Source organism: Gigantopelta aegis, chromosome 10, assembly GCF_016097555.1.
Source record: "Gigantopelta aegis isolate Gae_Host chromosome 10, Gae_host_genome, whole genome shotgun sequence".
NCBI classification, from domain to species: domain Eukaryota; kingdom Metazoa; phylum Mollusca; class Gastropoda; order Neomphalida; family Peltospiridae; genus Gigantopelta; species Gigantopelta aegis.
This window is the reverse complement of record NC_054708.1, coordinates 52,700,466-52,844,644: the sequence shown is the minus strand read 5'-3', so window position 1 is coordinate 52,844,644 and position 144,179 is coordinate 52,700,466. Positions and strand designations below refer to the sequence as shown.

At 36.9% G+C, this 144,179-nt stretch overlaps 6 protein-coding genes across 9 annotated transcripts in view; 3 read left to right on the top strand and 3 right to left on the bottom strand.

The window, feature by feature from the left end:
- The window catches only part of LOC121382699 (putative pre-mRNA-splicing factor ATP-dependent RNA helicase PRP1), a 13,438-nt gene extending 2,471 nt beyond the window's left edge, over positions 1-10,967 (top strand). Inside the window, exons 3-12 of the mRNA XM_041512239.1 lie at positions 256-404; positions 962-1,354; positions 1,663-1,839; positions 2,198-2,452; positions 3,840-4,098; positions 5,340-5,531; positions 6,688-6,810; positions 7,453-7,643; positions 9,121-9,290; positions 9,879-10,967. Of these exons, the coding sequence (XP_041368173.1) occupies positions 256-404; positions 962-1,354; positions 1,663-1,839; positions 2,198-2,452; positions 3,840-4,098; positions 5,340-5,531; positions 6,688-6,810; positions 7,453-7,643; positions 9,121-9,290; positions 9,879-9,999 (2,030 nt within the window). The 3' untranslated portion in view covers positions 10,000-10,967. The remainder of the gene's footprint in view (positions 1-255; positions 405-961; positions 1,355-1,662; positions 1,840-2,197; positions 2,453-3,839; positions 4,099-5,339; positions 5,532-6,687; positions 6,811-7,452; positions 7,644-9,120; positions 9,291-9,878) is intronic.
- A 6,843-nt stretch (positions 10,968-17,810) lies between these two features.
- LOC121384759 lies at positions 17,811-23,759 on the bottom strand. The gene is made up of 3 exons (XM_041515303.1): positions 23,654-23,759; positions 19,320-20,996; positions 17,811-18,152 (listed from the first exon to the last, which is right to left on the bottom strand). The coding sequence occupies exons 2-3, from the start codon at positions 20,992-20,994 to the stop codon at positions 17,866-17,868; spliced, it is 1,962 nt and encodes a 653-aa protein (XP_041371237.1). The 5' UTR covers positions 20,995-20,996; positions 23,654-23,759; the 3' UTR covers positions 17,811-17,865.
- Positions 23,760-46,154: 22,395 nt separating this feature from the next.
- LOC121384449 lies at positions 46,155-69,281 on the bottom strand. Of its 3 annotated transcripts, none has more exons than XM_041514849.1 (2): positions 69,162-69,281; positions 46,155-47,485 (listed from the first exon to the last, which is right to left on the bottom strand). In XM_041514849.1, the coding sequence occupies exon 2, from the start codon at positions 47,431-47,433 to the stop codon at positions 46,255-46,257; it is 1,179 nt and encodes a 392-aa protein (XP_041370783.1). In that variant the 5' UTR covers positions 47,434-47,485; positions 69,162-69,281; the 3' UTR covers positions 46,155-46,254. The 3 variants fall into 3 exon arrangements, with proteins under 3 accessions (XP_041370783.1, XP_041370782.1, XP_041370781.1); XM_041514848.1 differs by lacking the exon at positions 69,162-69,281 and adding an exon at positions 59,360-59,445; XM_041514847.1 differs by lacking the exon at positions 69,162-69,281 and adding an exon at positions 55,522-55,647.
- Positions 69,282-81,614: 12,333 nt separating this feature from the next.
- Positions 81,615-107,786, bottom strand: LOC121383991 (HEAT repeat-containing protein 4-like). Of its 2 annotated transcripts, XM_041514128.1 has the most exons (16): positions 107,455-107,785; positions 104,595-105,267; positions 103,007-103,392; positions 102,088-102,221; positions 100,649-100,792; positions 99,886-100,106; positions 98,132-98,246; positions 96,608-96,915; positions 94,861-95,055; positions 94,080-94,184; positions 92,761-92,944; positions 92,143-92,328; positions 90,254-90,443; positions 88,018-88,213; positions 85,703-85,810; positions 81,615-83,509 (listed from the first exon to the last, which is right to left on the bottom strand). In XM_041514128.1, exons 2-16 carry the CDS (start codon positions 105,156-105,158, stop codon positions 82,388-82,390), a joined length of 4,158 nt encoding a protein of 1,385 aa, XP_041370062.1. In that variant the 5' UTR covers positions 105,159-105,267; positions 107,455-107,785; the 3' UTR covers positions 81,615-82,387. The 2 variants fall into 2 exon arrangements, with proteins under 2 accessions (XP_041370062.1, XP_041370063.1); XM_041514129.1 differs by lacking the exon at positions 85,703-85,810 and having other exon boundaries at positions 107,455-107,786.
- A 1,974-nt stretch (positions 107,787-109,760) lies between these two features.
- On the top strand, positions 109,761-118,802 carry LOC121384804 (N(G),N(G)-dimethylarginine dimethylaminohydrolase 1-like). Its single transcript, XM_041515391.1, has 5 exons — positions 109,761-110,051; positions 111,812-111,923; positions 112,606-112,799; positions 113,354-113,485; positions 118,110-118,802. Exons 1-5 carry the CDS (start codon positions 109,761-109,763, stop codon positions 118,230-118,232), a joined length of 852 nt encoding a protein of 283 aa, XP_041371325.1. The 3' UTR covers positions 118,233-118,802.
- Positions 118,803-134,103: 15,301 nt separating this feature from the next.
- Positions 134,104-134,745, top strand: LOC121383685 (janus kinase and microtubule-interacting protein 1-like). The gene has a single exon (XM_041513779.1). It carries the CDS (start codon positions 134,104-134,106, stop codon positions 134,743-134,745), a length of 642 nt encoding a protein of 213 aa, XP_041369713.1.
- Positions 134,746-144,179: the final 9,434 nt, after the last annotated feature.

Sequence of the window (144,179 nt, the reverse complement as noted above, 5' to 3'; positions counted from 1 at the left end):
TAGCTATTTTCTATCAAGATGTCAATTATTACACTATTAATTTTTCACCAAATTATTTAATTTTTCGTCGATTTTTAAAATTCGCATTTGGCGAGTGGCAGAGCTAGCTCTGAACCATCAGCTTACAATAACGTTTATAGTATGAAGTCAAGAATGGTACTTCATTTACAACTTGCTCAATTTATGTAAATTTGAATTACCAAATTCTGTTGCTTTGGGACTGTTTTCATTATTCAGTGATGTCTCTTCTTTCAGGCATGGCCTTCAGTCCAAGATACTATCAGCTTATCAACAAACGGATGAGTCTACCGGTCTGGGAATATAAAGACAAATTTTCAGAGATGTTGACAAAGTATCAGACCATTGTGTTGGTTGGAGAAACGGGTTCTGGAAAGACTACACAGGTATGCAGTTTGGGTTATTCTGCGGTTTTTAAGTCCTAGATCAGTGAAACTTGGTTTATAGTTGATGGATTGTCATCACAGTGCATTGAACAAGTTTATGGTAAATGAGGTACTTAATTTCATTGAATTCTTGTTGTTATTTATACTTTAAAGTTGCACTATAAGTAAGTAATATGACTGATTTTTGTGTGTATTGTTTTTATTACTTTTTAAGTTGCATTGCATGCTTATGTTTCATTGGTAGCTCTGGGTGAGTCAAAGATTTTATTGAATTATCTTTAAAAATGCTAAACCGGTTATTTTCCACTAAAATACCAATTATTACATGAAATGTTTTTGCAAAATTAAAATAAATTATATTAACAAAATAGCTGACAATTAGTAAATCAGTGTGCTCTAGTGGTGTTCTTAAACAAAACAACTTTTAACTCATCTTTATTGAAACTTTAACATTTTGTTTTGGGCAATAAAAATGAATGCGGTTATATACCACAATATGTACTGACATTTTTGCCTAATCCTTTGTTAATTTGTTTTTATTTGTTATAAATATTCAGATTCCACAGTGGTGTTTAGAATGGACCAGGGCGCGGTACCCTAAGAGAGGGGTGGCCTGTACCCAGCCACGTCGAGTGGCAGCGATGTCAGTTGCACAGCGTGTCTCGGAGGAAATGGATGTCATGTTGGGACAAGAGGTGGGTTACAGCATCAGGTTTGAGGACTGCACCTCCTCCAAGACGTTGCTCAAGTACATGACTGATGGTATGTTGCTCCGCGAGGCTATGTCCGACCCCCTGCTTGAGGCGTACGGTGTGATAATGTTGGACGAAGCCCACGAGCGTACATTAGCCACAGATATCCTGATGGGTCTTTTAAAGGAGGTTGCCAAGCAACGTTCAGATCTGAAGATCGTGGTTATGAGTGCTACTCTTGATGCTGGAAAGTTTCAGGTGAGAATAAAAGAGATATTTAAGGCATTAAAATGTTTTATTATGGTAAGGTAATTTTAAAAACAAAATGGAAATAAAAGGTATTTTTCCCTTTAAGGTCACACGTTTAAATAAAAATCATGTGAAGTAAAAAGAGCATGAAGTCTTGCAAAGAAATGTTGAATGTCATAGTTTTGTTTTAGAATCCATTATTATCAGTTTAAAATTTGATTTATAGCAGCATACCTAACATTGAACATTCACATTGTAATTATTTGTACTTTAAGTGCTGTTACAAAATTGATCTTAAAATACACCTTCCCTGACAGCAATACTTCGATCAAGCCCCTCTGATGAGTGTACCAGGTCGGACTCATCCTGTGGAGATATTTTACACACCTGAGCCAGAACGTGATTACCTGGAAGCTGCCATCAGGACCGTTATTCAAATACATATGTGTGAGGAGGGAGAGGGAGATATTCTGCTGTTTCTTACAGGACAAGAGGTGAGAACACTAAGGATATAATTTACATAGTCTAAAGAATAGCAGTGTCAGTTTCCTGCAGGTGACTGGAAGGACAAATAGTTTCATGATTTATATTAACCACATTTATCAGCTGGAAAACCTGGTACTAAACCAGTAATAAACACTGAAAAGGAATATGTGATTAGATTTTTAAAATATGCTTTATATATGTATTTACTAATTATTATTCAATAAGTTAACTGTTAATTCAGATTGTCTTAAAGTCAGTAGAATAAAAAGAAAATTGTGTAATTGTTTCTGAGGCATAAATGATGACAGTTATGTTTATGATTTTATTACTATTTAACTTGAATATTGTTTACAAATTTAATTTCAGGAAATTGATGAGGCCTGCAAACGTATATCACGTGAGGTTGATAACCTTGGTTCGGAAATAGGAGACGTCAAGTGTATTCCTTTGTATTCCACTCTTCCTCCTAACCTGCAACAGAGAATCTTTGAACCAGCCCCTCCAAGGAAAGCAAATGGAGCCATTGGTCGCAAGATTGTCGTTTCTACTAACATTGCTGAGACCTCACTCACAATAGATGGCGTGGTGTTCGTCATTGATCCAGGATTTGCAAAACAAAAGGTATTAATGTAATGTTGCCACTTGCTACAATTGCATTTATTGGGCTCATTCATATTCATTGTAAAATGAAGGTTTGTAAATAGTTTGTTTTGCACAGTAAGTTGTTACAAACTTAACAGATGTCTAACTCTTTTACAAGACTGTATTCAAAACATTCTGCTTTTATGACCTGCAAGCATTTATGAAATATGAACAATAAAATTGGATAATTTGTGGTTCATATTAGAACATAGTCATTAAGCTGAAGTTTTTGGACCATTAACTCTTTACCCTCTAATTTCATTTATGCAAATATTGCTTTATTTTTGTTAAATTCTAAGCTCTGTAGTTAATAATGAAATTGCAGGACTCGAACTTAACACTGACAAACTTAACAGACGTCTAACTCTTTTACAAGACTGTATTCAAAACATTCTGCTTTTATGACCTGCAAGCATTTATGAAATATGAACAATAAAATTTGATAATTTGTGGTTCATATTAGAACATAGTCATTAAGCTGAAGTTTTTGGACCATTAACTCTTTACCCTCTAATTTCATTTATGCAAATATTGCTTTATTTTTGTTAAATTCTAAGCTCTGTAGTTAATAATGAAATTGCAGGACTCGAACTTAACACTGACAAACTTAACAGACGTCTAACTCTTTTACAAGACTGTATTCAAAACATTCTGCTTTTATGACCTGCAAGCATTTATGAAATATGAACAATAAAATTTGATAATTTGTGGTTCATATTAGAACATAGTCATTAAGCTGAAGTTTTTGGACCATTAACTCTTTACCCTCTAATTTCATTTATGCAAATATTGCTTTATTTTTGTTAAATTCTAAGCTCTGTAGTTAATAATGAAATTGCAGGACTCGAACTTAACACTGACAAACTTAACAGACGTCTAACTCTTTTACAAGACTGTATTCAAAACATTCTGCTTTTATGACCTGCAAGCATTTATGAAATATGAACAATAAAATTTGATAATTTGTGGTTCATATTAGAACATAGTCATTAAGCTGAAGTTTTTGGACCATTAACTCTTTACCCTCTAATTTCATTTATGCAAATATTGCTTTATTTTTGTTAAATTCTAAGCTCTGTAGTTAATAATGAAATTGCAGGACTCGAACTTAACACTGACATTGACAGCAATTGCCATAGCTGAAATATGAATTGCCTTAGGTCAGTGGCTTTACCAATGGCAGTTTTTGGTTGAAAATGTTTTTAAAATTGCTGTATATAGACAGGCACAAAACTGTCTTTGGCAAAAACCTTTTAAATTTTCCATAGGTAGTAAAGTCTTTAAGTCCTAAAATTGTACTTCACATGATTATCTTAATTCCTATCATCCTCATTTACCTTTTGCATTGATATCACCTCCTTCCTAGGTATATAATCCAAGAATTCGTGTCGAGTCGCTGTTGGTTACTGCTATCAGTAAAGCAAGTGCACAGCAGAGAGCGGGCAGAGCCGGGCGAACCCAGCCTGGCAAGTGTTTCCGTCTCTACACGGAGAAGGCGTACAAGCAGGAGATGCAGGAAAACACATACCCTGAGATTCTACGATCAAATCTTGGTTCCGTGGTGTTACAGCTGAAAAAACTGGGCATTGATGATCTTGTCCACTTCGACTTTATGGACCCTCCAGGTTTGTTGTTGTTTTGTGACTCTCGTGTCATACATCTGTCTTTGTCGCGAGCAAAATCAAGGCAAGCTGAAACAACTCTAGAAATGGTGTTATGTGAAATTTCAGTTAGAATGTATTCATTAAAATTCTTATTGCAAGGCAATCAATTTTCCTAAAACTTTCCAGGCAGATGTGGAGGGGAGTGTGGGTGATTACTCGCCTTTCGTGTTCAAGACTGTACATAGAATATGAATGTCATTTCAGTAGATACGGTTTCATTGAATATTACACACAGCAATTTTCATTGATTGTCATTTCAGTAGATAAGATTTCATTGAATATTACACGAGCAATTTTCATTTATTTTGAATTTAAAAAAAAATATTACAGGGCATGAACTTGTGATTTTGTTACCTATGACAATTTTGAAATGTTTTTGCCGTAGGCAAAATGCTTACCGATGGCAATTTTGAGACCACCTTCAGGATTTTAAACCATTAACTTTGCCAACAAATATAAAAATTAAGAAACAGTCCCTTCAATCAATAATTTTTATCCATTGGCAAAAGACTGCGATTGGTCAATCTCCTAACTGATGGGCAATTCAGATCGCAACTATGGCAATTGCTGTAGGTGCAGTTGTTAAGTTCAAGCACTGTATTAAGTCTTAAAATTAATAAAATATGTTGAAGTGTAACGAACTAAGTTTGGTTGTTAATCAAATTAGCAAATATGTTCCCAAGAGTAGTGTATTAGGGGAAAATGATAAAAATAAATGTTTAGCAAATCTAAAACATATTGATGTTTCTCGAATATTAAGCCAGATCCTTTAGGTAAGTTGGAAAAGGCTTATTATGAGTTGCCAACTGCAGAAATTTGTTGGTAATAAATTATTTTCTTAGTAGTATATAACAGGAATTCCATAATTTATGTAAAATCCACTATCCATGGGATCAGCGATTTAAAAAATTTACTAGCCATGATTAAAAATTGACTAGCCCTTCTTTACTTTAAGTTAATACAATTTGACTAAATAATAGTAATAATCAGATATGTCACCTAAAGAGGGAGATATAGCTTTAAAACACTGACATTAGGAGGTTTGGGTGGGGGGCAGGCTATTCATATTTACAAAATAGACATAACTGCAACATTTGACTATTGTTTTTCACTAGTTGTCGGGCATGGCAGTATTAATTATTTGCAATTTAATTGAGAATATTAACATATAAAATTTATTACCAAGCCATTGATGTTTTTAGCTCCAGAGACATTGATGCGAGCACTTGAGTTACTCAACTACCTGGCCGCTCTCGATGACGACGGAGAACTCACAGAGTTGGGCTCCATGATGGCTGAGTTCCCACTGGACCCCCAGCTAGCCAAGATGGTGATCGCGTCATGTGACTTCAACTGCTCCAATGAGATCCTGTCTATTACAGCCATGCTTTCAGGTAGTACCCGCAAATGATGGCGTTACTTTGTGGGGGCTGGGGGAGGATAATCAGTACTTTGCAACCGACACATGAAGTCAAACCCAACATAAAGGACACCTTATATAACAGCCATTATTTATAATGTTGGATCTGCTAATGTTACACCAATCAAACTAAAATTTTGTCAGTAAAACCACTGACATGTTGTAAATGGAGAAACAGAATTGTTATTCCCTAAATTGCCTCAGTCTGCTTTTACAGATCTTGTGGGTGCCTTTATTGACCGGTTTGGCTTTGTGTTTTTTAAAATTCACCTGCTGAATTTGTTTGATACTTCATGAATTAATTCAAGTAATTATTAACATGATGTTTTTTTGTCAAGGAAAACCTAAGCTTTGTTACAGTGCACCCAATTATTTGCAATGATTTTTCTGCATCTTTTAATTCTAGTGATAGTGTTAAGATTTTATTGATGATTTGTCTGTGTTTTATTTGGCAGTTATACCATTGCTGCAATAAATGACATTTCTACTAGACGAGTTAACGTTATATTTCTTGTTACAAAGTTCAAGAGTCCTTTGCAAATCTAATCATGTATATCTAAGCTTGTATATCTTTAAACTTTTTAAAACGTGATCATGAGTAAATTTTTTATTCTGTGTAGGTATAATGTATGTTATTTAGAGCTCTATAGGGTATAATGTATGTTATTTAGAGCTGTGTAGGGTATAATGTATGTTATTTCGTGCTGTGTAGGGTATTATGTATGTTATTTAGTGCTGTGTAGGGTATAATGTATGTTATTTAGTGCTGTGTAGGGTATAATGTATGTTATTTAGAGTTCTATAGGGTATAATGTATGTTATTTAGTGCTGTGTAGGGTATAATGTATGTTATTTCATGCTGTGTAGGGTATAATGTATGTTATTTAGAGCTGTGTAGGGTATAATGTATGTTATTTCATGCTGTGTAGGGTATAATGTATGTTATTTCATGCTGTGTAGGGTATAATGTATGTTATTTAGTGCTGTGTAGGGTATAATGTATGTTATTTAGAGCTAGAGACCTGGGTGCACTGTTTAACACATTGGCTTCTTTTAGTCTTGACTTAGCTTTGAGCAGTACTAATGGCGCTGGGCCGGGCCACCTTGGCCCCCACCCACCCCCTGTTTAGTCCCGCAGTGCTTTGTTCGACCTACTGAGGCCAAGAAGGCGGCTGACGAGTCCAAGATGAGGTTTGCACACATCGATGGAGACCACCTGACGCTACTCAACGTGTACCACGCTTTTAAACAGAGTGAGTTTACGTTTATTTTTTATTTATTTTTGTGTGAATAAAGTGTGGAGTGGATTATTTTTTAATTAGTTTTCTAGTCTGAATGTGAAGTAGATGATGTTAAATCTCATATAGGTGAGAAGTATAGTCTATAACTTCAGGGTGATATGTAGGTACAATAGTTCATAGAATGGATTGGTGATAAGTTTATTTTTACAATTTCAAGCAGTGGTTTGTACATTCCTGTCTATGGGAAAGTGCATATAAAAAAGATTTATTGCTGTTTTGTTGGTAGTAGTAGCCTATGTGACGGCAGCAGGTTTTCTCTTGCTTTCTTTCAACCATGTGTCAAAATAACCATGTTAAACGACAACTAGCAACTCAGGGAAATATGTTTTTACTTTCCTTTGAAGACTCAGGTTCGATAGAATTTTTACACACATTGTTTTTGATTCCATTCCTTTGCTGTGCAAGTTTTCTTTTATTTTGATCTTCTGTTACAGTGCCTCGCTTTTTAACAGTATTCTATTGTTAAACTGTACAGTGTGTGGTGTTGGGTTGAATATTTCTCTCACATCTTCAGCCATGTAAAATTAATAAATTCTGAATTGCATTTTAAATATATTGTCCAAAAATAAGTGGAATGTTTGTTTTGACTGACAGACCAGGAAGATCCCCAGTGGTGCTATGACAACTTCGTCAACTACCGATCGATGAAGAGCTCCGACAATGTCCGCCAGCAGCTGGCGCGGATCATGGACCGGTTCAACCTGCGCCGGACGAGCACGGAGTTTACCAGTCGAGACTATTACATCAACATCAGGAAGGCTCTCGTTATGGGCTTCTTCATGCAGGTGATCACATGTCGTTTCATTTACACATTGTTGTCTTCTTCTGCCTTGAGGGGTGAGACGTAGCCCAGTGGTAAAGCGTTCGCTTGGTGCACAGTCGGTGTGGGATTGATCCCTGTCGGTGGGCCCATTGGGCTATTTCTCGCTCCAGCCAGTGCACCATGACTGGTATATCAAAGGCCGTGGTATGTGCTATCCTGTCTATAGGATGCTGCTAATCGAAAAGAGTAGCCCATGAAGTGCCAACAGCAGGTTTCCTCCCTCAATATCTGTGTGGTCCTTAACCATATGTCTGAAGCCATATAACCGTTAATGAAATGTGTTGAGTGCATCATTAAATCAAACATTTCCTACCTTCCTCCTTCTGCCTTAAATATTACTCCTACTTGGTAATAATTAAGACAGTTGGAACTTGCTTACTGACATCTCAGTTATGGTATGTGCTATTTACTTCTGTCGTCTTTGTCTTTGTATAGAACCTGTTGGTGGTCAGTAAAACACTAGCCTTATGTGTGATAAATTGTAAGACTTTCAGGACTCAAATATTTCGGTGGCACCAACAGCAATTGAAGTAGCTGCGATATGAATTACCATAGGTCATGGACTGGATAGTATTTTGGTTTTTAGGTTTGTGTTTATTTATTGAAAATGTTGCTGGGTTAAAGTGCTGTAGGCAAGCTCAAAATTTCTGTAGGTAATAAATTCTTAAGTATTAACCCTGGACTTTTGTTGACAAGTTAAATGGAGCCAATGGCAATTTGTTGCTTTCATTGTCAATGTTGTATTATTATTATTATTACATGTAGTCTCCTACCGGTCCAACAAGAGGGGACTATAGGTTTCATCTTCGTTCATCTGTCCCACATGTAGTTTTTTGGGATATTTTTTTCGCAATGCCTTGAGATCTTGAACTGAAGTTTTGTTTATAGATTTACAATGTACTGTTACAGATGGCATTTGACTTTCATGGCGATTTACCCATTTTTGATGGAGGTATGGTCCTTGAACATAAGATATACGAAAACAAAAATTCAAGGTTAATTATTTTATTTTTTTACAATGCCTTCAGATAGTGGGCTCAAATTTTGTGTGGGTTTTTTTTTATCATGTATTGTTACATATCAAATTTGACTTTCATGGTAATTACCTATTTTTGATAGAGTTATGGCCCTTGAACTTAGGAGATATGAAATTTTTTATTTGCAGTGCCTCAAGATATTAAGCTGAAATTTTGTGTATATCATAATAATGTTCAGTTACAGATCAAGATTGACTCTTATGGTAATTTTACCCAATTTCTCACAGAGTTATGGCCCTTGAATTTAGGTGATATAAAAAAAAAAATTGGCCTGATTGGGGACACGTATTTAGCAGTACTTTCAGACTGCTTGTTATTTTAGATGTCTGATGGGCATCACTGGAACAAAGTGCTGAGAACTTTTTAAGCATTCCACTCCGTTTGCTTTGTTTGTCCTTGCAGGTTGCTCATTTGGAAAGGACAGGTCACTATTTAACAGTGAAGGACAACCAGGTGGTACAGCTACATCCGTCCACCGTTCTCGACCATAAACCCGAGTGGGTCCTCTACAATGAGTTTGTACTGACCACGAAAAACTATATACGCACAGTGATTGATGTGAAACCAGAATGGTACGTACCTTTCTACAACCTTGCATAAAACAAATGTAAAAAAAAGTGCATCAGAATCAGTTCATTATAAAGTCAGTCTGTGGTGTATTTTGTACTAGATTCTTTTCATATTTTTTGGTTCATCAGTTTGTAACATGGGTTTAATGATTTTTATTTAATGTACTTGTTTGCCTGGGTTTTTTTTACATTTCATTTGTGTTACTTACAAAGGTGTGTTTTCATTTACACATTGTTAAATGGTAAAAGTAGTCATTAGTTCTCAGATTTTAAAGGTCACGTTTTATATATTAATATTAATTATATTTGCTGACTGCTTTGGACATGTATAACCATTTTCAGATTTTATGTTGACAATCATTTTAGTTTTTTATACTTTGTCTGTATAGTAATACTTATCTCATCTGATGAACCTTATATCCATAAAAAAAAAAAAAAAAAAAGCAACATTATCCATATTTTTATGTAATGGTCAAATTACAAAACTTCTGTTCAGGTGATTGAGTATCTGGTACAGTTTAAACACCTACCATTTTGAGGTCTGCTTTTGATGCAGCTCGAATTTTTTATTTTTTAAATTTTGTTTCCCAGGCTTGTGAAGGTTGCTCCACAGTACTACGATATGGCAAACTTCCCCATGTGTGAAGCGAAGAGAATTTTAGAGCGCATCATCGCCAAGTTACAAACGAAACAAAACCCGGACGGAGTGTGATGTTGTGACATTGTAGATACAAAAAAACACTGTTATCCTGACATGTGTTTAACATTGTGTGAACACTATCAGATTAAATACTTGATCTTTTACTCACAGCCGCAACATTAAAGAACTTCATATCTTTATGAACAAATGATGTTCAGTATGCTACCATGCCCACCACATTACAGCATTTTGAGTTTGTATACCTAAAACTTAACATCAACATACATTTATTACAGTATGCAGCTGTATATTTGATTAGTTCCTTTATGTGGTAAAAGGTTGATGGTCATCAATCAGAATGGGATGAAATGTAAGATCAGTAGTGTGTTCAGGATGGTGAACACTAGCTGAACCAAAATTGACTGGTACCATTGTGTTCTGTTACATGACATTCATTTAACTTTACATGCAAAAACCAGTGTAGCGAGCAATTGCCAGCCTTCCTGAACATGCCTCTTGTTTTAATCGAATGACTCGAGTGAACTTTTGGGTACATTTGTTTGCTAGCAGTTGTATAGTTTTACAACTGACCCAGTTTTGTAAGTAGGTAATTTCATTTTTTTTTTATTGTGTTAAACAGATACGAAAGGTTCTATTTGGCGTTGAACAGTTTTATAAGATTATTACAAGTTGTTTAATAAATTATTAAACAAATCACAAGGATTCTATTGAGTGTAATACAAATAGGATTTTCTGTTGCACAAGCTGTAATGTAAGTATCTATAGTCCGTCACACAAGGAATGCCTTTTTTCATACTATGGAATTTACTAGAAGTTATTTATTTCTGACCTGACTGATTTGTAAATTGCACACAAAGCTAGTATATTTTTGTTATTTCCAAAACCTTTCTTCTTGCGTTAAACAAAACTGAAATTATTTACAAAACTCATTTTTATAGTATGATGGGACGGACTAAAGGATTATTTTCATTACACTTAAATATCTTTTATTTATACAGTCAAAATAAGAGATGGTGTAATTTTTTTTTTAATTAATGCAAATATACAAAGCATACATTAGGTGATGAGTGAGGGATCACACTTTAGGAGACTACATAAAAAGGGATCATATAGGGTAATAGCATGATCCATGATTCAAATCATTCTTTCTTTATGATTTATCAGTATGTGCCCATGTTAAAATTTTATGTTTAAAAAAAATTAGCAAGACTGGCTCTGATATTTTATGTTTAGATAAACTGAATTAATCAGGGTAGGCATTTTCTGATTGTTATAGAGCAGAGGACTATGTTATCTATTTTATACTTCAGTATGTAACGATGGGCACAACTAACTAAATAGTAAAATGGAAAAGAAACTATGAAATAAATTGCCATGCGTAAAAAGAATATTTAAAGGCATTTTACTGTTTTACAAACTTTGAAACCGGTTTAAAGCAGAAAGACAAGGGCATCAAATCATCTTGAATATTGACAAGTAAAAGGCCTCTAATTGTATTTGTGACATTTCAGATTTTTGAATTTCTGTTGTCAGAGTTTTATATGAATGTTTCTGTTAATACAGTAGCTATATGATAACTACACTGTTCTATTCACGATTGTATGCAGCACATAATGTGAGTTCCTATCTTTGTTGATATATTCCATTTAGCTGCCTGTTAGACCACTGTCACCTCTTGATTGTAGTGAAACTCAAATTCATATATAATAATTACACTTTATATATTAACCTTCTGACTACTGCAGGCGAGATATCTCGCCCGACGTCACGTCAGTCGATATACTGTACACTGTATACAGTGCATTCCCCAATTCATATTTCCCGCCGTTTTGCACACGACACTCACCGGAAACGGAAATATAATTAAAGAAAAAAGATTTTTTTTCAAAATGGTCGCTTTTGTTTTGATTTTTTCAACTGAAAATACCTTGAAATTTTGAGTTCAAAAAGTGGTTTTCGGCAAGTATTTTCGCTTGACAACAATGGCGGCACGTCGCGGTCATTTTCAGGGATCGATAGCTGATTGTGACAGCTAATTTGATAATAAATTTGATCGTTTTACCAACAACGAAAATTACCAAATATTGCAATATGAATCTTAGTTGGGGTTTAAAAAAAAATTCTGGTCAGAAAACCACTGTTATCGGGAATAATGGACATAAATACTGGACAGCTGGCCACAAATGCCCGTAAGTAAACGCAACTTTTTCGATTTTTTGCCTAATTTTAATCACCATTAGCCGATCTAAAATAATAAAAATTACCAAGAAAAGACACGAAAATAATACTGACCGATTAATATATGAACTTTATTTCATGTTTTTATAAAACATTTAAGTGAATATATGTGAGTAAAAATTATAAACTTGTACCCACTCAACGTGGTTTTTGTTAAAAATTAATCCAGTAGTCTAAAGGTTAAAGAGAATTATTACTGTGGATATTAATAATTGAAGGGGGTTTTTCTACTCTTTTTTTTTTAAATTTTTTATTCTTAATTTTTAAATACTTTTTGTGATTTTTTTTTTTTTTTCAATGGGCTATACATTAAGGGACAATTGAGGAGTTCCATTTTTAAAACACTAAATATCTGCTTACATCATTTTGAGAGAGAAAACATTTTTGCTGGAACATGATATAGCATATATCACAGGAAGCACAGTTTTAAGATATGTGCAAGGGGCATAGAAACTCTTTATTATAACTTATTCTAACAACTTGTGGACAAATCAACTGAAAATTATTGACCAAACGATCATTTTATGATTTATTCATGAATCGATGCTGTGACATGTTTGACACTTTTGTTCTGCTTTCCATTAAGAGAGAACTTGAATATTGCTAAAATCCTTTAACAAAACAGTTGTGTGGAATGCACACATTAGATGGTATAAGTAAAACTAGAGGGTGAGGTAGACATTGATGGTTAATATGGAGCCCTGTTTTATGAACAAATACATTTTTGAAAATCATCACATTCATTGTCTTCATTTAAAAATAATTGTCATAAAGTCCGAGCTCGAACTTAATGATGGCATTTGTTGTAGTTGTCATAATTTCCGTAGGTCAAGGGTTTTACTGATGGCAATTATTTGCTGCTGGATACTAATTATTGCTGTCAGTAGAAGGAATAATGTCTGGTTCTTATATTTGTTACAAAAGTTAATGGTTTAAAATTGCTGTAGGTAGACTCAACATTGCCATAGGTGAGGATTTTGTCTCTCTGAACAATAATTTCAAAATTGCTGCAGCTAAATTCTCAAGTTTGATCTGTGTAAAGTTGTAAATAAAATACATTTTGTTCAGTATTAAGTTATGAATCGCTAATCTACATAATTCTACAATGTTAAATGCAATTAAAAAAAATTCAGGGCTGACAAATGCTAGTAAACATTTGTTCTTGACATTGACTGCCCATGATTGAAGTTTATATCAAAATGTAAGGATCATAATAGAGGAGGATTAGTAAAACAAAAATCTCAGTTTAATGCAGACTGTTTTTGAAATTGTTTTTCAAAACTTGTAATAATGTGTAACGATTTCGTTTCAGTTTATCATCTTAATTTATACATGTTAACAAAACATTCATTTCTCTTGTTTCACTGTTGAATTAAACTTGTCTGACTGAAGCTTGTCTGTATTTTCAGGTGGTTTTTTTTCAATTAATAAAACGTAAGTTCTACTATAGCCCTTGTTCCAGTGCATGACTAATGGATGGCACAGACAAGTCATTAAATGTGTTTCCCAAATAGCTTTACAATCAAAAGTTAATCATAATTTTAAAAAAACGGATCTATAATTTCGTTTCCTGGACCAATGCTAAACCGCTTTTCCTGTAGCATGGTACACTTTTGAGTAACTCTTTTTACTTTTTTCCTTGAATTACCACAATACAATGGCAGATAAGACTTTATAATGGCCCACCTCAGTTGTGTAGCACAACCCTAGTTATTTAAATAGCACCACCTCTGTGTAAACGGTGATATACTTTATTAGGGGCTTCATCTAGCAATTGTTTCTGTGAAGAAATATTTGTGTTCTGGCTATTGTTGAATTTTAGAACATGAAACAAAAATGTCACTGAGAAATAAATATTTGCCATCCATTGTAGTTTAGTAAAGATGTTCGGTATAGAGTTACCTTTTTTCTCTGGGTTTTTTAACTGCACTAATAAATCCTGTCAATTGAAGTTGTGTTATATTTGTTGTGGACTTATGTTAGGTTTTTGAGCAGTCTGGATGAAATCAGATTGTTGGAACTGAGGACCATATTGTACATTAAATAGTAAAACACAAGTGTTCTTTGTTTTTATTGTTAGTTGTTTGGATAATGCATGTCTTCACCTAGAATTATCTCATGGTTAAGTTTGTTTTTAATATATAATTATTTTTTTAATAATAATAAAAACCCGAACCCCAACTATTGTTGGAATTTGAGCCTACCCCAGCATTAGGGTCTCTATACAGTAGAAAGTTCAAGTTTTGTTCAGTGACTCCAGTAAATCACATTGATTTATTAATCATCGGCTGTTGGATGTGAAACATTTGTTAATTTTGACTTGTAGCCTTTTGAGGAAACTTGTTACACTTTCCAATCAGCAGCAATGTTTCTGTTGTATGGTTTTTCCCACAGACAGGACTACCGTACATACCATGTCCTTTGATGGGGACACGGTTGGGACGAGAATGAGCCCACTGAGGTGATTTGATTTAACGACGTAACCGCCTCAGGCGAGAACTCGGCCTGTGCTTAAAACACTGTGCTTAATCTCTAATGACGGTGCGTGCATGTACTAGTAATTTGTAAATGCAGAGCCTGGGGATAATATTAAAAAAAAAAACGCCCAACAATAATTGTTTCAGATTGTTTGTCTTGCACTCGTGTAACTACATACATTTACAATACTTAAAATACCTGCGTTTAAGAAAAAAGTTCGTAAATTCAGCCCATTGACTAACCTAAATGGACCAAAATGTGTGTCTGGAAAGCTTGGTTGAACAATAAATTGTTAGTATTATGGATTGGTTGTTTAATTTAATACAAGTATATCACTTCGATGACATTCAGCGAAGACATTTTCATAATAATAATCTTATATTCCAGTTGTCACATCGTAACAAATGATCTAATCTGCAGATAAATGTTGGCATCGATTTCCGACCCATTTTCTGCGTCCGATTCCGACTAACTTCAATGTTTTTCTTGGGGGTTTTCTATATATATTACCTTTGTCATTCACTGATGGAGAAAAATCATTGGTGCATTAAAAATATAGTAGGTTCGTTCGAACCCAGCTCACGCCCCTGGAAGCCTCGATCATTTCATTAACCTGAAATATACAGTTTTAATATGTTCTTATTCGGCTAAATAGAGAATACAACATGAACCATAATAAGATACATAAGCGTACGAAACGGAGGCAAAAGTCCCCCTTGTGCTGGAGCAAAACCTCGAATTTGAGAACAAATTATACAAATATTTCGGCAAAAAGTGCTAACCTGAGACCTTTTTACCATGTATTTTCATAATTCTAACCTCAAAATTAGTTGTAATATATGTGAAAATGCATAGTGACTCGTTTGCAACCCTATATAGCTGTTTGGTAGAAATGCTAATATGAATAAATGTTATGCAGATTCGGGCAAAAGCCAGCCTGCCCCTTACAAAAATGGGAGCCTATGATAAGATACCATTTATCTTAAAATGAGTTTTAAAACTTATCTTAATGAGCTATTTACCAACGAGTTACAAATAAAAGAAATATCAGAAGGTATCAACTCAGTTTTATGATGCATGCATACAGATTCAAAGTGACACTGGTCTCAACTAAGGTGTATGACAAAAGGGATGACTTCAATTTTTCAATGGTCAATTTTCCCTTCATGTCAAGCAATTTTCATTATGCTCCAATTTTTGGTGTTTGCATATAACAACTTCTAAGATATCTAAGGGCATGCTTATTGTATGCAGATTTCAAACAATACCATAAACATTCAAGCACAGTTGTTCTATCAGGTTTATTATGTCGAGCGACTCCTAAGGGCATATAAAAAAAAGTTTTATGGTCAAAACTTTACTAAATTCGATGCTATTCCATATTTTGAACTCCTGTATACGTTTTCATCTTTTTGATGAACCTCTTGCACATTCTTTCATTGTTTAGAGTAAGTGGCAGACTTGACAGCTGTGGTGGCAGTACTCACGACGGGTGCCACCGTTGGGGCAGGATATACTCAGCTTTTGCGAACACCTAATGCCACTGATTCATGACTGTATGTCATCATTTCAATGAACTCTATCCTGAGCTTGTTTTGACTTTATAAACTAGTCTGAGAGTAGTAGTCCTCTTTAAACGGTGCAGTATTGATGTATTTCTTGTAAAGGATTTCCTCGGAAGTGCTGTCCTAAAGATGAGGCACTATTTTGCCAAATGCTCATTCACTCTGCGTTGTGCAGAGATATGGTTTTAATCGGGGATAACCGTTTTAGTTGTTCAGATTTGATCATTCATGTTTGTGTATGTACAACATGTTTACGTAGAAGTAATTTGAAGTTGGAGTTGGGTGGAGGTGAATATATAAATATTATTATACGAGATTGTGTACTGTACTTGTGTTATGACACTAGTGTCAGGATTCTTGTATTGCCCGAGTTTCGTAAAATATAACAAAGGCCATCGTATGAACTATCCTGTCTGTGGTACTGGTCTTACGAAACTAGTGTCAGGATTCTTGTATTGCCAGAGTATTGTCAAATACAACAAAGGTCATCGTATGAACTATCCTTTCTGTGGTACTGGTCTTACGAAACTAGTGTCAGGATTCTTGTATTGCCAGAGTATTGTCAAATACAACAAAGGTCATCGTATGAACTATCCTGTCTGTGGTACTGGTTTTACAAAACTAGTGTCGGGATTCATGTATTGCCCGAGTTTCGTAAAATACAACAAAGGCCATCGTATAAACTATTCTGTCTGTCGTACTTGTTTTACAAAACTAGTATCGGGATTCTTGTACTGCCCGAGTTATGTCAAATACAACAAAGGCCATCGTATAAACTATTCTATCTGTGGGACTGGTCTTACGAAACTAGTGTTAGGATTCATGTATTGCCCGAGTTATGTCAAATACACCAATGGCCATCGTATGAACTATTCTGTCTGTGGGACTGGTCTTACGAAACTAGTGTCAGGATTCATGTGTTGCCAGAGTTATGTCAAATACAACAATGGCCATCGTATGAACTATTCTGTCTGTGGGACTGGTCTTACGAAACTAGTGTCAGGATTCATGTGTTGCCCGAGTTATGTCAAATACAACAAAGGTCATTGTATGAACTATTCTGTCTGTGGGACTGGTCTTACGAAACTAGTGTCGGGATTCTTGTATTGCCCGAGTTATGTCAAATACAACAAAGGCCATCGTATGAACTATTCTGTCTGTGGGACTGGTCTTACGAAACTAGTGTCAGGATTCATGTATTGCCCGAGTTATGTCAAATACAACAAAGGCCATCGTATGAACTATCCTGTCTGTTGGATGTTACATATAAAAGATGCCTTGTTGCTAATTGGAAAGAATAGTCCACTGCGTGGCGGCAGCAGCTTTCCTCTTGCATTATCTGTGTGGTTCTAAACCATATGTCCGACGTCATATAACCGTAAATAAAATGTGTTGAGTGCGTTGTTAAATAAAACATTCACTTCTTCCTTCTAATGTTGATGCCTGTAATCAAATTTTATATGGTTGCTGAATGTAGGAACGATAGGAATGAAGGAACACAACCTCTGGTGGGGGTGGGGGTGAAGTTATAATGTTACCATTATTTATACAGAGTAGGATTCATCCTTAAGTATGGGTTGGGGGCACGGACCCACGGTTCCTAAGGGGCCAGGAATAAAAACAAATCAGCTGATCATCAAAAAAGTACATTGGGGGTGGGGAAGGGAGGGTCATAAAACGAGCACTTCAAAATGGTTAGTGCTGAAAGTACGTTGAATCCAAGTACATCAGCCGTGGGGCATTGGTTGGGATCGGATAACCCTGAGTCCATCAATGACGATCGATCCCAGCTGATGGGGGAGAAATGGGTGTGAGGCACAGGTGGCCACAAGAGCAAGCATCTTCTGTGTGTGCAGAGACAAGGACTGTGATTTGGAGGTGGACAGTAACTGAAGTTGAAATGTATAGGACTGGCTGCGTGATCTGGAAAAGAATCAAGAGAAAAGAAAGGGACTGTACAATAAAAACACAATTAGAAAAAGAAAAAAGAAATGCATAATATTCATACATTTTAATATGCTAATATTATATAATCAATATGTAGCTGTCGGCAACTGTCTACCGAAGGGAGGGGAGAGGGCAGATATGTCATTCACCTAAACAGTCCACTCTCAATCGATACATTTGTTGTTCCCCGAGTTATCAATTTACCAACTAATTTTGCATTCGTGATTTTTTTATGGTGAAAATAACTGTTAAAGAAATGCTATTTCTTACACACCCGTTGGTGAGAACACCGTGCGTTATTTTTGATAACAGTTTCAAGACATACGACTGGTTGCTCCTAGATGATGACCAGGTCACCAATGCCATAAAAAAAAACCACGATGGGAATCGATTACACTGTGACGTATATTTAACCTGGCAATCATGTGTCTGTGACGCGTAAGTCAGCTACAAGTGCAAAGGGTTGTAGATATCTTTTAGTCGATAAAGATGTTAAAATTTGCTTAAAACCTGGTTTTTGAGGATATGTAAGAAATAGAATAATACATTTGTGTCCGTTAGATACCATTTATCTTACAACTCGTTGTTTAAAAACGTACCAAACTCGCTTTCGTTCGTTAGATACATTATAAAACAACTCGTGAGATAAATGGTATCTAACGGACACGAATGTATTATTCTCTCTATATAAATTTATTCGTATACAAAACAGGAAAGCAACTAATATTACGAAATTAGAAACCCAGATATTGCATTTCCTCTTTTAGTAAGTTCATGGCTGCCATATTAAATATTTATGTAATAACCTATAGAATCAGAGTGAAAACTATACCCATGTCACAAAAAGTAGGATTAGGCATAAGTATATAAGTATATCATATACAGAATGAGTAAACATATATCCATATACCAAATCTAAGTGTTTGACATCCAATAGTCGATGATTACTTAATCAATGTGATCTAGTGGTGTCGCTAAACAAAACGAACTTTAACTTGAGAAACATTTTGAATAGTTATCACTATCAACAGATATCGCATGGCATGTTTGTCGAACATTTTCAGTGTACAGTTTTCTCTTCCTCATCTTCAACCGGTGTATCAACTCCAGGAGAGTTATCTGGTACACGAACACTAATATCACCTTTGCTTATTTCCTGGATGTCTGGAAGTGTGATTGATATATATTCTGCATCTCTGTGAATTTCTTCATCCCAAGAACATTCCTTTTTCCTTTGCTCTTTCTCCCATTCCTCTTCCTGCCCTACCTCGTCCCACTTTTCGTCTTTCAAACTTGCCTCTTTCACGCTTTCCCTTTCCTCATTTCCGCCTTTTCCCCATTCCTTTTTGTCCCTTTCCACTTTCTCTTTGCCCTGTTTGTCTCTTTTCTCTTTCTTCTTTTTTTCTTTTTCTCTACTTCCTTTCTCCCTTTCCTCTTTCTTTCTGCACTCTCTTACCCTTTCACCGTTCGTCGTGTCTGCACTCTCTTCTGTATCTGCTTGTTTTGCTTTTGTATTTAAACTGGAATCCTCAGTTTCCAGATTGAGACTAAATGAACCTCCACCCCCAGAAACAAGCAGGGGTTGGTCATTCAACATTTTAGATATTTCTCTGTGTTCTTCCTTAAAACAAATTTTTGGGGGAATTTGGGGTGAGGGAGAGAGCATCTCCAAACGACACATCCTACACTCGCAGGATATACTATTGGTCAGGCTGCTGCATTCCATTTGATTGACACCACCATGACCATCAGGAGTCTCAGGAAGAAATTCCCTTCCGTGTAGAATTGACTGAACATTCATCTTGAGGTACGTCTGCCAGTCTTCCTCAAGACATGTTGCTCTCGTCTGACTCGATTTGTCAGGACCCGCAAGCAGGCTCCTTAGACGGGCAGACCTGGAACTTTTTGTCCTTCTTGGTGTCTGGCAGCTCCTTGATGTCCTAGTGCCGCTCGCAGTTCGCGCTGATTGAATGCGATCTTCATGAGGTTCGGAGGTTTCATTGTCGGTCGCTTTTTCGTGCTTCTTAAACCACGAAATGTCTCCCTTTTCATAGTAGTCAAGGATGTGGCCGACCCGCCTGTCGTAGTCAATTCTTTCTTTTACTACAGCTTTGACAGCTCCGTCGCTTTCCACTCTAGCAGCCGTTGCACGATTGAGGAATTCTTTACGCAGGTGAGCAATGTAGTTTTCTTCCGTCTTGAATAACTGTGTTATGTCGGGTTTGTTGTTCCGAAAGTACAATATTTTGTCGTTATCGATGTACATGACTGCGTTATCGGAGGGGGTTACAACGTACTGTTTCATGCGTCCTTTTATTTTGTTTTTTGGACTAGTGCTGAGGAAAGGGGCAATGTTTTTCACGGAAAGGGACGCCCTCTGTGGTTTCTGATCCTCTTGATTCTGGAAGTCATCAAACGATTCCAGGTTGGCCAGGTTTGTAAGTGGTATCTGAGGCGTTGTGTGTGCCCGAATTAACGGCGTGTATGAAATGACTGTTGGATCGTCCATTATTCGCTGTCTGGCAGAGTTGACCCTTTTCTGGTGTTTTAGATTGCGTATGTACACAGACGTCCTCACCGGGAAGGCCTGGCTTCGACTCTCTACACGAGCTCGCAGATTCTCGTTGTGTGAATGTGGCGCAATTCCGGAAAAGGATACCTTCGTTTTCACCGGACAATACGCCTCAGCCGCCGGCAACGTTGCGTTGTTGTCGAGCGCTGGTTTCCATTCTGGATGCTGGACGATAAACTCTTTCGCCGACAACTGGTATCTTGGAGGCATGCTCTGCCAAAGCGTCCAACACTGGCTGGTTGTCATGACTGCAAAAAAAACAAAAAAACATTACTATTATTATTATTGCATATACATGCGCCGGCAGAGGAAGCAGGGGGGCAAGGGGGGGGGGGGGGGGATATGCCCCCTCCCCCCACACTTTGTAGCAGCAGCGATGGTTTTTATATATTTATACATGTACATGTATTTATATATCGTTAACGTCCCTAACTGCGTTATGCTTCCAACTCCGGCCTCGGTGGCGTAGTGGTTAGGCAATCGGTCTACAGGCTGGTAGGTGCTGGGTTCGGATCCCAGTCGAGGCATGGGATTTTTAATCCAGATACTGACTCCAAACCCTGAGTGAGTGCTCCGCAAGGTTCAATGGGTAGGTGTAAACCACTTGCACCGACCAATGATCCATAACTGGTTCAACAAAGGCCATGGTTTGTGCTATCTTGCCTGTGCGAAGCGCAAATAAAAGATCCCTTGCTGCTAATCGGAAAGAGTAGCCCATGTAGTGGCGACAACGGGTTTCCTCTCTATATATCTGTGTGGTCCTTAACCATATAACCGTAAATAAAATGTGTTGAGTGCGTCGTTAAATAAAACATTTCTTTCTTTCTTTCTTTCTTTCCGTTCACTTTGTTTTCTCGTGTGCACACGGTTCGCGCAATTAACATCCGGTTTGGTGTCGTCTTCATGCCGTTCATTTGTGACGTTTTTCTTCACAGTTCTAGAACATTTTTTACGTTAATTGATTGCAATCTATTTTGTTTCACGTATCGAAGCTGAAAAATGTAGAATAGTATTTTCGTAAATATCGTATTCGTGTTTTTGTCGAAAGGTGAAAGCAGTTTGGGACATCGATGGTATATATATATATATATATATATATATATATATATATATATACACACACACACACACACACACACACACACATACACGTTATGAAAACTTAATTTTACAACCTATTTCTGTCTGTTCTCAGCTGTACTGGTATCTGGTTATTGAAGTCGCATGATTGTCACGGCGTCTGCTGGTAAAACTCTCTTGCAGATACTTGCAAAACATATATGGTCTTTATATGTTTTAACATAAATATCTTTCTGGATATCTGTTTATATATGTATTAAAACTCAGAATGCAGCTTATATGTTTAACCAAACAATTTTACCATTATAACCATTCATTTGCTCAACTTAATAACACGAATGCACGACATCATAATTGTTATATTCGTTTTCAAAGAAATGTCTGTTAAAGCCGCACACCCTAGTTCCATCCAGCGAAAATAAGTTATAATTTGGTTAATCTACAAACCTGTAACACACTTAGATCACGTTTTTATCAAATGGAGTGAAAAAGCAGGTTTTATATCGATAAATACCATGGGAATCCCCATGTCCCAATTGCTTGAAATAATTTTGAAAGTTAGTATTCTGATGTCACCGGTAGATGTCGCTCGAAGCACAACAATGCCTACGTCACGACAAATTTCACAGACTTGGGGTGCGTTCGTTTCACCTCTCCTGGACATGTTCCAACTGTTCTGTCCTGGTTGTATCCCCTCTCCAGATATCGTAAGACTTAGCAAAATTATTGGTTTTAAGGCTTTGTAACGTTTTGTATTAGACACTTACTTGTCTGAACTTTATTGTTACTGAAAATGTTCACGAACTGTGAAGAAAAATCTCACAAATGAACAACAACAAATCGGATGTTGATTGCGCGAATCGTGCACGAGAAAACAAACCGAACCAAAATGATAACGGTCACGTGGTATACCAACGTCTGTGACATTGAAATGGAAATATCCCGTTTAAAAATAGATTAGACCTTGTTTGCTCAACGGTTTTTTTTCTCAAATGTGCGTCCGTTTTTCAGAAATACGAAAAATGCATTTTGTGGTATTACAAACACCAGGATTACCAGGATTACCAAAAAAACACTTCCGGTGAATGGAAATGTATATTCTAAATAATAAACGGTAAGTAAAGTGCAATTTTATTTGTGAAAAAATGGGTTTAATAGCGAAAAACAACGCCGTAATGGTTAACAACTAGTGGTAACTAGGGTGTGTCCCTTTAACATTGGTTCTCGAGGACTCCATTTTGTAACTTGCGTTAAAATATTTAAAATATTTTTATAAATTATTATACTTGTATGTTTTGCTGAACAACATACATGTTTTAAAAGTTTTGTTGTAAGCTATACCACTAAACGTATCACTCACCGAAACTGGTTACGTAGTTAACCATATTTACTGCTGATGCATGCAGTTTTTGACGCACGTGCACTACACGAAGCTACTTAGTGGCCAGTTTAATGCTCGTGTGAAGCGTAGAAATACTAATAAAAAAGTAGGTATTTGAATAACAACTGTCTGTTTATAAATATTGATATGCTTCAGAACCGAATGCTTATGCTCATCGAAACTGGTTCACCGATGCTATATTATATATAACAGTCACAAATTTAGTATAAAATCGCGTGTGAATTTGTGACTGTTATACATCGATAAATTCACAAAAATTACGAACAATTCTTATATAAATTGTCCTGCCCACAAAAAAATAAAAATAAAAAATAATTTTTTTTTAAAAAACCCAACAAAAAACAACAAACAATTAGAAAAACAAAACCAGCGCGAATAAGTTGTTTTTGTTAACTAAAATAGATGATATTCAAAACATTTTACCTTTTTTTAATTTTGTAAGCTGTTCGTATTTTTTTAAAAGTGTGTTCTGATTTGTACCTCCAAGCCAGTATCGTACATACAATGAACATTATGACGTCATCAATAATCAAAACTTGTCTACCGTACGCATTTTGAAATTAATACATTAAAACTTTTATTATCTCATACGTACGATTTATTATTGTTGGGGAAAAGTATTTGAACATGGTGAAAAAAGGATAGTTAAAGGAAACCAATATATTGTTTGTTCTATTTAAAGAATATAATGTCATGAAGAACATGTGTTATATAATAGGCCTATTAACGAAATCGAAACTCCCAGGAAAGGATTGTTAACTTGATGTTTCCTCAGCACATCGATCCCCGTCGGTGGACCCATTGGGCTATTTCTCGTTCCAGCCAGTGCTCCACAACTGGTGTAACAAAGGCCGTGGTATGTACTATCCTGTCTGTGGAATGGTGCATATAAAAGATCCCTTGCTGCTAATCGAAAAGAGTAGCCCATGAAGTGGCGACAGCGGGTTTCCTCTCTCAATACCTGTGTGGTCCTTAACCATATGTCCGACGCCATATAACCGTAAATAAAATGTGTTGAGTGCGTCGTTAAATAAAACATTGCCTTCCTTCATTTCCTTCCTCAGCACATTATTGTTGTTTGTGCCTAACATACGGTTATTTCGATAATGTATAGAAAGTGAGAGGAAAGCCGCTGTTGTCACAGAGACTTAGTTACTACATCTACTAAATAGTGGCAAGGGGCTACTTTTATATGTACTTTCCGATATCCACTATATCGTAGATAGGACAACGCATTATATATCACCATCGTTGACAATGTGCCCAGTTGTCGGTGTGGCTGGGAAGGGAGAAACACGTTGACATGTAATCAGTCGTGGGTGTGGGTGTGGCTGGGAAGGGAGAAACACGTTGACATGTATCCAGTCGTGGATGTGGGTGTGGCTGGGAAGGGAGAAACACGTTGACATGTAATCAGTCGTGGATGTGGGTGTGGCTGGGAAGGGAGAAACACGTTGACATGTAATCAGTCGTGGATGTGGGTGTGGCTGGGAAGGGAGAAACACGCTGACATGTACCTAGTCGTGGATGTGGGTGTGGCTGGGAAGGGAGAAACACGTTGACATGTACCTAGTCGTGGATGTGGGTGTGGCTGGGAAGGGAGAAACACGTTGACATGTAATCAGTCGTGGATGTGGGTGTGGCTGGGAAGGGAGAAACACGTTGACATGTAATCAGTCGTGGATGTGGGTGTGGCTGGGAAGGGAGAAACACGTTGACATGTAATCAGTCGTGGATGTGGGTGTGGCTGGGAAGGGAGAAACACGTTGACATGTAATCAGTCGTGGATGTGGGTGTGGCTGGGAAGGGAGAAACACGTTGACATGTAATCAGTCGTGGATGTGGGTGTGGCTGGGAAGGGAGAAACACGTTGACATGTACCTAGTCGTGGATGTGGGTGTGGCTGGGAAGGGAGAAACACGTTGACATGTAATCAGTCGTGGATGTGGGTGTGGCTGGGAAGGGAGAAACACGATGACATGTACTTAGTCGTGGATGTGGGTGTGGCTGGGAAGGGAGAAACACGTTGGCATGTAATCAGTCGTGGATGTGGGTGTGGCTGGGAAGGGAGAAACACGTTGACATGTAATCAGTCGTGGGTGTGGGTGTGGCTGGGAAGGGAGAAACACGTTGACATGTAATCAGTCGTGGAAGGGAGAAACACGTTGCATGTACCCAATTGTGGGTGTGGCTGGGAAGGGAGAAACACGTTGACATGTAATCAGTCGTGGGTGTGGGTGTGGCTGGGAAGGGAGAAACACGTTGACATGTAATCAGTCGTGGGTGTGGGTGTGGCTGGGAAGGAAGAAACACGTTGACATGTACCTAGTCGTGGATGTGGGTGTGGCTGGGAAGGGAGAAACACGTTGACATGTAATCAGTCGTGGATGTGGGTGTGGCTGGGAAGGGAGAAACACGTTGACATGTAATCAGTCGTGGATGTTGGTGTGGCTGGGAAGGGAGAAACACGTTGACATGTAATCAGTCGTGGATGTGGGTGTGGCTGGGAAGGGAGAAACACGTTGACATGTAATCAGTCGTGGATGTGGGTGTGGCTGGGAAGGAAGAAACACGTTGACATGTACCTAGTCGTGGGTGTGGGTGTGGCTGGGAAGGGAGAAACACGTTGACATGTAATCAGTCGTGGATGTGGGTGTGGCTGGGAAGGGAGAAACACGTTGACATGTAATCAGTCGTGGGTGTGGGTGTGGCTGGGAAGGGAGAAACACGTTGACATGTAATCAGTCGTGCGTGTGGGTGTGGCTGGGAAGGGAGAAACACGTTGACATGTAATCAGTCGTGGATGTGGGTGTGGCTGGGAAGGAACAAACACGTTGACATGTAATCAGTCGTGGGTGTGGGTGTGGCTGGGAAGGGAGAAACACGTTGCATGTACCCAATTGTGGGTGTGGCTGGGAAGGGAGAAACACGTTGACATGTAATCAGTCGTGGGTGTGGGTGTGGCGGGGAAGGGAGAAACACGCTGACATGTAATCAGTCGTGGGTGTGGGTGTGGCTGGGAAGGAAGAAACACGTTGACATGTACCTAGTCGTGGGTGTGGGTGTGGCTGGGAAGGGAGAAACACGTTGACATGTAATCAGTCGTGGATGTGGGTGTGACTGGCAAGGGAGAAACACGTTGACATGTAATCAGTCGTGGGTGTGGGTGTGGCTGGGAAGGGAGAAACACGTTGACATGTACCCAGTCGTGGGTGTGGGTGTGGCTGGGAAGGGAGAAACACGTTGACATGTAATCAGTCGTGGATGTGGGTGTGGCTGGGAAGGGAGAAACACGTTGACATGTAATCAGTCGTGGGTGTGGGTGTGGCTGGCAAGGGAGAAACACGTTGACATGTAATCAGTCGTGCGTGTGGGTGTGGCTGGGAAGGGAGAAACACGTTGACATGTAATCAGTCGTGGATGTGGGTGTGGCTGGGAAGGGAGAAACACGTTGCATGTACCCAGTTGTGGGTGTGGGTGTGGCTGGGAAGGGAGAAACACGTTGCATGTACCCATTGTGGATGATCGCTGGGAAGGGAGAAACACGTTGACATGTAATCAGTCGTGGGTGTGGGTGTGGCATAGAACCACGTTGACATGTACTAGTCGTGGGTGTGGGTGTGGCTGACACTCAAATATCGTGTTCGGTGCTGTGGCGAATCCGTTGACATTGAATCAGTCTTGCGAGCGCTCTGGCTGGGAAGGAGAAACATAAAATCAGTCTGGATGGCGTATAGTAGGTTGACATGTACTAGAATATACGTTGAATTTACAGTCATATGGGTGTACGGGAACGAACAAACGTTATGTACTTCTGGGTCTGGGAGTACAAACAGCTCGTTGGGTGTTGGTGTAAGGTCATACTCTACAGTCGTGAATGTCTCCTTCACGTAAATTACCGTCCGTTTGTGATGAAGGGAGATAGTTTGTAATCAGTGGGATGTCAGGGACAGCACGTGCTTGAATCAGTAGTTGAATATGTGGCTGGGAAGGGAGAAAGTAGACATGTAATCATGTGGATCGGGAAGGAGAAACACGTGAATATGTCGTGGACCAAAGAGCTGGAAAGGGAGAAAAACAACAACAACAACAACAACAAAAACTAGACACCCCCCCCCCCCCCCCCCCCCCCCCTCCAAGCAGAAAACGATAATTATAGTGTGGCTGGGAGGGAGTCAACGTTGCTGAATTTTTGTGGCCAAGGTGACATGTAATCAGTCGTGGGTGTGGGTGTGGCTGGGTGAATCCTTTTGCTAAACTTTTCATTATGTGGGTGTGGCTGGAAGGGATCACACGTTGAATGTAAAGTGTGGTGTGGGTGTGATGGGGGGAGAAACATTGACTCTGTTAGCGGCCGTGTTGTGTTCGGTGCCGTGGTCGTCTTGTGGGTGTGGCTGGGAACTAAAAACACCATGTACCCAGTTTTGGGTGTGGTGTATTAACTCAAACATGTGACTGTCAGGAGCTGTAATGACATGTAGGATTACCCATCCAACCGAGAAACTCCTGTAGGGAAAATGGCTCCACATCCGTTGGGTATAGGCCTATATTTGAATCCTGTCATAATATTGACATGTATTTGTGTGGATTCTCTTGCATACTGCGTCGGGTGTGGCTGGGGGAAGGCGCGGGGGTGTGAGTGTGTGTGTGTACCCAGTTGTGGGTGTGGGTGTGGGTGTGTGGGAAGGGAGAAACACGTTGTGTGTGTGTGTTGTGTGTGGGCAGGGAGAAACACGTTGGATTCATTGTCCCCAATCTGATGAGCCAGGGACACTATGTGTGCTGTGCTATCCACCCACCAGTTGAAAGGCGATTTAAATATGAATATTGAATGAAACGTAAATTTTCTGTGTACACAGCTCGTTTGGTTTTTTTCCCACTTCGACAGTTCACAAGAATGCAGCTCATAATTGTCCATGTTGTTTTTATACAAACTGTTTTTATACAACAATTTTATGTTTGTGTGTGTATGTACGCTATGTATCTATCTATGTATTACTTCACATTTATACTGGCCGCTCCTGTTGTGGAACTAAAACACCCCAAATCCCCTGTCAGGAGCCATGTAGGATTAATCCAACCCCCCACATCCGTTTATAGGCCTACCTGTCAGTATTAATGTTTTGGTGTATTCGGGTACCGGGGGGAGGCTAAAATGCCTTTTATGCGAAAGTACGAATATGCAACGCGGGAACTAGCATTAGCTTATACCTGCATATATATTGTGTGAAGAATAAAACGAATGTTAAGAATTAATAATACTTGCTTATCAGCTGATCGACATTTGTTTTTGTGTTTTTTTGTTTCGTTAAAGGGACAGACCCTAGTTTTTAAACATTAAGGCATATTTTTCACCTAGACCCTACTTTCAATCCGTAAAAATGGACACTGTTTGGTTAATTTACAAACTTGTAACAAATTTGGATTCAACAGAGTGAAACAAGAGTCTGTGACGTTGAAATACCCTTAAAACAGATTAAAACGCTACTCCATCTCCGTTACTTCTAAGACGCACATGCGTTTTTAAAAATATGAAAATTGCATTTTGTGGTATTAGAAACACAAGGATTACCGGAAACACTTCGGATGTACAGAAAAGGATAATCTAAACAATAAAATTTAAGTAATGTTTGATTTCAGTGATCATAAACGGCTCTAATAGTGAAAAAGGAATGAAATGGTTTATTTAACGACGCACTCAACACATTTTATTTACGGTTATATGGCGTCGGACATGTGGTTAAGGACCACACATATTGAGGGAGGAAGGCCGCTGTCACCACTTCATGGGCTACTCTTTTCGATTAGCAGCAAAGAATCTTTTATATCCACCATCCTACAGACAGAATAGCACATAGGCCTACCACGGCCTTTGATATGCCAGTCGTGGTGTACTGGCTGGAACGAGAAATAGCCCAATGGGCCCACCGACGGGGATTGATCCCGCCCCTAGTGAAAAAGATGACGTAGTGTTTAAAAACTAGGGTCTGTCCCTTTAATTGCACTTTCATTCGAAATTGCGTCAGTGGTTTCAAAAAGTAATGTATATAGTTGTCCTACCAATAACATGTTTTTAAAATAACTCCATTGTTATATATGATGAAAATGTAGGGGGTTGGAAAACTCGATCCCGGCCACTGCACTCTAATACAACTGCCGCCGCCCCCCCCCCCCCCCCCCCCCCCATATTAAGCATCGAGTCGTCACTATATGTCCTATTTATTCCAAAATTCCCCTTTAGAAAATCTTGCTTTTGTTAAATGTCTACAACATTACATTGTTTAAGTTTATTTTATTATTATAAATTAATTATACCTACTGACAGCGATTGCAGGTTAAATATGACAATGGAAGGCGATGAATCAAATATTTTCAAAAACATTTCTCTGTAACATGGACTTACTTTTCATAAGTGCTTTCATCGGCCTTTAATCCGCCGTTCTGTGATCTCGTATAGAATGTAATTTCGTTATAGACTGACTACACATACGCTGTATAGGCTGTACTTTTTCAAAAAAAATATCATTCCACTGGAATCCAGATGACATGGTTAGTTTGGTGTCAGAATAGACCCATTGTGGTGGTAATCAAAGGAAATCCAATATTGGAAATGCATTGGGTTTCGAACAATGGGCGAAGATTGTCTGGCGGTTAATAAAAAATCGAATAACGAATCTGGCTATTATACTGAATGTTTGGTCGAGTAAATAATTTAGTTTTGTACGAGTATAAAAATAATACTCTTCTTGTACAAGTTGGTTCTGCGAGTTTGAATTCACACACACACACACACACACACACACACACAGAGAGAGAGAGAGAGAGAGAGAGAGAGAGAGAGAGAGAGAGAGAGAGAGAGAGAGAGAGAGACTTAATTTAAATAAGGAATGTTGGTTTAACGACACTTAACCACTTTGTATATAGATGCCTAACATTTGGTTTGTGACCAGGATAGCGTACTTGAATCATGAATCGTACTAGAATATAAGCACGAAAAATCAAGCTAAAATAAATGGTAATTGTAAATCTTGGTTTATAGGGTAAGAGAGAAGAAACCCATATCAATTAGACAAAGTTACGATTTTTAAATTGTATTTTAAAAAAGATTGACGAATGTGGACGGATGACCATTCTGTTTGCTAGTGATATGGGCAACTGGCCACATCACGTTTGAAAGGTTGTAAGATCGACCCCTCTTAGTAGACCGTTGAATCCTATCTGTCTTGATGACTGTCTTGAAGGCCGTGATATGTGATGTTCTGTTAGGAAATCTCTCATGTAATACAGTATGTTTCGCACCGAGCTGTCTCTGAATAAAAACATACTGGGATGACAGAACAAACAGGGATGGGACGTAGCCCAGTGGTAAAGCGCTCGTGTGATGCGCTGTCGGTCTGTGATCGATTCCCGTCGGTGAGCCCACTGGTGTATTTTTCGTTTCGGTCAATGCACCACGACTGGTATAACAAAAGCTGTGGTATTTGATATCATGTCTGTGGGATGGTGCGTAAAAAAAGATCCCTTGTTAATAACGGGGGAAATTTAGCGGGTTTCCTCTCTAAGACTATATATCAGAATTACCAAATGTTTGACATCCAACAGTCGATTATTAATAAATCAATGTGCTCTAGTGGTGTCGTTAAATAAAACAGACTTTTTGTAAACTGAACAAACATGCTTTTCACTTAAATTGGGCTTACGTCCGTCCCAACGAGAAGTGTTCGTCATCCCTGTCGTTTCAAGGGTTAAGATATTTTACATTGTTAATGCGCGAGCATATATATTTACCTTTGTTACGTTTCATTTAATAAGGCAAACACCATGTGGAAAATATTTGTTTACATTGTTGTGAAACTATTTCGAAAGCTAATGTTCATAAAAAATGTGTACTATACCGTATGATGGTATCGTGTTGAAACTTGAATTCTTATAACGGTACATGTAGGTCTATTCAAGTTTATAATGTCATGTTTATTGTTTTGGAAGTGACTAAAGTTTATATTGTTATGTTTATAGTTTTGAGAGTGAAATAGCACTAAAATCTGTGGGTGAACTGATTTAGGGGTAAACAAAGGAGAGTTACAAAGTGTGTTTGTAGATATATTACAATTGTTCTTTGCATTTACATTTAAGAACTCCATATTTTCTATGATAACTTTTAACATGAACTACGTTACAGGTGTACAATAAAATAAATATAAAATTAATGCGTATATGTTGTAATTTAAATTATGGTTGGCATTGTAATGAAAATAACAATTATTGTTAATGTTATTGAATTAATAATTAAAAAAACAAAAAACAAAAAAACAAAACAAACAACAAAGAAACGAAAATAACCAGACAAGTAAATAAAAAGCTGTGTTTAGCGTCTATAAAAACGATTTTCACCCCCCTCAAAATAAAGATGTTAAATTTATATAAAAAAATCTCACCTGTAAGTTCTGTAATGTTTTCAGAAGATAATATTGTCAAAAAGTGTTTTCTGTTCTTCACTCTGTAATATGGTCTTCTGGTCAGTGGTTCGTCACATGTTGTAGCCGTATAGACTTTATTAATTCAGTTATGTGTAAACCATTAACTGACTCAGACATTGAAAAATCTGAATAACCTAAGCAAAGGGATTAGTTTACAGTCCACGGCACATCATGATCTACTATATGGAAATAAAGTGACATCCAAACACAACGAGACTACTCAAATGTGTCAGCCATTCACCGTTCCTGCTTATTATGTTGACTAACTCTGTCAATTCGTGTTTAGCAATGTTTGCTTAACTTTCGATTTCCTATCGGCAACGTGTTCAAACACTAACTCCATTGTTTGTTTATTGGCATGTCTAATTAACACATTTCTTCCGTTATATGAATCTGTAGCAGATATTGCTGTTCGATAGTATCAAATCTTTTCAAAATACTTTGTATACTTAACGGCTGTACAATTCCACAAAATTTGTGTCACGTTTAATACAAATGGAACTTTTTTTCTTAGTTGTAAACAGCGCTATATTTAACTCTCGTTTTCCTGCAAGAAACATGTTCAAACACTAACATCACTGTTTTGTGTTTTTCTTCTCTCTGTTTTTCTAATTAACACATTTCTTCCGTCATATGGCTCTGTAGCTGATATTTGCAAACATAACGGATGTAGAATTCCCACAAAATTTATGTCACGTTAAAAACGGTTTTATTAGCTGTAATAGTAAATTCCGCTATACTTTTTTTCCTGCCAGCAGCATGTTCAAACATTAATACCACTGTTTGTTTATATATATTTGTTTCTAATTAACACATTTCTTCCGTTATATGAATCTACAGCAGATATTTTAGGTCGATATTACCTACTCAGGTATGACTTTTGTTCTTTTTCTTTTCAAAATAGCGCACTTAACGGTTATAGAATTCCACAAAATGTATGTCACGTTTAAAACAAATGAATTTATTTCTCTCTCTCTAGCTGCAATAGTAAAACTCCGCTTTTAAACTTTTATTGTCGTGGCTTGTTATCCGAACTCTGGCGGGTCGCCGATTGATCTGTCGCGTACTAGGCTACATCCGATCCCGTTATCCAATACACTACCGTGGCTTCGATTTGTGTCGATTTTCTACTGGAAACGTCTTTATACATGCAACCTAGCAACTCGCGGGTCCGAACAGTCACACTCCACAATTGCGTAGGTATTTACTGCATGATATATGACTAAGAAATTAAATCTCTTTTTTTTCTTCTTTTGCATCGATGATTTTACAATCACAAACGATAAAGTAAATGAGCCGCTAGAGCCGCGAGTAAATACTTGAAAATACTGATAACAAAATAAAGAGAGAACACGTGGTATAGACTTTTATCTTAACGTAGTCCTTGACTAAAATTAATGAAGTGCTTGAATACATTTAAGTTACGGGTAGACATGTTTGTAAAGGAAATTCAAGAAGTGTACATAGTTTTAGGTTTTAATAAATTAAACCCCAGATTTTCATTCCCTTCCGCTCAGAATATAAAGGTCCACTCCCATGTTTTGTTATTTATTTATTTATTTTATTTATTTATTTATTTATTTTATTTATTTTATTTTATTTTATTTATTTTATTTTTTATTTTTATATTGGTTTGCAGTTTTTTGGCTCGATGTGCAGAATTTCTAATGCCCTGAAAATAAAAAATAAACAATAAAATTTTACATACATTTAACATGAATGTTAAAACAAATGTTCCTCTTGTTTTAAAAATAGCGCCCCTATTTAAAATACAAAATTGTATAGCATTTATTCTGTTATGGCCTTATTACCAGTAGAATATTATTTAGAGTATTTTCTTGCGGTAAAACTGTTTGACTCATTCGTTCAAATATCTGATGCGTAAAAGTTTACTTTTCTTTAATCCTTTAATACGTTCATTCATTCATTCATTCGTTACCACACGGTTCCTTTAAACGTGTTTGTATGATGGATGGGCTTAGCTGAGGGTCGTATCTAGTGGGAGCTGCAGCGTGGGGTGGAGGGGGGTGGGGGTGTAGTCGTTAGTGTATTTTTAGGTTGAATGTGTCATTTTGTGTCTATGTGGAGAAAATCTTATATTAGTGCCCAAAGTCTTGTTGTAGTGCCCCCCCCCCCCCCCCCCCTCCACACAGGTTATATAAGGCTAGGTACGGCCCTGTAGCTCAAACTCGGTGTTATAAAGCTTTATAATACTGTACAGTTTGATAAGTTTATATGGAATTTATTAACGGGACTGTCTTGAGTTTGCAGACATTGTAAGATGTTTCCGACTAACAAACACTTTTTGACTACTAAAATTACATATTAAATAAAAAAAATTGTTTTATAATATCAGTGTCTGTTTATCCAATGTTTTTGCAGTCGTGTGGTTTTGCTTATAGCAGCCATGTTTCATTTTACATCGTAATAGAGATGTATATATTTTGTCCGGAAGTAAGAAAGTATTCGAAGGTAAAATCCAGTTTGGGCTACTACAAACATTAGGACAACAACAAACACCTTGTTCATATAGACGGTGATATTCTAAACAAGAAAATATCTTTAATATGATATTTTAGTCCTAAAAAAGGCTCTGTTAATCGTAAACATTTTGCATTCAGGCACGGCGGAAGCAAGTAGACATGGGGGGGGGGGGGGCTGATTGAGATTGAGGGTGCGAAGTAAAGTTTCTATAGGGTTCAGGGGGTACGCTCTCCTCCGTAAAATTTTGAAAACTAGATGTCCTGAAATGCAATTTTCTGCATTCTACAAGTAAAACTAATCTTTGCCATGAGATTTAGTACTACTAATATTTTTCATTCAGAATTATTATCAGTCATCAAACTCAGTCCCTTTAATATCTTGTTCCGACGCTATATAACCGTAAATAAAATGTGTTGAGTGCGTCGTTAAATTAAAAAAAAATTTTTTTAATATCTTGATGGAATTGTTCCCTGAATTTCATTCCATAATTACTGTTCAAGATGTGACAGATTTGGAGATGTAAGATGATAGATGGAGGAGGTTAGAAGTTGTTACACAATAAAAATCACACACATTCAGGGCGAGGCGTAGCTCAGTGGTAAAGCGCTCGCTCGATGCGCGGTCAGTGTGGAATCGATCCCCATTGGGCTATTTCTCTTTCCAGCCAGTGCACCACGACTGGTAAACCATAGGCCGTAGTATGTACTATCCTGTCTGTGGGATGGTGCATATAAAAGATCCCTTGCTGCTAATCGAAAAGAGTAGCCCATGAAGTGGCGACAGCGGGTTTCCTCTCTTAATATCTGTGTGATCCTTAACCATATGTCTGACGCCATATAACCGTAAATAAAATGTGTTGAGTGCGTCGTTAAATAAACCATTTCATTCCTTCAAACACTCACGGCCAAACAAATACTTTTGCTTGTGGCTTGTTAAAATGTATTGTAAAGTTGACGACGGATTACTGTTTGTGAATTTTCAAATTATACAATCTCCTGTTTCTGGATGGGTGTTTATAAATATATATATAAACAACACAATACACGTACATATACACAGGTACACACATATACGCATACGTACACACGCAGGCGGGATCTAGCTCAGTCGGTAGCTCGCCCGAGGTGCTACAGTCGCAGGATCGAATCACCTCAGTGGACTCATTCTCTGACTGTGGGTTTTCCCGTTACAACCACGACTCGTGTATCAAATTCAGTGCTGTGGGAAAGTGTATATAAAATATCCTTTGTTTACTAAGACTACATGTCAGATTACCAAACGTCAGATTTACCAAACGTTTGATATCCAATAGCCGATGATTAATAAATCAATGTGATCTAGTGGTGTCGTTAAACAAAACAAACTTTCGTATACGTATGTAAACGCACACAGACGTGTACATATACCTGTAGTTTGTTGTGAGCGTGTTCGTTCTAAAAGTACTTTACTGTAGTATAGAGTTCCTAGACGTAATCCGGAGACTGAAAGCGCCAACCATGGCTATCAATGAGTAAACACTTGTTGAAATCGGCTGGAGTTAAGATTACGGTAATTAAATAAACACGAGCCTGAATGGCACCAAATCAACTCTTGTGGACCTACGTGTATTACTGTTTGGCGATATGCCATGCTTGTCAATTTTATATCTATCAAATACGATGACGCTTTAGTGTGTGTCTGTGTGTGTGTGTGTTGTGTGTGTGTGTGTGTGTGTGTGTGTGTGTGTGTGTGTGTGTGATTGTGTTTGTGTATGTGTATGTGTATGTGAGCGTGTGTGCGTGTGTTTATATTCGGTGTATACACATATTCATACAAACTAGCATTTACTAGCTGCTAGTGGCATTTACCATGACAAATTGTACTTATAGAATGCGGAAAATTGCGCTTCGGATAGCTTTAAAATACTTTTTGCTTTTTGTTTAACAACATCACTAGAGCACATTCATTTATTGCTCATGCTCAACTTATTTTCGTGTTTATATTCAATTCAGGTTCAAGCACGCTGTCCTGGACACACACCTCTGGGCTGTCTGTCCAGGACAGTGGGTTAGTTGTTAGTGGTTAATGGGAGAGAACATGGTGTAGTGGTCTTACACCTACCCACTGAGTTGTTAAAACTCGCTCTGGGTGGGAGCCGGTACCGGGCTGTGAACCCGTCCCTACCAATCTTATGTCCGATGGCTTAACCACGACACCACCAAGGCCGGTTGATTTATTATCATCGGCTACTGGATGGCACACATTTGATAATTTTGTCGTATTGTCTTAGAGAGGAAACCCGCTACATTTCTCCGTCAGTAGCAAGGATTTTTATATTTTTTATTTTTTATGCACCATACATACCACCGGCCTCGGTGGCGTCGTGGTTAGGCCATCGATCTACAGGCTGGTAGGTACTTGGTTCAGATCCCAGTCGATGAATGGGATTTTTAATCCAGATACCGACTCCAAACCCTGAGTGAGTGTTCCGCAAGGCTCAATGGGTAGGTGTAAACCACTTGCACCGACCAGTGATCCATAACTGGTTCAACAAAGGCCATGGTTTGTGCTATCCTGCCTGTGGGAAGCGCAAATAAAAGATCCCTTGCTGCTAATCGGAAAGAGTAGCCCATGTAGTGGCGACAGCGGGTTTCCTCTCAAAATCTGTGTGGTCCTTAACCATATGTCTGACGCCATATAACCGTAAATAAAATGTGTTGAGTGCGTCGTTAAATAAAACATTCCTTTCTTTCTTTCTTTCCATACATACCACGGCCTATGCTGAAACGAGAAATAGCCCAAATGGCCCACCGACGAGAATCGATCCTAGATCGACTGGGCTACGTTCCACCCCGTATTGGTGATGAAAGTAAAGTTTGTTTTATTTAACGACGCCACTAGAGCACATTGATTTTTTTTAAATCTTATCATCGGCTATTCGACGTCAAACATATGGCCATTCTGACACTGTTTTTTAGAGGAAACCCGCTGTCGCCACATAGGCTACTCTTTTACGACAGGCAGCAAGGGATTTTTTATTTGCGTTTCCCACAGGCAGGATAGCACAAACCTAGGCCTTTGTTGAACCAGTTATGGATCACTGGTCGGTGCAAGTGGTTTACACTTCCGCATTAAGCCTTGCTGAGCACTCACTCACGGTTTGGAGTCGGTATCTGGATTAAAAATCCCATGCCTCGACTGGGATCCGAACCCAGTACCTACCAGTCTGTAGACCGATGGCCTAACTACGACGCCACCGAGGCCGGTGTATTGGTGATGAAGACCTAGGTAGATTAATAGTAAATTGTAATCCATATAAAATGTCTATCATGACTGAGTCCAAGCCTAATTCCGTATATTAGGTGAATCCATTTTAGGGACCATCTCAAAATTCATATGATGCCAAAAAAGAAGAAACAGTTTAGTCTCTCTTGAGACCCCCCCCCCCCCCCCCCCCCCCAAAAAAAAGAAGACTAAATAAGATTATGTTTTGGCATCATCATTTATTTCAGATGAAAACGTCACTACTTGTACATTATGTATTTATATAGAAATGCAGAATACATGTAGGGCATACTAGTAATAAAATGTTTCCATTTCATGTATTTGTTTCTTGTTTGCCTCATTTGTCATAAAGTTGTCAATTTTAACCCTAGAGCGCTGCCCGTATCAAATATGATACGCAAAACTATATATAAATTAGGTTAATTAAAAGTAAACATATAAAACAAGGTTTGTTCATTTAGCATGAAATTATTCACAAAGGCCTGATGTGTCATATTCGATACGGAACAGGCATGCCCTCTATCGTGTTTTTACAAAACTAGTGTCTACTGATAGCTGTAATGGTGGATGAAGACGTGCAGATTCGAACAAATATTCGATGAAGAAATGTTACGCACAGGTAAGTGGGACTGGTTAGTAAATGCTATGCATATTTGTATTGCGAGTTCTAATTGGCTGTCAGGGGAGGTGGTGTAATTGTCTGATTGGCTGGATGGTACCCGGCACACACACAGAACACAGAGTTCCTGTTCCTGGGGAATGCCGGCTTAGTGTTTCTGCTGTTCTTGGAAAACGATCATTTCTGAAGGTTTTTAATCTTGATGCCAACTTAAATTTCAAAGACGAAATGGCAAGTGCAAAATTATTAACCCCCTACCCCCCCCCCCCCCCCCCCCCCCCCCGACGAAACCATTTCGTCTTTTTTGGCATCATATGAATTTTGAGATGGTCCCTTATTGTGTACGAATCCAGTAGGTGATTAATCTATGCGAAGTTACAAAAAGTATATTGTCCACAGTTATGTGAATTATGTACTTAATTTATTTCATTATAATGCATAGGCGTACGGGCTCCCTTTTTTTTTTGGGGGGGGGGGGGGACAGGATAGCGAAAATGCCTGAATCTGGATATTTGCGTAACTACCAAACAGCTATATAGGGTTGCATATGAATCACAACGCATTTTTACATGGATTACAACTAGTTCTGAGGGTAGAATGATGGAAATACATGGTAAAAATGTCTCAGCGTAGCACATTTTGCCCGAATATTTGTATCATTTTTGCCCGAGCACTGGGAGATGTGTGTGTGTGGGGGGGGGGGGGGGGGGGGGAGTCTCGTACGCTTTTGTGTGTGTGTGTGTGTGTGTGTGTGTGCTTATGTGTGTCTGTGTGTGTCTGTGTGTGTGTGGGCGTTCGGTGTCTGTGTGCGTATGTCTGTGTGTGTGTGTGTGTGTGTGTGTGTGTGTGTGTGTGTGTAACACTGCGTGATTGTTTGCTTGTAATCCCTTAAGATTAAAGCACGCTGTTCAGGATATGCCACACCTATCTGGTGTGTCTGTGGCCTGTCTGTCTGTCTGTCTGTCTGGGATATGGGTCGATGTCTGTTTGCTAAATGATAGTGAGAGAGAAGTCGGTTTATAACGCATTCTGGGTAAGAGTCGGTGATGGAATGCGAACCCTGCACCTTTTCGTCTTATGGTCAACGGTTTTACCATTCGTTATTGAGGACGGCACTATTTTTGTTATTATGATTGTTATTATTATGATCTTATAATTGGTTTGTATTTAATTCTTCGTCTGTACCGACATTCTCTCCGAAAAATATTCCGATGGAGGTTTAAGAGAAACAAACGCACAAAGTCGTGAAAGGGCAATCCAGTGATTTGTTTTGTTTTGGGGGTTTTTTTAAAGAAGAAAAATGTGCACTTGAATATCATTGTGGGCTTGTTTGGGGTTGATGGGTTGGGTTTGTTTTTTTGTTGTTTTTTGGGGGGTTTTTGGGGGGTAGGGGGACCGTCACCTGCCTCCTCCAACTCCTACCTCCTCCAACTCCTATCTGCCCCTGGTCCATCGTGTTCAAACACTGACTGCATTATGAGTATAATTTTCTTTATTAATTATATTAATTAGAGATGCGCATCAAAATTTTAAAGGCCCACTATTTAATTTTTGGATGTAAATTTCAAAATTATCCCCTTAATTTTGTTCTGTCCCGGAGCAAGTCACTGGCTACCCAGAGACAGGCCCCGAGACGGACATGCTCAAAACTCTAGTGATATATGAGGATGTTAAAATTATTCGCACTCGCGCACTCGCATTAAAAAAATGTAATTATGAAGTTTATTGTAGTCCCCTGACAATTATATGAAGAAAATGACGTGTTAACTTCCAATATCCTCCGACAACTCGACCTGAAATGTGATCACGTCCTCGTGCACTGCGCTATTCCATGTCTACCTGACCTAGAGAAAATAGAACCACTCAGTTTGATGTATATGTTTATTACCTGAGATTTCGCTGTTAATGATTCAAATGGGAAACAGTTAACTTGTCGTCTGCCGTCGTTAATAGATCCTTCAATGCCTCTGCTCTATAGTTTGACAAAAGAATAACTCAACTTGCCATTGATCTGGTTCTACGCCGAGTTCATAATGTAGGCCTACAGACTGAACACGTTATGTCTCGGTAATCCATCGTTCTAGCATCCTTTATTGCTGTCATCCATTTAAGCATATTGTTGGTGTAACGCAGTTCAGTGATAGGTATAGTATAATTGCTTTCATTAGAATACAATCTATGAAATTTACTTGTAATTCCTGTTTGATGTTAATTTTCTATACATGTGCGTGAGCACAAATCTAAATCTAAATCCCAGCAGATTTCACATTTAGGTCATCGTCTAAATTAATTATTATGGAATCGAGCCATTTCTGCTTTAAAAACTGAATGTATCATTTCCATTAACCTTTTTCTTTTCTTTTCTTTTCTTTTGTTTTTTGTGTTGAAGTCAACGACCTTAGTTCCGGATTTAATACTTCTTATGATTTCGTGAAGAAAGAAGTTTGAACTAAATGTACTGCAAATACCAAGACGATCATTAAGATACTGGATTTACCAAAATTAATCATTTAAATACGAACTTGTACTTAATGAGTAATTTAACAAAAGAAACCTGTCATAGCTGAAAATAGTTTACACTGCCTACTAACAATTTTTTTTAAAGATGCAGTTTGCCATTTGTTGCTCGTCATCCTCCTGCTGATAGATAATACAAATCAACAGCATCACAGTGTTTAAAACCTTTGTGTTGATTGCTCGTTATATGTTAATGATTTTAAAATTTGCTACAAATCGTCCAGTAAGAGTATTATCGAACGTCAGTTGCAGCTTTGTTTGAATAAGCTTCAATAATAGGCGACTGGCAATGACTTGCGATTCTCAAAGTCAAAGACTGGTTGTATGCACATCTGCCAGAAAAGAGGTCTCCATGTAGACCCACAGCTATTTCTGGACAAAAGTCTGATTCCAGTGGTGGAGGAGACTAAATTTCTGGGGGGTATATTTGACAGGAAGTTGTCCTTTGTGCCCCATCTAAAATACGTTAAAAAGAAGGGCTTTAAGGCCCTTAACATAGTAACGGTTATTGGTAATACAAAATGGGGAGTAGACCGAAATTCTTTAGCTAGATCTAAACTTGATTATGGGTGCATTGTGTATGGATCAGCACGTCTTATTTGTAGATGTTAGATCCTATACACAACGTTTTGTGCTTTTAGAACATCACCTGTACGTTGATGCACACAAACATAGTGTGGGTGCTAGACGTGCAAACTTTATCTGCAGTATGCCACCAAGATTACGTTGATGTTAAAACATCCAGCACATAACGCTGTGCTTGATAATAAATATATGAAGTTGTTTGATTTTCGTATTAAGCAGTTCTTAACCGTTTACAACATTGATTTAACAGACATTATGGAAACACCTTCATATTTCATATTACCTCCCTGGTATATTGAACCAGCGAAAATGGTATTTGATCTTGTGCATCACAAAGATCCAATTATTTATAAACTGCATTTTCGGGAAATTCAAGAGAAGTACCGTGATTACATTCCTGTTTATACGGATGGATCACGTGGTGGGAATTATGTGGCTTGTGCTACTAGTATGTACAGTTTTCCATCAGATGCAAACACTTTTATGAGATTGCCGGATTCGGCATCTATTTTTACTTCGGAATCCTGGGCTATCAATGGAGCCCTAGAATGAATTAAAGATTCTGGGAATACAAATATATTATTTTTACGTGCTCGCTTTCGTGTCTCCACGCTTTACCAAATATGAAGCTGGGACATCAATTAATTGGGATGTTGATACGAAAGTGTGTCTTTTTATCAATTGCTAATAAAGATATTGCATTTTTGGGGTTCTGAGCCATACTGGTATCAGGGATAATGAAAAGGCCGACCGGCCTCGGTGGCGTCGTGGCAGGCCATCGGTCTAAAGGCTGGTAGGTACTGGGTTCGGATCCCAGTCGAGGCATGGGATTTTTAATCGAGATACCGACTCCAAACCCTGAGTGAGTGCTCCGCAAGGTTCAATGGGTAGGTGTAAACCACTTGCACCGACCAGTGATCCATAACTGGTTCAACAAAGGCCATGGTTTGTGCTATCCTGCCTGTGGGAAGCGCAAATAAAAGATCCCTTGCTGCATGTCGTAAAAAGAGTAACCTATGTGGCGACAGCGGGTTTCCTCTAAAAACAGTGTCAGAATGACCATATGTTTGACGTCCAATAGCCGATGATAAGATCAAAAATCAATGTGCTCTAGCGGCGTCGTTAAATAAAACAAACTTTACTTTTTAATGAAAAGGCAGAGATAGCTGGCAAGTTTGCTTTGGATTTGCCTCATGTCGGTGTTGGCGTGTCTTACACAGATTTAAAAAATGATACTTTTAAAAATGATATTGACTAATCTATCTTTTCAACTTGGCAAGATGACTGGAATGGTGCGCGTACAAATCTGTCCTGGGATAGTGGCAGTCCTCCTACAGACGGTGCAGGTTGAGTGAAATGGCCTTGTGTCGTGCTCGCATCGGTCAGACATACTTGGCACATGCATTTATTCTGAAGAAGAATCATCCACCTCAGTGTGAACACTGTCATGATTCACCACGTTCTGGTGGAGTGTAATCTTCTTGGACTGATGAGGAAAGATATATTTCGTAGACATAATGTGATAGAATCGTTTCGATTCCGTCTTGAACTTATCTTGAAGTTTTTACGAGAGGTTGATTTTAACTCGTGGTATTTTAATATACTTGTGATATGTATACTTTGCCAGGGCCGTACTCTGATCAAAATCCTGGGGGGGGGGGGGGGGGGGGGGGCACTACTTTTTATAAACAAATGAAACACTATACAAATTAAACCCTGAGATGTGTATGCTATTTTCTGGAGTAAAAAAAAAGGAAAAAAGTGAGATTCTCAGGGGACAACTGCCTTCCCCCCGGAGGGTACGGCCCTGTTTGCACAGCTTTGTAGACTTTGTTTTAAAATTCTATATTGATGTTGGTCATCAATTCATGCATTATTTTACCATTGTATGATACCCAATAGTCAATGTATTTTTGTGCTGGGGTGTCATTAAATATTCATTCATTCATTGATTCATTCATTCATTCATTCATTCATTCATTCTTTCACTGATTGATTGATTCATTGATTCATTGATTGATTGATTGATTGATTGATTGATTCATTCATTCGTTCATTCGTTCATTCGTTCATTCATTCATTCGTTCATTCATTTATTCTATGTACTTTTTTTCAGCCGGACCGCACGCATGCGTTTGCATCCAGTCTATATGAGCCTAACTGTTTACTTTATTTAGTAAACAGAGTAAAGTGAAGCTGTCTTTTCAAAACAAGTAAAGCAAATTAAACAGCCATTAAATATAATTAGCTACTATTCAAGAGATTTGAAAGTAAGACTCATTTAGTATATTCAAAATGTTTATTGCATCAGCACAACACGAAACAATTCACATTAACAAAAACTGTATTTGTACAAATAAATATATTTGTTGTTTGTACGAATAACACACACAGTACATTTAAGTATATTACATAAATACAATATGTACAGCAATGTCATAAGACTTATTTACTTGCCTTTGTAATAAAGACTCACGACTGGTCTATCAAAAGCCGTGGTATGTATTGTCGTGTCTTGGGGAAAGGGAAAATAAAATATCCTTTTTCTAGTAATGGAAACAAATATAACAGTTGTCCTATAAAGACTACGTGTCAGAATGACCAAAATGTTTGACATCCAGTAGCCGATGATTTAATTAATCAATATTCTCTAGTGGTGTGGTTAAACAAAAACATGTTTAACTCCTTTTGGCGAATTGGATCAGGGCCTGGCTTCTGGAATATCACAAAATTAAAATATCTTTTTTTTAAAATAATATTAATAAAATAAAAATATTTGTATATCGAAATTAATTTGGTTAGCATAAAGGATCTGCCTTGGGGCAATTTTCCATGGCGTGATGCGGATGTGGAACGCGTAAAACCCCGCACACACACCCCACCACACACGCACCCCCAAAACATTAATTATTAATAATAATAAAAAAATACAATAATTTCTGTCACAGACCACAATATGTACACTATATGTTTCTATATAGCGTTAGTGGCTATAGCACTTTTATTAATATTAATAGGTCAGTAGAATTTTGCAGAAGCGCATCTAAATTTTGCGGCAGTTATAATTTTATTATATATTAATTAAAAAAAAAAATTACGACCCCACTCCAAACCTCCTAAGTTCCCTTGGCATTCTGCCTCATGTCACTCCCCCCCCCCCCAAATGGATTTTCTGGATCTGCCACTGTTTTGTATGCAATTTTCCTTCCTGGGGGCAACATGTGGACGTGTTTCTGTTCGGTCTGGCTGAACGCAGCTCTGTCGTTCAGTTCTTTCTCCCAGGATACTGGTTTAAGCAAACACACCCATTAAACCTGGCCGGAGTGGACCCATTTTGTACCAAAAGTACTAGGCCTACAATTGCATGGGCTGGAATTACCACAATGTTAATAAGTTAGACATGTTTGCAAACTACAAGCTCTCCCCTCTCAACTCAGTCTAATTATTGGCACTACAAAACTGTCTGCCATAAAATAACCAGAGTCAAACAACAGACTACTAATGCAGATGTATTTGGGGAAGATAACTGTAATCTGTGGCCTACTGTGGTTATGTTGAGTCATTAAACCGGCCTCGGTGGCTTCGTGGTTAAGCCATCATCGGACATAAGGCTGGTAGGTACAAGGTTCGTAGCCCGGTACCGGCTCCCACCCAGAGCCAGTTTTAACGACTCCATGGGTAGGTAGGTGTAAGACCACTACACCCTCTTCTCTCTCACTAACCACTAACGATTAACAAACTAACCCACTGTCCTGGACAGACATCCCAGATAGCGTAGCTGTGTGCCTAGGACAGCGTGCTTGAACCTTAATTGGATATAAGCATGAAAATAAGTTGAAATGAAATGAGTCATTAATTCCGGATGTGCGTCCGCCACCGCACCAAAATATATTTTTATGGTACCCTGTTCTGAAACAATAACTAACGTGTCAAAATAGTTTGGCACCGTAAGCACAAAAGTCCCCTATAAATCACACGGACGCAGGAAAAAAAATCCCCCTACACTAAACTTAGGACTTCCCCATGCGTAATCCTATATCAAGTAAACACATCGGGTCGAATTTACGCGTGCAAGACATAAACAGGCTTTATCAATTCGGCCCGATGTTTCAGGGTGGTCGATTACGGATACGCGCGCGAGTGTGGAATTCGCTCCACCTATCTGTATAGAAAGTGTTTTTCCACAAGTACGTATACGGAATATGCATCTATATAAATAAACTGTTAGTCAAAATTAGTGCACGGGGCACGTTAAATCAATACTTTTCTTACGGTGCACGGCGAGTTGCTTCCCTCTACTTAACAAATTTAAAATGGCCGGGATATTTTTTAAAGTTTGTCGTTGAAGATTTATTTGGTTACTAATGATGCAAATACTTCAATCGGGATTTTGTGAGTACTTTAGGTTATGCATTTTTGGTCTGTGTGTCCACTTGTTCCACTATTTCGGTTGAGAAACAGATTGAAATATGGTGTCACAAGTTTTTAATACAGGCTATATATAGGGTATGCAACAAGATCCGGACGTAGTAAGAACCACGCTTACTACGTCCCTCCGGACTAAGTCAAAATCGGAAGTCTGCAGTTTCATACAATTAAGGCGCAAATTCCAATCGTCTATAATAATCCGTCTGCGTTTAGGTGCATGTAATTTATAATGCATAGATAAGCACACGCGTACAGAGAATACATAAATGGGATCTATTCAAATTATTTGCATAGAAAGTGATTGGTACGGATAATGGATTATCTATGGATTAAAATGTCACACACGAAAATATATTTATATTTTATTCACATGTCCACAGAAATGTCTGCTATAGGTAACTGTTTAGGTCAAGTAATATACTAATGTATACTAACACAAGTATATATGACCATATCGGAAATTAATGCACCCTGTAATATATATATATATATATATATATATATATATATATATATATATATATATATATATATATATATATATATATATATATATATATATATATATATATATCTGAGCAAGCCTGTGAGTCGGAAAAACATGTTAAATAAAAATTGCGTCATAATAATTAATCGAAATCCATACTACATCACATATCCCTGTGTTCGTTCATTCCCGGAAGCAAAACCGTGCACCTGCCCTCTCTCGCTTGCGTGATGTTCACGTCCTTCAGCCAGCGAATGATTTGATTGGTCTTGTCGTGGTTGCAGTAGTTTGAATTACGGTGACGTATTTCCTGTATTTCAAAGTGCTGCGCACCCGCGGCCTGTGGCACGACTCTAGACTGCGGATACGACCTTGCCGAATGAACTAAATGTTTTTTCAACGCCGTGTCGGAAGACGATGTCGTCGAGTCGTGTCGCGAAGAAGACTGGTAGTGGAAGAGAGGCTTCCTAGTGCTTCGCTGAGATAGTAATACTGGTGATGTGAACGACCGAGCTGGTCTGGCAGGAACTGGTCTGTCAGGAGCTGTCTGTCTGTCTGTAACTGTCTGTCTGTCTGCATCAACGAACACAATGCTATCTTGAGACAACCTGCTTTCAGCCTGGAACTGCCTGTTGTCCGGTGATTTCATCCATTGTTCCAGATTGTTTAACGACTTGCTGGAACTCTTTTCATTGTTCAGAACAGGAGCACTGGAACACCGGTTGGCGGCAAGATTTCCCGATAGTTTTACCTCTGACGATATCAGCTCCTCGTGGCACAGTCTTTGCGCTTTCGGAACATGTGGCATGACTCTGTCGTTGTAAGACCCAGTCTCTTTGGAGTCCTTCAACGCGACATGTCTTACGGTTGGCTGGAAATCGTCTATGTCGTCACTGGTAACACTCTCACCAGACGACGTGTATCCGTGTCGTCTGCCTATCTCGTGCAGACGGACCAGCCTGTCATCAAACTGAACCCGTTTACTCGACTTTTTCCTCAGTGCGCCTTCGGCCATTTTCTTGGTGAGGATTCCTCTGAGTTTCTTGATCTCGTCCCCAGAACTGTCGGACTCGCTGTCTTTCGATATGCTCTTGTTCTTCAGAATTCCTTTCACCTGTCCCAGAGGTTTGGGAGTGATGTATCGGTGATTGGTTCCAGGATGGGAGTTGAAAGTAATCCCTGTATAAATCTCATTCTTGTAGGGAGAACGCCAAAATGTAGACACTCCGGACACCCTCAGCTCGTCCAGTGTCGGCGGGTGTTTGCTGCTCGGGTAGATCACTATGGACTCTCCCTTCCGGAAGTCTATGGAAGGCAGTGATTGGCTGGAGAATTTGATCATGGTGAATAGTCATGCAAGGATTGTAGTTCTCAGTGTCCTGGATGTCAGCTTCCTGAAAGGAGAAAGAAAACGTATGGCTCAGAAAAAATTATCATTTTTTTCTTCTTTAAAGAAAAGGATCTGAGTATACCATACCATGTTGTGCGCGTATGCGTGCGTTCGTGTATGTATTCGGATGTATACGTACACGGCGTGTGTGCGTGTGTGTATGTTAATGTGTGAGTGCGTGACTCTCTCTCTCTCTCTCTCTCTCTCTCTCTCTCTCTCTCTCTCTCTCTCTCTCTCTCCCTGTGTGTGTGTGTGTGTGTGTGTGTGCGTGTGTGTGTGTGTGCTTATTTAGTACATGCATTTATGTACTTTAGTTTGATTATAACCACTTGTGGAAACAAGTTTTAAATGTTGACATCCAAATAAAGAGAGGGAGTCTATGGGAAAAAGAGCACATGGACTAACTGGTGAAAAGGGCACTCAAATGAAATCTTTTAAAATTAAAATTTAAAAATAATTTTAAAAACAATAAAAATAGGCACTTTAATATATTTAGTAAAAACAGGTCCTCTACTCTACCCCGCCCCCGCTCAGATAGTCCTTAAGTATAAGTGCGTGCCGCCATAGCCAGGTAAAACTATCTCCCGAGTGAACGATAAAATGATGTCAAAAGTAAACATTAGTCTTCTCACCTGAACAAGAAATATTAAGAACTATTTTAGAAATTTACCTTGGACTGTCTCGGACCAAGTTTGAATGTCTTAATAACAGTTTTCTAGATATGAAGATATTTTGTACAATGGAATATTAAGCGTGTTGCAAATCGATTGACTTAGAAATAAACCTGTCTCGTTCAGTGTGCCAACAAACTGAATATCAATAGCACTACCTTGAAATATTTTTAAACCGCCACTTGTAAAATTTGTCACCATATTGCAATGCTCTATGACCTTAACCAAGGCTGTATGAACCAGTAAGGTCAAACGGCCTTTGGCCTGACCAATATTTAGCCATTTGTTTAAATACATCTTAAGAATCCATCAGAAGGAACAATTTTGCAGCCAGATAAAAAAAAAATCAGAAAGGAATATATATATATATATATATATATATATATATAGAGAGAGAGAGAGAGAGAGAGAGAGAGAGAGAGAGAGAGAGAGAGAGAGAGAGAGAGAGAGAGAGAGAGAGAGAGTGAGTGAGTTTGTGCATATCTCTCTCTGTGGTGTGTGTGTGTGTGTGTGTGTGTCTTTCCACCTATATTAACTTGGAAAGTGGGGTCTGAACTATGTGGATGGGAGATGGGGTTGATCGGTGAGTGTCAATATGTTATTTTTTTATTATATATATTTTTTTTACTTATACTGGTCCATAAGACAAACGAATCCTTTCATACTTGATCCGGACACGCCCATGACCCTCACTGAAATACACGTACAGTGTACAAACTACATTCTCACGCACCGCTAGATTCTAATCCTAGAACTCTATATTATTTACCAGTAACCAGTCACACAAAACTAACCAACAAACGGGATTAGAAATCCATATCTTTGTTCCGTTTTTATCAATTGCACAGTCGACTACAAACCAAAACAAACACAACAAGCAGGTTTTGTGAACAAGCGCCCATGCCAGACTGTTTTAATCAAACCACACATCTAGCATGCATTCATAGATCAGAGCATTCAGAGGTGCTATATAGCATCGACTCAATGTATCTTTCTAATAGACTGCATGGAGCGCGCAACGCTGTTGTAAAAACTGACAGCCTTTAAAACCCGTAACTGATCGCCAATCGCAGCTCCGCTTTTGTGTTCACTTTAATGCATATGTGTTGTAACGTTTCACGTGATTCGTCAACTTGTCTACTTACTTTACAAATCATTTAATGCCTCTTATTCTTTTTTTTTTTTTCGTCTTTTGAAGTTTGGACAAGTTGAAATTCAATGAATTAAGCATTTGAAGGCTGACACCTTAAAGTGTAAATGTAATATTTATGCACTATACCGCTAAGCTGTTGCAAAATAATTACAGTTTGAAATACTGAAACAAAATGCTTTTTGTTATAAGTAAACCACGCATCATACTATGACGTCAAAGTCGACTTTATATATCGATCAATGTACAATCAAACAGCTATGGCAATATGTCGTAAACCGCAGGTGGGCACAAAGAAATACAAAAGGGGCAATATTATGTATCTATATCAAATGAATAACCAAAGAATATATTTTATTCAGAGACGACAATAAACAATACAGTTTAGATTTCCTTCGGTATAATCGAACAATTACCTGCAAATGAGTAACATTTAGATTTTAAATGCCCAAGCAAGCGTGTATAGGCAATGCAAAATGTGTTTATATTGTAAAGGCAATCGTTTAGGCAAAGGATAATTTTTGGGGGTATAGAAACTCGTTTAAAGGTAGTTTGACGATGACCTTGCCAATATTTTGTCAATGAGCCTTGACCATTGTTCAGACATGACACTATCCAACAGACTCAGACCTACGTTACTTGTAAACAAAATATACGTGGCTTTTCTTAAGTGGTTTGTTTAATAACATTTCGTTTTGTTCATAGAATATATTTATGGTTAAAAACATTTAAAAATTAGAACATTTTAAAAATTAGTTACGAACTAATTGCTTGTAACTAGCCTTGTTACAAGGCTAGTTACAAGCATCTGCTTGTGGTAAGCGAATCCAATCTGAACGACAAAACCTGTATCAATGATTAAAACCATATCTCTGCACAACGCAGTCGAGTGGGTATTTCGGAAAATAGTGGTTGATTCCGTGAATCTCTATCTAGTGTCCCGTCTATAGGAGGACAGCCACTCCCGGGTACAATAAACGCTACTCCCAGACTAGTTTACTAAATCAAAACTAGCTCAGAACAGACCTCATTAAAATAAATATATTTGTGATGACATGCACTCATGAAGCACTTTCAAAACAGTGATGATATCAGGTGTTCGCAAAAGGTGAGCATATTCTGCCCCACCGGTGGCACCCGTGATGAGTACTGCCACCACAGATGTCAAGTCCGACAATTCAACTAAAACGATGAGAAAGATATTCAAGATTTTCACCAAAGATATGAAAAAGTATGCACAAGTCAAAATATGGAATAGCATCAGCCATGATTTTGAACAGTGATGCATCGTATTTAGTAGATACAGCCTCCAAAGTTAAATTATAAGAATCTCCTCGTAGGTGAAACAAGGTTAATTACAAAACAATATGCTGGCTTGTGGTAGGTGAAAGAAGTTTAGTTACATTTCATTTCAACTTATTTTCGTGTTTATATCCAATTATGGTTCAAGCACGCTTTCCTGGGTACACACCTCAGCTAGCTGGGCTGTCTGTCCAGGACAGTGGGCTAGTTGTTAATTGTTAGTGGTTGGCGAGAGAGAAGAGGGTGTAGTGGCCATACACCTACCCACTCAGTCGTTAAAACTCGCTCTGAGTGGGAGCCGGTACCCTGTACCTACCAGCCTTATGTCCGGTGGCTTAACCACGACGCCACCGAGGCCGGTTTTAGTCACAAAAATCTGCCTGTCCTAGGTGAAACAAGGGTAATTACACAAATCTTCTAGTCGTATGTGAAACAAGATTAGTTTAGAAAGTATGCATCTTTCAGATGAACCACAGTTAGGTAAACGTTTGTTTTGTTTAATGATTCCATTAGAGCACATTGATTTATTTATCATCGGCTACTGGATGTCAAATATTTGGTAATTCTGCCATATAGTCCTAATTTTTTTCCATTTGAAACAAAGGGATCTTTTACATGCACCACCTCACAGACAATATAGCACATATTATCACGGCCTTTGGTGTACCAGTCGTGGTGACATAGCCCAATGGCCCACCACAGGGCTACATCCCGCCCCCACGGTTAGGTTTCAGGTAGATGAATGAATGTTCTCTATTAAAGTTTCTACGTGTGCCAGTTAAAAAGGTTAGCTACCACAGCCTAAGAAAAACTAGCTGAAACAAGGTTAGTTACGAAAACCTGCGTAACCTAAGTGATCCAAGGTTTAGTTCCGAAAGTTTCTGCACGAACAGACACATCAATGCGAGTCAGATATATCAGGTAGCAAGCACAACGGTATACAACGAGCTTTGGGATTAAGGTAAAATGATTTATATTGACATTTTAAAATCCTACCGTTATACGAAATTAACTCTATCTTGCAATTACCAGGGACGTGGCGAGGTTTGCACCTAAAAGGGGGTGGGGTCAAATTTAATTTAGCGGAACCATTTGTCTAATTTTCCGTGAACACCTATATGAATGGCCTAATATTGTACTGTAAACATTTTTTTAGCCTCGGCGGGGAGGGAAGGTACTCCGAACTATCCGACCCCCCCCCCCCCCCCCTCCCCCAATCCTATGCCCCTGATGACACCACGTTAAACAATTACGAAGACTATAAAACAGCATACAAAAAACCCCAGTCATACTGGCGTGGTTGCTAAGACCATAAATCAAAAATAAAATAAAATCAATATATCAGTGATAAATGCATTTGATCATTTCATTAGCTTAGTGTTTATGATCATGCTGGGTGTGAATTTAAAAAAAAGCCATTCGTGTTTTATCTACTCCTGTTATAAATATATCAAACTGTGTTCAGGGTTATTCTTGCGTGTCTACACTTGCGCAGAAAGTAAGCACCATTATATGTTTGCATTGTCATTGTGTAATCGGTCATGTTTTTCCCATAATGAATTCAACTTACCAATAACCATTGAATTAATATAACACATAAAATTCAGAAAGGATTTTTGAAGCGACAAAGACTAGAACAGCAAAACAGACAGCAAAACTGAGTAAAAAGAGGCAATTAAATGAGAAAGGAAAGAAGAAGTTTGTTTTGTTTAACGACACCACTAGAGCACACTGATTTATTAATCATCGTCTATTGAATGTCAAACGTATGGTAATTTTGACACAGTCATAGAGAGGAAACCCGCTATATTTTTTCTATTAGTAGCAAGGGATCTTTTATATGCACCATCCCACAGACAGAACAGCACATACCACGGCCTTTGACATACAAGTCGTGGTGCACTGGCTGGAACGAGAAATAGCCCAATTGGCTCACCGACGGGGGTGGATCATAGACCGACTGCGCATCAGGCGTGCGCTTTCCACCGAGCTACGTCCCGCCGAGAAAGGAAAGAGGGCAAGACGGTAACGTATTTTAATATCGTCAAGTACAACGTAACACTTTACATGAGTAATGGATACAACATTCAGTTCCACCTAAACTCCAACAGAACAGAAACCGATGTAAATCTCTTCCTTAACAAAAAAAATCCAGGTCCATGCCAATTCAAAGCCACAACTGTGGTGCTCTTTTCCACTGAATATCTTTCATTGCCCTAAATTTAGTTTTTAGTGTTAAAATTTAATAAATATATTCCCTTTTCCATGGCAAATTATCTTGGTATTAAACACAAAATATACCTGTTAGGACGGAAGGATGGGGAGACATTCTGTTTTGTGTGGTTGGTTTTGAGATTGTATTTGAAACAATTTAACGTGCACGTTCAGCGCAAGCTGTTGTAGCACACGCCTGTCTTGGGCGCAAGTTCTGGCGTGAGCGAATTCCTTCGTCGAAGACAAGAGGACAGAAGGGAAAGAAAAAGAACTGTCGAGCCTAAGGGAACACAGACAGCCCAATCTTAAGACTAGAGGAACACACGAGTGGGTGTGGTTGATATACTGGAATCGATTGTGTAGTGGCATACATAAGTGTACGAGACGGGATGGAGAGAGAGAGAGAGAGAGAGAGAGAGAGAGAGAGAGAGAGAGAGAGAGAGAGAGAGAGAGAGAGAGAGAGAGAGAGAGAGAGCAATTCGCCCACTAGTACTAGAACAAATCCTCAAATTCCAGCAAAAACTATAGAGATATTCGAGGAAAATTAGCTGGTCTGCAACCTTTTCACCGTGTATTTCCATCATTCTACCTACAATATTAGTTGCAATCCTATATAGCTGTTTGGCAGTAATGCTAATATAAAATAAATTTTGTTATCTAGATTCGGGCATTTTCATTTCATTCGGGCACAAATTGGCCTGCCCGCTACAAAAAATGGGAGCCCGTATGCCTGTGGTGGCATATAGAAAACAGGAATGGTGCTTAACTTTTGCCAAGGTGTATATATTCGCTAAATACATGTCACGAATCAAGTCGCCGGGATATTCAAGGACTGAGGATTAAAGTTGCATTACCGTGACACAGACACGTCGCTAAAATCTACATATACCTGCAGATAAAGGTATTAATCTCCAGCCTGCATATCAGAAACTCCAGGTATACAAACATGAAGGAAGCCTTATGGGTTTAGTGTCATCGAGTTCGGCTGAATATCACTTACCCCCATGCTACGGATTTTGGAAGAGCGGAGACTTTAAAATATGCCAAAACGTCTTTGTACATGTATATAATTCGTTCCATTATTTTAATATAGCACGGACGGGTTGAAAGGTGTTTTGGATGTACTATTATCATACACATGCAAACACACACATACACACACACGCGCTCAAACACATACACGCACACGCGTAAATGCATACATGCACACGCGCGCACACACACACACATACAAGCACACACGTCCTAATTACTATACCTTTTAACGAATTTATGATAAATTTATCAAAAATTGCCATTTCAGGCAATGTGCTTTTTTTGTTGTTCTTTTTTTTTTTCTTTTTTTTTTAGCTGCATCACCTTTAAAACAACAAATTCTGGATTCAACTCTTGTTAGAGTTATGTAGATAGAATATTACAATGGCAGTCTAGTCAGTGAAGCGGTCTCTTTAGAAATGACCCTCCTGTACATATATAGAGAAACAAGCCGCTGTTTATTAGCGTGTGAGCTGGACAAAGCATGTTCTTTGATGACAGTTAGAGTTTCTTCAAGTTGGTCTACTTTATCAATATACGAGCTCATCCAATGGCCAAGTTAGATAAAATCACACCTTTATGTTAAAAGAGTGCCTAATCTAAGCCATTATGTGTATAATATACATGTGCATGTACATACATAAAACGCATGCATCTAAACACGGGGTTTCTGCCAAAGGGTAAAATGGTTATGGTGCCATACCCACATTTTTTGCTGATTTTTTCTTTTTTAAGTTGACCTTTAGATAAAATTAATTACTCTTATCATTATTGTTTGATTTTCTTAACCCTAACCCATTTTCTTTCTGGGGGAGGCCCTCCGATTCCCCCTATCAACTTCGATTGCATTCAGTTTCATAACGCCATACCCAAAAATTTCGTTCTGGCAGAAACACTGAAACATACTCAAAGGACCGAAGATAAGCATACATGAAAAAAATAATAATAATAAACACATGTAATAAATAAATAAATAAATGTAATAAATGTAATAAATAATAAAATAAAAGTTAAAGTTACAGTTTGTTTTGTTTTGTTTAACGACACCACTAGAGCACATTGATTTATTAATCATCGGCTATTGGATGTCAAACTTTTGGTAGTTTTCACGTATAGTCTTAGAGAGCAAACCCGCCACATTTTCACATTGGTAGCAAGGGATCTTTTATATGCACCATCCCACAGACAGGATAGCACATGCCATGTCCTTTGATATACCAGTGGTGGTTCACATACCTGGAACGAAAAATAACTCAAGGGGCCCACCGACGGGGATCGATCCTAGTCTATTTCTAGACCGACCGCACACCAGACAAGCGCTTTACCTCTGGGCTACGTTCTATCTCCTCTCTCCCCCATACAAAAATAATCACAACACTAATAATAATAAATAAATTAAATAAAAGCATTATTTTATTCTGGATATAAAGGACTTCCCTCAATTTGTTCAAACAGTTTTATGGAATTAAACATAAATATACATTATATTTGCGATATTACTGTTATAATATGGACATTAGTGAACATAAATAAATCTAATATATCGAGACGTAAAGTGGGTCGAAACTGGCTGGCTGTAGATTAAAACATTAATTAAGCTTGTTTTTGTCTTCTTAGAATAAGAAATGACAAAGAGGAACTTGAAACATAAACAAAGACGCTAGCTACCTGTACTTGCAAGTCAAACTCGTCTTCTACAATATCTGTATACTAGTATCCGTTATACCCGACAGATAGCCTTCCGTTACACCTGACAGGTAGTCCCCATTATACCTGACAGGTAGTCAATCGTCGGTATTAACCTAGCGCACGGAACACACTAGCGCACACTGACAGTGTTAGCGACAGATGCATTGTGACTGCACCTCACCGCTTGACTAGCCAAGTCAAAGCCGGTGACTCGTTCCATACTGTAATCCTATATCTCCTAATCCGTTATAATCTAACTGTGCTGTATGTGCTGTTCCACAGCCTAAACCTGAAAACCGTTTTCACGATTAAGCTGCAAAGGGTTTTCCTTTTCCTAAAGTTGTTACATTGCGTCATATATTATCCAAATAGAGCAAGTGTTATTACTTTTTATCATTTATTCTCTACAACTAAAAAGTAACTTTTGTGTTGTAAACTATGTAGATATTTACAAATTGTCATTCAGAGGATTAATCTTCCGGGTTAATAGTAAACAAATGCATGTATAATGTCCAAAACCACTATAGAAAAGACTTCGTAAATTTTTTTTTTTTTTTTTCTCCATACTGCACTCGGTGTAGTTATAAGATAATAAAAGTCTTGTCTTGTCAAATATGCAATAGCTAGTACGCCGAGTTAGAAGTGTGTGTGTGTGGTGTGGGGGGGGGGGGAGGTTTTGGGGGTTTTAGCGCAATATATTTTGTACAATTCACTGTTTTAGGCTTACAAATATACCATTTCTTTTGTATGCATCTAACACTTACACTTACAACATATTGATTACTAGTTATATTTTTCCTGCAAAAAAAAAATCATTTGCAATTATCGTGTACTATATTTACGTGTAAAAAATATATGTGCTGTGCAAAATAATACGAGTTACATAGAACATATTAGTGACATTTAAATACATGTACGTCTATGTTATGATATTATGGTAATTTTATTTTTCTCATTTTCTCTTTTTTTTTTTCTTATATTTTATCATTTAAAACGATTAAAGAAAGACAAAAAAATATGCATACCCATTGGTGTAAGAGGATGTGACATCCGGGAGATAAAACTGAATTTTAGCGACTTTACATAGAATAGTAATACTGACTTTACTTTTCATACATGCCTATACTACATGACAATTATTTATAGTTGGTAAAATAAATGAACTATTTAATTTGATATACCCTTCGTCCTTCCTTCCTTCATTCATTCCGCCTGCGCGTGCGCGCGCTCATACACAGAGAGAGAGAGAGAGAGAGAGAGAGAGAGAGAGAGAGAGAGAGAGAGAGAGAGAGAGAGAGAGAGACACACACACACACACACACAACTTTCTGACCGGGGGTGGGGTGAAGGTGGGCCTGTAGTTTCCTCATTGACAATAAACTAGTATTAGGATAGGTATACTAACCCCAATCTAATTAAATTAGCTCCACTGGTTAATTACTATTACCTGTGACTCGTATTACTGCACTTCCCCCACCCCCTGTTTTGTAATGTTGAAATAGACCAACAAGTTCGCCTATTGCATAAATAGTCTCGCCTGATATTTTTAAAATTTGTATGCTCCCGAATAACGCTATAAAAGGCGAAGTGTAATTGGTCGATATTTAAATTGTTATTTATAGATGAAATGTCACCTGGACATGGAAGTCCACGCAATGCTGTTAGATCTACTGGTAGACCAGTAGAGCTAATTTTAATCAGATTGTACTGACCCATGATTAGCACCAGAGTCTGTTACAAAGACTGTAAAAGCTATTTTACTTTGTATACTCCTTTGTGGTGCTCTGTTAATTTGGAGGGTATTTTTCGTTTGTTTTTGTTTTTGTTTTGGTTATTATATAATAATTATAAATACAACTGGGACAATGGCTTATGAATTGGAGCATACTGAAAGAAGACTAAGTATTGTCAAATACAACTGGGATAATGGCTTATGAATTAGAGCATACCGATAGAAGACTAAAGTCTTGTCAAACCGTTGAAATTGTACCTGACATAATAATCTGATGACAACGTATGGATTACATATAATCATATCACACGTGGAATCACCTGTCTGTTCAAAGGATATTTCCACAATGTCGTGATAACATGCAATCATAAATGAACTTTAAAAGGCGAGAATAACCTACATGCGGGTGACACCGGTTATGAAAACTGGTATTGTTGTCACCAAAATGCATTCAAAATGTTACAGGGACAGTCGTGAGTTTGCAGACAATGTAAGATGTTTTTGACGAACACAGCCTTTTTTAACACCTAAAATTGCACGTCGAATTAATTTCTTGTTTAGAATATCAGAGTGTATATTCAATGTGTGTATATATATATATATATATATATATATATATATATATATATATATATATATATATATATATATGTATATATGTATATGTATGTAAATTTGTTGTACTTACGAAATTATTGAGAAGTAAAACCTTGTCTCGGCTTCTAGAAACATTCAGGTGATCAGAAACACTTTGTATATAAAGACAATGCTTATATCCAATAAAGGTTCGAGCACACTTTCCTGGTCACATACACCTCAGCTATTTGAGCTGTCTGTCCAGGACAGTGATTTAGTTGTTGGTGGCTAGTAAGAGAGAAGAGGGTGTAGTGGTCACCTTACACCTACCCACTGAGTCGTTAAAACTCGCTCTGGGTGGGAGCCGGTACCAGGCTGCGAACCGTGTACCTACCATCCTTATGTCTGTTGGCTTAACCACAACACCACCGAGGCCGGTCCACTGATATTCTAAACAAGAAATTGAATTTCATAGGTAATTTCAGTCAACTGAAATGTTCTGTCGGTCGAAAGCTGTTACCACAGAAGCAAACTCCGGACAGTCTCTTTAAAGATACTACACCGTCAGTGGGCCCATTGGGCTATTTCTCGTTCCAGCCAATGTACCAATGCCGTGGTATGTACCATCCTGTCTGTGGGATGGCGCATATAAAAAATCCCTTATTGCTAATCGAAAAGAGTAGCCCATGAAGTGGCGACAGCGGGTTTCCTCTCTCAATATCTGTGTGGTCCTTAACCATATGTCCGACGCCATATAACCGTAAACAAAATGTGTTGAGTGCGTCGTTAAATAAAACATTTCTTTCTTTAAAGATACTACAAATATTACATATCTTCAAGCATGTCTATAACTACACTTTATATATGCTTTGTGCATGTTACAAATAATTCATATACTAGTATTATTTTGCTCTATAAAAATGAATAACGTTTTAATGATGAAAAACAAAATGTTAACAGTCAAATTAAAACTGGTATGTGCTGCACCACTAATGATTCCCCCTCCTCCACCCCACCCCCATCCGGTTGTCTATACGGATAGGAACCAAATGAAGACGAAAAAGTACGGTTTTTGTCCTAGCCTACTAAATATAAATACAGATAGAAATGTGGCTTGTGCCCCTCCCACCCCCCCCCCCCCCCCCCCCCCCCCCCCCCACCCTCAACCACTAGAGACTGTGTCCCCTCCATTAGAGGTTGTACCCCCTCCAGATATCGTACCTACCGGTGTGGAACAACTACTTGCAACATAAAATAAAAGAATTCAACTTTACTTGTATTATAAAACAGTTTTGCAGGACCTTTGCCCATAGAATAAAATGATTCGGGTGACAAGTCTGCGTCCACCCTATGCTATCGATTTTGAAATAAACTATCAATTAATTTACTATAACACAATTTATGACAGCGTTCTTGAATGCTCGGGACCAACTGAGCGTTTGGTCTGCCGAACTATATTACACAGATGATTATCTCTCTATACGTTAACAAGTCCAAGGCTTAGCTTACCGAAAAACGGTCCCTTCAACTCAATCATATCTAACAATGGAATCACGCTGTTCCGAACAAGTGTTTTGTTCCGGCACGGAGCCTCTCTGCCAACGTCAACTGTGGGCGGAGGACGCCGCTCGAATACCTGGAAAGCGAGCAGGCGTAAGACAACGACCGGTAGCCGCCCGACTGTGTTTGTGTTCGCGCGTGCAATACGTCACTGTCCTTGTATCCATTGATCAAAGACACTTGTCACAAACAAGACAAACAGTAAACAATCGATGTCAAACACCGACCGATCTAGTGTGCCTGGCTTACTGGCGGACCTGTGTTGTTTTCATATCAAACATTTCGGACAGGTGTCCCTCTTTATATCCCATTTTATATATGCCACTTTATAAACCAACGTTTAGGCCTATACTGTATCGAACTCAAACTCTTACCCCCCACCTTCAAAAAAAAAAAAAAAAAAAATCTAGAAGAAAACAGCTAAACTAACAAAATAAATAGATAAATAGATAAATAATTAAATAAACAAAATAAAATTAATTGTTGCTCACAGATTATTATTTTTCTGAATTAGCAGATTTCTGTTTTTGGAATATTTTCAACCATTATTTACGTATGCCTATGTAGTTAGTCTTGCGAGTTCTTAATTCGATACCAAGAGTGATATATATAAATAAGCTAAAACTAAAATAAAGCACATACAAAAGCATACGAGATAGGGGGCAGGGGGAGGCAAAACCTCAAATTCTGACAAAAATTATACAGATATTCGGGCAAGATATGCTAACCGTTGGGGCCTAGCTTGAGATTTTCATGTGGTAAGCAAACTTTTTCGGCGATGGAATAAAACATAGAGCATACAGTGTACACGCATTTACAGCACAGGCCTATATATATATATATATATATATATATATATATATATATATATATATATATATATATATATATATATATATATATATAATATATATATTTTTAAATATACACATGTATATATTTGTAATCTCAGGTGGTAGCCTACGCAGCTGCGTACCTGCGTATATGGAAGCTAAGCCCCTACTGCTAACCTAAGACCTGTTTACCATGTATTTCCATCATTCTACCCGCAAAATTAGTTGTAATCCATGTAAAAATGCGATATAATGGTAATATGAATAAATGTTATTATCCAGATTTAGGCATTTTTGTTTAATTCGGGGCACCTGCTCCCGTACAAAAATGGGAGCCCGTACGCCTATGAGCACGTCTGCATTCGAGGACGGGAGGGAACACACGCATTAACCACCACCCCACCCCACCCCTAAAAACAAAAAACAAAAAAACAAAACAACAACCATTTTTGTATTAATTTTAGTGGATTTTGTTTTCTTGTTATTTTTTTCCTTTGTCTCGGTTAAGCCGTTTATTGAACGAAGTAGTGGTAATCAGAAATTGAAATTAACAAGGCTTCAAAACCTTTCATTGACAAAATCCCCTCAAAACCCCAACAAACCCCAACCCTCCACAGTATTTGGAGTTGCTCATTCACTAGGTCAATAATGTAGGGTTACGGTTCTATTTTGGATCTCCATCACCAGCGGGATATGGTGATTCTGGAGGGACAATAGTGAATCCAGAAACCATTCTGAAGAGATAGGAGGTGATCGTAAGTAAGTTTTATGATCAAGCAGTAACAGAATGTCAAGGACAGGAAACACGAGATTCCAAGAAATGGCCATTAAAAATAATAGCATTTGTTTTCAAATCCTTGTATAAAAAGGGAGACAAAAGGGTACGCTGTGTATTTTCATTTTTGATATGAATTCTGATTTCACAAACCTGTATCTTGTGAAGTTAATTGTAAATAAAAAAGTCTACTTTTTCAGTATCTTAGAACCAATATTGCCATACATTATATGTCTGTTCTCTTTGAACAACATGTTGTCTTGAATCAATAGGAACACCAAGTAACGAAATGACCAGAGCACGGTTTGCATGTTATTACAATAAATGTTTTAAGAAACCAGACATTGGCAATTAGCAAGATTATCTGTTCAGTTAAGTTTTTAAAATAATAATAATAATAATAACAATTAAAAACCCAATAACCCAAAATCCCAATATAAATATTAATAAAGATAAATATTAAGAAGATAAATTATTTAAGCATTTAAAAAATATCGTACTTTTTTTTTCTTTTCTTTTTGTTCGTGACGCGTCTTTCGTTTACCTTACAAAAGGATGCATAATACCAAAACACTAATTTAACCGTCAGATCCACGAATATTTACCAGATTTTGTTAGTATAGCTGTTCACATAAAGTTAACCAAATACTTGCGCCCTTGCATGTTGCCTATATAGGCAACATTGGACTTCAATAGTTGTAAATCAGTTGATTGCACAGATTTGATGAGGGTCCCGGAGAGTATCACACTTGATTTCATTTCAATTCAACTTATTTTCGTGCTTATATCCAATTAAGGTTCAAGCACGCTGTCCTGGCCACACACCTCAGGTATCTGCGCTATCTGTCCAAGTTGTTAGTTGGTTAGTAAGAGAGAAGAGGGTGTAGTGGCCTTACACCTACTCATCGAGTCCCTAAAATTCGCTCTGGGTTGGAGCCTGTTGTCCGATGGCTTAACCACTGCGCCACGAGGCCGGTATCACACTTGAAGCCGTGTCTTTCATGTTTAAAACAACGAAAGACACAAATCTACTTCAGAAATCAATATAATAAACATATAAAAAAGACTCGAAAACAACGACGTAATTGTTGAATTATACCCGTGTCCTTAAGACTTCACGACATTGAAAGAAGAGTAATCAATGTGCGAGTTGTTTTTATATATCTTATCCCACGGTCTCATCATAGGGGCGAACTAATTGACAATAGCGATTATCTTCGGGTTACCTGGGGTGCATGTTTACCTCCAAACAGTGGTTGTCTGCAGTTTATTTGAAGGTAAGATGTACAAAACCTGATCTGTGTAACTATTGGGCTCTTGTCTCTTAACTATTAACAGTCTAACTTCTAACTGGTAAATATACCTTTTCTTCCATGATGGCGTAAAAGATGATCCTGTATTCCAAATTTCGAACAAATATTCAAAATGGAAGTGTCAAAATATATACTGACGTCAAACTTCGTCACTAACTCTTGTTATCGTATTTTTTTCTGTTTCGCATAAAATGCATTTTCAGCTACTATAAATATCAATACGACCAGAAAGAAAAAGCAGAGGCATAATAAATTATTGTATCTACCAAAATAGATAATATGGGGTAAGTAGTTCCAAGTTATATGTAATTAAACAGTAAAAAAGCTATAGTAGATAAAACCTTTTTATTAGCACCAATAATTATTAATTTGAAAATTGATTAGCAAATAGTATTTACCGCTTCGGAGTGTCTTAACGATCTCTAACACTTCTAATGTCTTCGATATATAGCGAATTGCGATAACAATTACTTCTAAGACGAACGTGCGTTTTTAAAATTATGGAAAATGCATTTTGGAGTATTATAAAAACTTGAATGTCCAGAAGCGCTTTAGGTGTACGAAAATGAATATTCTAAATAACAAAATGTAAGTATTTCTGACTTCAGTTATTAAAAACGGCTCCAATAGTGAAAAATACGTCGTGGTGTTAAAAATACGTCGTGGTGTTAAAAATACGTCGTGGTGTTAAAAATTGAGGTCTTCCCCTTTAATGTAGGTGCCTCTAATGCTTGTTGTATATAAAGTCTCTATAGTATAGTATAAGTAATATACCAAAAACCTGCTCAAGAAATCACCTGTATTATAATTTACAGCGATTTTAGGGGGAAATGATGACAATAAATTCATAATACTTTATTAAAAATATACTCTTATAGTTATTAATATAACGAGGAAGAAATGAAACTAGGATATTTTAAAATACAATGGATATAATTTTAATGATACAGTTGATTCGGTATTTAAACATACTGTCAACAAATGGGCCTAAAAAGTTCACAAGGCATTTGATAATTCTATTAGACGAAAAAACTGAATAATTTTAAAGAGGATCAATGAAAATTAAAAGCATATTCGCGTTTCTTTTCTTGCTCAGTATATTTTACTGCTGGATTATAACATTACCGATGTTAACGTTTCGTTTGCATATTATAGAATATTTTTTTTATAATGTAAATGCATAACTAATGACACAAAACTACACACGTTTATATATATAATTAGATTTTGTCGCTTTAGCCACTGAAAGTGTGATTTTATGAGGCCAATTAAATGCCTATGTACAGCTATAATGCACTGAGGTAGCAGACTGGTGAAATTAGGGTAGCAGAATGTCACTGGGTTACGCGTGTGTTGACGGGGAGATACAAATCCCCTGGGCACACAGACACTGGTTAGCGTGATCAGACGTACAGAACGCTATGTGGTGGTTTCGTGTGTCATTCACCTCGTCAGTGTGAGGTAGACCGGCTTCAGATTGAGCTAAGTGCCACCCGGAGAGGACATTATGTAGACCTGCTTTTTTTTGTATTCCTTATCATATATGTTAACACAAAAGTTTTGGTAAGCAGGCTTCTGGTGGTGGGTGTGGCAAATATGGGGGTCAAAGTAGGGCCTCACTCCCCCAAAACAGGGTGAACCACCAATAGTACTATTGGGACAGCAGATAGTTGGGAGAACCTTTCAAATGATGATAGAAACGTAAGACTTGGCCCAAATGATCTCCATGGCGAGTTCGTCACATCCAAGCAATGAACCACTTGAATTTTCAATATGGCTGAGGCCGACATTCGTCTGGTTTTAGATTTTCTGCTTTGCCAACACATTCAGCTACACAGACATCGGGCAGAAGTCAGAAGTAACCTTAGCGAATGTTGTCATTGTAAACAGCCCAGTTAGTAATCATCAGTATTATAACTGATTATAATAATAATTCGGGGTCATATTTTCCATTTACTCATTTGTATTTTCTTCTTCTATGGAATGGAAATGATTTAATGTGCACGTTCAGAGCAAGCTGTTGTAACGCAAGCCTGTCTTGGGCACAGTTTCTGGCGTGAGCCAGTTCTTTGGACAAAAATAGGAGGATTTTCTTCTAATGTCACATTATGTTAATATGGTAATTGTTGTCAAGCTACTAATGGTGTTTATCATTCCTATGTCATATGTCACAAAAACAAATGTAAAATTACTGTAAGTATGCTTCGGTAAATAAATTGATGTATGAAGGAAGAACATGTTTTGTTTAACGACGCCACTCAACACATTTTATTTACGGTTATATGGCATCAGACATATGGTTAAGGACCATACGGATATTGAGGGAGGAAACCGGCTGTCGCCACTTCATGGGCAACTCTTTTCGATTAGCAGCAAGGACTCTTTTATATGCACTACCCCACAGACAGGATAGTACATACCACGGCCTTTGTTACACCAGTTGTGGAGCACTGGCTGGAAAGGGAAATAGCCCAATGGGCCCACTGACGGAAATCGATCCTAAATTGATCGCGCATCATGCGAGCGCTGTACTATTGAGCTACGTCCCGTCCCGAATGTATGAATGCATGCATACTAGAAGTGACCACAAAATGGACAAAGGATCTACATTGATGCAATACGTCGTATGTTTTGATAACCTGCACTGCACACTATTTATACCACAAATCCTCCTGCTAAATGATAATTTCTGAAACAGACGAACATCTTTTGTTTTCTGCCTAATTTTGACTATTGTATTTTTTTCCACCTAATTCTACCTATCTACATAGATATGCATAATTATATCGACTATAGTAATGATTTAAAAAGTTAAATTTTGTTTTGTTTAACGACATCACCAGAGCACATTGATTTATATATCATTGGCTATTTGATGTCAAACATTTGGTAATTATGACGTTATCTTCAGCAGAATTCCACTAAATCTTTTCATTAGCAGCAAGGGATCTTTTATATACACTTTCTCACAGACAGGACAGTTCAGATCACGGCCTTTCCAGTCTTTAGTAACTCACAGGATAAGCAAATATCGTCCATGCATTGTTACCAGAAAAGTCATACAAGTTATGTAACTATGTTGGAATTAATACAAATATAAAATTGTATCATCTAGAATTAATGTCAACAAGGACGAGTTTCTTTAAGCTTGGTAAATGAAGCATTTACACACAGATTATTACAACATTTGTTTTAACTTGTTAAACAAAATCATACGCTCTTGTAAACATATATATTTTTAAGGATCTGAATAATGCGTTTGTCTACATATGAAAAAAACCCTCAATGTTTTGCGATATAATAACCTAAGTTTGATAACGCCAAGCCAAACAAAGAAGACGTTTTTTCTCGAGCATATTTCGGCCCCAAAACAACACAGTAAGCTTCTAAGATAAGGGTTTTAAAAGCTTGTCAATATTGGACACTGTATCGAGAAAAAACTCGCTCTATGCGAAGGCGCACTCCAGAAACATACTGGAATGAGGGAGACAACACTCGAGAAGGGAAAAACAAATACTCAGGTATCCGGAATTCTGTTTGACACGGTGGGAGGAGTAGTACGGAAATACATAGTTTACAAGTTTGAATTTAAGTCGGTTACACCCCGTTATGTCTTTATTCACACTGTTTGTTTATGTTATAAAATGATCGATAAATGTGAAAGGTTAGCCTGTACATCCAGCTATTTATATCATCGATCTAAAAAAATCTCTCTATATTTTTTGGTTCTTTTTCTATATCTCTGCTATTTGTGTATCTTTCTCCCTATCTATCTGACACTGCAACCAATGTTCACTAGCTTCGTCCGTTTCAGACAATTCAGTTTAAACGGTGCATTAGTAAGTAAGGGAAGAACAACTATACTAATCAAGACATGTCTTTACGACCATAGAACGAGCAGGACGTAGCCCAGTGGTAAAGCGCACGCCTGATGTGCGGTCGGTTTAGGATCGATCCCCGTCGGTGGACCCATTGGGCTATTTCTAGTTCCAGCCAGTGCAACACGACTGGTATATCAAAGGCCGTTGTATGTTGTATACTATTTGTGGGATGGTGCATATAAAAGATCCCTTGCTATTATTGGAAAAATGTAGCGGGTTTCCTCTCTATGACTGTGTCAAAATGACCATATATTTGACATCCAGTAGCCGATGATTAATAAATCAGTGTACTCTAGTGATGTCGTTAAACAAAACAAACAAACCTTTTTACGACCATAGACATATGTGATAAAACTTTATTGGGTGGTCTGTAAGAATTTGTCCTGAATTTGTCATAAAAGAAAACCAAAGCAATCACATTGATAGTAACTCAACTCAAACAATTTAAAACCGAAAAGAATATCATGAATTCGGATAATCTGCTCTAAAAACATTCGATATTTGCCATAAATTGTTTTGGGTTTTTTCCCTTAGTTCTGGGGCTAGTTGATGAACCACAAAACCATTATCATAATCAAAATTCTTAAAAAAAGGAAGGAAATGTTTTATTTAACGACGCACTCAACACATTTTATTTACGGTTATATGGCGTCGGACATATGGTTAAAGACCACACAGATATTGAGAGAGGAAACCCGCTGTCGCCACTTCATGGGATACTCTTTTCGATTAGCAGCAAGGGATCTTTTATATTCATCATCTCACAGACAGGATAACACATACCACGGCCTTTGATGTACAAGTCATGGTGCACTGGCTGGAACGAGAAATAGCCTAATGGGCCCACCGACGGGGATCGATCCCAGATCGACCGCGCATCAATCGAACGCTGTACCACTGAGCTACGTCCCGCCCCTTCTTAAAACGGAGTTCAAGAGATGTTTCGATAAGGTCATGACTTCTAACAAGAAGCAGCACCGTCGTGTGCTTTGTTTAAATGAGGACCGTCATTGCCCAAGACGATAATTCTCCCTGATCTATGCATGAGGACTGCCACTCTCAAGACTGGTCCGACATTTAAACCGTCGTGGATTTATTTATAGACAGCTGTGGTGGCATGCACTCATGAATCACTGCCAGAACACATGATGAGCACAGTCTAGATCTACCAAGTCTGTTGTTTTTATTTTAGCTGTGACAAATATGTACAATATTTTCACAAAAAAAAAAAAAAAGAAGGAAACAAAGAACAAAAATAGTTTTTAAAAATTATGTACAAAATTAGGAACAGCACCAGTAGACGTCATGTTAGTCAGTAATGCATCATACCTGGCCATAAACAAAAATTGGAAAGCCTTAATGAGTCTTTGAATGTCATAACCCTGTTAAAACGTCTTTGCCAGAAAGATATGGCGTTGTTTGAAATCGGCATACAATTAGTATGCCCCAAAGTGTCTCAGAATTCGTATTATATAAAAACTAAAAGTTAGAGCAGAAGGAATATTGCTCAACATTGAGAGGAAATTGACTACTGAAACGTTGTAGTCGTCCCTTTTTGTCATACAACTTTGTCCGGAGGCTATTGTTTTGAATCGAGATACGAAACAGGTTAACTGAATTTAGTAGCTTCTATTATTTCTAACTAGTGATAAAAAAAAATACATGGACGGTAATCTGTTATGATATTATTGAATGATATAAGATTATCAGTATAATGCAAGGTGAACATAAATGTTTAGGCCAAATGTAACCAGATTAGCAGCAGTTACAAAATTGTATCCATATGCTTAAGAGACAAAAAGCAAAATAAAGATATTGCATTATTAGACTCCTTCTAAAAGCCGGTACCACACTCTTAGTGACCAGAGCCCCGTTCCACGAAGCAATCTTAGCACTAAGATCACCTTAGTGCATAAGGTAGCTATGCTCTTAAGGTGATCTTAGGGCTAAGATCGCTTTGTGGAACAGGGCCCAGGACCCCACTTTACGAAACGATCTTAGCGCTAAGATCACCGTAATTACATGATGTAGCTATGCACTTAAGGTTTTATTTTTCGCGCTAAGATTGTTTCGTAAAACTGTGCCCAGGAAATTGACCTAGCTATCACAGAAAACTATTATTAGTCAAAACGTTTAGTTTTAACAACAAAATGTTGAACCGAATTACAAGTGATAGTATTTATTATTAATGATCATACCATCCTTAGTTTCCATACTGCATTCAAGGTGAGAAGTGGCATAAGGAAGTCAGACATGTTTAAGTTTATGATAAAGCATTCACCACAAAAAAAAATGGTTTTTGATCATTTAAGGAGATGGATACGGTCATTTACCGGATGGCAACAAGACATAGCAAGATCTATGCAATTTTATACAACTGTGAAATTAATACATGTCACCTCTTAAAAACCTACAACGATTTTGTTTCGTCGCTTACATAGTAATACCACTGCAAAGAAATTACAGGTTAAGCTATCCTTCAGAGCTGGGGACCGTACTTAGCGCGGAGGTAGGGTGCCCTCCTCCCCCATCCCCTATTATTTTAGTAAGTGCCCCTTTTGTCTAGCTGGAGGAGACTGTACATTATTGTTACTGAATAATCGTTTTTGTACTGCCCACTCCAAAATTCTTAAAGACAAATACGACCCTGCCATCATAACAAACCTAACGACATGAATTTCACTGAAGAAAGTATAAATTAATGGATGGATGAATGGATGGATGGGTAGATGGATGAGTGGGTAGATAAATGAATGGATGGGTGGATGGATGGATGGAAGGATGGCTGGGTGGATGGATGGACATCTATAAAATACAAATAAAGTCAAATTATTCAATGTTCTTTTAAAGTCATTTATCGACAAGTTTTGCAAAATCAAATGGTGATTTATCAGTAATGGTATAAAAAATTTTTTAAAGAAAAATAAATATTCAAAAACAAAATCTTACCTGCGACGATAAAAGAAACATCCACTATTTTTCTGAATATTTTTCTGAGTTATAATAAACCAGAAGTAAAACGCTCGTTTCCCGCCAACAGATCCCAAGGTTAAGATTAGCCTCGTTTAATCAGGGAGCCAAACAGAAAAGTGACGTCTGTGAACTTAACCGTTGAACATATATAGCAAGCGGGCGCTGTGTGGACACCGACACAACAGAGCGATCGTGTTCGATTGATCCAAACAGTCACGGTTACACTCGCACCGGTTACTGTGTTCAGTCGTCGAAACAGTGTCCCTCGTTTGACATATATTGGAAGCGAGTATTTTTGGTACAAAGCTTCTCCATTGGTCTGTTTGGAAGCACGGCCTACAAAGGCAGATCCAGGAAATAGTTTAGGGAGGGGACCGGGTAAAAGGGCACATGGATCAACTCCCTGGTAAGGGCACTTCAATGAAAATTATAAACAAATTCTTAATAAAAATTGTCATTTTAAATTTTTTTAAGGGAACGACAAGTCCCCCTGGTCCCCTCTCGTGGACCCGCCGTTGGTCTGTTATTTATTTATATTTTTCGATGCACACATCCAGAAAAGTGTACTGTGAATATCCATTGTCACTGGGTTCCAATATCCTATTGTAGTTACGATCCTCTATATTTCAAAATATGACAAACAGGGATAGATAGGTAGATGATGGGTTTGGAATAAACATGCATATAAAAAAATTCTTTCATTGACGATGGCTTTATACACCGTGACAGATAGAATAAGAAGAATAAGGCTATATAAGAAGGCTAGATATATGATGGGTTTGGGATGCACAGATGCATATAACATTTTCTTACGTTTCATTGCCAATAGCTTCATATATACATTGCTTAACTTTGAAACCACATACCTTTTAGTTGGTCATTTTTCGACTTCACTGGTTGCATTTAGCTAAACGTTAATGACTAGTAGCCTATAAACCCGAACGACAGTTCATTGTTGCTATTCAACGCAAGAGTTTTACAACTTTCTTCTTCAGAAAGTAGAGAGGGTATTTGTCTTTTTAAAGGGACATTCCTGAGTTTGCTGCAATGTTTAAGATGTTATCGACTAACAGAGACTTTTTAACGATTGTAATTAAATATCAAATATATTTTCCTGCATAAAATATTAGTGGCTGTATATTAAACATGTTTCTGGTCGTTCTAATATTTGTACTGGGTTAAATTTCGTTTTATTTTCTAAAATATATTTTTTCGTATGTACGAAATTATTTGAAGACAACATCCAGTTTGGGCTTCTTACAAATATTAAGACGACCAGAAACACATTGAATATACAGACACTGATATTCTAAACAAGAAAATATATTTAACATGTAAGTTTAATCGTAGAAATATTTTATTAGTCGGAAACATCTTACAATGCAGCAAACTCAGGAATGTCCCTTTAAGGATTATTTTATTTATAGTAAGGCTCATGTCTGGCATATCCTTTGACGTTACATTTTATTCTTCTTATGGTGTAAACTAAAGTTAACATAATAAAGCCATCAAAAGTGTTTGGTTTTATACGCTACAAAACCCAAAACCTGGCGGGATTTAGCTCAGATTCTAGAGTGCTTGGGTCGTAGGATCGAGCCTCGTTAGTGGAATCATTGGGCTTTTCTCCGTCGCAACCAATGCCCTACGATTGGTATATCAAAGGCCATGGTACGTGCTGTACTGTCTGTGGGAAATTACATATAATAGACCCACGGCTACTAATGGAAAAATGAAGCGGGTTTCCTCGGAAGAATATATGTCAGAATGACCAAATGTTTAACATTCAATAGACGATGATTAATTAATCAATGTACTCTAGTGGTGTTGTTTTTTGTTTAACTTTAAAACCAAATCCCCATTAAAGGGGCAGTCTCAAAATTCCATAATGATTGAAATATATATATATTCATTTTTCTTCTGGAATGTTTAGATTATACGCTGAATTGCATGCACACAAACATTTTATCCAAATAATTTATTTACATCAATTTATATTTTTTGCAAAGTCCAACAACGCTTATAATATGATTAACACGTGAAGTCACAATTTGAATTTGAACTCTTTGTTCAAGAAATAAGAAAGTATTGCTAAAGTATGGCTAGGCTATGAATATTCTTCCTTGTATTATATATTTTTCGCCAAGGATTATCAAAGAAACCACTGTTTACAAAGAGTGGCAACACATTACAAGTTTGATATTCTTGAGTTAGTTATGCAAACATTAGGCTCTTTGTAAAATTAGCGAATTATGGCCATTAAAACTGTGCTAATGCACCTTTAAGTTAATTTTTGATGACGAAGCAATTTTAAAAGCTTTTGGTTATACATTTGTATATGATATTTTATCAGTGCCAAGACGGGTTTTTTTCAGTTTGGGTTTATTTGGCCTTTCTTGCTAGGCTATCTCTTTCTACACCCCACCCCTACCTTGTGTTTGTGTGTCTCTATCTGAATTTTAAGTAATGTTAAAGATGGGTAGGATGTCTATATTTTAAACCCACATGCATGAGACCTTTAAGTACGTCCCGACTGATAAGGTTAGCAATTGCAACAGGACGCCCAGCATGCATTCCTTCACGTTGTCGTCTGCCATTAGCTGACAGCACGCGCATCTGGTGGAAACTCAAACACAGACGGAAGCGGAATCCAAAAAAACACAAGAGGTCTTTTCAGACTATGAATGGACCCGGTAACTGCCAGGAGCGCCGAGTCACGTAGTAATTACAACCGAACTTTACTCTAGCATTCCGTGGTCATTCCATCTTGAATGACTCTCCAGAAATATACAGTTTCAACGGAACAGACGACAATTGTTGCATTCTAGTAACTTCCTTCCTGTGGATGTCTTTTGTTTGTAAAGACAATATGTTTATTACGTTAAGCTGGCAACATGACTGAACGCAAACTGTGATGAGTACAGTTAAGAAAATCAAAATATATGTTACAGTAAACTATGTATGACTGTCTTCCGTACAAGTGTGCCAAGATTGGCAAAGGAATTTGCAGCATAATCATTCCCACGTCAGTTCCATTCAGTTAAAAATCGTCCTTAGCTTTGCAAAGGAATGTAGTTCAGTGCTGGTTTCTTAAAGAAATCGGAAGAAATGTTGAAATCGGATCCATGACTGATTAATAGTCTACTAAAATGCAACTTGTGCTTTTGGGGTATTACATGTGCTGAGCAGCACTGTACTTTTATGACTATCAGGTTGAAGGTGTAGGTTAAAGTTTGTTTTGTTTAACGACACCATTAGAGCACATTGATTTATTAATCATCGGCTATTGGATGTCAGACATTCGGTATTTTTGACAGTCGTAGAAAGGAAACCCGCTACATTTTTTCCAGTAGTAGCAATGTTTTTGTGGGGGTTTTATATGGACTAACCCACAGACAGGATAGCACATACCACGGCGTTTAATATATCAGTCGCGGTGCACTGGCTGGAATGAGAAATAGCCAAATGGGCACACCGACGGAGATCAATCCCAAACCGACCGCGATTACCACTGGGCTACGTTTCGCCCCTGAAGGTGTAGGTTGTTCTACTTTAATAATTTTAATGAACTGTTGTTAGATATAATGATTTAAATGTTTATATATTTTCAATAGTATTTCATTTCCACGTGTATCATTAGTTTACCAAGGAATTAAAAGGAAAAAAGAAAGAAATGTTTTATTTAACGACGCACTCAACACGTTTTATTTATGGTTATATGGCGTCAGACATATGGTTAAGGACCACACAGATTTCGAGAGGAAACCCGCTGTCGCCACTTCATGGGCTACTCTTTCCGATTGGCAGCAAGGGATTTTTTATTTGCGCTTCCTACAGGCAGGATAGCACAAACCATGTCCTTTGTTGAACCAGTTATGGATCACTGGTCGGTGCAAGTGGTTTACTCGGAGCACTCACTCAGGGTTTGGAGTCGGTATCTGGATTAAAAATCCCATGCCTCGACTAGGATCCGAACCCATTACCTACCAGCCTGTAGACCGATGGCCTAATCACGACGCCATCGAGGCCGGTCTAGATTAATCAAAACGTTACTACTACTTACTATGATGAACAAATTGCTATGGTATGGCCGAACGGCCGCCGAAGCATTACAGCATGGAATTTTATTTGATTGTGTAGCCAATAAGTATCAGTAATATATATTTTAAAATTAAATTTCTGTAATAACGAAGCAAGTTTAAATAAAGTTCTTTAAAAACAAGGCAACATTAAAGGTGCAGGTCCTAGTTTTAACCCGTAAAACATGGACACTCTAAGTTTAGTTAATTTACAAGCCTGTAAGTCGTTTGGAATAAAGCTACAATAGAGTGAAAGTAGAGTCTGTGGCGTTGAAAGAGGGAAATATCCTTGAAATTAGACTACAACTCAATCAATAACCGCTACTTCTCAGAAGCACGTGCGTTTTTAAAAATATGAAAAATGATTTTTTTTTTGTATTAGAAACACCAGGATGACGAGAAACACTACGGAAATGGATAATCTAAAGAATAAAATATAAGTAATGTTTGATAACATTTATTATAAACGGCTCTAATGGTGAAAAACAATGCTGTAGTGTTTAAAATCTAGAGTCTGTCGCTTTAATATTTTTCTACGGTTATTTGATCGTTTCAAAAACACCAAATTATTTTCTTCACGCTCTGGAAACATCGCATTATAAGATCTGCTTCTCGATTCGCAGTCAGTCGACTGTAAAACTGTAAAATGGTTGTTGAACATGCTTTGAATTAATAAAAATACACATTCTTTCCACTCTGGTCGGGACGTATCGATATGGCTTAAACTATCTAACTGTTCCTAAAGTAGTATACCGACTGCGTTTGTCACTTAATTTTAAACCGTAAGTATGTGTATTTAGTTCATATAGGTTACAACAGATCAATACATTCAATATAAAGGTCGGAATTGATTATTTTATTATTTATTTAAAAAAATGTTTTGTCTCTGTGTGTCTCTCTTTCTCCGTCTCTCAGAGTCTCACTATAATTATGTTAAGCAATCCACTTTAAATGTCAAATACACATTATTATTATTATAAATTATAAAAGTCAGCTATTCCTAGCCTGATTAAAAAAAAAACAGAAGGGGGAGGGTAGTAGAGGGTCTTCTCCAAATAGATTTTTAAAAAGGCAACGACCCCCCCCCCATTAGTGTACTACCAGCTATAGCCGCACTCAATATTGTTTTGTTGAACGACACCACTAGAGCACATTGATTTATTAATCATCGGCTATTGATGTCAAACATTTGGTAATTTTGACATGTAGTCTTAGAGAGGAAACCCGCTACATGTTTTCCATTAGTAGCAAGGGATCTTTTATATGCACAAACCCAGACAGGATAGTACATACCATGACATTTGATATACCAGTTATGATGCACTTGCTGGAACAAGAAATAGTCCAAATGGGCCCACCGACGGGGATCAATCCCAAACCGACCGCACATGAAGCGAGCGCTTTACCACTAGGCTAAGTCCCGCCCCCTAGCCGCTCTCAAAGACATATATATATACACGCACGAACGCATGCACGCACGCACACAAACTATCTTTATGGTCTTAATCTATCTTTCAGTCATGATGTACAGTATGACGCACGAACGCATGCACGCACACAAACAATATTTATGGTCTTAATCTATCTTTCAGTCATGATGTACAGTATGACACACGAACGCATGCACGCACACACAAGCTATCTTTAAATGGACTTAATCTACCTTTCAGTCATGATGTACAGTATCGACTGAAAGTTCAGTCACGTTTGTCTTGGGTCCACCCTCCAAGTTGACTTGGTGGGGCGGGGTTGTAACTGGGATAGAAAGGCCATGGCATTTGCACTTTGAATAATTAAAAACAACAAAAACAAATAATAATAAAATGGGAAAACAATCTGATTAAAATTAGCTATACTGCCGTAGTACTGGTCTACCAGTTATTAACCAGTGGCGCTAACTTTAATCAGATTGATGGGGAAATTAAAACTAATGTCGCGACTTATTAGCGTTAAGAAAAAGTCGAATGTAAACTCGTTCCCCGACACCATCATATTTGTAATAAGCTTTTTTGGAGAGAAAGAAAATAAAAATAAAGGAAAATAAAGGAAAATAAAAACTAATGTCGCGATTCCTTATTTAACGTGGAAAAGTCGAATGTAAACTCGTTTCGTGTTATTGCGCGGCAGATTTAAATGTAAACGAGTTGCGCGGTGTGAGCATCACGACACTGACCTTCACGTCTGCTCGCCAGTTTGTTTCACAGAACTCGTCAAGCCGCGAGCAAACGGTTTGGATTTACACGGCAAACCAGCTGGTGAACTCGGCACCAGAACACTTGTCGAGAAGGGTAGAAGATAATTGTGATCAGCTGACAGAAGTTCACGTTTTCTCGCAATGACCTTGATCAGCAAAGTCACGTGCATCCCCCGTGTTTTATGTCCACCCCGTTGTACCGTCGATCCCATTCCTTCAGGCACATCAAATGCCACTGGCATTTATCTCATTTAGACTGCTTCCGGATCAACCGCATTACAAAAGATTCCTGTTAAATGGTAATTTGTAATGTCAAACATTGCAAATATTTAGAAAATTCCATTCATGATGGTAACTGCACCCACATTTTGAGTGAAACGCTTTGAATTTGACTACCTATAGTTGGTGTTGTGGTCTTATTTTCATCTCATACTACAGTGCAAAGTGGATTTATGCACAGGTCCATGATCATTCCTACATTTTAAGAACAGCGACAATTTCACTTGGAGAGAGAGAGAGAGAGAGAGAGAGAGAGAGAGAGAGAGAGAGAGAGAGAGAGAGAGAGAGAGAGAGAGAGAGAGTCCGTATATACATCTTCTTTTCGTAAATAAACACCACCAAATTAACTATTGCTTACAATGGTATAAATCTATAACGACGAGTCAGCAGTAGCTTTAATAATATATCTTGCTATTCTTGAATTCCAAATAAGGCTTTTGCTTCCACAATTTAATAATGGAAATTCGAAGAAACTTCTTGGCGGGCAACAGTGTCGTAGATGGCTGTCGAAGTTTTCCAGACCATAACGAGTTCACCGTAAAAGATAACATCAGTCATGTGTTCATATATCATAATACTGTTTTTAAAGGGACATTCCTGAGTTTGCTGCAATTTTAAAGATGTTATCGACTAACCGAGACTTTTTAACGATTGCAATTACATATCAAATATATTTTTCTGCATAAAATATTAGTGGCTGTATATTAAACGTGTTTCTGATCGTTCTAATATTTGTACTAAGTTAAATTTCATTTTATTTCCTAATTTGTTTTTCGTACTTACGGAATTATTTGAAGACAAACTCCAGTTGGGCTTCTTACAAATATTAAGACGACCAGAAGCACATTGAATATACAGACACTGATATTCTAAACAAGAAAATTTAATATATTTAATATGTAAGTTTAATCGTAGAAATATTTTATTAGTAGGAAACATCTTACAATGCAGCAAACTCAGGAATGTCCCTTTAAAGTTCCATCCAGCGAAAATAAATTATAATTTGGTTAATCTACAAACCTGTAACAAACTTAGATCACGTTTTTATCAAATGGAGTGAAAAAAGCAGGTTTTATATCGATAAATACCATGGGAATCCCCATGTCCCAATTGCTTGAAATAATTTTGAAAGTTTGTATTCTGATGTCACTGGTTGATGTCGCTCGAAGCACAACAATGCTACGACAAATTTCACAGACTTGGGGTGCGTTCTTTTCACCTCTCCTGGACATGTTCCAACTGTTCTGTCCTGGTTGTATCCCCTCTCCAGATATCGTAGGACTTAGCAAAATTAATTGGTTTTAAGGGTTTGTAACGTTTTGTATTGAGATACTTACTTGTCTGAACTTTATTGTTACTGAAAATGTTCACGAACTGTGAAGAAAAATCTCACACATGAACAACAACAAATCGGATGTTGATTGCGCGAACCGTGCACGAGAAAACAAACCAAACCAAAATGATAACGGTCACGTGGTATACCAACGTCTGTGACATTGAAATGGAAATATCCCCTCTAAAAATAGATTAGACCTTGTCGGCTCAACGGTTTTTTCTCAGACGCGCGTGAGTTTTTCATAAATACGAAAAGTGCATTTTGTGGTATTACAAACACCAGGATTACCAAAAAAAACTTCAGGTGAATGGAAATGTATATTCTAAATAATAAACGGTAAGTAAAGTGCAATTTTATTTGTGAAAAAATGGGTTTAATAGCGAAAAACAACGCCGTAATGGTTAACAACTAGCCGTAACTAGGGTGTGTCCCTTTAAAGCCGCACACCCTAGTTCCATCCAGCGAAAATAAATTATAATTTGGTTAATCTACAAACCTGTAACACACTTAGATCACGTTTTTATCAAATGGAGTGAAAAAGCAGGTTTTATATCGATAAATACCATGGGAATCCCCATGTCCCAATTGCTTGAAATAATTTTGAAAGTTAGTATTCTGATGTCACCGGTAGAAGCACAACAATGCCTACGTCACGACAAATTTCACAGACTTGGGGTGCGTTCGTTTCACCTCTCCTGGACATGTTCCAACTGTTCTGTCCTGGTTGTATCCCCTCTCCAGATATCGTAAGACTTAGCAAAATTATTGGTTTTAAGGGTTTGTAACGTTTGTAACTTGTCTGAACTTTATTGTTACTGAAAATGTTCACGAACTGTGAAGAAAAATCTCACAAATGAACAACAACAAATCGGATGTTGATTGCGCGAACCGTGCACGAGAAAACAAACCTAACCAAAATTATAACGGTCACGTGATATACCAACGTCTGTGACATTAAAAATAGATTGGACCTCGCTTGCTTAACGGTTTTTTCTCGACAACACGTTTTGTGAAAAAATGCTAAAAATGCATTTCGTGGTTTTACAAACATCAGGATTACCAAAAAGCACTTCAGGTGAATGGAAATGTGTATTCTAAATAATAAAATGTAAGTAAATTGCAATTTTATTTGTGAAAAATGGGGTTTAATAGCGAAAAACAACGCCGTAATGGTTAACAAATAAACGTAACTAGGGTGTGTCCCTTTAAGGCAACCCAGACATTAAGGCACTCTGATAACCTTTTTATACATTGCCTCATCATTTACCACAGAAACCCCCACTAACCCCCAATTTGGTTTGATAGTTTGGCTAACACGATGGTAAATATACTCATGGAAAAAAAATAATCAGGTAACACATAAATAATAACAGCAAATATTGCTTGCCACCAGAATCCTCATCCGTTTTAACATGAAGTTAACTGTTATTAATGTTCAATCCCACAGAACTGACATTCAATCCCACATTACTTTTCTGTATTTTATACAGGCATATCTTCTCTAATAATGAATTAAATATGGTCTTAAATACAACGTGTTCCCATATTTATTTCCATCAGTATATATAAATACCCTCCGTTAAAATTCTTAAAGTTAATACACCAGTTTAAATAAGATGTCAATTAAACTTTGACAAAAGGACGTATTTAAGCGATATTTAGGTTAATGACTGGAATCTAGGCGCCTGGTGCAACTGTGTGTTATGCAAATTATTAGCAAGATACCAGTCGTGCCCCATGACTCGTATCGATGGCAGGCCATATCAAACAAGTTTACCATATCTGTATTCAAGTTTGATATAGCCAATAAATGTGTCCACTGCAGCCCAGATGGATTGCGATCTTCTATTTTTAATATTAATTAAAATTTATGTTTATTCCCCAAACCCCTGCCCCGTCCAAACTTTTCGGACGGACCATATTTTTAAGACAATTAAAGAAATAGATATACTTGTTCATGTGATACTACACTACAATCTGTCCAATTTTCCTACAAAAATAGGGGGGGGTCAATAATTTCAGTTTGGTTTGACGTAAGGAAAAAAGTAAAAGTGTTTTGGAAATAAAAACCGGCCTCAGTGGTGTCGGGGTTAAGCCATGGGACATAATGGTGGTAGCTACAGGGTTCGCATCCCGGTACCAGCTCCCACCCAGAGCGAGTTTTAACGACTCAGTAGGTATGTGCAAGACCACTACATTTCTTCTCTCTCACTAACCACTAACATTCTGCCCTGGACAGACAGCCCAGACAGCTGCGATGTGTGCCCAAGACATCATGCATGAACCTTAATTGGATATAAGCACGAAAATGTTCGTTTGTAATTTACAAAATAATCGGCTCAAAATATATAATTTGTAGTAAATTGCATGGTATGAAACAAGGCGTTCCCTGTAGGACGGAATATAGAAACTAATTTTAATTACTTTACTACTAGTTTGAAATGAACAATTTGTCACAATAGGAATACGGCCAACAATTAGCAAGCATCTATATAGAATTATTGCCAGCTAAGATAGTCGTTGTTGGTTGTTTGGCTTTTTAGGGGTTTTTGTTTTTTTAATTTGTTTCCGGTGAGGCGTACCAACTCAATGTGGGTGTGTTGAAGTTAGAGTTTTTATAAATAAATGATTTAAATCAGAAGGTAACAAATGGTGTTTTATTTACCACTGATAAATGGTTATTTTGGGTCCAAAATAAATTAACCTTGGCCAGCATTTAGAGTGCTTACAGTCGATCATGATAGTTTTGATTACAGTTGGAGGCTTTAAAGATCCAATTCCAAAATACCCTCCATTTGCTACTGAACAATAATGCAACTAACACATTGCGGTTTGAAGTATTTGGCAAAGCGCTCGTTCCAGTTGCTAAAAATATATACAAAAATTAAAACCAACTTGTTCTACAAGGTGCCAAGAAGAAGTGGCTGCCATAGAAAAAGTAAAAAAAAATATGAGGGACAGAATCGGGAGTTGTTCACAAAATATTTACACAAACACCGATTTCATTGTCAATGACGAAGAACTCGCCAAAGAGGATTAAACGCCCTAAAATACACACCAACGGGTTTGGAAGGGGGAAAAAATCGTAACAAATTGATCAATTCATTAGTTAACATTGTCGAGATTTAGCCTTGGAGTCGGGGGATGAAGACGGAAAACAAGAAAATATTGGTTCTCCTGGGTGTCTTTATTGAATCATGGCCCAAGTAAATATGCTTTTAATTTTATTGCCCACGGCTGGTGTTTGTGCGACTCGAGAGAACAAGATGAAATAGAAATATTGAACAACAACAATACAAAGATGAAGGCTTGGACTTCATTTCGGCAACGATGGAAGACTTTTTACGTTAATATCTTCACATGACTTATTACTTTTTGTTTTGTTCTTAATCATTTATACGTGAATTATTCTGAAAATTATAGTTTTGCTCATTAATCACATGGAAACTATATTATGTAGCTTTGACAAATAATGAATGAACGTTTAATATCCCAACATGAACAACGTGTCCAACAAACGTAAATACGTGTATATTACAAAATTCCAAAATTATTAATAAAATAATGTAAATAACTGTGGACTGGCGAATACTTACGTTTTTTATAATAAGAAGGTGAAAATGAAGGAGTCATTAGAAGGGGATTTGGAAATAAATATTAATTGATAGAATGTCATTCAAATATGCGTGTAGGTGGAATTTAGCGTGGTGGTCAACGGTGCACCCAAGGTGGATTTCGTTGGATTGACGTATCTCATTGGACCCATTTGGCTACACACCACCGCAATTGCTGCTGTAAAATTGGTATAGTGGTATAGGGGAATATCCAAGTAACCTGAAAAATAATGGAGACGATGCCCGCTAGCCCCAAGTCCCATTATTTTTCAGGAATGAGAGTTATGAGGATATTCCCCTACTTAAAATACACCAACAGATTATGACTTTATGTCTATCTATATATATCTATATTTTATCTATCTATATTACTCTTAGTAATGGAGAGTTATGGAATCATCGCCATCACGGACAACCGTTCTCGGTGATGTAGTGGTTATGTTACTGGCTTCGCCTCCTGGTACCGGTGCTGCAGTTAACGTGTTTCTTAGTAGGCTAGGTGTTGTTTTTCAATGTATGAGGTTTTACTCATTTTATGATACCTTTGAATATATTAAGGGAATGAATGAATGAATGAATGAATGAATGAATGAATGAATGAATGAATGTTTAATTCCATCCCAGCATTGGCTATTGCGTATCAAACTAAGGTAAATGCATCAATGATGTAAAAAGCAACATCAATATAAAAATTCGAAATATTAAGGGAAGAATAACATTAGATATGATACAAATATTTACCACTCAAAGAATTTGTTTTTCTTCTTAAATGTGTTTAACGAGGTGTTAGCAAATGTGACACTCAATTAAATACATATATCCAATTGCACATCCGTTGTTCTAGCAAACGTAAGTATATAAATTAAAACAAAAATTTAAAAAATCCATATTTATCTTAAATGTAAAATGTAATATAAAAAAAATACAAGGCAATATCAAATAATTTAATTCTTTCTTTTTTCAGTTTTAATATTGCTAATAACACAGCAATGGGTTTAATTAATTATTCAAAATTGTATCACAGTATATATACACAAAGAAAGATCGCTAAATATATGGGCAACATATAAAAATCCTCTTCAATATTTATTTTGTATTAACACGGGAAGAATATCACACATACACACACGCACACACTCGCACGCTAATACAAACACAGATGAATACATATATACATGTACACCCACACCAGCAGAGACAGACATATATACTAGGATACATGTATATATTGATATATATGAACTTACCTTTGAAAGCTAAGATATGTAAATGCAGAAAAATAACCACAACACAGTACCTCAAAAACAAGTAAATAAAATTTAAAATATCACAGTTTCTTGGGGAAAATATCACTTCTTGAGCATTAACAAATAATGATAATGCTTTTGACATCAGCAGTATACCACAAAAGTACATTCTAATAAGATAATTCAAGCACATGTTACACGGTAAATGTACAAAAGAAAAAGACAAGAAAACGATCCCAACACATTATTAACCACTGGGGTTTCCCTCGACTAATCCAGCATCACGTTCAGCAGGTTTAGAAACTGCCATTCAGCAAATGCAGCATTTCTCTAAACAGGTACAATGCTGCTTTTAGTGGTCATTTTCAAATATCTGATGTTTCTAACTGAACATACGCTGCATTATCTTATTACTTTTCTTGCAACTCTGCCACATTATTATTAAATACTATCTTATTATATATCCTCTGACTTGCTATGTTCCACCTTATCTGTAGCCATTGATGTCCCTCCTTGAACATCATCTGCAATACTCGATTCAGTATGATCAACTTCACTTGCAGTGTCTATTATGATAGCTGGGACATTATCACCAATTGCAGACAATTCACCATTTTGTTGGCCCTCGATCTCGATTGAAGGGATGATACTTTGTGCTGCATCTTTTTCAGTGGACAGAGAGGTTTTGCCATCGATGCTTTCACATTTGACACCATCAGCTAGTTGACTTTGTACATCCTCCACAGACTTAGTTGAAATGTCTCCAGTATCTTCATCTTGAGTTGATGAAGCTGTAGAATCTAAGGATTCACCAACAGCAGATTTATCTTCAATAGTTGCAGCTGGACTTGATTTTGATGAAGTATCCAGAGCTGAAAGTCCATAATCCAGCTTGTCTAACAATGGAAGCATGTCCGTGTAGCGTGCATTCAGACCAAGATATGCTCTCACCGATGATGCAGAAATCTTATCTTTCTCTATCTGGGTGTCCCTGCTTAGCAAAGCTTTCCGCTCGGATGTTCGACCCATGCTCATTCTTGACAGTCTACTAACATCCTCAGTTGACACAGATGGAGTCATGCCAGCTCCTGTGTGGGAAGGCATTCCCGGCAGTGAGGACACGCTACTTGTTGTCCGCACCTCTGATACTTCCAGCATGGGAATCACAGATGATGTCTTCAGAGGACCTTTTGTACTAGTATTCTGATTGGTGTCACCAGTCCTCGACTTACCAGCTGATGAGGAATCGCCTTCAGATTTCTCTGATGACATCTGGATGGAGATCCCATTCCGAGACTTTGTTGCCGATGAGGACATTGACTTCCCAGACACTGTTCTGGACTTGGTTCCCATTGACGACAGAGTCACAGTGTCCGGGGAGTCTGTTTCAGTTGTGTCTTCACGAGACATGATGTCCTCCAGTTCTTTATCAGCAGATGGTGTGAAAATTGTGCTTTCTCGACTCGGCTCTGGTGAGCCCAAGTCATTTTCTGTCTTAATTATTCCAGATCTCAAACTGCTTCTAGCACTCATGGCGCGCATCTGTTCATAAAAGTTCTCTACCTTTGCTTTATGTGCCTGTAATTGAAAGCATAAATTGGTAAAGTATTTAAGGAAGTAGTTCATAAAAGAAACCCAACATAGTTCATTATTTATGAGGATTTTTAATGAACTAGGATGTGATACTTGTATTAAAAGCTATACTGTTTTGGTCTTGTAGCATGTTTTTTAACTATCTGTTTTTAAAATCATAGTCATTTTATTTCAAGATTAATTCATATTATCCATTTCATTCTAGAGTGTACATTCAATTTCATACTATAGTTGCTTTGTACTATTGCAAAAAGTCATTTCATATGTTTTGATACTGCATCTGGGAGTCACCTTTAGATAATAATATGAAGTCACTTAATATGATGGTACAAAATGATCATGGTACAATAAAAGACTAAAATAATAAGTGATAAAAACAATTAGGCATGAAATTACTAAGTACATGTAAATACTTGAAGTACTGTTGATCCAGTTGTATAACAGATTATGCTTAATAGCAATAGGACATTATCATATTTACTGACATTAAACACCCAAACATTTGCTAAACAATTAACATTAACATTAACAAGCAGAATAAATGTGTGAAAATTAAAGTACATTTTTTTACTTTTTTTTTACAAAGGTCTCTGGCCATAAAAATTAACATTTAGATTAACAAGCAGAAATCTGTAAATGATTAAAGTAAATTTTTAGCAAGGGATCTATCATTTCTTAAAAAAAATATGGATTCTAATTAAACAAAAATCCAATTTCTGAAGTTGGTAAGCAATATATTTTTTGTAATATAATATAAAGAATAGGAATGGACAAATGTGAATTTGTATGATTTTGTATGAGTCAGACAAGTTTTCAGTATAATAATCAATATATTATTTTAAGTTTGGCCTCAACATGTGTATGGACATGCCTAAAATCTTAGTGGTATAGGGGCATGGTTAAAAAAGTTCTAAGTCTATGTGTATTCAATTCTTCAGTAGCCAAAATGCAAATATCTTCTTCCTCTAAATTGTGAGTTATCATTGTCATCTGCTTTAATGATATCTTGTCCTAACACACTGACAACTTGTAGTAACACTAAATGATGGAAGGAAGGAAGGAAATGTTTTATTTTATTTTGTACTCAACACATTTTATTTACGGTTATATGGCGTCGGACATATGGTTAAGGACCACACAGATATTGAGAGAGGAAACCCGCTGTTGCCACTTCATCAGCTACTCTTTTCGATTAGCAGCAAGGGATCTTTTATATGCACCATCCAACAGACAGGGTAGTATATACCATGGCCTTTGATATACCAGTCGTGGTGCACTGGCTTGAACGAGAAATAGCCCAATGAGCCCACCGACGGGGATCGATCCTAGATCAATCGCGCATCAGGCGAGCCCTGTACCACAGAGCTACGTCCCACCCCTCTGAATGATGGAGTCAAGTGAAATCTGGCCTTTTCATTAAAACACTTGAATATATACACACACACACACACCAGATTAAATAACATTCAGTTGAGTATCCGGTAAGTAATTCTGCATGTCTTTTTTACCCAACTGGATTGACACAAACAAAGACATTTTTATTAAGTTAAATAATATCATAAAATGGTTGAGAGGGCAACTTTGAACATCTGAAATGAAAATATGTATGGATCGAATTGTAAAATGATATTCTCACTAAAGAAGTTTTAATGATATGCGTGATACAAAACACGTGAAACAGAAAAGTAAGAACTTTTAATGTATAAACAAACAAGAATTCTGTGACAATAACTGTCTCACCTACCATAAACATATTCAGTGTTGCTGTCAGGTTCATCTATATATGTTCATCTCAGTGCATGTTAATTTATTTTTTTAATTTATAATAAAAAATAAAACATTTTTTTTTTTTTAGCATGCACTGTGATGAACATCTATGGGTGCAACTATAAACCAAGTTCCATTGTTCAATGAGTTATAATACATGAAAAATGGAGATAAACATGAAACTTTACTGTTGAGCTACACATAGATTTTCATGCCATTGCCGTTGGAAAAGTAATACCTATGTTTTGCATTTTTACTTCATAAAAGCAAGACAAAAACCGAAAATGAAACAGAAAACAACAAGAAAACAACAAAGAAAAAAACAAACAACAAATGTTTTGCATGCAAAAAGATACAATGAAAAAAACCTTAAAACTGAAGAAAAAAAACTGTCGAAGGAAACGACAATACCTCGAGTTCTAGCTGTGTTGCCGAACTACTACTCAGGTTATGTACAGTGATATCTAAATCAGACTTGGTGGCGAGGTTAAGATAACGATTCCGTACTGAGAACAAGCGCTACCAAGACAGCAAGAAGAATGTGTGTGTGAAAAGAAAACAAGTCTAGGAAAATCAAATGCAGACACCGTTAGTAGAATTTTGTATTGATAAATAGAAATATGGAATATTTGGTTAATGTCACCTCAGCACATTTTGAATTAGGGCTCTATTGGTGTTTAATATAATTACGGGGTATGGCTATTTCGATATATGCTTGACACAGAGAGAGAGAGTCAATCACTCTTTCAAAAAAGCAGCATGGGATTTCTTATATGCACTTTCCCATAGACAGGACAGTACATACCACACCCTTTGATATACCATTCATGGATATGTACTGTCCTGCACTAGCTGGGATGGGAAGAACATGAGTCCACTAAGGGCAATCGATCCTGCAACACGTCATCTCAGATGTTAACTCTACTATTGAGCTATATATCACTCCTGGGTCCATGCTTATAAAACTCCAGTCCAGACTCAATCTCTAATGACGTCACAAGCATACAGTTTGTTAGACGTTGTCATGACATTAGCATTTCAGACTCTATTAGAGTCTCGAGTCTAGACTCTAAAACGTTTTATAAGCACTAGGCCTTGCATATTTTAAGAGTTTCTGTTTGCTGGAAAAATCAACGTCACTATGCAAGTACGCAAGTTAACAGAACTAGCAAACAGGTATAAATAACAAAATTACGGGGAAATTTCAAGGATCCTCAGTAAAAGGGGTTATTGTGAGATTTCCATCAAAAGGACAAGAACAAGAACAGTAGCCGGTGACAGATAGAGACATTGTATAAACTGTTACAACACCACACTATATTTCAACTTATTTTTTCGTGCTTATATCCAATTAAGGTTCAAGCACGCTGTCCTGGACACACACCTCAGCTATCTGGGCTGTCTGTCAAGGACAGTGAGTTAGTAATTAGTGGTCAGTGAGAAAAAAGAGGGTGTAGCAGTCTGACACCTAACCACTGAGTCGTTAAAAACTTGCTCTGGGTGGGAGCCGGTACCAGGTTGCGAACCCTGTACCTACCAGCCTTATGTCCGATGGCTTAACCATGACACTACCAAGGCTGGTAACACACTATAGTCAAATATTTAACAAAGTAGAAAGATGGCAAGCCTCTGTGAAAAGTCTGAATTAATACAGAGAAGTCGGTGAGAAAGTGCACAAAAACTACAGATGTCAAATGAGGAATACATTTAGTGCTTGTTATTGCCACATCACACTCGAAGCAGAAAGGAAAGGAATGTTTAAGAGCATGGTGAGAAAGTGCGCAAAAACTACGGATGTCAAATGAGGAATACATTTAGTGTTTGTTAATTGTCACATCAAACTCAAAGCAGAAAGGAAAGGAATGTTTACGAGCACCTCAGCACATTTACAAGTTAGGTTACTTGGTGTTAAACATATAAGGCCAAATTTATGAAGCCTGGGCCTGTATTTTCAAAGCCATCTTAGTTACGACATATCGTAGAACCTAACTGTCATATGCTAGGAACCAATATGGCGACTTACTTCTTATTTCATGATGTTGTTAATGATAATGACAAAGATATAGCTTCCCAGTTTCCCAGTTTTTCGAGATCGCACTCACCTTTTGGACTATTAATGACGATGACACACTAAGAGAACTTTACGATATCTTCAAAAATCTGTTGTATCTTAAATCTTCGACATTCGTAGTTTGCTCTTAATTAGCTATGACATGTCGTAGCTAAGATGGGTCCTGATTAGTAGCTTACATAGACTGAGTCTACTTAAACACTAATTTTAAAGACAAATGGGCTTTGTAAATGTGGCCCATGCTTATTTTAAAACTTGGTCTAGTGAGAAAAAGGAAACCCACTGCTGTCATACAGCTACTCTTATAAAAACAAAGCAGCAAGGGATCTTTTATACATACTTTTTGTTAGCAAGCAGGTCAGTACATACCATAGCCTTTCATGTACCAATCGTGGGTTGGGATTGGAAAAAATCCAGATACAGGATTTCAGGAAATTAATTTTAATATTCATTTCAGCTCAGCTGAGTGCTCCACCACTATGCTACATCCATCCAACTCTGTCACGTGTCGTTAAAACATCTATTCTATTCTATTTCAACTCCATCAAAACACACTGACATTAATTATCACGATTAAATTATTCTTCATTTTTGAAAGGAAACTTTGATTGTTTCCTGAATGCGTATTTTTTTTATCTTTTTATTTTTTCCATACCTCAAGCTCCTTGTCTGATTCGCAGATGAGTCGCTCCATGTTTTCTCGAGTGAGTTCGTCCGTCTCGTCCATCATGATCTGGGTTGCGATGATGTTGCGTGTGCACAGCTTGCGCACCTCTTTCTTGATCTGAGCCACCATGTCCATGTCCTCTGTGGTATTCACGCCAAACTCACGCAGTGCTTCAAGCATTTCACTGTACAGATCAAATATATAGTCACCATTATTACATATAATAATAAATAGAGTAATAATATTAAATACAGTAATAATAAACTCGCACAATGCATCAAGCATTTCACTGTACAGATCAAATATATAGCCACTATTATCACATATAATTATAAATAATGTAATATTATGAATAATAATAAAAAAAGTAATAATAAAAAGTTTGTTTTGTTTGATGACACCACTAGAGAACAAGGATTTATTAATCATCAGCCATTGGTAATTTTGACATTTTGTCCTAATGCAGGAAGGGATCTTTTATATGCACTTTCCCACAGACAGGAAAGCACATATACCACAGCCTTTGTCCAGTTGTGGTGCACTGGTTGGAACGAGAAAAAACCCAATCAGTTGAATGGATTCACTGAGGTGGTTTGATCCTGCGATGCAAGCATCTCAAGCGAGCACTCAACCGACTGAGCTAAATCCTGCCCCCTAGCACAGATAGCCACAAGCACCTGTTGAAAGAAGTTGAAAGATAGGAGGAGTTGCCAGATCGCGAAGAAATAAGATGGAATTCAAAGGAGAGAAAGGAAAGGGGGCACTGGGATAAAAAAAAAAAAAAATTTAAATCCTGCCACCTAAAGTAATAATAATATTATTAAATATACTTAATAAACAACACAGATCATAATTAATATTTATGTAACGAGTGGTTCATGGAGACGGTATACTATCAGATATTATTATAAACAATACTCCTTACAGAACTATCAAACTGTACCATTGGCAGAATTACCGGTAGTACAGGTATATTCAAGGCAGAATCTGCCTGGCAGAGTTACCCATCTTGAAAGTAAAAAGAAGGGACAAAATGAAATGTGTTGTTAAACACAAGTAGATCACACTGATTAACTAATCATTGGCTACTGGACATTAAACATTTAATAATTCTACAATCTTCTGTGGAAACATGCTAGAATTTTGCATTAGCTGCAAGGGATTTTTTTTATTACACTTTTTCAGACAACAGCACACACCACATTGTTGTACCAGTCATAGGGAACTAGACAGGACACAAAAGCTCTGAATGGACTGTCTGCGAGGATTTGATCTCACGACCCAAGAACCTCAAGCAAACACTCTACCCAATGGCCTAGATCCTACTCCATCAAATGAAAGGGAGAGAAAAGGGGGCAGAAGAATTTTTCAAAATATGTTTAAAGTTATAAGTTAAAGTTTGTTTTTGTTTAATGACACCACTAGAGCACACTGATTTATTAATAATCAGCTGTTGGATGTCAAACATAGTCTTAGAGAAAACCCACGACACTTTTTTTCCATTAGCAGCAAGGGATCTTTTATATGCACTTTCTCACTTGTAAACAAGACAACACATACCAAAGCCTTTGTTCTGGCAGTCGTGAAGCACTGGTTGGATGGGAAAAAACAAAAAGGAATCAGAGAATGGGCACACTGATGTGATTCGATCCTACAATCCAAGCACCTCAGGTGAAAGCTCTATCAACTGAGCTAGATCGCACTCCTTTTTAAAATTCAGTCAGGTTAATGCCCAAAACACAACGGGTGTGGGTGTGGGTGTGGGTGTGGTTGTGGATGTGGGTGTGGGTGTGGGTCTGGCGAGTACTGAATCGAATGCGACAAAACACACTGCGTCTGTGCTAGCGCTAACTACAGATCTGACAGTAGACGACGTGGAACATGCACTATATTTTTTAACACTGCCAGATTGACAGCTGCACAATGTTCAAACTTTACTCATTAATTTTTTTCCCTTATTGTTGATGTTTATAGAAGTAAATTTATCTAAAGATATGAATGCATATACATGTATTTTGAAAACATGCAACAGTTACAGACACAGACGTCAAAATACACCAGACATGGCGTCTTTGCCACACTCGCCATACCCAGACCCAGTCCCAGTCCCAGTCCCAGTCCCAGTCCCAGCTATGGTGTGTTTTGGGCCAAATCTGTCAGACAAACTAAAGAAAGATTCCAAAGGAAATTTTTAAGAAGACATTTTCCCCAAGCTGTGACTTACTCTCTGACGGGCTGACTTGTCTCGACCAGCAGTCGGTCCTGCAGCACCTCGATCATCTCGTCATCATGGTACCCGAGCACAATCAGGGAGTGACACGCCTCCGCCCTCACCGTCGGCTTCTCCTCATACCGCAGCGCCCACAGCAGACACTCGAAGATCCGGTCGTTTGTCACACCAATCTTACCCAGTGCTGCAGAATTAACACAGTATCAAGTAAGAACTATGTATCATATATTAGCTGGCATATCCAGTGTAATCAAAGTATGTCATATTTTTCAGATCCCATACTTTCAGAATTTTATAACTTTGCAAATTAGATGTAAATTAATCGAGGTCACGGCACTATGTTTATTGACATTTAAACAAACGTACTATAGTGACACTCCATAGGTGACACTCCATAACTGATGTATGCATTCATGGTCAGCCAACAATAGTTGTCAAACAATAGTAATTTTACAATGAAAGCTGTCCAGCATTTAAAAAAGAAAAAACGTTAAGCACTAGTTTATTCTTATATATGGACGTCATTCGAGTTTGACATCATTACCATTCAAAAAGACACCGCGTCACATATTCTTACGACATTGAAATGTCGGGTAATGGTTGACTGGAATTAAAGTTGTGTATATAGTTTACAAAAACACATTGTATTAAGCTTGAGATTATATTATAAAGAGATTATTACCCTCATGTGTTTCGACATCATCAATATCATATATTAGGAATAAAAATAATGTATTACCGGGTAAGCTTGCCAGACTTGATTAATACAATTTTTATTCCTAATATATGATACTGATAATACCGAAAAACACTCTGGTAACAACCACTATCTATCAAGAAATACATAACAGAAAAATTGTATCTAGCACAGGGTAGGGACAGGCATATGTACAGGGTTTTTTTAGGGTAGAACCCCCTGCTCCAAGCAAATTTTTTTTTTTTTTAAATATGTTTTCTGGAGAAGCATGACCTGTCGCCCCCTAGAAACTTCGCTGACAACAGTCTAGATCTTCTGCATCTGAGGAGGGTTTGCAAGAAGGCAGTTGCCCCCACTAGAAAAATACAGAATCTGCCCTTTTAATTTTAAGTGCCTTATTTGTTTAGCTGGATAAATACTGTATATTACTGTTTCCCGATTCTTTATTACTGCCCCCCCCCCCCATAGTTATGTTAAGCTATGTATGTCACTAGGTAGTTTAAAATACAAACTGCCACATCTACCAGAAGCCAAGTTAAAACAAAACTGTGTTAAGCAGCCACTATTTTAAAATGGACATTTTTAAACAAGTGTGTGCTCACAGTAGAAGAGATGGAAAATAAGGTGGTGTCTTAAGAGAGTTCATTTCAGTGATATTAATATGGAATGCCTTTTTCTTTAACTTTTAAGTGGCAGACCCTAGTTTTTAATCACTACAGCATGTTTTTTACTATTGATAATTAAAATTAAACCTCACTTAAATTTGGTTTAGAACATGCACTTCCTTACATTTTAAGTATTTCTTATCATCCAGGTGTTTGTAATGCCACGAAATGTATTTTTTATCATTCTAAAAATGCACGTACCTCTGAGAAGTAACGGTCATAGAGATGAGCTCTAGTCTATTTTCAGCAGGTTTTTCCACTCTTGTTTCATTCTAATGTAACTTTATCCAGGTATGTTACAGGTTTGTAGATTAACCAAACTTAAGTGTCTATCTTCATGGGTTCAAACTTAATATTTTGTCTGGTTATAATGCCATGGAAATAAATTGGCAAGCGGACTAATCGAAGCCCGTATTATTATTTTTCTATACACAGCTAAATTCGCATTAAAAATCCCGATCTAACTTCATAATAATGTACACTGAATATTTTTATTAATGGAAATATTTAAAACCAAATACCTTGTACTGCTGTGGCCTTAACCTTCCACACAGGATCGTAGGTTGCTATGTTGACAAGCTTGTCAACGACCCGTTCATCCTTAATGCCGAGATTGCCACTCGTAATGCACATCTCCAGTCTGATTGACATGTAGGGGTCATCAAAACACTTGAGAAACACAGGGAGGAGCTTGGCTGTCATTATACCTGAAATTAGTCCAGCATATCTTGATTACTGTAGATCTTTACCAAAAAGTCAAATAATTCTCCATCAAAATACATGTATTATATCATAACTTTGGATCAGAATCCTGGAAATTTTACAACAGCAGAAAATGTGTAATTATATAACTATAAGCAATTACATATTTTTATACTAATTTCAGGTGCGTTTGAAGACGAGGGGGGCTAGGGGTTGAAACTTGTACAGGACTGATGTCAAAAACATCAGAATTGAAAATATCCAACAAACACAACAGACAATAAACTCCAAGAGAATTAAAAAAAACTCAATGTACTGACCTGAACCATCACTAAAAAACTTCACTCACCAGTCCTCCACACACATCTGAATTTATATTATTAACACAATGCATATTAAAAATCTCTCTAATGGACATTAATATCATAAATACTAACCAAGCTGGCCAATCCTACTGATGGCCTCCAGTCGTATTGGCTCGTTCTTATCCTCTAACCGATGCTGCAGTTCATTGTGAACTTCGCGACCGTGCTGCGTTTTGCCGAGACACTGAGCGGTTGCCTTCCTCACTTCAGCATGCCAGTCATTCCACATGAGTTCAGACAGCTTATGTGTTATGTCCTAAACAACAAAGAGCACAGTATGCTAAGTAAATTTACATATATATCTACAGGACTGATAGTAGAAACATCAGAATTGAAAATATCCAACAAAAACAACAGACAATAAAGTAACAGGATCGAATTTAACAATGGCACCAATGGCAATAGACTTAGTTGCCATAAGAACTGTCATAGGCAAGGAGCTATATCTATGACAGTTTTTCGCCACTGGATAAACATTATTGTCGTTTGAAAGGGGTTATTTTTGGTTTTTATATTCATATGTAGATTCTGTATGGAAGGTGAGAGTTTCACTTTATTAAAACTATATTAATTTGTGCTTTGCATTAGTAACTGATGCTATAGCTAGGACGGATGGATGGGTGGCTGGGGTGAGGCTGTGAGGGTTTTTTAAAAGTTGTGGTTGTGTCTACATGTATGTTCTGCATTTAGTAACTAAGGTCAATAACTGACTGCACCATTGCTTTGACTTCATATACAATAGACATATCCAGCAGTAATGTTTTTGTATATATATGACAAATGATACATTTTTTTTTTTTAACTTTTTAAATAAACTTAATATTTTGTCTGAAATTATGAAAATTAACAAGAATTCTGAGAGTACCGCTAAAGCAATTCATATCCTCAAAGTCATTCACACATATGTTTTGTTCATACCCAGATGAATAAAAAAAAAAAAAATTGAAACATACTTACTAATAAATGTAACAAAACTAAAAGTTCATATTTTATTTTGAATTATTTTACAGGAGAGAGATGAGATGAGATTGTGAGTTTCGTAAAAGTGTATTTGTAGTTCATTTGTTTCTTTATAGTAAGTTGGGCTATTTCTCGCTCCAGCCAGTGCACCACAACTGGTATATCAAAGGCCATGGTATGTTTTATCCTGTTTGTGGGATGGTGCATATAAAAAATCCCTTGCTGCTAATCTAAAAAAGAGTAGACCATGAAGTGGTGACAGCAGGTTTCCTCTCTCAATATCTGCATGGTCCTTTACCATATGTCTGATGCCATATAACCGTAAATAAAATGTGTTGGGTGTGTCGTTAAATAAAACATTTCTTTCCTTTATAGTAACTAATGCTATAAGATGGGAAGGAGAGTCTGGCATGTTAATGACTTTTACTCACCTTGTTGATGGTGCCATGTAAAGTGGGGAGGATTTTACAAGCAATCACTCGGTGCCGCCAGCTGCTGCTGTTCAGCTGTTCTGCAACCATGCAGTGAACCAGCGTCTGTGGGGAACAACAAAACATGTACAGAGTTATCTCCCAGTTGGAATTCAATAAACAGACATCCATGATCAAAACCAAAACCTGAAATATCATTGCATTATGTACTGTTCATATCGAAATCAATTGATGGCATTTATTTATTTTCAGCTAGACAGAACAAAATATATTGTTAAATAATGAGGTTATTAAAACTAAACTAAGAAAATATTATTGTCCTTAACATTCTATTATTTAATCAGTGTTAGTAAAAATGAATCAGTGCATAATAATTTAGGGTCTTCTCCAACTAGACAAGATGGACAAATTTAATCTAAAAAGAATACATTTGTATATTTTCCTATTAGGTACAACCCTGTTCTAGCACATTTTTTAAATTCTACATTGTTTGCTCATATTATTCATCTTAATAAAAGAAACAAATTAAAGTTTAATTAACTCTTTTTTTTAAGTATGTGGAAATTAGCTTATTTCTTAAGCATTTTTTATAGTAGGTAATTTTGTTTTACTACATTCATCCCTACAGGTCTAGATAAAATATTATGTACATGTATCTACTTTTTTCATCTACATATTAATAAAAAAACAAAAAAAATTCTTTAGTCCCTATTGAGAATGGACACAACTTTCTCAGAATCTGAATGTCATTAATGTCCTATGATTGGCAAAATATACCTACTGAATTATTACTGATTTTGGCGAGGAGACTGATGCCCTGCTCATGTTTGATTGAGTCTTCTGTGGACAAGAGTTGCTTGATTATCTCCCCTACGATGTCCGAGTCACACACACCGAAATGAGCCAGACACTGAGCAGCGGTCCAGCGATCGATGGTTGTCTCCGCAAATAACGTCTTACGCAGGATACTCTCTGCCTGACAAGCGAAACAAGTCATTATTACACTGTCAACAGGAACATATAATTAGTATATTTTGAACAGAAAGATACAGCCATTATGCAAGTGAACTAAAAAAAAGTAAATTATTATACAGATGTGCAAGAATAATTTTGTTAAGTGATCTTAATAATCTGGACCCCGTAAGTGCTAAGATATTGTAAAATTGTCGTATGGTAACATCATACATGTAGCTTATGGCGATTTTATGATATTGTAGCACTAAGATAGCTTTGAAAATCTGCAGCTACATTGTTCTGTATAGTAAAGAAAAACTTTAATATGATATTAAAATAAATAGAGGATATATTTCATGTTTTTTGTTAAATATGATTTGTATCTCATCAAGTGAAGTTTGCAATCATATCTAACGAGTCATGCTTGAGATATAAATCATATTTGACAAAAAACATGAAATTTTCTATTTACTATATAACTTTTGGCAATTTACCTTTATTTCTAAAATGCCAGCAACAAAATAGTTCCGGCTTTCTTACAGTGAAGATAACACTTTCTACAGTGACGATAACACATTTTAGAGTGATATAGCGAAATTTTCACTCTAAAATGTGTTATCATCACTGAGTGACTGATAACATTTTTATTTCACTGATATTTTAAGATATTTCACTAAATGTTATATAATAAGAGATTGATATTCAGCAAGACTGTGTACAAACCATAAACATTTATAGTAGCATCTAAAATAGACAATTAATAATCTCAACAAAAATATATATTAAGAGAAGAAATAACAAAACATTTTGGTGAGCAAATTCCAGCACTGTAATGTCAGTATAAGGTATAAGGTACATGAAGGATTGAATGTCAGCAATGTGAGACTGAGTGTCAATAACACAATTATCTTCCTGTCACTATGTTTGAGGTTGGGGTTTTTTTGCAGTTCTTTTTTCCTGTTGGTATGATCCCTTACTTTTTTCCATCAGGATATTGAAACAGTATTAGATAATGGATGATTCTCTGAAAATATTATTGTGAATTGGTATCAAATCCAAATATTTTCATGGAATAAACACTAAATAATGGTGGTTACAGGTACCAGAACGTCTGCAATGCCAGAAGTGACCACTAAGCCCACAGCAAAAGCTAATGGGAAAAGGCAGGTGTGTAACATGGATGGCCACAATATACAAGCACCTTTGATGGTTGAAAAGAAAAGGAAGGAAGGAAATGTTTTATTTAACAACGCACTCAACACATTTTATTTACGGCTATATGGCGTCAGACATATGGTTAAGGACCACACAGATATTAAAAAAGGACACCCGCTGTCGCCACTTCATGGGCTACTCTTTTCGATTAGCAGCAAGGGATCTTTTATATGCACCATCCCAAAAAGACAAGGATGAGGATGTAAAGGTGAACAGCAAACAAAAAAGTTAAAAGATAACAGAAACTTACACATCTGGAACTAATGTGATGGAAATCAAAGGGAGAAAATACAGTCAGCCAGCTGTGGCATAATAAAATAATAATAATAAACATTAATAATATAAAAATAAATAAAAACCTTTGCTGTTGGCCGATTCAGTGAGTAGAGTGTGATTGCGGCGGTTTTCTTTACTGTCTCGTTGCGGTCATCGAGCAGACACTGCAAGCCCATGATGATTTTCTCGTCCACATTTGACGCACCTCTCTCCTCGTATTCCAGCGTGATGCCCTGCTCTTCGGGTGGCTTGTACTCTGCTGCCTTGCCCGCCGTCACAATGGCCTTGAGACGCACGTGTGGCTGAATGTCGGTCATATCCCGGATTAAATCTTCCGAGTTGCTGTCGGCAAACTGGCCACTCAGGTGCCACTTGGCACGCCACTCATTGACTGGAAATGATATTTGTTGGTGAAAACATTTTGTTTAAATAATTTCAAGGTAGAAATATTTGGTAATATAATATGTCAAGAAATTGTACAACTTATTTCTGAACTGCATATTATAAACTGAGATTTGCAAGAAGTTACTGCTTTAATTGTACATTTATATACCATGCATCCGTGAAATTAAGACAACTAAGTGTCAAGGACTTTGACTGACATTGCACATCCATCAAAATTAATTTGTGAATTTAGATGCATATGAAAAATGTACATGTTGTGCAGGGGGAATAACTTCTAATAGCAACTGTAAACCCCCCCTCCCCCACCTCCCAATTACATGAAGACTTCAGTCTGAAAATAAATAGTAAATGAGATTTCTACACAAACTTTTAGGAGTGAACACTCTGGGAGTATAACATGTAAAGAAATAAGACAAAAGTGTATAATAGAGTGTTAAAGGATAATAAAACTGTATTTGAGAATTTTGCTTGGTTTTGGTTTACTGTCCAGAGAGTCAGATATACAAAGATTGTTCAGGGGAGAAAAAAACATCAGGAACTGTCAAAATCCAATGGAAAGTTGTCTTCAAGAGCTGAATTTCATGTGGACTGTATTATTTGCATCGTACCAATGTAAGCAACAGTACACAAAAAAGTTAAAACTTTGATTTGTTTAACGATACTACTAGAGCACACTGATTTGTTAATCATAGGCTACTGGATGTCGAACATTTGTTAAATCTGATAGAAGTCTTACAGGAATCCCACAACATGTTTCCATTAGCAACAAGAGATCATTTATATGCATTTTCCCACATATGGGACAGCACATACCATGGCCTTTGATATAGCAGTTGTGGGGCACTGGTTAGGACCGGGAAAAAACCGCAATCAAAGAATGAGTCCACCAAAGGGATTCGATCCTACAACCCAAACACTGTGTTAAGTAATCTACTGACTGAGCTAGATCCCAGCCCACAACAGTATACTGGCACCAATGGCTTAGTGATTCAGCCAGACAGTGAGGAGTTTTAAAAACTAAATGTGAGGGTGTAAGGCCATTATAGCTATTTCTTTCTAACAACTAACCATTAACTCACTGTCCTGGACAGACAGCCCAGATAACCAAGATGTATGTGCCCATGACAGCATGCTTGAACCTTAATTGACAATAAACATGAAAATCAAGATAAACCTATTGAGCGACAAGCTGCAGTACTCACTGATCTGCATGAGAGATGTGTTGAGCTTGATCACTCGTCGAGTCTTCGGGTCTGGTGATCGGTGGAACTCCGGATCATATCCTGGTGGGGCAACATTCACAATGTCTGATGTGTCCTACAAATAAATCAAATAATTAAAATAATTAAAATAATATTTCCACAGTAATATTCAGAAATGAAATATAATTTTATCTGGTTTTCCAGACTGTTCACATTTTCATTATATTATGCAAATTTTATAACCCATAATAAAACTCAAAAACTTTAATCTACACTTGAGTTGATTAATAGTTTTTAAATATATTATATGTTCTACAAAATATTATTATCTGTCAAAAGATCATTAATGGGTTAGTACAAACTAACCTGCAAGCTAGCTGATTGAACATTTATATTCAAACATATTTTATTTACTTACTTTACTACATCATACTGGATTACTAAAATCAAGTCCAAGAAATTAAGAAAACATTATGAAATATTGTCAAACCCTTTTCAAGCAGACCCAAAGGGAGTACCAAGAGATGATCTTTATACAGATGGCTGGTTTATACAGGTCTGTGTATTGCCTACTGTCTTTGTGTGAATAGAAAGGGTGGCCTAATAAGACAGGTGGCTATTTTATTTAAAGAAGGTGGCCAAACGTTTAGATCTGAATAAAAAACATAAGCTTATGGCAAACCAGCAAAGTGATGACTTACATTTAAAGTTTCTGGCAATTATAATCCATAATTAATGATACATAATTAAAGGGACTATCTTGAGTTTTAAGCCATTTTAAAATGTTTTTAGGAAATAAAATATTTATACATTATTAAAATTACAATTTACATACATTTTCTTACTTAGAATATGAATATATCTATACCAATGCACTTCTGAACATCATAATGTTTTGTAGTATCTCAATATATATTTTTGTCCAAAATAATTTATTATTTCTTCCAACAGCCGATTAAAATTTGAAATAATTTGACCAACGGTCATTCTAAATGTATTTATCAATATAGGGCCTAAATTTACAAAACCTATATATGACTTACATGTAACTACATACATTTACAATGCTTAAACACCTGCATTTAAGAAAAATAGGCTTCATAAATTCGGCCCATAATGTTTTATATGTAAAACTTATTAAGATAAGACAGTGTTTTAAAAAACAGAAAAACACAGGATGTGTTTATTTTGTTCGGGGTAACAAACAGAAGTCTTGCTAGGGCTAAGAACTGAAGGATATAGTCTCCTTTAATAATCCTGGCAAACAATGGGTGATTTTTTATGCCACTATCTCTTCCAACCCAAAATGAGTGCACCGCTAGGCTAAAATGGTAGGTGTAAGGCCACACATCAATTTTCACCCACTTCACATGTGCAATTATGGGTGTGTCTTCCAACAATATGATCCCACATTGATGATTACCTGGCATACACTGCAGCTACCTGTAGGTTCCATGTACCCCAGGCTCGGTTGATACTGATATAGCTCAACTGACAGCAAATGCGGAGTATTGCTCTGTCATGTAGACCCATACCAAAATGGAAATATTGCAGCTTCATCATTCATCTTATCATCATCCATGTTTGTAATGTCAAAAAATCCCCCCAAAACATGTCTTGTTTCTGTGTTAATTGTTTGTGGCATTTAAAAAAATAATATTTCCACAATAATATTCAGAAATAAAATATAATTTTCCCTGGTTAATAAAAAATAAAATATTAATAAATAATCGTAACAAAGTTATATGCCTTACATCCATGGGTTCTGGGAGAGCCTTCCAGCGTCTGTATCCCTTCTTGATGGTGGTGATCCGTCTGCCTCGCTGCTGGACTGGCTGCTCCTTCTTCACCTCTGACTCGGGGAACCAGTGTTCAGGGACGTCGGGGTACTCTTTCCGGAACTGTTTCTTGAACGTGGTCTGACTTTCCATCACTATCTTTGACTCATCATCGGGCTGGTAAACCTGCTTGCAGCCTAATAAACAGAAGAACCCATAGTACACTAATTTAACTTCAATCTAGTCATCTCCACTATATTTGACAAAATAAATTATTCCAGTTGCAATTGGCTTTATAAAATGACCGACATTTAACCGAAAGACTATTGGGGTTAAGGTTAGGATCAGGGTCGGAGATTAGGGTCAGAGATAGGGATAAGGCATATCAGGTGTGTGTGTGCAAAGGGAGGGTTTCAAGGTTCAAAACCCCTCCCTGCTCAAGCACATTTTTTTTTTCTCTCAATATATTTTCTGGACTTGACTCCCCTATAAACTTCGGTCGCTGCAGCCTAGACTCCACCATTGCTAAAATTCATGCATACGCACCTGCATAGGGTCAAAGTTAGTGATAGGGACAGGAATTGGTTCAGACGTAAGCTTATGATTGGCAATAGACTTATCAGCAAAAAGTATGGGAACCTTTTGGAATATATACTAGTACTTGCTGGGGGTTTTGGGGTGGGTTTTTTAATATTATGGTTTTCTACAGTATTAATTAACAAAATCAATTCAGAAATACCTGTAAGCCATTCCTGCTGGAACCTGTTGTCTGTGCGATACATGGTGTTACCGACTGCTGGGTTCAGGTAGTCTTCAAGCGTGGGCAGTGGAGGAGGCTTGTAGGTTTTCACCTCAATGTTGTGTGCAGTAGTGTTAATAGAACCTGGGGCGGAAAAAAAACAAAAACCCAAAACACAGTTAATAAAGTAGAAAAGGAAGAAGAACAAAAGTTTAATTTAATAACACTTTTAAATTATGGTTAAATGGTGTCAAACATATGGTTAAGGATGACACAGATAATAAGAGAAAACCCACTGCCTCAATGCCATGGGCTATTCCTTTTTAATAGCAGCAAGGTATCTTTTATATGCATTATCCCACAGACAGGATTAAAAAAATCATAATTAGAATGACAGATATTAATTTGAGACAATAAGTTAGACTTCTGCTTTCAGCAAATGGAAGGAAATGTTTTATTTAATGACACACTCAACACATTTTTATTTATGGTTATATGGCGTCAGACATATGGTTAAGGACCATACAGATATAGAAAGAGGAAACCCACTGTTGCCACTTCATTGGCTACTCTTTTTGATTAGCAGCAAGGGATCTTTTATATGCACCATCCCACAGACAGGATAGTACATACCATGGCCTATGTTACACCAGTTGTGGAGTGCTGGCTGGAATGAGAAATAGTCCAATGGGGCCACCGACGGGGATCGATCCTAAACCGACCATCCATCAAGCGAGCGCTTTACCACTGGGCTACACCCTGCCCCCTCCAGCAGATGGATGTAACAGAAACAGGTTTGTCTTACTGTCTTATGCAGTTCTGTGCAACTGTGATTTTAACCATATCAATAAATGTTCAAAGTGCAGCAGCATGAGGTTCCCATGTTTTATTATTCAAGATTCTCCATATGCTAGTATTGTTTTATACTGCAGTTCTATGGTTGTACATACATGTACTATTATTTGTGGTTTTCCTGATGCAATGATGACAACTTTCAGTTAAATGTCATAAAGGAAATTTGAAAACAGCCTACAAAATAAATATCATCTGTAGAAGTCTACCACTAAAAATAAATCTGGCCACAAAAATGAACAGGCAACAGAGTTTTGCTAAAGCAATGCATGTCCCGAACCGGACTCAATATTTGTCCATATTTCTTAAGTTATGGGGCCATAACTCTGTCAAAAATGGGTATATAACCATAAAAGTCAAACTTGGTTTGTAACTCTACACAATAAAGCTACACATGAAGTTTTAGCTAATATATTTGAGGTATTGCGAAAACAAAGTCTGGAAGATGGATGGACAAATGGACAGATGGAGACAAAATCTATAGCCACCTCTGATTGGACTGGTAGAGAATTAATAACCAGCTAAATTAATCTGTTGTTCAAAAACACACTGCCTCAACTGCCAGAGTAATTGTTCCTGACACTGACCTGCCTCTTCTTTCTCAACAGTTTTGTACTGTCGTCTCACTCCGGCTGGTTGGCGATAAAACGGGGCATCATTGTCTATGGAATAAGGATCGTGAGCTGTTCCTTGATATTCAGCCTTGACCTTCTCCAGGAATCTGAAATTTACACCCAAAAACTTATTTATCATTTTTAGAACTGCATTAGTTTACCATGTGTGTGCATGCAGCTGGTATTTATATCACGTAAATTGTTTTGGTTTTTCTCACTTTGTAACCTTACATTTAATAAGAATAAGGTCCATGTTCTTTGTGAAATGCCTTCTTGTTTAATGAGTTAGCCATCTTTCTTTTTTTATATATCAACAACTACCAGTATTATTTTACAAACTAATACATAAACTTCAACAACAACAAAAATATTTATAGTTTTCCAAATTATCATCTGAATGAGGAATTTACTGACACTATTTTACAACCCTTGAAATTTGCAATGGCAATCAGCAGTGTTAAATGCCACTAAAAGTTGGTGCATAATTGATCTATGATAGCATTTTAATCATTATGAGGACTGTGGCATATAACTGTTATTATTTGTACAACATCGCCGTAATATGATGATCTCAATTCTGAGGGCTGTATTTGAAAGAACCAATCAAAATAGAAATGATTTTTGACATAAATCAATTCATAATTCTAATTAACCAGCATGAACATCCGCAAATGGTCAAATACAACATAGTTATTCCCTAAATGTAAATCAGAAAGTAACAAAGTGTACCCCACAAAGTTCTCCACAAAGTTCTCCACATGAAAGGCATACTCTTATGAACATATTAAGAAAAGCTGAAATAAACCACCCTGCATTGTGTATCACAAATGATCACAACTCTTCTTAAAGCTGTATTTTGTTGTGGTGAAATAATAATCATGTAAATACTTACGTCATTTTTGTTTTATCTTTCTTCTTTTGGGGTTTTTCTTTCTTCTTCTTCTTTGTTTCAAGCTCAAATTCACACTCGCTGATGTTATCAGGAACCAGATCTACATCAGTCGAGGGACCGTACCATTCAGCCAACACCTGGGACAGGTTTTCTCTGTCTTCTGATGGAGGCATCTTTTTATGAACCACCCACTTTGCTGTGAGTGGACTCATGATGGACAGTAGATAGGCGTCCCAGTTCTTCTGGCTGGCGGCCATTTTGTCGGAAAGCATGTCCCTCATACTACGGGGGGAAGGTGATTTCTTATCCTTTTCTTTTCCATCATAGCTAACTTCAGTCATGAAAACTGACCCAGATTCTTTCTCTTTCTGCTCAGATGCATCTTCCTGGAAATTAATTATTAATCAGAAATAAGCAGATGAGAATTCTGGTATACATGTATCAGGGTTTCTGTCAAAGGGTAAAGTGGGTATGGTGCCATACCTAAATATTTATGCAGATTTTTTTTTTTTAAGTTAACTTTTTGACAAAATTAGTTACTCTTATCATTACTGTATGATTTTCTTAACCCTAAACTTAACCTATTTTCTTTCTGGGGGAGGGCCCCCCTGCCCCTCCCCCCATACCCTCTGTTGACTGTGATGGTATTCAATTATATAGCACCATGCAAAAAAAATCTTTCTGGCATAAACACTGTGTATATATAAGACAAGCATAATTACTTTATCATGTTATTATCAGACAAGCTCTTCCCACTCTAACCACAAATATATATAATGGAACATATTAAAGGATTCCAAATGAAATGAGTTTCCCACCCAGAGTCCTTTGTGTGAATACCTAGCCAGGACTTCTAGATTATGGTAGCCCCACTCCAATGGCTAGTGATATTCAATATTGGGCTAGTAAATAACTACTAATGCTATGCCCAATGGCTAGTAGAAAACAAATTGTCAAATGTTGCAGCTAAGTCTATTTTGTAAATATGAATATCCTGCCCCCCACCCCAACCACCCCAATATTAATGTTAGTAAGCTCTTTCTCCCTCTTTAGGTGACATATCTGATTATTACTATTATATAGAAAAATTGTAATAATTAACTTAAAAGTAAAGTAGGACTAGTGAATTTTTAATTGTGGCTAGTACATTTTTAAAATCACTGATCTCATGGCTAGTGGATTTTATATAAATGCTTGAAGCCCTGCCTAGCACAGTAAATCAAATGTTTCGTTAAATGAACATCAAGTAAAATGAAATAAAGAAATACATGTACTTGTCTAGGTTTTGTTTGTATGTATTAAATTAGCTGTCAGTAACAAAAAAAAACAAAAGATTTAACCAAAATGGCATGGAAAAACCTTTCTAAAAACATTTGTATGCAGAAAATGTTAACGTATAACAATTTAAATTCCAGTCCTTAAATTATTGGCAATAACAGTAATACAATGTTTTGGTTAATTGCCTTAAATATTTGCAAACCTGTAGTTCAAGTACTTTACTAAAGCAGTAGGAGACCAATACTACATGTACATAACCAACAGGTCAAAATAGCTGATAATGAAGTCTTAGAAACTTCATGAAACTAACCTCAGTTATTTGTTGTTTTTTCGCATCAGATTCTACCGATTTGTCGTCTTCAATTTCTTTTTGCTTTTTAACAGCCTGCTGGTGCAGAAGAATAGCTTTCTTGACAATGTCCGACTTCAATGGTTTCAATGATGTTTTACCTTTAGTAACTAAACATGGTGCATGACGTACATCAGGACCTCGGTTATTATGCCTTCCACCTCCACATATAGTGGCTGGAGGTTTAACAATCAAATCTCCGATATCCAGAGCCTCCCAGAAATACTTATCATCATAAGGCAGCATGTGGAAACATTTTTCCTTGACGACTTCTTCGGAAAATCTCAAGTCAGCACTTATTTTCTTAATATATCTGTCTTCAACTGGAGCTGTGGTATTGTCAAAAGGTTCCAGGAGACTACTGGTGACTTGTTTTTGTTTTGTTTTGCTGGGCATCACCAATGTGTATTCTGATGCAAGCTGTGGTATTTTTACCATTGTAGGACATGGATCCAGTCTAGGTAAGTTGTCTTTGGGGACAGTTTTGGTTTTCAAGCCAGAGCCACTTTTGTATCGTGCCTTCATGTTGCTCTTGTATAGCAAGGAAAACCTTATTACTGAGTCATCTTCAAATGCAAGTACACATGTGTAATGGATTAAATGGTGCACTATTCACATGCTATCTTATTCACACCTGAAAAAATGGTAGAAAGTACATGTATATATAGAAAGAGAAACTATTCATGATAATGAATAACAAAAATAATTAAATTGGCAGATGAGTATAAGGTGCAATAAGCTGAGATTAAATATTGTGATAAATCAGCAACAACTCAGACAACTCATAGAATTGTTGTTGTGGTTGTTTTTATTATTATTTAAAATGATTTTTATACAGGTTTGCTATACTAGTTTGTTTTTCAACAGAAAAGTCCTGACAATCAGTGAATCAGATCTGGATGCACCCTACTTCCACAAATTGTGTTAATTAATTAATAAAGGTGTTATACTACAGTCAAATCCACTTAATTGCATAGCCCCATGTCAAATTTATGCCAATAACCGGTATAGCCGATTATCCGATAGAGCCCCATTTCCAGATTATAACCAGTGGTAAACTTTGCCTTGTGGACAGTCTACCTTACTGTTAACTGCAGAACATCGTGTGAATGCTGATACATGTATGTGTTTCATTTGTTTATACATGTATTTTAAAATAATAATAAATAAAATAACAGTATAAATGTTGTAAGATCAAATATTTTTAATTTTGCATTGTTACAAATCTGTGGTTGTGTTTATTGATGCTATGTCTTTGCTGTACATGGCTTTTCCACAGTTCACACCTATTATTCTGAGGGGTGTTGAGTAGTGAAACCGTGATACTTGGCAAAGCGCAATTTCTACTTGCAGGCGAAATAAACATAGCTTAAATCAGCAACTGTTAATTATTGTCAACCAATTTCCAACTGTTAATTGTCAACAGACTTCAGCTACAGTGTACTAATGTTACAGTATATTTTGTTAGAGATGCTATTGTGCATTGAACAAAATATAACAAGTGTAGTGTTTATTTTGCTTATTTCAAATCATTAATTAGAAAATTAAAAATATTTAATAATGAATAAAATTATTAACACGATTTAAGCCAAGCCTGAAGGAACCAGGGGAGAGGCCTGTGCCTGCCCCTCCTCCCCTCCGAATCGTATGCCATTGACCCATAGAAATTTAGTTAAATGGAGAAATATGAATTAACATTCTGTGCGTATCACATGACCTCACACCTGCCAGATCAACAAGGCCAAATAATTTAATTATTATGATTTCCATCCCCACTTTTGTTAGAATTTGTTTTCAGTTATTATATTCGATTTGCAAAAAGTATGCCACATCTTTGTGCCCCTACCCAGTGTTTCTGCCAGAAAGAAATCTGGATATGGCGCTATGGAATTAAATGCAACCACAATCAACAGGGGGTATAGGGTTCTCCCCCAGAAAGAAAATGGTTTAAGTTTAGGGTTAAGAAAATCATAGAGTACTGATAAGAGTCATTCATTTTCTCAAAAGGTTAACTTTAAAAAAAAAAAAGTAATTTGCAAAACATTTGGGTATGGCGCCATACCCATTTTACCCTCTGGCAGAAACCCTGCTACTGTAGTGATAGTAGACAGTGTTTAATTAGAAAATTTATATTTTTGCAAATAATTCACTGGTATGAATGTATTGCCTATCGGTATTGACATGAAGTGTTGTTAGCTATCATGGAGGAAAAAAAGAGGTGAATTGACTTTCATCCCCCCTTTTGTTACAATTTATGTTCAGTTATTATATTCAATTTGCACAAAAAGTATGCTGCAGTTTTGTACTACTACTGTAGTGAATAGTAGACAGAGTCCATTCTGAACAACTAAATCATTTTGAGTATATAAATCGTTTTAATTAACAATCAGTTCATAAATAAAAAAATAAAACAAAATTCACTGGTACGAATGTATTGCCTATCTGTATTGACATGAAGTCTTGCTAGCGATCATGGGGGAAAAGAGGTGACCTGACTTCTGTTGATAAACTGAATTTTTCTTTTCAAAAATATTATTCAAATTTTTTCATGTGCATATTTCAGAAACATATATTTTATATTTCTATGTTGTTGATTTTTCACATTAGCTGATTGAAATATATCGTAAGTATCGTGTTCGTGTTTTTATCGTAGCCGAATGCAGTTTGACATCGATCGGTTGGGATACTTTTCACTGGAAGATTGAGGGAATTAAAATATTCAGACACTGACATTAGCCTGCACTCGTGCATATATATTAAATTACAAAACAAACAACGTGCACAGTTGGAATTAGTCAAAATAATTAGAAAATGTCATTACTTCTGTCGTTCTGAAATTCTGTAAATTGAAGTTATCATGAGCGCCGCCATGTTGTTATATGGTTGTTAGGGAAGGCGAATAACTCTGCGTCAAACTGGATTATCTGCTCTTGCTGTACTCCAAACAACGCATTCACAGCCGTGTCTGAAACCCAGAGAAAAGCCGTCCCTTCCCCGCTTCCGATTAAAAGCATGTTCCGTAACTAAATTCCATTTATGGAGGTCTTTTACTTCTTCTTTTTTTCAGTCATCCATCCATCATTTCTATTTACTTAGGTCATTGAAGAAAAACAAAACTGGTCAACGTACTTTTTTCTTCTTTTTTTTGATGGTTTGTTGTAGTTCCTCCGCTGTCAGTGAGAGCACCGCAGAGACTTAGTGTGGGTGGAGGGAGGTCTAGGTACGATAACGTAGCGCTGACATCTACAATGTCTTCAGTTCAGCATGCAAGGAAAGCAAATAACTCAACTACATCTTCTGTAATCGAAACAGACGAAAGTTTACATTATAATACCGTAACTAAAGGGAGGTCATAGAAAGCATGTGGAGAGTGGGTCATATCATACGGTCACATAGCGGGTAAACTCAAATGCTTGTTGCGCCAGTGTTGTTACTAACTTACTATTTCAAAGCACAGGTTCCTTAAGTTTTTAATGTGTCAGATGATGAATGTGAATTGTATATAATACACTTCTGCAGTCGTTTTGTACTGAGTGTAGCCTATAGCAAGTTTCAATCTGGGCATATGAAGGACAAAATTACAGGGTGGAGGGGGCCTATATTGACTATATACAGGGTGCTGCCCTTATGTTTATAGTAGCCCAAATTGAATTTTACATCCAAATAATTTATTACTTAAGACAAAATATGCTTAGGGAAATAAAATTAAATTTATCTATATTATAAACAATAAAATGCATGTATTAAACATAGGCACTTGATGACAGGATAATTTAATTATTCTCAATATACCACAATATACCCCTTAAAAGAACCTTCTAAGGCACGCACTAGCTACATACAAACCCCTAAAATTATTGCTATGTTCAAAGAGAAAGATTCAAAAAAAAAAAATAATAATAATAGTAATTAATACAAGTAGTATAATTGTATCATGAAATTTAAAATATGATGAATATTTACAATAATTATCAGAAAGCTTGTTTTATTTCCATAAATTAGTGTCCTAACCACTAACACATTGCCTATATTGTTACAAGCGTTTTCCCAAGACTGAACGCAAAAATATAAATTTGAAAACAGACTTGAAATAATTGAAAAATAATTAATTAAACTTTTTAAATATCTAAACTGTTTATAAAGTTGCATTAAAATGTCAAATGTAGATATTATACAAAGTAATTAAAAAACGGCCAGTATAAAATATTAAAATTGTTTTACTTTATTTGACTGCTTTAGGACTTTTAGGTGATTTGGCGCACACTGTAGTTTGCATACGTACACATAGGAAGTTGTGATATTGTTAGTATTTTATTTTAGCGCATTAAAGCTCAAAATTAAATTCAACATATGTATTGTTAAATATGCGATTAAAATTTACTTTCTAATGGTAGAACACTTAAGATGCATGTATTCCTTGGTGATAAGGACCGGCGTCGTGGTAGGCCATCGGTCTACAGGCTGGTAGGTACTGGGTTCGGATCCCAGTCGAGGCATGGGATTTTTAATCCAGATACCGACTCCAAACCCTGAGTGAGTGCTCCGCAAGGCTCAATGGGTAGGTGTAAACCACTTGCACCGAGCAGTGATCCATAACTGGTTCAACAAAGGCCATGCTTTGTGCTATCCTGCCTGTGGGATGTGCAAATAAAAGATCCCTTGCTTCTAATAGGAAGAGTAGCCCATGTAGTGGCAACAGCGGGTTTCCTCTCAAAATCTGTGTGGTCCTTAACCATATGTCCGACTCTATATAACCGTAAATAAAATGTGTTGAGTGTGTCGTTAAATGAAAAAATAATTTCTTTCCTTGGTAATAAATAATTTTAAGATGGGGTATTGGATGAAAAATGTTTTTAAAAAGTTTCTACAAATTTATTTCTTGAAGAGTGAAATTGATCATGGCATTGAACTACAATTTGAAAATACTATATGTTTAAACAAAATAACGCTAATCAAAATAAATAAAACGTGGACAGATTTTATACAGAATTAATATTTTAAAGTTCTCTGCTATCCCCATTACCACCGCAACCATTACCAACATAATTTTTTGCTTTGTTATTAATCAGTAACCTATAAATCTATTCTTTTTTTCCCTCAAGGTTACATTCTCATGCTTGTATAATAATGAAGCGGGCAGCTTCATTGCTTCAGTACACACATGCAGTGGTACGCCATATCCCAAATAGCTTCTGTGAACACGCACTGAGGAAGGACACATCAAAACTGATTGATTTAGAGAAAGCAAGGCATCAGCTGCGTGTCTACATTGAGAACTTGAAGGCGTGTGGAGTGGAAGTCATAGAACTCGATCCCAACGAGACTCTGCCAGACTGTACATTTGTGGAGGATACGGCTGTTGCTGTCGGGTCACGTGTTCTGTTGGCCCGGCCTGGACATCCAAGCAGACGCAAAGAAGTGAGCTTTGAAGTTTTTTTTAATAAATGGATGCCATAATGGTTAAGTGGGGTTTTTTGCTCAATATTGTTATACTGTCACAAATTTAAAATAGCAGTTAATCTATAATCTTGCTATAATTGTTCTAAAAAAAAATTAAAACGTATGCATTAATATCCAGGATTTTATGGTACGTAATTGTACCCTTCATACACTTTGGCAGAAACCCTGTAATGTTCAATGAGAGTTTAAATTAAAGCCGCACACCCTAGTTCCATCCAGCGAAATAAATTATAATTTGGTTAATCTACAAACCTGTAACACACTTAGATCACGTTTTTATCAAATGGGGTGAAAAAGCAGGTTTTATATCGATAAATGCCATGGGAATCCCCATGTCCCAATTGCTTGAAATAATTTTGAAAGTTTGTATTCTGATGTCACCGGTAGATGTCGCTCGAAGCACAACAATGCCTACGTCACGACAAATTTCACAGACTTGGGGTGCGTTCTTTTCACCTCTCCTGGACATGTTCCAACTGTTCTGTCCTGGTTGTATCCCCTCTCCAGATATCGTAGGACTTAGCAAAATTATTGGTTTTAAGGGTTTGTAACGTTTTGTATTGAGATACTTACTTGTCTAAACTTTATTGTTACTGAAAATGTTCACGAACTGTGAAGAAAAATCTCACAAATGAACAACAACAAATCGGATGTTGATTGCGCGAAAACAAACCGAACCAAAATAATAACGGTCACGTGGTATACCAACATCTGTGACATTGAAATGGAAATATCCCATCTAAAAATAGATTAGACCTTGTCTGCTCAACGGTTTTTTCTCAAACGTGCATCCATTTTTCAGAAATACGAAAAATGCATTTTGTGGTATTACAAACACCAGGATTACCAAAAAACACTTCAGGTGAATGGAAATGTATATTCTAAATAATAAACGGTAAGTAAAGTGCAATTTTATTTGTGAAAAAATGGGTTTAATAGCGAAAAACAACGCCGTAATGGTTAACAACTAGCCGTAACTAGGGTGTGTCCCTTTAAAGATTAGATGGGATTGTTTGTTTGGGGTTTTTTTTTTGGGGGGGGGGGGGGGGGATTAACATTATATTGTTGTGCTTATATTCATTGCAGATTTAAGCATTCTGTCTGGCACATTCCCAAGATCATCTTTTTGGGCTATCTATCCTGAACAGGAACTAAAGTGTTAATGAATTAGAAGTTATTGTATGTATAGTGGTTTTACAGGTCTTCATACTGAAGCAACTCTTTGAGTGGACAATGGTGATGTGTAAAATTTACCAAAACACATGCTTTATTAAGCTTCTGATTGTATGATTGAGGATTATTTTCTTTGTGTTTCGGTATCACCAATATCGTATATTAAGTAGGAATAAAAATAATGTCTTACATGCTCACCAGAGGCTAACATAATGCAATTTTTATTCATACTCTATGCAGGGAACATTTTAATTAAACATGTTTGACTAGCAACAGTTGGTGATCAGTTGAAAAGTGAGTAGCAACTACTATTTAAGATTGAAAATTGTGTAGTGATTTGTGAAATTTGCAGAGAGAATCATGACGCATTAGGAAGCAAAATATTCTCTGATATAATATTGACGATACAGAAACACATACAATTTAATAATCTCTTTGTATGCATTTGGAAGACACATTTATTTTACTTTATCCGTGGAATCCATTCATGTTGAACATTTTCTCTTATATATAGACTGATGAGAGGCTGTACTGAATTGTTTCAGGTAACAGCTATAAGAAACTGTTTGAAGAACACTCTTGGCTTGACAGACCTCCATGAGATGCCTGATGACGACACAGATGCTACGTTAGACGGTGGAGATGTTCTCTTTACAGGTAAACAACACAGATAAGTCAGTCATTTTATCCTGCAATCACTATGCATATGGTCAAGATAAAATGACTAGATAAATATAAAAAATATAGGTCATGTGACATAAGCCCGACTTGAGTATTTCAGACTAGATTTTCAATAAACATACTTTTTAAATCATTTGTTTTAGTACAGTAAATAAAAATAACTTTTAATTTTGCGATAACTTTACAAAGTTTGTATATTTATTATGAATTAGAGTTTAGAAACAATGGGTTTTTTTAATGTGACATAATGTACTAGCTACTTACAAAGAATGATGTAATGTATCTTGTATGACATCATACTGCAAACGCCTTGCTAGAGTGATGATACTCAATTTGCATATACAGAAATGGAATAAATAACGATTTTCTGACTATTTTTGTAGAATTGCAGGATAAAAGAAATAACTGGTTACTGTCTTAAGATATTGGCTTTATCCTGCTCAGGTTGAATGACAAATGTTGCTTGGCAGAGTCTCACAGCATTCGCCATTCTAACCTTCGCAGGATAAAGCCGATATCTTAAGGCAGTAACCAGTTATTCTCAATGTATCCACATCCACTGGCTTATATGGGAGTTGTTATGTTAGTTGTGAGCAAGAGAGGATAAATGAAAGAAAAAATATTCTTAAAAAAGAAAACTGGTTTTTACAATCTGCAGGTCGTGAATTCTTTGTTGGACAATCGAAACGGACAAATGCATCAGGACTAAAAATACTATCAGATACGTTTCCAGAGTTTCCAGTGACTGGAATTTCAGTTTCAGATAAGTTACACATACAAGACGTGGCAACGATGGCCACTGGCGATGTTGTTATTGGCGGTGGAGACGCCACTGCCAAAGAAATATTCCAGGTAACATCGCCTCGTCTTAGTACTTAATAGTAATATACAGTATCTTAATACTTTTTCAGGTAATATCTGTCATACAAGCAGGATTTGGGGGTTTTCCAAATGACATGTACATGTACATATAATTAATGTGGCAAAAATCTCATCTGCTGGGCTCACCATGTTAATTGCCAAATTAACCAATTACTAATTTTTATACAAAGTGGCTATGTCATCAGGTTTTTTGGTAATAAAATATTCATTAAATTAATTGTATTTGAATAGTAAAAACTACTCCACATATTTGAAAATTGACTAAAACAGATTTATTCCACGGTGAGTCCTGCACCTGTGTTTTAATAATAATTTTATTGTCAAAGTCCATGTTGTTTTGTTAAAAAAGAATGTAAATTTGAAATTCAGTTAAAACTTTATAGTAATTTTCCATGGATGTTCTGTGCATTAATAAATCTCCTAATAATTGATGTTTACATACATGTATGGTCTTTGATTCATATATTTTTTTTTTTAAATATAGTTTTTCTTACTAACAAGTATTTTTTTTTTTTTTTAACCAGAATATTAAGTCTTCTGCCCATTTTCCGTACACATTCATTGATGTTGAAACGGATGGTGGTGTCAATGTACTTGCAGTCAATGATCACGTTTTCCACAAAACAAAGCAAGAAATTGGTGAAGCATTTTATAGGGTTTGTATGCTTTGATAATAAACTGAATTTGGTTTAAAGATAGTTATTTTGCTGTAATAATAATAAACAGTTTTGGGATGCCTATATTAAATCCTGTCTCAGAATTTTACAGAAGTACAATATTTATAGTCGGCATGACATGTATATCCCGAATTTTTTAAATTCTTGAAAGAAAGGGGGGAAAAGAAGAAGAAAAGCTAGAAAAGAAGGATAATGGAGGAAGAATGGCTGACAACATAATATACAAGTTTATGTTATTTAACTTTAACCATTCAAGAAGAGTAGTGTAAAAGATAAAAAAGGTAGGCACCATAAAAACAGAAAAAAACAAAACATAAACTGAATTTGAATAATATCTGTATTTTTTATTTTATTTTTTATTTGTGCCTAACACAGGGTAAAATTAAAGAACAGATGGTCAACATGACCATGGATTAAATTCTAAAGTGGACACAAATGTTTTGAGAGTTATGCCCCTTGACTTGCTAGTTTTGTATTATTGTTTGCACACATTAGCTTCAAGTTACACACCACCATTAATTACTACATGCAGTTCAATACAATTTCTATGTCAGAATATATTCTGTGAAAAATACAACACTATCGAGAGGGTCATGTGACTACTGATTTTATATATAACAAGTTACTTCAGACCCGTGGGGGGGGGGGGATTTAGCTCAGTCAGTTGAGTGCTCGCTTGAAGTGCTTGCGTCGCAGGATCGAATCATCTCGGTGGATCCATTCAGCTGATTGGTTTTTTCTCATTCCAACCAGTGCACCACAACTGGACAAAGACCATGGTATGTGCTTTCCTGTCTGTGGGGAAGTACATATAAAAGATCCCTTGCTGCATTAGGAAAACTGTAGTGGGTTTCATCTCATGACTACGAGTCATAATTACCGAATGTTTGACATCCAATAGCCGATGATTAATTAATCAATGTGCTCTAGTGGTGTCGTTAAACAAAACAAACATTAATTTTTTTTATTATTGCACCCACAGCTACAGAAAGCTATATTTTAGCCCTAATGCTTCCATTATGCCTGAAAAATGTGCAGGGTCCTACTAAAAATAATGGGTTATTTAAATACTACAGAGGTCAGCCTACGTATAATCATCAAAGAAAGATTTCAAAAAGCATATCAGAATTTTGTAGTATTATTTATGAGGAACTATTTCCTAAAGCGGACTATATTAAGCTGCCACAGCAAGTAACGACACGACTGATCGTGTATTGCCTTTATGAGGAACTATTTCTAAAGCAGACTATATTAAGCTGCCACAGCAAGTAACGACACGACTGATCGTGTGTTGCCTTTATGAGGAACTATTTCCTAAAGCGGACTATATTAAGCTGCCACAGCAAGTAACGACACGACTGATCGTGTATTGCCTTTATGAGGAACTATTTCTAAAGCAGACTATATTAAGCTGCCACAGCAAGTAACGACACGACTGATAGTGTGTTGCCTTTATGAGGAACTATTTCCTAAAGCGGACTATATTAAGCTGCCACAGCAAGTAACGACACGACTGATAGTGTGTTGCCTTTATGAGGAACTATTTCCTAAACCGGACTATATTAAGCTGCCACAGCAAGTAACGACACGACTGATCGTGTGTTGCCTTTATGAGGAACTATTTCCTAAACCGGACTATATTAAGCTGCCACAGCAAGTAACGACACGACTGATCGTGTGTTGCCTTTATGAGGAACTATTTCCTAAACCGGACTATATTAAGCTGCCACAGCAAGTAACGACACGACTGATAGTGTGTTGCCTTTATGAGGAACTATTTCCTAAACCGGACTATATTAAGCTGCCACAGCAAGTAACGACACGACTGATAGTGTGTTGCCTTCAGAGAGGCGGGACTTAGCCCAGTGGTAAAGCGCTCACTTGGGATCGGTGCCCGTCAGTGAGCCCACTGGTATATAAATGGCCGTGGTATGTTCTATCCTGTCTGTGGGATATTGCATATAAAAGATACCTTGCTATTAATAAAAAAAATGTAGTGGGATTCCTCTCCGAGACCATATGTCTTAATTACCAAATGTTTGACATCCAATAGCTGATGATTAATAAATCAATGTGCTCTAGTGGTGTCATTAGACAATCCCTTGCTACTAATAAAAAAAATGTAGTGGGTTTCCTCTCCGAGACTATAGGTAAAATTTACTAAATATTTGACAACCAATAGCCGATGATTGTTAAATCAATGTGATTTAGTGGTGTCGTTAAACAAAACAAACTAACGTTAGCTTTAGATACTATAAATAATAAGGCAAAATATAGTAAAAAGAAACCCAACCAGAATCAGTGTAAAATTTAGCGTGATTTATAATTATGAACAGTAAAGTATTCTTTCATTGAAAATGGTTATTACAAACTGCTAATTATAACAAACTCATAGGAAATTCCTGTTTTTCACTCATTATATAATGAGGATGGTTTTTATACTTGGTATGTGTGTTCAATTGAATCTTTCAAATTTCAAATGCTCAATACTTCGACTCATGAATCCTTTCAAGGATGGCTTTGATATTTGGTATGGATATTCACCAAATGACAGCACACCCCCACTCCATTTCTATGAATGTACCCATGATCACAATTGTTGTCACCACCATTTAAATTGCTCTGTAAGAGTGTTATCAAAAGTGCACATTTGTCACAAACATTCAGATTACATTGTAAGGCTGGTATCAAAAGCATTTTCCAGTGACCATCAACATAATTCTGGGAAATATGTAGGGAACCGTCTTATCTTGTGCCCCATAACTGGTACAGGTACATCATAGGCTGTGGTATGTACTGTCCTGACACAGAATGCTTTTAAATGAGCCCTTGCTATTTGTTTGAGTGGCCAATATGTATGTGACGGCAACAGTTTTTTCTTTTTCTCGACAAAGTGAAGACATAACTGAATAGTATATTTTAAAAATGTGCTGAGATTTTGTTAATAAATGAAATATATATTTCCTTTTTCATACAGTGTTGGACAAAAGGAAAGCAAAATATGCATGCCTCAAACTTTAAATACTATCTAAAAACTGGCCCAGATGTTTGTGCTTAACACAACTACAAAAAACAAACTCTAATCCAAGTGTCGAAAAACCAATGGGCCGAATTTACGAAGCCCGTTTTTCTTAAATGCAGTTGTATAAGTATTGTAAATGTATGTAGTTACATGTGTGTAAGTCTAAAACAGGTGTTTAAGCATTGTAAATGTCTGTAGTTACACACGTGTAAGTCTAAAACAGGTGTTTAAGCATTGTAAATGTATGTAGTTACACGCGTGTAAGTCTAAAACAGGTGTTTAAGCATTGTAAATGTATGTAGTTACACGCGTGTAAGTCTAAAACAGGTGTTTAAGCATTGTAAATATATGTAGTTACACGCGTGTAAGTCTAAAACAGGTGTTTAAGCATTGTAAATGTCTGTAGTTACACGCGTGTAAGTCTAAAACAGGTGTTTAAGCATTGTAAATGTCTGTAGTTACACGCGTGTAAGTCTAAAACAGGTGTTTAAGCATTGTAAATGTCTGTAGTTACACGCGTGTAAGTCTAAAACAGGTGTTTAAGCATTGTAAATGTCTGTAGTTACACGCGTGTAAGTCTAAAACAGGTGTTTAAACATAGTAAATGTCTGTAGTTACACGCGTGTAAGTCTAAAACAGGTGTTTAAACATAGTAAATGTCTGTAGTTACACGCGTGTAAGTCTAAAACAGGTGTTTAAACATAGTAAATGTCTGTAGTTACACGCGTGTAAGTCTAAAACAGGTGTTTAAACATAGTAAATGTCTGTAGTTACACGCGTGTAAGTCTAAAACAGGTGTTTAAGCATTGTAAATGTCTGTAGTTACACGCGTGTAAGTCTAAAACAGGTGTTTAAACATAGTAAATGTCTGTAGTTACACGCGTGTAAGTCTAAAACAGGTGTTTAAACATAGTAAATGTCTGTAGTTACACGCGTGTAAGTCTAAAACAGGTGTTTAAACATAGTAAATGTCTGTAGTTACACGCGTGTAAGTCTAAAACAGGTGTTTAAACATAGTAAATGTCTGTAGTTACACGCGTGTAAGTCTAAAACAGGTGTTTAAGCATTGTAAATGTCTGTAGTTACACGCGTGTAAGTCTAAAACAGGTGTTTAAACATAGTAAATGTCTGTAGTTACACGCGTGTAAGTCTAAAACAGGTGTTTAAACATAGTAAATGTCTGTAGTTACACGCGTGTAAGTCTAAAACAGGTGTTTAAACATAGTAAATGTCTGTAGTTACACGCGTGTAAGTCTAAAACAGGTGTTTAAGCATTGTAAATGTCTGTAGTTACACGCGTGTAAGTCTAAAACAGGTGTTTAAGCATTGTAAATGTCTGTAGTTACACGCGTGTAAGTCTAAAACAGGTGTTTAAACATAGTAAATGTCTGTAGTTACACGCGTGTAAGTCTAAAACAGGTGTTTAAGCATTGTAAATGTCTGTAGTTACACGCGTGTAAGTCTAAAACAGGCTTTGTAAATTTGGCCCAATATGTTTGAATGATGCAAAATAAGCGGTAGTTAAATTATGCTGAGGTGTTGTTAAACAGAATTATATATTTTTTTCCTTTACTTTTTCAGACATTATTGGACAAAGTTAAAGCCAAGCCCGTTGAGATGAGCTTCACTGAGTTTGCAAAGGCAGATGGAAGTCTCACCTGTTGTTCCCTTCGACTGAATCTACATTACAGACAATTAACATAACAGAAACAGAAGATGCTAGTCAGCAGTACGCAAGACACAGTGTGACAACATTACGGAGACAAGACCGTAGCATAGGGAAGTTGTGAACATCTCAGGGAATATTTAGTTTTCAGAATTAAAAAGTGAATATCAACTAATATTAAGGTATTAAAATTATGCAGTCATGTTATGATGTTTGAATCTGACATAGCAAATTCTTATGCAGTACCAAACAAAATATTCCCTGCTTGTTCAAATGCAAAAAGGTTTTTTTTTTTTTTTTTTTTTTAAGTCTTATAAACATGTCTAACTACACAAGATTTTTGCCTGTCAGCACACATACTTATAAAACTGTTAAAGAGTTGGACTTTGGAGGATAAATTGATTTCTCAACCTTAACACCATACTAATAACTTGCACTTTTTAGTATAAACTACAAAGGTGAGTCAGTAATTATTTACAATGTATTTGTAACATTTATTCTCATAACATTTCAGACCTTATAAGGACATAATTTTCCAGTCATTTTATTCATTTATATTTATTTTCGTGTTTATATCCAGTTACGGTTAAAGCATGCTGTCCTGGGCACACACCTCAGCCATCAGGGCTGTCTGTCCAGGACAGTAGGTTAGTTGTTAGTCGTTAGTCGGTTTGTGAGAGAGAGATTGATGTAGTGGTCTTACACCCACCCACTCAGTCGTTAAACTCACTCTGGGTGGGAGCCTGCACTGGGCTAGGAACCCAGTACCTACCAGCCTTATGTCCGATGGCTTAACCATCAGTCAGTGTCGGGCACCCATGGCTATCTCTGGATAAGCAGAAAATTCAGCCAAATTATCAGTTAAATCTACTATTTTCCAACGAAATAGGAATCATTATATATGAAATTATTATTTTCCGAAATTAAAATAAAATTTGTGATTTTTATTAATTCACAATTGGCGAAATTAGCTATCCCTGGACACCTACCGCAATGATGACAAAGACACCAACCACATCAAGAGATGTGTGCAAATAGCAGTACAACCAGCATCCAAGAAAACTATAGGGCTTAATCGTTAGGGAATCATATTAGTGAATTGTTTGTTTTTACACACACTGGCTATAACATTTTGTTATTAAGCTAATCAGAACCTGTGCTTTTAAAAGTTTTAGAGTCTAGTCTCAGATCTTTAATGACGTCATACACATACAATTTATATAGAGTTGCTATGATGATAACATCTTGGACTCTATTAAGAGTCTTGAGTTTAGACTGTAAATATGTTATAAATAGTCCAGAATTTTCTTAAATTGTAGTTATACAAAATAAATACTGTCAAACATGTATATACTTTCATTATCCTAGTTCACACGTCAAAACAGAAATAGTGAGTTGGATACAGGTGTACCTTAGTTTCATCTTGCATCATTTCAACAAATATTGGCTTAATAATCAGTGGAAGCTACATGCACCTATGTTTTGGTTCACTGGTGACACAATAAAGTGAAATGATAAACTGATGAATTAATACTTGTTTTAATGTGAACTACAACAATTGATGCACCGGTGTGTGTTTTTCTTGTACACATCACTCTTAAATTGTATTTACTTTAAAGCTTCTGACCCTAGTTATTAGAAAGTGTAAAGTATGTTCATCTTTTGTAGGGAGTTTGTCTGATTAAAATCATACATTACTTACAAGCTTAGTTGTTTAAATTATCAATTTTGACAAATCCAGTTGGTTAAAATGCATTAGGTGTGCAACAACAAAAAAAAACATACATACCTTAGAAACAAGGATATGCTGCTTTAAATTTTTGTTTGATTAATATTAACCAGTTTGGGTACAGTTAAGATCCACTATTACAGATGTACACATTTAATTATCATTTATCATGCACTGTTATATTGATAACATTCACAGCACTGTTTGTAAGCTGTTCTCAAGGCCAATCTTTAAAAAATATATTGCTTGATGTAGCCGTGACCAATTGGTAAAAAAAACCTGGCCTGACTCAGTGATTTGTTTCTCTGTGTTTTTGTTTCATTTTTTTTTTTAAATTATTATTATTTGTCAATTTGGTCAATGCAATAAAATAAAATAAAAAGTAATAAAAGATGCCTATCAACCAACCACTCCACTGTTAAAAGGTGAGTTGAGGTGCAGCTGCTTAATTGTTTTTTTAAGAATGGCCCAAACTTTTATTCTTAACTAATGATGTAAAGTAATATTATTATTAGTAGTATTAGTATATACACAGAAAATAACTGGTTACTACCTTGATTTTTTAAGATAGAGGTTTATATCTTACGATGGTGGAATGGCAGATGCAGACGTCGTTGTTTAAGGGGAGCTATCACTCTTGCTCCCCATCACTCCTCTGAGATTAGTTCAAGGAGAGTAATTTTTAGCTCCCCTTAGTAAGTGAATTTATATGGTATCAGTATGGTAATATCTTAAATGACTCCCCATAATTTAAGTTAGGGGAGCAATTGCTCACTGTCACTCCCCATCACTTAACTGAGACTAGTTCAAGAAGAGTTATTTTTAGCTCCCCTTAGAAAGTTATGTACCCTCGGGTGGAATAGCCCTGTCCCACATGGACACATATGAAGGATTCTTTTAATCTGTTACATTTTGATCCCATACAGGAACTCGGTATATTTTTTGCACAGAAATACAATTATAACCTAGTTGGCACCTCTTAGCAGTTCAACTGCCTTTGGGCCACAGCTCCAGGAAGTATGGTAGCTTTAATTCATAAACAAATGTGTTATTTGAGTTATATTTAAAATATATTAAAAATAGCAGTGTGAAAATATATAATTGAAATTCTATTCTTCAATAAATGAGTTACTGACCAAAATATGTGAAATTTATCTAGACATCATATCTTGCTAATTGATATATAAATTGCTTTCTCCTTTTCAACATTAAAATATATTTGCTTTGTTTAAAGGCATATTATCACAGACCACTGACCTATTACATGACTGAAAATATATATATATATTTGATTTGTCCCTAAATGTACTTTATTCAACCATCTATGTAACCACCATGCTGCACTTATTAATGATATTTTGTAAAAATAATTGAATTATGGCAATGGTCCATAATTCAAAAACTAACATTAATGAGAGGGTTGACATGGATTTCACTCCATCATGATGTAGTTAAAGTGATGCAATAGCTAGATCTGGTCTGCAAAAATTAATGTAATTTTGATTTATTATCCATTTTTAGAGAAATAAGGTCCTTAAATCTGTGACAGTATGCCTTTAAATGTTATATTTTTTAAAATATTTTACACTGATAATTCAAGTTGCTAACATGTATTTTTAATAAATAACAATCTACTTTTTTATATATACCAGTAAATAGCAACCTATATGTAGTTTGGCAAATATCATCTGCTATAGTCAAAATGTTTTTGTATATAAATAAAACATATTCAAACAAGTAGATTCCCACTATGATAGTGCTTTTAATATTAAATTGATACTTCACTTATGTGTATTTTATTATTAACATGCATGTTGGTAATTGTGACTTTTATATATGTTTATGACTTTGTGTTGTTGTTGCTGTTTTATTATTAATATTAATATTATGTTTTTTAAAAGAAGGGGCTGAATTTATGAAAAGTAACTTCTCTAATATTAAATAATTTTCAATAAACACAGAAAGTTAACCACCATCACAAAAGTTTAGTTTGGTCTGTATTTATAATAAATGTGCAATGATTACCCTCTGTAAATTAGGTGCAATAGATTTAATGTAGTGATTTTTTATTGGTATTTAGTTTGACATCCCGGTCACAGATCTTCACTTATAAATATGTTAAGTTGTGAAGTAATTCTAATGTATATGTGTGCAACTGCTTGAAGGTCCAATATTTACTTTTACTGAACCATAGGCATTCTTGTATACGACAGTATGAAAGTCAATTTGTTTTATTGAATGATTGATGATAAATTCAGCCCAAGATGTTTCGTGTTCATTTCAACATATTTTCGTGCTTATGTCCAATTAAGGTTCAAGCACGCTGTCCTGGGCACACACCTCAGCTGTCTGGGTTGTATGTCCAGGACAGTGGGTTAGTTGTTAGTGAGAGAGAAGAGGGTGTAGTGGCCTTACACCTACCCATTGAGTCCTTAAGAACTCGTTCTGGGTTGGAGCCAGTACTGGGCTGCGAGCCCTGTACCTACCAGCCTGTAGTCCAATGGCTTAAACACTGCGCCACCGAGGCTGGTGATGTTTCGTGTAGTGATTTAAAAAAAAAAATTACTTGGATATCCCGATTGCAGATGCTTAGTAAGTATTTTGAATAGTGGAATAATTCTGATGTTTTAAGTGGATAGATATTATTTCGAATACCGGTATATGTGACATTATTTTAAAGTGTGCAGTCAGAATGGAACTTTTGTTTCGAGTTGCAATATATTTACTATACAGTGAATCCTCACTAAACAGATACCGGTACCCATGGGACCATGTATACAGTTTTAAGAACTTAGAGATGTTCTCTTCTGTAGTAATATTTTAAAAGTGACTGTGATGTCCAGTTTTGAGGGAATTCCAGTTTTCTGATGGTCCAGTTTTGAAGGGTTTTACTGTACAATGTGATATAAATGAGATATTTTTCAAATTAGGATTATGGTTTGTAGAATTTCAATCTAATTAAAATTAGCTCCACTATTACAGATTAACAGATTATGATCAGTATGTCTGATGTGTACTGTTTTTAAGGGACGTTAAATCAATAAATGTCCTTCAAGGATGGGCTACTTTGACTCAAGGTGTTACAGTATTCATGAAAAGTATGTCGGTAGACGTAACATAATGTTTAAAAGTAACAGCCTGACTGTTTGACAGATAATAAAAAAATATATTATGTTATTTTAAATTATGTGCTGCATAACTCTGTTCTTTTAATGTTTTTAGAACATTTGCTTTTCTGACGGAGGTGGCGAGGGCATTGGTATATTCAGCTATCTTTGTTTTATGTTTGCATGTTCAGATTCATTTTTCATGAAATTGTAAATTCCGGATCAATAAAATGTTGGCTCATTGCTGCATCTATGGATATTGCTATCGATGGATTTAAATCATTAGTATTTATATAACTGTATTTTAAAAAATAACAACTCCAAATCAGCTTGTAGTAGGTAGACAATAAATTATTGTTTAGTGTGTATCTTTACTTTTCATAATTAATTTTAATTTATATTACTCTTTGTTTTTGTCTTAACAGTTTCTTATCTTTTAGTGTGCATCATGTTGATCAAATGATATGCTACTGTTTGTTCAACAACAAATGTCACTCTGTATAATGGGTAAATGTCAAATATTTGTAGTTTATCGTAAATACAGTACATCTAGTACACATACACGTTTTTTTATTCGGTAATTTCACATTTCTAATTTTACTTGTAATCTCTATCTTTTCCTCACAGGAATGTATAAGGTAACTAACTATTTTGTGAATTAAAAATAAAATAAATTTTTAAAATATTAAAATTTGTTTTTGTGTTTGTTATTTGTTTTAGTATATTCTGTTAGTGTGTTATACAATTTGCTTCTCATTTTTGGAGAGAATTTCATGGAATAAAATATTGATAACTTAAATAGTTGGTTAGTAGTATTTATACATGTAAATATGAACAGCGTACAGGTTTATATCTTTTAAAACCATACCTCAGCCTCAATGTCCAGTATTTTGATTGCTGGGCTGTAGGCATTAGTTATATATATATATCTTTGTGTGTCTGTGTGTATGTGTGTGTGTGTCTGTGTGTGTGTGTATGCCATCATTAAAGCCCTGGGCTCCGTTTGACGAAGCAATCTTAGCTCTAAAATTATGAAGTTCAGTAATAGAACTTATGACTACATGTATGTCAAAGTTGCAGTAAAGGCGGTTCCTGTCAAAAATATTATAATGGTAAATGCTTGTCCGGACCATATCTTGCATACAGATACATACAGGACCATCAAACATCATATATAGGAACAACTTGGGATGGCGGTGTATCGTGAACTATTACTATGTCACTGTGACTGCACATAACAGTAAATCCTTGTCCGGACAATATCTTGCATACAGGACCATTAAACCTCACATGTAGGCACAACTTGGGATGGTGATGTGTCGTGCACTATTACTAGGTCACTGTGACTTACCTTTCACAGTCTACTGCACATAACAGTAAATTCTTGTACGGACCATATCTTGGATACAGGACCATCAAATCTCACATGTAAGAACATCTTGGGATGGCGGTGTGTTGCGTACTATTACTAGGTCACTGTGACCTATTTTTAACGGTCTACTGCATATAACAGTAAATCCTTGTCCAGACCATATCTTGCATACATGACCATCAAACCTCACATGTAAGAACAACTTAGGATAGCAGTGTGTCATGTATTATTACTAGGTCCTGTGACCTACTTTGCACAGTCTACTGCACATAACAGTAAATCCTTATCCAGATCATATCTTGTATACAGGACTATCTTGGATTGGTGCTTGGTCCAAAACAAACTGTTGATCCATACCATTGCAATTTCACATAATTACAATTTAATCATACCCATGACATATTAATATAGATATGGTTTTCCATCAAACTACTGGTGGGTGTATCATGTACCTCGTTGGTACTCTTGTTTTATTTTAGGGAAAATTCTTGAGTTTGTCACACGCATTAATTTGTGACGTCGCTGTTTTATATAAATATTCAATGCACTAAGTTTTTTCCATAATTCTTTGCAGACAACTGACAAAGAAACAACGATTATGACCATGCTATATTTAGTCACAAATTATTTAGGAAACTTCTCTTGTCGTCCAGTACAAGACTTTTAAAAATTATTATTCTTGAGATAATTATGGAAAGATTATGTATGGGATCGATTAATTTGTAGTTATTTATTACAAATAAATGAGAAAATAACAAAATTTGTGGTTTCAACTTTGACATAGGACCTTACTTTAAGGTGATTCTAGTGCTAAGATCACTTCATGAATTGAGGCCCTAGGCCCAGTTTTACGAAGTGATCTTAGCACTAAGATCACATTAAGTGCATATGGTAGTTATGTGCTTAAAGTGATCTTAATGCTAAGATAGCTTAGTAAAATGGGGCCCATGTTGGTTTGGGTTTTTTTCCAATATGTCATCCCTAAGGTCCAGTATTTTATACTGTAGGACTAAAGGCATTGGTTATACAAATGTTATGTGTATAACAACATGAAAGTCAAGCATTTTGTTTTAGTGGATCACAGGTATTATACATATACATGTATATGGGCAGAATGAAAGTCCAATGTTTTATTTTATTTGATCATGGGCATTGACCATATTATTATATGTATGTGACTGCATGAAAGTCTAATGGTTAGTTTTGGTTTTTCTGGGACCATAGGCATTAGTCATACATGTACATGGCATTATTAAAGTCAGATTATCTTATTGGACCATATAGGCAGCAGAATGAGAGGCGGATCTACTTTGCAGGACCTAAATTTTGTGAGTCATAATTTTATTATAAATTTTAATTTTTATTACGATCCCTCTCCAAACCTCCCCCAAAGTTCCCTTGACATTCCGCCTCATGTCATTGGGGGCCCCCTAAATGGATTTTCTGGATCCACCACTGAGAATGAAAGTTCAGCATTTTGTTTTACTGGGATATTGGTGTTTAATCATATATGTACATGACAGTATTAAAGTCATAATATTTATCTTATTTGACAATATAGGCATCAGAATGAAAGTTCAGCATTTTGTTTTACTGGGAGTTTGGTGTTAGTCATACATGTGTGTGCATGTGACTAACTGAAAAAAAGTTTGTTTTGTTTAACAACACCACTCAAGCACATTCATTTATTTATAATCAGCTATTAGATTTCAAACATTTGTTAATTTTGAAATAATATGACGGAGGAAACCTGCTATATTTTGTTTCATTAGTAGCAAGGGATCTTTTATATGCACCATCCCACCATAGACAGGATAGCACATACCACAGCCTTTAATATACCAGTTATGGTGCACTGGCTGGAACGAGAAATAACCCAGTGGGATCACTGATGGGGATCAATCTCACTGGATTCAGAACAGTTCTGTTTAGCAGCAAAAAACAGTAGCATTTTCTTTCCAAAACTATTTAAATCTTGCTGGTGCATTTCTGAATAAATTTCAATTAGTAATAAGAATACAAATAACTGGTGTACTTTCTAATTTATTTTCTGGTGTATATTCTACCAATTAAACAAAAACTCAGTAACTACATAGTATTTTTCAAATGAAAAGTTAGATTTGAGAAACTAGCTACAAAAGATAGAGGAATTTGTAATGAGTGGATAGATTACCAGTACATACATTGTATTGGTAGAATAGGCTTTTGCACATGACTTGAGTTGTTGCAATGCACAAAAAATGTCGACACAGCATTTACTAAAAATAATAAGCCGTGAAACAAATAGTGCACAAGTATTATTGTCATTGGAGAGATACTAGACCACTGAGTTATTAATTACTAGTGCAGCATTGAAGTAATTTCTTCTCACTGGCTTCGGTGGTGTCGTGGTTAAGCCATTGGACATAAGGCTGGTAGGTACTGGGTTCACAGCTCGGGCCGGTTTTAACAACTCAGTGGGTAGGTGTAAGACCACTACACCCTCTTCTTTCTCACTAACCACTAACAACTAACCCACTGTCCTGAACAGACAGCTCAGATAGCTGACGTGTGTGCTTGAGCCGTAATTGGATATAAGCATGAAAAATAAGTTGAAATAAAATGCAACAATACCAGACCACTGGTAATGAGTTACTAATTACTAGTGCATTAAAGTAACTTTCTTCTTGGAAATCATGATACTCGTGTATGTAAAACAACCATTACTTCCTGCCTTTATCTTCATTCCATGGGTCTTGCCCACACTTCTTGGATTTCTGGCAATAATTTTCCTCTCCCTCTGTGTCTAGTGTTGATATTCCACAAGTGTTTACAGGAGGCAGATATCTTTTCATGTGTGCTCTGCTGAAGGTTACCAGAAAAACAATAAAGCAGACTAAATTCCTTTATACATGCTGTGCATTCTAATTAATCCGGGGTGGGAGGGTGGGATGTAGCCCAGTGGTAAAGCGCTCACTTGATGCGCAGTCAGTTTAGGATCGATCTCAGTTGGTGTCCTCATTGGGCTATTTCTCATTTCAGCCAGTGCTACACAACTGGTGTAACAAAGGCCATGGTATGTACTATCCTGTCTGTGGGATGGTGCATATAAAATATCCTTTACTGCTAACTGAAAAGAGTAGCCCATGAAGTGGTGACAACGGGTCTATCTTTGTGTAGTCCTTAACCATATGTCTGACACCATATATAACTGTAAATAAAATGTGTTGAGTGCATCGTTAAATAAAAACATTTCCTTCCTTTCTTCTTATTAATTCGGGGGTGAGACATAACTCAGTTGTAGAGATTTTGCCTGAAGTGATGAAAAAAAAAGTTTTTTTTTTTTTTAATGACACCATTGGAGCACATTGATTTATTAATCATCAGCTGTTGGATGTCAAACATTTGGTAATTCTGACATATAGTCTTAGAGAGGAAACCCGCTACATTGTTCCATTAATGGCAAGGGATAACGCATACCATGACCTTTGATATACCAGTCGAGAAATAGCCTAATGGGCCCACTGACGGGGATTGATCCTAGACCAACTGTGTATCAAGCAAGTTCTTTACCATTGGGCGATGTTCCACCCGAAGTGTGATGAGTAGCAAGGTTAATCACTCAATGGACATGGAGTTGGGACATAACCCAGTGGTAAAGCATTCACTTGATTCGCGGTTTGGAATCGATCCCAGTCAGTGCACTATCAAAGGCCGTGGTATGTGCTATCCTGTCTGGAATTGTGTGTATAAACGATCCCTTGCTGCTAATCAAAAAGTGTAGCCCACGAAGTGGCAACAGCAGATTTTCTCTCTCAATATCTGTGTGGTCCTTAACCATATGTCCGACACCATATAACCGTAAATACAATGTGTTGAGTGCGTTGTTAAATAAAACATTTCCTTCCTTCCTTTGCTTGATTTGCGGTCTGTGTGGTATCGATTCCCATCAGTAGGCTCATTGGGCTATTTCTCCTTCCAACCAATGCATGATGACTAGTATATTAAAGGTTGTAGGTTGTGGTGTTGTACTATCCTGTCTGTGGGATGGTGCATATAAAAGATCCCTTACTGCTAATCGAAAAGAGTAGCCCATGAAGTCCAATACGATTAATAAATCGGGGTGCTCTTAGTTAAATAAAAAAAAAAAATTTTAAACACTCAATGGACTAGCCATCTTAACCAGTGCCCCATGATTGGTACATTAAAGGTTGTGGTATGTACTGTCATGTATATGAAAAAGTGCATATTAAGAAAGAAAAATGTTTTATTTCACAACACCCTCAACATTTTAATTACAGTTATTTGGTATTGGACATATGGTTTGAGACCATCACAGAGATTATTACCCAAAACAAATCCTTGGACCTTATTGCAAGAAGTAGCCTTATTGGTGGTATTAGGTTTTAAATAGTGTTCAATTATTACATGAATTTACAATGTTAAACACCATATAGCTTCAGTTTAACAAGTGTACCATGCATGGGCGTATGGGGACTCTTTGATTTAGTGGGGCTGGAGGGGTTGATTTGCTCGAAATTTTACCCAGATAAAAACTGCCCAAATTTTTCCCCACTGTTTTGCCCGAATTTGGGGGGGCAATTGCCCCCCCCCCACCCCCCTGGGTCGTACGCCCATGGTACCGTGGTGTTGTTAAACATTCTTATTAATTCAAAATCTACTCAATCATGTAAATCTTTTATTTCCATGTTATTAATTATGTTATGTTATTGTAGTATTCCACGTATGACATAGGATGCTATTTACAAAATATGACATTAATTGCAACAATCCTGCAACAATTTAAATAAGATCTTAGATGGATCGCAATTCTATGCCATTTTATCATGTGACATTAATTGCATCATGTGACATTAATTGCAACAATCGACAATCATGTAACAATTTAAATAAGTTCTTAGATGGATCACAATTCTATGCCATTTTTTCCCCCACATATGACATTAATTGCAACAATTTAAATAAGATTTTTAGATGGATCACAATTCTATGCCATTTTTATCATATTTGACATTAAATGCAACAATTTAAATAAGATCTTAGATGGATCACAATTCTATGCCATTTTTATCACGGATGACATTAATTGCAAGAATCCTGCAACAACTTAGATGGATTACAAGACCATGTCCTTTTTATCACAGTATATCTGTGCTGTTCTTTGATGTTCTCTGAGCACCAAAGAAGCTGTGATAATTGGATGGCATCCTGTAAAGAAAAAAACCAGCACTGCTGATATGGGCGTCCATGAAGCTTTGGTCAGAAAATAGGTGTGTTATGATTCTTTTGTGATGAACTGCACAAGTTCTGTAAACACTGATAGCAGTGTGGTCTGGCGCCATTCGTTCACTGAATGACAGCCTTCATCACATTAATGGAGCAGACGGATCCTGGAAGGAAACTGGTTCTTTGAGTACGGTAAGTCAATTTAGAAATGTTTTTTATTATGATTATTTATAAATTAACTTGAGATGGGTTTTTTTTAATTATGAATATTTATCAATTAACTTTAATATACAGTGAAATCACTCCAAACCGGACATCTGTAGAACTAAGTAAAAATTAGTCTGGTTTTGAAGAATATCTGGTTTGGAGAGGTTTTGTTCTGTATTGATATTTAAAAAGGAACTGTGAAAAAGTTTAGTTTTGACGGAGTTTGGTTTACTAAGGGTTCAGGCTTGAGGGATTTCACTGTAGTATTTTGTTTTTCGTTTGTTGACTTAATAATTGCATTAAGTCTAATGGAACTGCATGTGTTACAGTAAACTGTATTATTAAAATTCTAAATACACACATGTACTTATTTTAATCCTTTTTATATATAATACTTCATTTAAAGTTTAATTTATAAAAAAGGTAACATTATTTGACATTTTGTGTACCCCTCCTCCACATAATGTTTTATATTGCAAAGACCACTTCCCTACTAATATTGTGTAATACTTGTCAACACATGCACACACGTTTTCTATTATTGTGATGTACATTGACCACTATTCTTGGATTTTCTGGTTGTATGTTTGTTTAGTTTGGTTTGGTAGTAAATACTATATATCATCTGGGTATATATTATGACACGGTATGGGTTTTGAAGTGCTATTTTTTAACAGCAGTTGCACATCATCAATAAAAATCTGTCAAAAGCAGAAGTTTTTGTTGACCAAAGTATTTTTTATTGTTAAAAACAAAGCAGTGTTTACAATTTGCTAGTCTGAGATAAGTATAAACAAATGATAATACCATGTAACTAAAAATACTACAGTGAAAACTTTCAAAACTGGACGTTTTTCATGTGCCCCTTTTTAAATATCTGTACAGAAGAGAACCTCTCTAAACCAGATACCTTTTAAAACCAGACTTTTTAATTGGTCCCTAGGGTGTTCCGTTTATAGGAGTTTCACTGTATTTTCCATTAAAGGCACTGTTTTTTAACATACATAAACATGCGTGTATCTCCAAATTTTCATATTGAATTTTACTCACCTGCTGCACAAGTCATTGCCATCTGCTAAAAATGTGAAGGGCTGTCAACTTTACCCCACCCTAGCAAGATCCAAATAATGTCTATGTTGCTACTGGGCTGTATGCACTGTATGTTTAGTCCGTTATATACTGCAGGAGTGGACTTTGGATTTTCGGTATGGTGTTTTTCCTATTTTTCGTACACTTTCCGGTTGATATCCAGGGAATATTTATCAAATATATAAAGTAATTTGCATATTTCATTATTATACGTAGTATTGTGTAAGGCAGCTTACGTAAAATACCATTTCATTCAATGTCATTAAATATTGCATGTTAAAATAGATACACATCAAAGTATTACTATCTTTCCTAATTAATACAAATATGTGTTTACATTATACATGTACATTTAATCTTGAAAAAAGTGAACATAATTACAGCAATATTTAAGTTTAAGTTTTATTGCACAGTGACATGCATACAATTTTATTTCTTTAAACTTTTCTTTATTGGGGGTAGGTAATTTCAGACACATGTTCAGGAACTTTAGCTAATAAAAACTTCAATTTTTTTTTCTCATGATAAATGAGGAACTAAAAGCTACAATACATAGTTTGGAAAAACAAACTGTGTATTAACGTTCATCTTTAAAAAAAAAATCAAATATGTTTTTTTTATACAAAGTGAACAGCTTCAGTCTTTTATGACTTTTGTAATGTTAAGCATTTGGAGAAGAAAGATGGTCTTTGTTATCAAGGCAGTAGCACATGTGATACCCATTACCTACTTGTCAGATAAAACTGATGCTGAACTTTTCTAGAACTAGTTTATTCAGCACTCCAAATCAGCGATGGAAACCTTGGTACACTTACTGATAGAATATATCACGAGGTATTGCATTTTATTTCTGTTTACTTTGTAATGAAACTGCAAAAGCATGATTTTTTAAATTTTTTATGGATAACCTTTGATTTCATAGCATGTGGGAACTCCCATTACATCCATAAATTAGAGTATCAGGTTTAGGATTACAAAATGTGGATTTGGTTAGTCAGTGCAGTTTTCATTGACAACACTGTGGATCATTCTAGTACTTAAGGGGAGGGGAAAGTATTTCAGTGATATAGTGTTCATAGGAAATGCAATGGGAAGATAGATTGATCAATAGATTTGTTGTGTTTTTCTCATTCCAACCAGTACATAAGGGGAGGGGAAAGTATTTCAATGAAAGTATTCATGTGAGAGGCAATGAGAAGATCGATTGATCAATAGTGTTTTGTGTGTTTTTCTCATTCCAACCAGTGCTCCACCAGGGCTCACACTCAAACAAATTTTGTTTCAGCCAATATTTAGATATATAGAACATTTCTTTGAATATTATTCAAAAGTGGTTAATTTAAAGAAAATTTTATATGCCAAAGACAAATTTGTTTAGCCACTGTGTATACAAATTAGCAATTGGCTCATTTGGTAATGGACAGGGTGAGCCCTGCTCTACATAGGGTATATAAAAAACATGGTGTGTGAAGTCTGTCTTTAAAGAGTTTGTTGAAGATTGCTTGTTAATATTTGGTGGAAGTAACCTACTTGGCAGCAGTTTAGACCCAGTGTTAAAATAACCATTATGTTGGACAGCAAATAGCTAAACTTGCTGGTGTGTTGTAAAACAAACATTCATTTTCTTATGCAGCATGTAGTCTACAGCTAGTTCCCAGTCTTCTAAGATCATTCCCCACTTTTCAAACACGTCCATGCTATTTCTTATACAATACAAATTAAAACCAAAAATGCCACTCTTGCATTTTTATTTTTATTATTTTACTTTTTTTAAACTGAGGATTTATATATATATATATATATATATATATAGCATATCAATGTTTTTAAATAAAGTCTAGGTCATGGACATTACCACATTCAATATTTCTTATGTAAGTAATAGAAAATTGGGCATTGCTGCCAATGTTGACAGTAGTGGTTTAGTTTTGCATTCAATATGGACATCTAAAACATGTAAACAGAAATGAATTGTGCAGACTAGAACCATCAGAATGGACAGCATCCATAGTCTACCATATCGTTCCTTAAAAATTCAGACAGGAGACAATACAGTTTTTCTAAGCCATAATGAGCCTGAAATTGGGGACGGGGGATGAGTAGCAGTGAAAAACATAATTGATGCTCAGTAATGAAGCTAGGCAATAAAAGCGCCTCTAAACTAAAAGGACTCTCTTTTAAATTTACCGGCCTCGGTGGCGTCGTGGCAGGCCATCGGTCTACTGGCTGGTAGGTACTGGGTTCAGATCCCAGTCGAGGCATGGGATTTTTAATCCAAATACCGACTCCAAACCCTGAGTGAGTGCTCCGCAAGGCTCAATGGGTAGGTGTAAACCACTTGCACCGACCAGTGATCCATAACTGGTTCAACAAAGGCCATGGTTTGTGCTATCCTGCCTGTGGGAAGTGCAAATAAAAGATCCCTTGCTGCTAATCAGAAAGAGTAGCCCATGTAGTGGCGACAGCGGGTTTCCTCTCAAAATCTGTGTGGTCCTTAACCATATGTCTGACGCAATATAACCATAAATAAAATGTGTTGAGTGCATCATTAAATAAAACATTTCTTTCTTTTTTTCTCTTTTAAATTATTACTTTTTTGGCTTCTTTTTATTTGAGAAGTGAAGACTCCCCATCTATCTTTTGATAATTTTAGCCCTAAACATTCATCTATATACATGTACATAATGATGCTCATAATGATCTGTGAATGATAACATTTTTAAAATGGTCATGACACCACATATCTATTTTGTTGGTTTTCAGATTCATTATGATCTATGAATGATAACAATTTTACAAATGGTCGTGACACCACATGAATATTTCGTTGGTTTTCAGATTCATAATGATCTAAAAAAATGTATGAATGATAACAATTTTACAATAGCTATGACACCACATGTATTTATTGGTGGTTTTCAGATTCATTATGATCTATGAATGATAACAATTTTACAATGGCTGTGACACCACATGTATATTTTGGTGGTTTTTAGATTCATAATAATCTATGAATGATAACAATTTTACAATAGCTATGACACCACATGTATTTATTGGTGGTTTTCAGATTCATAATGATCTGTGAATGATAACAATTTTACAATAGCTATGACACCACATGTATATTTTTACAGTTTTCAGATTCATGATGATCTATGAATGATAATTTGTTTACAATGGCCGTGGCACCAAGGAATGTTGAACGTCGGTTGAGTGAGAGCTCCACTGACAGCCTCAAATGTCTGAATTACGAACTCCGGGAACATTTGTGTCAATTGCGCACCCAACTGGAGCAGCAGAGAGGCAGCATCAAGCAAGCTCACTGGCAGAGAGTCCTCAACATACGGCTAGTCCGACAGCAGGAGCAGAAGAAAGCTGTGTCCACGATCGCTAATCTTCGGGCCAAGCTACAGAGGGAGAAGATTCAGGAACTGGACCACCAAGGTGAAATCCTTCAACAGAAGCATGAGCAGGATCTTGCCAAACTACGACGAGTGCATCGTGCAGACGTCGTGAAGCTTCGGCTGGAGGTGGAGTCCAAGGAGTCATTACTGCGGAGGTTTATTACAGAGAACAGACGAGAATCTATGAAGATGAGAGGATCAGAATCTGGAGTGACCAACTTGATACATAGGCTGAGTGAGTTACGGTGTAAGAAGAAAGAGTTGGAGGAGTCGCTGACCAGTGCAGGGGAGTCTGAACGACATTTCGCATATGAATTGAGGAGGAAGGTGGAACAGTTTCAGGCAGAACTGTGGAAAGTGAGGAACAGTTCAAGTTCTGAAGTCAGAAAGCTGGTAAGCATCAGTTGGTCATGATTTTCATTTAGGCACCAATTTCTTGTTGATGGTTCAACCACAATTCATGGTTCAAATTTAGTTTGAGAGAGGATCAACTGAGTGATTATTGCATGTGAAACCATTTGTGACATTATTGATGGTATCTGGACAGTCATGAATAAAAGAAAGAAATGTTTTATTTAACGACGCACTCAACGCATTTTATTTACAGTTATATGGCGTGAAACATATGGTTACGGGCCACACAGATATGATAGAGGAAACCTGATATCGCCACTTCATGGGCTACTCTTTTCGATTAGCAGTAAGGGATCTTTTATATGCACCATCCCACAGACAGGGTAGTACATACCATGGCCTTTGATATACCAGTCATGGTGCACTGGCTGGAACGAGAAATAGCCCAGGACCGACCGCATAGCGAGTGAGCGCAGTACCACTGGGTTACGTCTCACCCCAGCCTTGAATCAAGTCTTTGCCAATACAAATAACCTGTACTTAAAATCTAGACACTTTGCTAAAGTATGGGCTTAGCTTATTTTATTATTCTGTTTTGAGATATAACTGAAGTTGCCATTACAGTACACATATCTTCTTGAGTTTACTGTAAAACTACCAAATATTTGAATATCAGGTATTAATGCCTTCTTAAATCCAAATTATATCGTTAATTTAATTGATCCATTATTTTTGTTTATAGACAAACAGTATAAATAGACCTCAATGCAAATGATAGGAATTTGAACTTAAGATTAAGTGTTGTGATAGTGATTAAACAATATCAAGTCCCAGTGTTTCTGCCAGAAAAAAATTAATTTTGGGTATGGCACTTTTATATAAAAAAAAAAAAAAAAAATCTATGGAATTGAATGCAACCACAGTCAACAGGGGGTATGGGGGGGGGGGGGGGGCCTCATCCAGAAAGTAAATGGGCTAAGTTTAGGGTTAGGGTTAAGAAAATCATACATGTATAGTAATGATAGAGCAATTAATTTTGTCAAAAGGTTAATTAAAAAAAAAACTCTACAAAAGATTTGAGTATGGTGCCACGCCATACGATTTTATCGTCTGGCAGAAACCCTGAGTCCACCCCTTTTACCCACATTCTTTTTGATTAAACTTTTTAATATACTTTTTGGTTAAAATCAATTCTATTATATTACATAATTGTTGAACAGCCTCTACTCAGAATTACACTTTTCCAGACACTCCCAAACCCATCCCAGAATCCTTCAGTCTTTGACATTCCTTGGTTTAAACTTAATAGTGACACCAACGGCAATAGACCTCTTTCACATTCCCATTGCGTATGTGCGCGAAGAGTACCGTCCCTTGCTGAATAGGATGGTATTGAGGCTATATACAAATTGGGGGGCATGATCGACAGTTGTCATGAGCATCGTGAGTAGCTTCGTAGGAGCTGTGGATCTCTAGCGACTAACGTACATATTTCATAAACGCGGATCAAAGTTTGACATCACATGTAAACGCGGAAGTAAAAGTTGACAGGCTGTTTGCATTGTTTGTTTTGAAGAATTTAGAAGATGACATCTTCTTCTTTACATGAATATCAGTTTGAAGTAAACATATATCTGTATGTACAATAGTGTTTGGTTACTATTTTGTATTTTGTACCTGAGAATATTGGTCGAGATCGTTAGCAATACCATCAGTACTTTGATACATATTTACAAGCATAGGGAGAAGTTCTATAAATCGATATGGTATGCAAGTATCACATGTTTTTATAACGTACATGATTATACATAACATAAAGTTCAGCAACTTTTCCAGAGTGGTAGACCCCTGCAACCAAATACGATCCTAATTTGATGTTTGGTCTAACTTATGAATATTGTATATAACTTCAGGTCCATAGCCATAGGGGGGGGAGGGATCGAAATTTCATGTAAACGGAACTCATCAAACGCGAGCGCCAATGGCGCGGAACCGTAGACGGGGGGGTGGGGAGGGGGGAGGTGGTTTTCCCAGACAATGAGATGACGCCGGTTACACTTGAGAATAATACACAAACTTTTGTTGCGAAATATACATTAACAAGTTGCATTAAGTTGTGGTATGCATGTAAAATGGCCTGGTCACAGAGCCACGACAAGAAACTGTTTGTTTTCAGTCATACCAATGTATTTATAATAAATGATATATGGCATACATGTACTTCACACATCCCACAAACAGGATAGCATACACGACCTCCTTTGATGGATCATTGGTTGGGACGGGAAATAATCAAACAGGCCCACTGAGGAGGATCGAACCTTCAGCAAATGGAACCTCAGACAGACGTTCTTGCTACGTTATCCCGGTCATTTGGGGACAAGGACTTTTATATGTAAAATCCGGTTTTTGAGCGGAACTCTCAATCCTGCAATGGGGATTGTCCAATACCCTGATCTCCCCACTGGCTACAGGCCTGACATGGTACTTAATATGTTTGCTTCAAACATTCAAACGAACTACCTTATGACTGGTACCTTATGACTGCGCGTAATAAACCCTCATGAGTTTATAATAAAGAGACCATCCTGAGTTTGTAGCTATATTATCAAGCTGTCGGCTAGTCTAATCTTTCTTAGGTTAAATAATCTTGCTTCAAATTTAAATAGCTGTATATGCAATACAGTTACATTTCTGACCATTCTCATGTCGGTAGCAACCGAAACGGGTCTTTTGCCCCCACCCCCCCACCAACTAGACTGTGTCCCTCCACTACAGATTGTGCCCCCTCCCCTCCCCCAACACCAGATATTGTTCCTACCGACCTGATTCTAATGTTTTATATACCATAGCTCAAATTTGATATGTATCATTTTATTCCAAATACTGAACAAAATTTTAAATAACTTGGTGAAAAGAAATCCCGACAAGAATCCTGAATGTATTTATCTGTGTAATGCTTTATAAATATGTAAATCATGTAAATACAATAAATATCTGCATACATACATACACACACGCACACATTAATATTATTTCAGCCTATATCCGATATTTATTGCATACGAATCCGAACCGATGGTTTGTCGGGCGTTAGCAACCAAATATTTTTTATTTCATGATAAGCAATAATTCACAAATGTCTCCAATAAGTCTTGTTGCATGTCGACAGAATTTTCGGGTTCCCTACTGATAGAATAATTAATCATGGAGATATTCACATTCCTATTGTGTGGCCTCCCATTGTCTATGCCCCCCAACTTGTCTACAGGTCTATTTTTGCGAGATCTTGCGTGAGTTCGCAGTTTGTGTCCTCAAGTTACTCCGCAACAGGCACATGCGCAGTGGAATGTGAAAGAGGTCTATTGACACAGGTCAGGGGCTTCACCGATGGCAGGTTTATGTAGCTGTGATATCAATTAACACAGGTCAGGGGCTTCACTGATGGCATATTTTTGTAGCTGTAATATAAATTAACACAGGTCAGGGGCTTCACTGTGGCAGGTTTTTGTAGCTGTGATATCAATTAACACAGGTCAGGGGCTTCACTGATGGCAGGTTTATGTAGCTGTGATGTGAATTAACACAGGTCAGGGGCTTCACTGATGGCAGGTATTTGTAGCTGTGATATCAATTAATACAGGTCAGGGGCTTCACCGATGGCAGATTTTTGTAGCTGTGATATCAATTAATACAGGTCAGGGGCTTCACCGATGGCAGATTTTTGTAGCTGTGATATCAATTAATACAGGTCAGGGGCTTCACCGATGGCAGATTTTTGTAGCTGTGATATCAATTAATACAGGTCAGGGGCTTCACCGATGGCAGATTTTTGTAGCTGTGATATCAATTAATACAGGTCAGGGGCTTCACCGATGGCAGATTTTTGTAGCTGTGATATCAATTAATACAGGTCAGGGGCTTCACCGATGGCAGATTTTTGTAGCTGTGATATCAATTAATACAGGTAAGGGGCTTCACCGATGGCAGATTTTTGCTGTGATATGAATTAACACAGGTCAGGAGCTTCACCAATGGCAGGTTTTTGCCAGTGGATTAAAATTATTGCCATCAGTTTAAGGGATAATTTATGGTTTTTAATTTTGTGTTTATTTTTTACAAAATTTACTGGTTTAAATTGCTGTAGGCAGGCTCAAGAGCTATTGGATGTCAAACATTTGGTAATTTTGACATAATATAGACTTAGAGAGGAAACCTGCAATATTTTTTTTTTCATTAGTTGCAAGGGATCTTTTATATGCACCATCCCACAGACAGGATAGCACATACCATAGCTTTTGATATACCAGTCATTGTAGTCATCAGAGGAAACCTGCTACATTTTTTCTAATGCAGAAAGGGATCTTTTATATGCACTTTCCCACAGACAGGAAAGCACATACCAGTGCCTTTGACCAGTTGTGGTGCACTGGTTGGAATAAGAGAAAACCAATCAGTTGACTGGATCCACCAATGTGGTTCGATCCTGCGACCCAAACACCTCAAGCAAGCACTCAACCGACTGATCTAAATCCCCACCCCGCAGGCTGAATAATGCTATGGGTCGGCATTTAAAAAATGCTGTACAGGTGATAAATTCTTATGTTTGAACCATGCCTTCCATTAATCATAGATTTTAACATATATTTTTTAACACTACACTCTTTCAAACATTACTGGATTCCACACAGCCATAAGATCATATTTGTTTTCTGCCTTTCATTTTCTTTATCTTCTTCTCTGACTTCTGGGTTATTTGCCCATGACAATGTGCCTGAACCTTGGCCGAAAATAAGCAGACTACTTTCCATACCACACCAGGTGGTCTGCGAGCCCCTAGTAATTGAAGAAAGCTGCCGTAGTAACTGATCTAGGTTGAGTGAGGAGGTCTTGAAATCAGTTTATCAGACAGGTGGTCTGTGTTTTCCCCTCTGGCCCAGTCTCCTCCTTGTCTTAACTTTAGTTAATTATTCCTCAAAGGTTTGTAATGCTAGCACTTAGAAGTCTTGTTGGCTGGTGTTTACAAATACAAGCCCTGTCCTGTTAGATAGGTCACCGGCCTCGGTGGTGTCGTGGTGAGGCCATCGGTCTACAAGCTGGTAGGTACTGGGTTCAGATCCCAGTTGAGGCATGGGATTTTTAATCCAGATACCGACTCCAAACTGAGTAAGTGCTCCTTGAGGCTCAATGGGTAGGTGTAAACCACTTGCACCGATCAGTGATCCATAACTGGTTTAAAAAAGGCCATGGTTTGTGCTATCCTGCCTGTGGGAAGCACACATAAAAGATACCTTGCTGCCTGTCCTAAAAGAGTAGCCTATGTGGTGACAGCGGGTTTTCTTTAAAAAAAACAGTGTCAGAATGACCATGTGTTTGACGTCCAATAGCCAATAATAAGATGAAAAATCAATAGGCTCTAGTGGCGCCGTTAAATAAAACAAACTTTACTTTGTTAGATAGGTTATGTCTTGTTTAGAGATGTTTGTAACGCTAGCACTTAGAAGTCTTGTTGGCTGGTGTTTACAAATACCAGCCCTGTCTTGTTAGATAGGTCATGTCTTGTTTAGAGAGGTTTGTAACGCTAGCACTTAGAAGTCTTGTTGGTTGGTGTTTACAGATACAAGCCGTGTCGTGTTAGATAGGTCATGTCTTGTTTAGAGAGGTTTGTAATGCTAGCACTTAGAAGTCTTGTTGGCTGGTGTTTACAAATACAAGCCGTGTCGTGTTAGATAGGTCATGTCTTGTTTAGAGAGGTTTGTAACGCTAGCACTTAGAAGTCTTGTTGGTTGGTGTTTACAGATACAAGCCGTGTCGTGTTAGATAGGTCATGTCTTGTTTAGAGAGGTTTGTAATGCTAGCACTTAGAAGTCTTGTTGGCTGGTGTTTACAAATACAAGCTGTGTCGTGCTAGATAGGTCATGTCTTGTCTAGAGAGGTTTGTAACACTAGCACTTAGAAGTCTTGTTGGCTGGTGTTTACAAATACAAGTCATGTCTTGTTAGATAGGTCATGTCTTGTTTAGAGAGGTTTGTAATGCTAGCACTTAGAAGTCTTGTTGGTTGATGTTTACAGATACAAGCCCTGTCTTGTTAGATAGGTTATGTCTTGTTTAGAGAGGATTGTAACGCTAGCACTTAGAAGTCTTGTTGGCTGGTGTTTACAAATACAAGCCGTGTCGTGTTAGATAGGTCATGTCTTGTTTAGAGAGGTTTGTAATGCTAGCACTTAGAAGTCTTGTTGGCTGGTGTTTACAAATACAAGCCGTGTCGTGTTAGATAGGTCATGTCTTGTTTAGAGAGGTTTGTAACGCTAGCACTTAGAAGTCTTGTTGGTTGGTGTTTACAGATACAAGCCCTGTCTTGTTAGATAGGTCATGTCTTGTTTAGAGAGGTTTGTAACGCTAGCACTTAGAAGTCTTGTTGGTTGGTGTTTACAGATACAAGCCCTGTCTTGTTAGATAGGTCATGTCTTGTTTAGAGAGGTTTGTAACACTAGCACTTAGAAGTCTTGTTGTTTGGTATTTACAGATACCAGCCCTGTCTTGTTAGATAGGTCATGTCTTGTTTAGAGAGGTTTGTAACGCTAGCACTTAGAAGTCTTGTTGGTTGGTGTTTACAGATACAAGCCCTGTCTTGTTAGATAGGTCATGTCTTGTTTAGAGAGGTTTGTAACGCTAGCACTTAGAAGTCTTGTTGGTTGGTGTTTACAGATACAAGCCCTGTCTTGTTAGATAGGTCATGTCTTGTTTAGAGAGGTTTGTAACGCTAGCACTTAGAAGTCTTGTTGTTTGGTATTTACAGATACCAGCCCTGTCTTGTTAGATAGGTCATGTCTTGTTTAGAGAGGTTTGTAACGCTAGCACTTAGAAGTCATGTTGGTTGGTGTTTACAAATACAAGCCTTGTCATGTTAGATAGGTCATGTCTTGTTTAGAGAGAGGGTGAGACGTAGCCCAGTGGTAAGCGCTCACTTGATGCACGGTCAGTTTGGGATCGACTCCCGTCAGTGGGCCCATTGGGCTATTTCTCACTCCAGCCAGTGTACCATGACTGATATATCAAAGACCGTGGTATGTACAATCCTGTCTGTGTGATGGTGCATATAAAAGATCCCTTGCTGCTAATCGAAAAGAGTAGCCCATGAAGTAGTGACAGTGGGTTTCCTCTCTTTATATCTGTGTAGTCCTTAACCATATGTCTGACGCCATATAATATTAAATAAAATGTGTTGAGTGCGTTGTCGTTAAATAAAACATGTCTTTCTTTTCTTTTTTTTCCAACGGACACTCATGTAGTATCCTCTAAGTCCATACAAAGAAAGCCATGTAGGCTTCAAGTGGACACAGCCAGCTACATAAGTCAACCTGAGTGTGTACTCTGGTGACATTCTGTGGATTTATTTACCTCGGAGCTGCAGAAATGTTGCACATCCCTCTAGTCCATCTCTGCAACTTTACTGTGAGGATTTACAAATATCGTCAAAACAAACACAGCCGCATTTATATTTGGACACGTTGTGTTGTCATCTCTGAGGCCACTCGTAAGAAATGTTTTAGTTTGGTGACAGTGCAGAAAGTTGAGGGTCTGGCTGGAAACAATACAATGCAAAATATACTAAACAAAAATAATTAAGGGAAAGTTAAAGGAAGACGAAGAAGGAAATGTTTTATTTAACAACACACTAAACACATTTTATATACGGTTATATAGCGTCGGACATATGGTTATGGACCACACCGATATTGAGAGGGGAAACCCACTGTTGCCACTTCATGGGTTACTCTTTTTTATTTATCAGCAAGGGTTCTTTTATATGTACCATCCCACAGACAGGATAGTACATACCACAGCCTTTGTTACACCAGTTGTGGAGCACTGGCTGGAACGAGAAATAACCCAATGGGCCCACCAACAGGAATCGATGCCAGTTAAAAGTTAAAGTTTGAGCACATTGATTTATTAATCATCAGCTATTAGATGTCAAACATTTGGTAATTTTTACATATAATCTTAGAGAGGAAACCTGCTACATTTTTCCATTAGTACCAAAGGATCTTTTATATGCACCAACCCACAGACAGGATAGTACATACCACGGCCTTTGATATACCCCGTCGTGGTGCACTAGTTGGAACGAGAAATTGCCAAATGGGTCCACTGATGGGGATCGATCCTAGACCAACTGCGCATCAGGCGAATGCTTTACCATTGGGCTACGTCTCATCCCTTAAGGGACAGTAGACGTAGGTAATTCTTTGCTATTGTCATATTAATTTTAGCAAGTTTTGATCACAAATGACTTCTAAACATTGTTTCAGTAAAATATGGACTAAGATACACTTTTTTTTTCTTGTGTAATTTATGAAAACTAGGGGCGGGACATAGCCCAGTGGTAAAGCGCTCATTTGATATACTAGCTGTCAGTCTTGAACCGACCCCTGTTGGTGCGCCCATTGGGCTATTTCTCATTCCAGCCAGTGCACCATGACTGGTGTATCAAAGGCCATGGTATGTGTCATCCTGTCTGTGGGATAGTGCATATAAAAGATAATGGCTGTTACACATTGGTTTATAATATATTTGTCATGTTGTTTGCTACAAATTGTTGTTTAAATGATTAATTTTAAGAACATACTACAATGTTGACACCTTACAAAGGAAGAAGCTGTATTTTTTAAAACCATAGTTATGGAAAAATGTCCCAAATATCTAATGGCCCCTTAATTAGTTTTACCATATCCCTAGACATTTTACAATGGTTGACCCAAAAGAAATTGCAACAAAAGGTTTTTCAATGGATTTAGGTACTTCTAGGTATCCAACATATCATACAAAAAGTCTCCCAAAATTGACCAGTGGGAATGATGTAAAAATAGGTCAAATCCAAAATGGCAGATTTTTTACTATATGTATATTATGGATCTAATAGGCAAGTCAAATAGTAGACTGACCCAAAACAATTAGCAACAGAAAGAATTGTACCTGTTTTCATTTATGAAAGACCCGTTGATCATCATTAAAAATATACTTTTATGTAATTGGGGGAAGTAGGTCAAATATGTTAATTTATGTTAATTATACATGTAGTCATCGGTTCAAGGGAAATCAAGATTATGGTCATAACTTGATGACAAATCATCCTAATACAGACAATCAAGGTATCTAACCATGTGTTTTTAAAGTCAAGGAAGCCAAAGAAGCTATTACAATGTACAAGTAAACTGATCCAAATACATGTATGTTGCATTATGGGTAATATGCAAATTATTCATTGCAGTTGCCACTTTTCAAAACAATATTTAATTTTAGTTACAACTTGATGTAAAAACATCCAATTAAATCAATGAAAGTGTCTAACCCGTTGTTGTCAGGGTCAAGACAACCAAATAAGCTATTACAAGTTAATTGAATATGTTGCATTATGTAGAATATGACAAATACCCCTTCCCTCCCCCACCTCAGTCATCTGGGCTGTCTGTCCAGGACAGTGGGTTAG

Excerpts from the sequence above, each read along its gene's own strand:
- LOC121383991 (XM_041514128.1), bottom strand. The coding sequence starts at position 105,158 with ATGAAGGCACGATACAAAAGTGGCTCTGGCTTGAAAACCAAAACTGTC. Across the intron at positions 95,056-96,607 it reads TGAATCGGCCAACAGCAAAG|GCAGAGAGTATCCTGCGTAA; the intron begins GTTTTTATTTAT and ends TTCGCTTGTCAG. Across the intron at positions 88,214-90,253 it reads ACAAGTCAGCCCGTCAGAGA|TGAAATGCTTGAAGCACTGC; the intron begins GTAAGTCACAGC and ends TGATCTGTACAG.
- LOC121384804 (XM_041515391.1), top strand. The coding sequence starts at position 109,761 with ATGAAGCGGGCAGCTTCATTGCTTCAGTACACACATGCAGTGGTACGC. Across the intron at positions 110,052-111,811 it reads ATCCAAGCAGACGCAAAGAA|GTAACAGCTATAAGAAACTG; the intron begins GTGAGCTTTGAA and ends GAATTGTTTCAG. Across the intron at positions 111,924-112,605 it reads TGGAGATGTTCTCTTTACAG|GTCGTGAATTCTTTGTTGGA; the intron begins GTAAACAACACA and ends TACAATCTGCAG.
- LOC121383685 (XM_041513779.1), top strand. The coding sequence starts at position 134,104 with ATGGCCGTGGCACCAAGGAATGTTGAACGTCGGTTGAGTGAGAGCTCC.
- LOC121384759 (XM_041515303.1), bottom strand. The coding sequence starts at position 20,994 with ATGACAACCAGCCAGTGTTGGACGCTTTGGCAGAGCATGCCTCCAAGA. Across the intron at positions 18,153-19,319 it reads CATCCAGGAAATAAGCAAAG|ATCACGCAGCCAGTCCTATA; the intron begins GTGATATTAGTG and ends ATTCTTTTCCAG.
- LOC121384449 (XM_041514849.1), bottom strand. The coding sequence starts at position 47,433 with ATGATCAAATTCTCCAGCCAATCACTGCCTTCCATAGACTTCCGGAAG.